Source organism: Lepisma saccharinum, chromosome 18, assembly GCF_977018435.1.
Source record: "Lepisma saccharinum chromosome 18, izLepSacc3.1, whole genome shotgun sequence".
NCBI classification, from domain to species: Eukaryota; Metazoa; Arthropoda; class Insecta; order Zygentoma; family Lepismatidae; genus Lepisma; species Lepisma saccharinum.
In genome coordinates, this window is record NC_139246.1 from 15,122,899 (window position 1) to 15,234,474 (window position 111,576).

Genomic DNA, 111,576 nt, shown 5'->3' on the forward strand with positions numbered 1-111,576 from the left:
TATCGGCTCAGTAGCGTCACAATGAGACAGACCAGTGGCGAAGCGTGGCGTTACTCGGGGTAGACATCACTACGACTGGCCGGCTCTTCCTCTCTCTGTGTATGTACGCACACACACACACACACATATATATATACGTACATACGCATATGTTTGTGTATGTGTCGTGTCTATGTTTCGTTCTAAGAAATTGTTACAAAAACTTAAAGAATAATTAACATTTTTAACTCTTGCATTCAAATAATGAATATTACCTGTTGTTTGTCAAAATAAGTTATGCTTTCGTCCACACGTGGGGACAGGAATGCATGGGGATCGTTGACAGGGTAGATGAACGAACACGCAGGACCTCCCAGGGGGGCAGTTGATGTCACTGCACGTCCTTCCCTCAGGGTGAGACTGGCCTTTATGCAAGAAAAAAATATATTATTGAACTTAATACACACACGATAAGTTGGTCAAACAGTTGAGATCTTTGCACTGAAGGTTCAAGTCCTTGTTCGGTGTTCCTTTTGTGAGTGTCGATCCATTAGTTTTATCTAAGAATATTTCAATCTTCTCGTGGCGATTAGCTTAAAGTAGCAAAATCATGAAGATACAAACAATAAACCCATCTTTGGTCAAACTTATATATTAGTGAAGAACAATATGCTTCTACATTTTCTTAAAAGGATAACACCTTTACTTTGCGAATATACAGGGTGTCATTTTAATGGCGCCCACGGACCACAGAAACGTTTAGAGGACATCAAAACAAACAACTTTTCTGAGTAACATTTTTCTCGTTGGTGCATCGTTTCGGCGCTACAGTCGTTCAAAAAAGACCGTTTTGCCGCCTGGATGCTGGCAACCCAACCCAACAGTTGATCGTATCTGTGACGTCATTTCCTGCGGCGATACGGCGCACGGCAGGGTTGCAAGGAACACACAAATTTTGTGAAAAATGACATAATACCAACCACATTATTAGCTGTAAAACGAAGCGAGAAACGCGTCCAGTAGTCCGAACATCATAGCCTACCAGCCAGAAGATCAGCAGTCATCTCCGGGGAAGGGGAAGTGAACCAACGATATGAGAAATGGTAAAAAACGTATTCAAAATGAAGTGTCAATATTGGATTTTGTCTCAGCCTACATGTCAAATATCAACAACAATAAATTGTATTGGGCTTACAGCTTACATGTGGCTGTTTACGCCCAGTTACGTGTCAATTATATTTGCAAATCTCGTTGCAAGGTTGATGTCTACAGGTTTGTGTCCAAATGCCTTGTGGTATTTTTGTGCTCATAACGAAAGAATCCGAGGTTCAAGTTGTTACATTACGGCTAAAACACGTACAACCACAGTAACGATTTAATGATGAATCAGTAGCGAATATACTGACTTGTTCACAGTTGCAAACTATTACATGTGTATCCGGTGCTTAGATAAACACAGTCGTCGGAGAGCTTGTATTAATACTACTATTTCTGCCACTTACCTCATTATGCCCAGAACATACATTATATTATGTGTTGTTTACCTTTGGAATTTTTAGTTCTTTCATTTATATTTTGTCATCTGTTCAGTATGTCACAGACAACTAGTATCAGAAGGACGAAGTGGATAGACTAAATTGAAGATGCCAACTTGGTAACTAGATTTGCAAATATTTGACATGTAAACCGAGACAAAATTCGATATGACTATTTCCACTTGAATTAGATTTTCTTTCTACCATTTTTCGTATCGTTTGTTTACTTCCTGTTAGATTACAGAACGAGTTTTCTCGTTTTGTTTTACGGTACATAATGTGGCTGATTGTAGCTATGTCATTTTTCACAGAATATGTGTGTTCCTGGCAACCCTGGAACGCATCGCTTCACGACGGGATATGACGTCACGAATGCAATCAAATGTTGTGTGTGGTTGCCAGCATTCAGGCGGCAAAACAGGCTTTTTTGAACAACTGTAGCGCCGAAACGACGCACCAACGAGAAAAATGTTATTGAGAATGATGTCCTCTATACGTTTCCGTGGTCCGTGGGCGCCATTAAAATGACACCCTGTATAAGTCATTTTTTAAGCACGTGTATTGTAAACAGTGTATGAATTTATTTTTTGGTTCTGGAGGCGATGGAATGCAATAAATCGTGGGTGTAAAAATGAAACCTATGTATTTAAAGGAAATTATCTTAAGAATTTAAGTACACGAGAGAAACAGGACATGACATAGAGTGGGATGAGGCTAAGCAGCTAGGAAGGGAGAAGAGAGTACTAGTGAGAAAATGGAAGGAAGCCAAGGAAATAGAGAAGAAAGGGGAAGGAGACACAATGAACTGTGTTACGCCTTGCTTATTTTGATAAATTTATTGCAACATTTATAAAGAAAGAAATAGAAAATGTATAAGGTGAAAAGTTAAAGGTTGTAAATTAAAGGATATGTTGACAAAAAAGAGTAGAGTTGATTGTTCCGATAAATGAAATATTATGACGTAATCGAAGGAACGCCTATCAAAATTCAGAAGATGTTGATGTACAAACCTTTATGTAATAAATTAATGGCGGAAGTTTTAAATTTTATATTTATCAATGTATAAGTATTTGTTAACAGGATAAGATGTATCAAAACCATTTGATTTATTTATCAAACTCAACTTATGTAAATACTGCACATTATAATGTAAGTGAAGAAATATTTTGTCTTTATAACCTACTACTATCAGTGACAAAAATATTGAGCTCTCTGTTTACGTGCTTGTAAAATTGTATTCCGTGGGAGGAATAAAGTCAAATATACCTCATTGGAAAGATAGAAGTGTCTACTTTTAGGCAAAAGAAACACACATTGATTTTAGCTCTGTCTGTTCTCGATTCAAACAAAAATGTTCGTAAAAGTGTAGTTTTTTCGTGTATTTGTTATGTAAGTCGAATTCAATTGTGTGTAGCTTCTTGTAAACCAGTCGTAAAAAATTGAAATTTCTTGTGATTGAAGCTTGTTTATATGGACATATCTCAGCCACATATAATGTTGCTATTATTTGTGGAACACCCACAATTAATGTTTAATAACAGTGTTGCAATCTCGGCAATGGTGAGCCCAATGGCGATGCAAAACATATCCAAGTGATGAGCATGGAATAAAAATCAAATCTCCATGTCTTTTTTTCTCATATTCCGTGAATTGAAAATTTCAGACAGAACTGTTTTTCTTGGCAACCGGCTCGCGCTTTTTTCGTCTCGTTGCTACGTCGACGACGGCTTTGTTGCCACACGCCGCCGGCAGCTCTTGAAACTCTGCGTTCAGCCAGCAGCTTTGACACGGAAAGTGAGCCGAAAGTTTTGGTTACAAAGCGAATTGTTGTGCACAGGGAAGCATTGTTCAGATGCTGTAATTGATGAATGCAAATTTTATTTTATCAATCTTGTGTTCCTACCATGAATTATTGCCTGAACTCGCACAAGATCCCTTACATGCACTTTTTCTTTCTTGTCTTCCTTTGTTATAAAGTTGCTATGCATCGCAGGCACGTGATTTTCTTTATACAGAGGAGACTGAAAATAATGTTCGTATAAAGATTGGATAGAAAGCTAGAAAATGTAACAAAACTAAAGTATTCAGATAAAATGTATTTCATTCATAAAATGACAAATTGTTTATTCATTATTTTACACTGCCACAATGTTTTGAATCGGATCAACGGAACGCACTTCCAGTAGTATTCCTGCAGCGCAGACCGTGTAGTTGCAGCGAGGCGGCAACGCTGTGGAAGTCACCTGCAGCCTGCGGAGTCTGAGATTGGCCGCATCTCACCATACGTCATCTGCGCGTTTACCATATTAGGAGTGGTCAATAATAATTTATATCTCTGGTCATACTTGAGATACACGTGTTAAACTTCTGGATTTGGATCACATGCCATATAAACGGTTTTTTATAATTTCATTGAATTTGCAGTTATGCATTTCAAGATTGCACGTTTGCCTAAAATTTCAATTTTTGAAGAATCTAGTGAAGATCTGCATTTGACTTTTTCCACATAGGTGCAAAAACAATCCGTCTTCAAGTACAAAAAATCTCAATATCATATCAATAGTAGATTATGAAGTGTATCATGTTAAGGTCCCCGTTCTTGCAAAATGGAAGAAAAAGCTACACTTTTTAGTGAATTTTTCATTATAATAAGAAAATGCAAAGAATAATAATTTTCAGATGACGCTTATTAAAAAATAGATACTTGAATCTCTCCAATGAGGTATATTTGACTTTTTTCTACCCACGGAGAACAATTTTACAAGCACGTAAACAGAGGGCTCAATATATTTGTCACGGATAGTAGTCAGGGGTTCGAGAGTACAGAAATCGGATATAAATAATCAGATATTTCATGGTAAAGTTTAGTGGTTTCCTGATAGCCGCTCCTGCGTTGGTCTGTTACCAGGCCTAGTGTTGAGTCGCTCACACCCCGCAGGAAATTATCTATAACTGATTAAAGTTCCTTTGAACGATCTCAATCGGATATAAGAAATTAAAACAGTTATCGCGTTTCTAAACCCTAAAGAACCCGATTTCTCAGTCTCGCGCCCATAGTTTCCGCATGTACGTAAATGAACTTACTTGAATAAAGACTAGATAAAACTCATATCCTATGGTTCGAGTTTCCCTTCTTCCCATCTGAGATGGTTCCAGTGTGGACTGACGGAGTGCTCATGTTGCTGACTACAGGAGCTGTGGGTCATTAATTAACCTAGTTCCTATAGCTGCGTGTGTCTGTTAAGATACAGAGTCGAGTCACTCACACCCCGCAGTGGTGGGAACGTAACAACTGGAATGGGGGACTGAAGATAAACAAAGAATGTAAGAAGGTGCTAGATAGAGTGGAAAGGACAAGAACGAAGAAGGAGAAAAGAAGGAAGAGGAATGAAGAAAGAAAGGATAAGGAAAAAGAGCGTGAGATAAGGAGTCCAACCACTTTCCAGATGAAAGAATGTTTATCTAAATCGCCTGTTAGGTGAAACAACAGTTGACAGGTGAAGGCCACCTGCTGGAACACCTGGAAAGGAATGTTCCAGATAAACAACTTTCTAATACTCTTGTGTCTGGAGGGGAGTGATTTTTGTGCATATATATCTCTTCTTGTTTTGTACCTTATTTCATTTATATTTGGTACAGAGTCTGAAGAAGACCTTGCTAGAAGGTTGAAACGTAACGTTTAGTTTATGTTTTAAAATAAAATAAATTCTGCCTTGGTCAGCATATTGAGTTTTTGGTTATCATGCAAACAAGGTTTAATGGTGTTATTACTAAAACAGTAGCGCAAACTTCAGATAAATTTTGGTGGGGGTATAAAATTGACGTTACAATATTGTGTGTGTTTGTACATATTTAAACACACGCATATTCCTCTCAGGAAGTTTGCGATAGGGGCAGAAATTTACAGTTCTGTCCTTTAAAGAATGAATGAATATTGAAGATAAGGCTTCCCTGGCTTCACAAAGTAATTTACTATAGGATTTGACTATCATGGAGGGCATTATTGGAGCTTCTACTGCATCAATAAGGATTTCTCGTTGGGGGAGAAAGAGGAGTCACTGTTAATTTTCCAACACATGGTCGGAAATTTAAGAACAAATTAAGATACGAACAGACAAGCGAGCTCTGAAATATGGCAACAACGAAAATTCTTCTAAGTGCATAATTTTATATAACCTATTAATAGTACACATATGGAAGATAATTTCATTGTAAATAACGCAATATTTTCACTAATATAAGTTAATAATAATTACCTGTTGAATGCCCACGATGTGAATAAGGCGAAGCGGCCTCTGTTGGCCACAAAATATAACAAAATACCACGGCCGACAGCAAAAGCTTTCCTAGCATTGCAACTCCACCTGGAAACAAACTATGTTAATAAGTGTGCATTGGCTTGAATGTCAACCCAAACAATAAAGTGTTTACAATGTTATTTATGGGCTGGGCTGTTTGTCTTTACTCTGTCCCGTGAATCTTTGGAGCAGGCAAACGAAAACAAGTCCTCTGCGCAAGCCTCGAAAGAGCTCGACTAATGAACACATGAGAACGAACTGGATTGCGTAGAGGGGGAAAAAGTGACGGCTGCTACCAGTCTTTGCAGGAACGTGTACAGCATCGCTCCTCCCACTTGCTTTCCCCTCTTCTCTACCGTTATGCTCGGTCTTGCTCCACAGTTTCCCGGGATAGAGTGTAACTATAGCCATTGGAATTTTTCACTGTTCACGCAACTGTATCATCGTATAATAAATTAAAGTAAACATTTGTTAGTCTTACAAAGTGAGGTGTGGGTATTTCCCATTAATTTATTATTTTGTTTCCCTATCTTTAAAAAAACGCCTTTCGTTTAAAAATAAATCGTTTCAGTACACTTGAATCGGTTTGACAGTGATATGAATTTGTGTTGTTAGTGCGTATTGAGGGAACAACACTATTATTGGGCAAAATGTGCCTTGTTTGCCACCCCCCGGAAAAAAAATACCATCCTTGCCCCTCCCTGGAAGAAATCCTGCGGACATCCATGCTATCAGATGTAACAACTATGCTCCTAAACAGTCCTACGTTAGAGCTGTGGTTAAGGCATGCATCTTCGTATTAATGCAGGTTGCAGGGACGTATAGAAAAGCAACGCCAAATATTAAAACATTAGCTTGTCCGGAAGTTTCGCAAGGGAATATCGTCAAAGTGGATTTCATCTGTTTTGACACATACTTTGGCATTCTTTTTGTCTCAAACGCCCTCCTTCCCCTTGAGAACACCACCCTAACTATAATACGTAAAAAGTATATGCTAGCACGCTACATGCTGGTCATTTTTTACAAAACACAAAAAATGATGACATCATTCCCACTGAAGTTGTATGCACTGGTACAAGTTACCGTAAATTTTACAATATTCTGCAGTTAAAAGTTAACAGTGTGCCTATTAATTTAGATAAAACAGGAAACAAGTTTCTTTCCTCTTGAGCGCATGCGCATTAAGTTCTTATCTTCTCTGTGTTTTGGCTAAGAAACGAAGTTAAGATGGCGCTGCTAACTGGAATCTTAAGCAGAGTGACACACTCCTACATTCAATTGAATATTTCATTCTGCTTAAGGAGAGATAATGTTTATAAATTGGCTTCGTATGCAGCATAAATATATATTTTTAAACATAATCATTTGAATTACAATAATTACGGTTGACTATGCAATAGCTATTAATATTTTATAAATCTATTTTTTTATATTAATGGATGGCAGTGAAATTGGTGGCAAGTCCTGCTTGATCATGGCGTATTTTTTTCTTTTCTATTAACTGTTTTGTTGTTTGGTGTTTTTTTTTTTGCGTGAGTCATCACGTTCTTAACACATTATCTATATCTAAGAATGTAGATAAAAAAATATGGCTTTCAATGTATTCCTACTTGAATTGCTACAGTAATGATGATAATAAGCTTGTGTATAATGGATTATGAATTGGAGTTACTACTTACCAACGAACTATCTTCTGAAATGATATTCTGCCATACACCACCGCAAATGGTGTTTGCAATTTCAGTATATAGGTGCAAATATCTTAGCCAATCAGGAAACGTGTCTCTTGGAACCGTAAAAACATCATTCTGCAAGCCACGAGCGTCGACTGTCCTGAGCACATATTGACACTGGATCCAAAACATTGTGATTGCTTTGTCATGAATGAGAAACTTTACTATCGTAACGTAATACAGAACTTGATTTCCTTGTAATGCGCCTCTAATTATTATTTTCTAGATTGTCGTCTATCTTTCTAATTATTCCACTAATTCAGTACAGTTAGTCTTTAGCTCTGTTGCATGTCCATAGGAGAAATAAAATGAAAATGTTTGACTTAGACAGTAACAGATGGCAGCACAAGTCATAAAGGGGAAAAAGCTATTTTTGACAAAGTAGAAAGGTGCAAAGGATGATTAGAACAAAGATAAGAAGTTAGATAATTACAATGGGTGATTGAATGAAGTCGAATGTGCAACAATAAATTATAATAAAGGAGGAAAATATGAAAGATATTTGACAAGTACACCTACGATATGTATAAAATATCAAATGGTAAATATGCGATATCGTCCGGAAGGATTTCTTCAAATTTACAGGAGAAAGTACTCACTGAAATGAGTTTCTTTAGCATTCTGGACGTTCTTGGAGGTATTTTCTTTCACGGGAAACTAAAAACTTCGTATTTGAATGCTGCCGAATAAGAATTAATCACTTTTTACGTAAGAAACTTGCATTGCCTGCCATATTATGCCATTGTTTCCATTGTGTGCGTGCAGATGGCGAGAGCGTCGAAAGTCACACGGTCTCGTCAGTGTTTCCAAACGTGCATTTCTTTTACGAGGATTTTTTTTTAACTATGCTTACCTAACCTAACCTAACCTTGCCAGAAATGGTTTTTGGGACTATCGTGAATGGTTTTGGGGCTATCGTGAATGGTTTTTGGAGCTATCCGCCAATGGTTTGTGGGGCTATCGTGAATGTTTTTTTGGGGCTAGATATCCGTCAGTGGTTTGTGATGACTAGAGCCCGGATTTCCATGCACAAACAAACAGCAAAATATGCATGCAAATATGCACGAAAAATATCAAAAATATGCACTAAGATATGCATGAACAATTATTTTCTTTCCAAACATCTTATTTTAATGACCTCTGTTGCAATGAACTATGAACGTCTTCCTTAGGTTTTCTTCTGTAAACCCTCTGCGTTTATCAGTGAGAAACGTTTTGTAGATCGAGAAGTTCCTTTCTACATCAGCAGAAGTCACTGGTGCATGTGAGAAACACCAAACTTCCTCCTGTGTTAGGTCCTCTTCCAAGTGCACATTTTCACCATTCAGTACATTTGCAATGTCACAGATTGTTCTGTACTCTGGATTTTGTCTAATATTTGGTGAAGTTTTTCTGACGCTATTTTGGCGACACCGTGAGTTTCACTGGACAAAGTTTGCGATACTTCGCCCAACAAGGAGAGTGAATGCTGCAAAGGATTATTACGGGACTCTAACTGTGTAATAATTTCAGGTATACTCGAGAAGTGGTTGTGTATGTACTTAATTTCTTTCTCAATGCCACTTCTAGAGAAACATTTCTGTGACACAAATAGCGGTTGCGTCTTCTGGTTTTAGTAAGTCTATGACTGCCTTCACTTCATTGAAATTTTCTGCATAATACGACACAGCTTCTAGCCACGAGCCCCATCGTGTTAATACCGGTTGCGGAGGTAACGGAACATTTTTCGCCAGTTCGCGATAGACGTGCTCGCGAAGGAGCTTTCACAAATACTTTCTTTACATTTGATACAATACTTCCGGGTATTGATATCTGATTATTTCTGCTACGCGATGAAGACCGTGTGAAAGACAAGTCAGATGGGCTAATTTAGGATACAACACTTTCAAACCAGATGCTGCTTTGACAATGTACGGGGCCGCGTCAGTAACAAACAGTAGCACATTGTCATACTGGATGTGATTTGGCCACAACAAAGTTAACGAATCGTTAAAGAATTTGGCAACTGTGGAATGATTCACTTTCTCAAACACCTCGATATTCAGTAAGTAGGGTTTACCACTCGCCTTCATTGCACCAACAACAGCATTGCAAACACAACGTCCTGCCGCGTCAATAGTCTCATCGATAGACACCCATATTTTCTCGTGCTTCAACGCTTCCCGAATTTCTCCCATGACCTCATTAAACAAACAGGCACATAGTTTCTACGTAGCGTTGATTCATCTGGCACCTTCTTTCCCGTGTACTTTTCAAGGAAACCTCGTACATGGGCATTGCTCAGTTTCCACAAAGGAATATTAGCACTCACAAACGCAGAACACAGATCTACATAGAATGTATCACTTACTGTGCATTCAGATGTTGAATTAGTGGACGCGGTAGTAAGCAGTTGTTGTTTACTGCGCGATCTTCTTTGAAGGGCTTCCCTGTGTCTTGCTGTATTGACATGTTGAGGAACTTGAAATTTCTTCTCTGCTGAAACTCTTTTTTCGCACATCACACAGAACTGACCCATCTTCTGTAAATACACTACTTCCAAATTCTTGTACGTATTTACGCAACAATAGCTACTGCCTTACTTGATTTTTCAGGTGGCATGTTTAACACAACACAAAATAACACTTAAACGTTCGTGAACTCCTTTGATACTGACAGCAGAAACCTTTTAGACATAGTTGCCAAGTCGCGAGAAAGACTTCGCGCTATAGTTGACAGTTGTAAAAGCATCAGAAGGTGCTAGATCGCTGTTGTTTAAAAAGCGCTACATAAAATGCTGGAAAAAAAAATTAAAAATTATAGTGTATATTGTATATTAAATTGGTATGTTCGCCATTCGGTTATCGCCGTGCAGTCGAAAGTGAATTTACCAACTATTGTGGGCAACAAACTCAACGCTATTATCTCTTGATAGACTATGAAATATGATAGTATGTAGCAATAAAATTCGAAATATGCCTTATCCTGCAAAGTTGAAGAAATATGCATGCAAAACAAAATTCACTCAAAATATGCACTTATATGCGCTATCATATGCGTCTCAAAAGACTCTTTACAAGTTCTTCGGAAAGAAAAAAACATTTTCCATACGTTTTTGCATGCTACATGAAACATGCATTTTGCATAGAAATCCGGGCTCTAGTGATGACATAATGGACACGAAAGTAGGTATTTTTCGGTTAAGAAGGTTGAAACACTGCATACCCACTCCAAAACGACAAAACACAAGCACGGCGCGATGATCCATGACGAGTGCATGCCATATTGTCTGTTACCCAAGCGGAACAAGGAAGACAAATAATGACTCGTAATATGAAAAGTTGACACTATTTTATGGAAAAGGGCATAACTTCACCTTAAAGAATGTTCCGCAATGCAGAAAAGATAAGAACCAGTGGTAAAATTAAGGAAATAAATGAGTTAAAGGTGTCCGGGCGTTATCGCATATTTACCAATCAAAGAATTATCAAGATTTTCCGCCTAGAAAAATTTGCCTTTATTATAAACGCCAACCATGTTGGATTTTATGCATTCATTTAGTATTTCATTTAATATCCTTTATGTTACTGAACATAGGCACTTGAACTTCTTTAACTCTTCCTTACATTATGGCCAAAATAAAAACATGGACATTTTTCCTTAGGTGCAGTCAATTTCACATTTTTAAAAATACGATGAGAAATGTTATAACAGACATGAGAAAATAATTATCAATTAAGAATAACTTTATGTAGAGATATAATATGACATAATGTTCAATGTTCGAACAAAATTGGCTGTGTCTAAATATATCCAAGTTGACCGAACTTTAGTTTTATTTCTGACTCTTTGGTTGAATTCTCGATAATCACAAGTAAACGAAAATCATATTAAACCATAAATACCATACCTTTTTAATTTGCTGCTACATTTTAATTACAAATTTTCAACAAATTTCTATTCAGAATTTAACATATCAATGTACGTACGAAAGCAAGAGTCCTAAGTTGGAATCCTGGATAAATCACATGAAGTGAAGGTACCTAAGATTGCACACCAGTCGAACGCAGGCTTGTGCTTGTGCTTGCTGCCTATTGGCTTGTTTCCAAGCGAAACGTGCCGCCTGTCGCTTCGGTGTGAATTCTCGCTAACAGTAATTATTCCCTTTGATCAGAAATTTATAACCAATGACAAACGTGCATTTATAAAACTATGCTTAAGAATACAAAACATATGAAAATGTTACTAAAATGAAATGGATGTCATTTAATTATTTTTTTTCCAAATGAGAAATGCGCAATCTTACATGCACTGTAAGAATGCGCATCAGCTGACGTTGTACTTGAAGAGTCTAAAGCCGTCAAGCTTGAACAGTCTTCTTGCCACTAATGGTGACATTCCCTACATACATGACGAATTAGAGCACTCAATTTTGCTTCAGAAATTATCAAACTTTGGCTTTTCAGTAAGTTTATTAAAACTAGTAGCTTCCTATTTAAGTAATGGAACCCAATTTGTAACATATAATCAGGTAACCTCTTTTCCGTTTATTGTGCACTCAGGCGTACCACAGGGTTCAAATTTGGGCCCCTTTTTTCTATTATATATTAATGACTTACCACGAACAATCAAATACTCCAAGTGCTTATTGTTTGCCGATGATATAAAACATAGAAGAGATTAAATCATGAGACTGACTGTCTAGCTCTCCAATCCGATTTAAATAATTGTTACGTTTGGTCACAAACAAATAAGCTTTCTTTTAATGTCAATAAATGCTTTGTACTTTCTTTTGCTCGACGATATATAAGATACACTCACAAATATATAATTAACAGTAATTCTTTAAGTAGAAAAAGCATTACCAAGTATTTAGGAATATGGTTAAACAACAAACTCACCTTTGATACTCATATTGAAAAAGTAGTTAACGACTCTTATAAAATACTTTGCTTTGTTTTAAGAAACTCCAAAGATTTATTTAATATCAACTCTTTAGTATATTTATTTAATAATATTTTAAGAGCAAAATTAGAATACGGGAGTACGGTATGGAACCCATACATCTCATGATAAATCAATAAAATTGAAAAAGTTCAGAATAATTTTTTACGACATATTTACTACAAAAAATACAAGAGATCTTCATATGCAGATCGCATCTCCTATGTTACATTACTAAATGAATTCTCATGTGATACACTTCCAACATGAACGCGGGGATCTTAAATAGGGATGCAACTTGCCCCTCCCGATTAGTACTATTGATGGTAGAGACAGCCCTGAACGGGCAGGTACAAATATCTAACTTAACATTAATATAGACTCATGATTGGGTTTTATACTGAACTGAGCAATGCGAATGGCAGATAAGGGTGTAGAATAGCTTAACCTGTTCGGTTTAGAAAACAGACCAATAGCTCCTGCTTCTCCCATGATTCCAAGTAAAAAGACCTCGTGTCGCTCTCATGCGCACCTATTTAAACCCTCGCTTGGCCTCTCGTCACCTCTTGCCAAAGGCCAGTGTTCTTACCATTTCCTGTAAAAGGCTTACCCTACACATTTCTGAGCAGGAGCTGGCAAGGTCTGCCAGGTTCAATATTTCTGAAACCGAACGGATATGCTACGCTTCAACGATACCCGGCGGAGGCAGATAGTGGTTCGGATTCCACTTTAAACTGTAGGTCTAGTCCCAATTAGTGGACTTTATCAATCAATCAATCAAAATCCACGTTACCGAGTTTACCGGTAGATCAACTTTTCTCTCATATACATAGGCCTATACATTTTTTTTTGGTTTTACATCTAGCTTTAATGTATATATTATGCAATCTGTTGACACAAGCTTTTAAACCCTAATTTAAGTAAATTATATAAATAACTTAAATACCGGTTTATGTACGCCACTGATCGTACACCATCTCACCCTTTAATGATTCGTTTCCTCCCCGATTGTACGCCGAGAGTGCCAGCTAGCCGAAGAAAATTTATGCTGGTGGATAGAATACAGCGTTTCCGGGAGAAAACTGCTTGTTTCAGTGCCGTGCCAGGCCGAGGCAGTGTTGCTACATGTTACATGTCTCCCTTTACGAAGGAGAATTCAAGTCCAATATTCCATGAAAAGGATTTTTTTTGTTGTCAGTGCAACGGCTACTTTACGTTGACTTTCTTCACCAATTTCAGTTCTGACCTAGTCCAGAATTTCATATGAAATAATTATACCCTGTCCCAGCTAACTATGGAGCAAGACCGTGCATAGTAGCGTCAGAGAAGCGAAGGAAATCGATTGGCCAGAGCGAAGCACTACACGCTGCTTGAAGGATGGTAACTGCAGTCGCTTTCCACCTCCACGCAATTCCCGGGTTTCGGCACCATATAACATTACTAAGTTCCGTTCCCTCTCACGTGGCGCCGTCTCGCGTCACTACTTGCGCAGAGACTTCTTTTAGTTCGCCTGCTCTAGAGATAGCTGGGACAGAGTATAGTGCCCTATTTGATTTTCTGGAATACGTAGATGTCGTGATGCATTTGAATAGACAGTTAGTTATACGAAAGATTCCATTTGGAACCCCTTTCCAAGAAACGAAAGCATAATCTTAGAGACTTCTACGTAGCTTAGAAAAGAATCGCAAATATCTCGCAGTACTCTTTAGACAAACATACGTAAGTACTCACCTTTGAACAGCAAAATATAGCCTTTGTATACAAGTATCGTACACATTGGCAACAAACCTTTCCTTCGTGTTATTCAGAGTTATATTAAGATTGTTGAAATGACAGTCTCGCCGTGAAAATCTTTATCCAACACCTGTCAGCAATGGTCTTCTCACCAACGAGTACTGCCTTCCAAGCTTTGTCCGTGGTCAACAGTGCTGCCAACTATTGAAAAATATCACTGCGCAATCTTAGGCGTTGCGTGATCTTAGTACATTTTCCTTATCTCAATCTCATGGCCTTCCTCGACAGACGTCTTGCAATCAAGGGGATCCGGATTCGATACACTGAGGGGGCATATTTCTAGTGATTCATATCCCACTTGAAACTGTAGGCCCTCTGTCGATTAGCTCATCTAAGCATAAATTAAAGTTCAGTGGCGGCGACTGGGTTCCAAAACTTGGGGGGGGGGGGCAAGGTGCCAAAACTTGGGGGGAAGGTGCCAAAACTTGGAGGGGGCAAGGACAGTGTATTTACCTTTGTATATAAGGTTTAGCATAGTGCAGGAGCAAAAGAAACTAAGTCATCATCCGTTAGTTGTTATTAAACTAATACTACTAAATAAGCATTAGTTAATATGATATAAAGAGGTTGTAGTGAAGAATTTAAGACTGAGAAAGATACAAGATTGGGGAAACTGAACTAATTAGAATAATTATTGTTTATTAACATTGTTTATAACTTTAATATACACTCAAGGAAGCACTTGTAGATGTTACCGCATACTCATTCCATTTCGTACCACGTCACTGCTGTTAAAAAACTGGAAATAAATAGAAAAGTCCCAAATTCAAATGTAAACTTATTACTTTTTCCTTAGTGCTTTTAATCTACGAAATACATTTTTTATATTAGAATTCACTTCTTTTCTACACATTTAGGTTTCAAAAAAGTATTACTTTTCTGCATGTGTACGGTAATTATTTCCGTTCTGAATTATTACCTTAACAAATTTATTTAACGAAATAATATTTAGGTCATGTACCGATAAATAGGTTGCAGATTATTTAAAAAAAAAAGCATTGTTCTTTTCTTCAGAAATTACCATGTTTTAAACATATAAATTTATTTTTCGCATATTTCGGAAAATAAAATTTTAGTGGATACTTATTATTACATATAAGTTTCTTATTATTTATCCTGTCTCTTCAGGCAATGCATAGGTGAATATGTACTTACGGCCCACGCATTTCCTAACCGGGCAGCATGGAGGTGTCGAACATTTGCCTTCCTCAATGACACAATTCTTAAACATTCCACATGGATATTTTTTGCAGGGATCTTCACACACCAGAGCTGAGAAGAAATATTATTATTATTATCATTAGTGTAGCACATAAAAGTGCACATTGTCCCCCCAAAAATACGCAACTAATATTTTCGGTTACTTTTGTGGGGTACCCCGTATAATATAACCATATTTGATACACACATCAGTTATTTGCCGACATCTTACCAACACTGCTAATTTTTTTGCATCTGAGAATACTAGTGCTAAATTTACTTTTGCATTCCAGTACCTTACATTCCTCAGACTGTTTATGCAATGAAAATTGGCTAATACATATCATGTACAAAATTTTTATTCTAAATATTATAATGAAATATAGATAACAACCCCTTTTGCCCAGATGATATGATCCATATTTTTATGTGACGTCACAACTTTAAAATATGTCACTGATATATTATACTTTTCTGAAAGGACACGTAAATGTTGTGTTATTATATGTAATATTGCACCTTGTTTGTAATGTATATCTTTTGTTCAATGTTTATTGTATTATGTGCTCTATTATGAGTAGTTTAATGTATCTTCATGTTTGCGAGAGTGCACTGTACGAATTTGTATTTCTAAACATGTATAGATGTCAGTTTTGTTGGTAGCATCTTCTTGCAAATAGTGAGTGATTCATCTGTACTTGAATCTGTGTTCTCGAAATAGTATAAAAGCGAGGATATCGCGTAAGAAATATCACACTTTCGCCAAGGATCGACGAAGCTTTTAAACCTTAAAAGAACTCCTCGGTGTTGTGCATACATCTTGGTATGGTAGTTCGAGGCGCAAGCTAGGCCGATAGGTACGCCGATAGCCATGCATTGAGTTTATGCGTTTTTAGTTAAGTCAATTCATCGACAAAGCGAAATCCTCGCCTTCGTCTCAAGTATATTCGCATTATAGTTGCCATAAATAAAGAATAAAACCTTTTAGTTTATCTACTGCAACAATGTGGTGTTATTTCTCTGTGCTGTGAATATTGTCTTTGACTAACACTATCCCTGTACCTGAGAGGAGTCTGTGTACTTCACCGAGTCTCATCGTTCACAGCTGAGTATTATTAAGTCATTATTAATAAATATAATAATACGTTTAATAGTATAATAATACAGGCATGAACGTATCCCAGTATTCCTAAACAAAGATAGGAAAAACTACTGAAGTAGAAAAAATGTATAATCCTGGGCACGCCACTGTAGATAACTGCTTTTATAATCAAAAATAGTATGCTACAAGTTGCAAATACAAAAAATACTGACATTCAGGATGGTCTATATTAGTGGTGACGCCAACAGCAGACAGCTGAGGACGATCGAGTCAGAACAAAGTATAAAGGAACCACAAGCAAAACATCCTGCGCAGACCCGCGGCTCCTGTGCACCGTACTCCCGCGTGGAGGGGAGGGGGAGAGTAGACCATGTTTCCTTACGGTCCGAGCTGAACAGAAGAATGGAAAGCTGCTCGGGGACTTCTCGTCCAAGGTTTTTCCCCTTGTGGTCGCGCTAGTCATGTGGTTTGGGCCTATTTAGTAGCATTGGATTTTCCATCGCAAGGGGCAATTTGAATGATTAAGACAGCCGTTACGAAACAAATTTGTGATATACATAGTACATCCATTAAGAGATGAGATTTCGGAGAATACTTCTATATATCACACATACATTACAGAGAATAAGTTAAAGAATAACTGGAAAATGTAAATCATGCATTTTTATAGAGAATGTAGACATCCCAGTTCCGAGGACAGCCGAAGCCGGCCCGAAGCTCAGCCGATCTCAAGTGCAGTCGCGCTGCCGCTAAGGATGATGGGAATTCAGCAGCCTCACGTGACTGCAGCAGCGCCGCCTATTGGCTGCTGGGAGCATTCATTTTACTCGACTTCCTATCCTATTTATATTTTACATTCTAACGAACCTAGGTGAACTATAAATTAATTGAAACTAATATCTCTTCAGCTAGTCAACCAGGACAAAATGTTACAATGCGTGATTATCAGGATCCAGATTTTGGTGATCTATAAAATGACATAAAATATAAATTAAATTACTTAAAAATTTGTTCTTTATTTCAAGGTATGCCAATTAGTACGCCATATTTCTTATTTTTGTAACGTTAGAACTGAAATTTCAAGGTGTATGTGAATGTTAAGTATAAAAATCTGCAAAAATCTTAACTTATACAAAATTATTGCAGTAGGTAATGTCGAGGGGCACGTTGCTTTGTTCCTACATTCCCCTGGCGATAGATTTTTTTCATTGTTACAGACATCAAGGCGATAAATGTCAGTTCCTGGCTAAAATTGAGTGCAATTACGCCACAAAAAGATCATAAAAAGAAGTAAAACTCGAAAAATGAAGTAAAACTTGAAAAAAATTACGTAAAACTGAAAAAATGAACTAAAAGTTTAAAAAATAGAAAATATGTCGAAAAAATGCACATTAAAATTCACGTTTTTATAATCAGGTGTTCATATTTACGATATTAATACTTAAGAGCAATGCATGCTACACAAGGAAAAAAAAACATGACATGCCATTCAAATCCGGCCCCTGGTGATTTTGGTGGGTTGTAAAGTCGGCATATTGAAAAGTTTTGAGCAAACGTAAAGTCTGTTCATTTCTTCAAAGTTTCCTGCTGCTGCTGTAAAAAGTTAATTGAACTCCATATCTTTCCCTCGCGTGAAAGGACGCAAGATGGAAAACATATATTTTTCGTTCGCCATTTCGGAACATGTTGACCAAGTTTTCCTCAATTGCAGTCTATCTTTCTCAAATATTTGAACTACAGAATTCCCAATTTAATGGCCGAATCACAGGGAACTTGATTTCCAGTAGGAATGCTCTGGTTGGCGCTGAACTGGTTACCTGGGTGGAAATCATTGCTACCGGGCTAGCTGCTTAACTGGTTTTGAGGAATAGGCCATGTTCTAATTGTTTGAGTTGGTGTTTTAAGTCCACTTTATGCACAGTAAGGCTAATCGGGACTAGACCTACAGTTTAAAGTGGGATCCGAACCACTATGTTCCCCCACCGGGTATCGAACCCGGGACCCCTTGATTACAAGGCGACGACGCTACCACTGCGCCATCGGCGAGGCCATGTTCTAATTGCAACTGGCTTTCCTCTACTGCATTCTGTGGAACAGCCAATCAGAGCGAAGTTTGGTCACGTGAAGATAATCTGTGAGTTTGCCAACGGAAAGTTTTTTGTCTGTGGGTTCCGAGTGTTGCTTGTTTTGTTCACTTTCAAACAAAAAGATGTCCATTCATGTACAGTTCATAAATATTTTATGCAAAGAAATAAGATTTGTCAGTGACAAATATGATTAGCCGATACTGAAAATCCTTATTATTACAAGTGTATTAAATGTTTGATATATTTAGTTGAACAATATATTTTTTTTAATGAATGAATCCTGCGAATCTCATGTATGAATATGCATACTCGAGTTCATTAAAAAGCTTGTTCAGTACGCATTGATTATCATATTTTGTTTCAAGCTAATTTCTAGTCCATACTTTTTAATTTTTAATAACAGCATCAATTCTCCTTCAACGTTCTTCAAATTGCTCGTCCATCTTTTAAGATTGCCTACTCTGCGCAGTGTCTTATGGGAACAAGAGTATACCCAAATACCGTGTGAGGCGAAAACTAGCAGATGGGTAGTCGTTACAGCGCCAACTAGGACATTCCTACTGCATATCCAGTTCCGTGTGATCCGGCCTTAAGTCAGTTTTAGCACTCACAAAGTTACTTGTCAGTTACAACCTTTCTAAAACGTGCACTACATTTCAAAATAAATATTTTTGTTGCCAAATTGTAGCCCAAGTTACACTCTAATAAGTCTTGAAGTTTCGTCCATTAAGTTTCAAGAATAACCTAAATAGAGCTTTGAAAATGTCCAAAAATGAGCAAAGCTGATGGAACTGAATATCGCCGACGCCTGTGGTGGAGTGGTTATCACAGCGCGCTACCACACCAGGAGTCCTGGGTTCGAATCCCGGCTTGGGCAGGGGTGTTCTCTGTGAGTGTCCATTCATCAATTTCATATCATTACTCATTCTTATCTTCGCGATTAGCCAAAAGTGGCAGAATATACTTATAATAAATTATAAAATAAGACAATGCTTTAGCTTTTGTGCTTGCATTGTGTCAATAACTTCTAAAAGATTCATACAAGTCTACTTACTGCTTGTAGAGAACGTCGGATTCTTGCAAACCCTTCCACAAGTGTCCAGACAACACTTCTTTGGCTTGGGACAGTCCAAGTCATGATTGCAGTTCCTGTCGCAGGAGCCGTCGTCGCCTGTTTTCAATGACGGGCACTGCCCCTCCCTAATCTCTGGTTTGCCTGCAATTAAAATATATATAAAAAAGGGTTATCATTGAACACATACACACATATGTACATAATGGTGTTCTGTATAGGACGCCGAATTTGAATCGAGTTCTATTGTTTTGTTTCGAGGTTGGCAGCCCTGTTCTTACCAATGTTGGCATCTGTTGTCATGCCGATTAATGTAGCCTCAATTGTTTTGACCCGTTTCTTGTGGTTTCCTTCCGAAAATCCTCGATTAATCCAGGAACGTGAAATCCATCCATCCGCTGAGAACGACTGTGTGGTGTGGGTTTTGGCAGCTGGAGTGTGATCTTGCACCCTGTGATTTCTTCTTATGGGGGTTTGTGAAATCACAGCTGTACGCCAACAAACCACGAACCCTTTTGGAACTGAAGGCGGAAATCATACGGGTGATTGGAGGCATCGGGACAGACTTCTGCGAGAGGGTTATCAATAATTTTGTGGAGCGTATAAATGCATGCAGACTCGGTAGGGGTGGACATATGCCTGACATTGCCTTTCATACGTATATGTGAAATATAACTATTTTCATGATGTTTTCCCAATTTTTATTTAATTTTCTAATTCGGCGTCCTATACAGAACACCCTATATATATATACTCGCGCCGGTCTCGCACCTTCCAAGTAGTGTAGTGAAAAATCTGTCGCCATGTAATCAAAGCGACCTGAGTTCGATGCCCGGTGGAGCCATACCAATTATATTCCACTTAGAGCTGTAGGTCGAGTCTCATATGTTATCATAAAGTGGACTTTAACACAGACTTCAGTCTTCGCACCGGCCTTATTGGTAGAGGTATTAGCGTAACGTTCAACGAATCCAGAAGTCCTCGGTTCGGAACCCTGCTTAAAGCATAGTTGTATCATTGTTTGTCCCATTGTCCATTTCATAAATTTCTATAATTTTTTCGCCTGTGTGTTAGCAGAACAGATTATAATTGCCACTGAGATACACACAAACACTTATATATAAATAACTATCAAATTTATTACAAACGCTAGTGTTTTGTTTTATAGATAAGAGGGAATTGTAATTTGGAAAAAAATCACTTACGTTCGCAAAAGGACACGGTGATGCTGTGGGTCTTGTCACACCAAAATCTCTCTGCCACGCACCGATATAGTGGGCCACATGGTTTGTCCAGGCAGCTTACAAAATGAGCTAGAAAGAGAACGACCATTGCATGTTAAAATTTATTATTTTTTGGTAATGTTATTTTTCTTAATCTTATTCTATATGTATAAAAATGGATGTATGTGTGTGTATGTTTGTTCCGGCATAACTCTCGAACGCCTGCAACAATTTCAACCAAACTTGGTACACATATCACTTGCAATCTGGAAAGAAATACTATGGGGTTAAGACATCCCTGGCACCCCTAGGGGTGGGGGTAGGAAGGGGGTGACATGTAAAAATAATGGAAAACGACAGATATTAGTATGGAATCCATAGTTTTCGGGGTCGATAAGATGAATAGTAACACTACGAATGCCGTTAAACTCCAAGTTCATCACCTATCGGCATGGGGGGTGAAAAATAAAATTTAAAAAATGACGTACATTAGTGTTGAATCCATAGTTTTCGGGCAACGCCGGGCAATCAGCTAGTGTACTTTATTTTCTGGATGCTTCCTATTGATAGAAGGTATAATTCATAACATGTCATGCATGCGCGGAAGTGCACAAACTAGGTACAGATCAATACAAATATTTTATTTGTGTCCTAACCGTTAGAGTATGAAAAACATGCTAGAGTAAAGTCGGTTGCCCAGTAAATTAACCGAAAAAAGAAGGGACAAAGGAGCCCAGAGTGGCACACTAAAATTTCATACATCATATTGTATGTATATGACAATAGAGATGCTATTATATTTACAGTCAAAATATTCTTTCAAAGAATCCGTTCTTCTTGGGGGACGTTGGTCCACTCCGACCCCACGTCTAGGGTCACAGAGCTATTTATTTTATTATACCAAATATATATTTGGTAAATAGTAATGCTTATACGAGGGCTGAATGAAAAGTAGTTAGTTCATAACTTGTCAATAGATGGCACCACTGACGCACTCAGTTATGCCTCGTTATCTCTACTTTCATTTCAGTGTGTAACAAGCACACCCTTTTTATTCAACTTCTCATTAATTTACTGAAATAAAAGTAGACTTATCAAGGAGAAAGTAAACGTTTGTAGCGCATGAGTGCTGCCATTTAATGACAAGTTATATAGTCATTATATTTCATGCAATCCTCATAACTTTGAAGAGCCCAAATTTACAAAATGGAGGTCAACATGCCGTTTTCATGTTACCTTGATCTTTGGTGCTTGGTCCGCAGGTCGGGCTCCGGCAGACATAACCTTTTCCAATCAGGATGCAGCACTTCTTGTCCCCTGAACATGTCATGTCGGTTGTGCAGGAATGGGTGCCCCTTACTGTTAGCGGCTTCTTTGGTCTTGGACAGAAGCCTGGCTTCTCATTTCCTGTAAAAAGAATCCAGGGCCAGCATAATCACATGTTAGATTTAAATAACAAAGGTACGTTTTTCACTAGGCGATATACAAATTATTCTTTAAAATAAGAAAGTATCAGTAATTTTGGCCTATCACGTCACGCCATTTAGACGTGCGTTTCTATTGACGGTTTCTATAATGTTTAATATCGAACGTCATCCATGGACCAGTGCGCCCCCTCACGTCCCCGTCCAAACAGACAAGAAACAGTAGATAAAATAGTGCTAATTTTGTCTAAATATGCATCTTTCTTGTATTTAGGCGTGTTCTAAATATGGCTACCCCCACAAGAAAATATTCCCGCTCCTCGCATTTATTTCTGGCGCCGTCACTGAAGAGACGCGAGGAGTAGGGTTTTACCTGCAAGAAGTGTACATCGGTACCATGAGATGGCAGCACCAGCAACTACGGTTTCATGCTGACACTCGTGGGATTTCCACGAACTACCTCGTTACTTCATATCTGTAAGAGTTGTTCTACAGTATCATTCTCTGTTCAATGCAAGTGTGAAGTTGATATAAACAAAACCACGAGACCTACGAGAATCCGATTGGTTGATTTCCACGGTAGCTATTCCGCAGAGCGATCACTAAATTCAGGTAAATTTCTCGAAACGGACAAACGGATTTCTCCAAATTTACAGGAGAAATTACTTACCGAATGCAGTTTCTTTATACTTGTGGAAGTTCGGGGAAGTGTTTCTCGCATCGTTCATTGAATTTTGCCGGTAAATCATCTATTTTTCAATATAAATGTGTGACCGATGAACGAAAGCTCTTGCATCCATTTACTTCAGGTGGATGTAGCCTGTGTGGGATGACGTAATCCCGGTCAATCCCGGTCACTGTTCCCAAACACGTGTTTTTGTAACTGAAGAAGGTACGTTTCCGCAAATGGCTTGTGGGGCTATGTGTCAATGGTTCATGGGGCTATGCGAGAGTGGTGTGTGGGGCTACGCATATTTTTTTCGAAACAAATTTTTAACTATTGTAACCTATACGTGACCCTACCTAACCTAACCTTACCGGAAATGGTTCGTGGAGCTATGTATGAATGGTTCGTGGGGCTATGCGTCAATGGTTTGTGGGGCTACGTAGGTATTTTTGGGTGCTATGGGGTGGAAACACTGCATGCCGAGTACGGTAGTGAAACTGACCGCTATTTTGCGTGTTACCGAAAGCAAGAAGAAACGAAGAAAATTTACTCGATATGTTGCAAATAGAGCTTATTTCCGTGAAATAAGCGAAATGCCACCTTCAGGAATGTTTCTCAATGCAGAATACGTAAGTATGAATATTCAAATTAAATGAACTAGCAAATTTCAGCCGTTTGTCCGATACGAGTAATTTACCTTTATTCATGGCCAGAGTTGAGTTGAGAATGAACCAAACACTACCTCCGTTTATTTTAAGTCTTCTTTATGCTCAGATAAACTAATTGTGTTTATGTTTATAATTTAAAGTAAAATTTAAACCATGTTCAATGTGCGGAAATCGAACCCAGAGTCTCTTGATTACAACGCAACAACATTCACCACAACACTGGGAGTTTCATACTCAGCCTCTTGAACTTAGAATTTTAAAGTAGACGGGTGATATCTCTTCTTGAGCTGACTGTACAATACAATTCCTGTAAAAGAAGCACGCAAGTAAACAGATTGAATTTCGCTGTTCTGGGAACAATGTGAAGTTACTAAAATGATAACAAAACGATCTTGTTTACTTCAAACCAGCAACTTACCAAATTTTCAACCAAACTATTTTGTTTACTGCAAGTCAATAAGTTACTAAAATATTCAATCAAACGATTTTTTAACTTCAAACCAACAAATTGCAAAAATGTTTAGTCAAACGGATTTGTTCACTTCGTACAAGTAAGTTACCAAATGCACAGGTAGAATTTACAAGAGTCAAATGAAAACTTAAAAGTCGAATAAAAATTGTAAGGAAGACTGTACACAGCTCAAACTCTCATGAGGTATCAACTGTTATTTACAAAACGACCTCAAGGCTGCAACACTAATCAAGTAAGCTTCAATGCACCATTTTTGTTATTTGAAAAGTGGCGCCTCCTGTACATACTTTTACCAGTAAAGAGGAGTTGTTTCTTGCCCTCTGTCAGCCTAAATCTTACAGAAATGTTTATGCAAATGAAAATTCAATATCTCTGTGCATGCTTACCACACCAGAACGTTTACTAATGGACGAGAAAGTTCGATAATGGCCTCAGTTCACGGGCAGATGGGTGGAAAGGCGTTCGAAGTGGCTCGTAACTGACTGCACGTTGACCCCAAACACATATTCTTCTTAAGGCATACAGGCACTAACTCGAAGTTGAAAACATGTATAGATGAGCAATAGGTCTGTGCTAAAACGCAACAGACTTGTGCAACCCTAGATATAGAAATCTACTATAACTTGACAAGTTTAAAAACAAGACGCTGCAAATAGCTGTTGCGCAGCTCACACCACATTTCCCCATTCCATTCTCCGCAGCGACGTTGGTTCGCAGTGCTGCAATCTGGAGGGAGCGGAATGGTCTGATGATTTTCAACGAAATTTGTATTCTCTTTTTCCTGGGCTGTTTTCTACCTGTTGAAGTACAGAACTTCAGCTCACCTTTCGCCAACGACTCTTTTTCTTCTTTTAAAACTTGAACTCCCCGATGGCGCAATGGTAGCGTCGTCGCCTTGTAATCAAGGGATCCCGGTGGAGGCACATAGTGGTTCGGATCCCACTTTAAACTGTACGTCCTGTCCCGATTAGCCTTAATGTGCATAAAGTGGACTTACAAGAACAAATCAATCCAATCCAATTCTTGAGAAACCATCCATTTAGATACTCCCGTGGTGGCGCTTGTGGACTCGACAACATCTTAAGTTTATGTAACTCCTTCTGATTTCGCAAATATGTGCAACATTGTAAACAATTTCTCTGGCCTCTCCTCTAAGGGGCTTTCCACAGCAGATTGTGGATTCGTTGGACCCGGCATGATTTGATGTTTGCATTTCAAAAATATGCAGCCAAGAGTAAAGAGCAAGAACATTTCAGTGCTTTAAAAAAGAACACAGGCAAGCGTGTTATCAGATTGCCTTCTCGTAGCGATTGTTGTACGATAAACAAAAGAACCCCCATCCCACTTTGCTTTTAAAAAAACAGGCCACTGCTCGATGTCGCATTCTGAAAATGAAGTCATTCGCCCAGTAGTTTCTCTTCGTTATAAACCTTAACGCGCGTGCGTAATACTACAGTTTACGATCCGCGCACCGCACGCATTTTCAAAGACCGGATTAAATCAAATGAACCACTGATAAACTGACATGAGCCGGCACCGAGAATCTACACAGTAAAAATAGTTTGTCATATTTGTTTTAGTTTAATTTTGCTGAGTTGACACCACTCGTAGTCTCAAGGCCAGACCAGTACGTAGAAGAGTGGTGGGGAGGATGACGCAATAGGAAGTGCTCCGCAGCGATCTGCGCATATCGGGACTTAACTTGTCAGGCTATAGATACGAAACAAAAACAATTTAAAGATTTCATTTGACTCTCCTTTGTAATTACCAGCGTTATGAAATCATTAAAGCACATATGAAATTCCAATTCATTTCCATTCCTTTATGAGGACAAGTCAGATAATGGTAAAAAACAATAGGCAATGCACATCACATGTTGGCTTTTCCGGATAAGCTTCATCTAAGTTCTAGAATTTTCACCTTGTTTTCATTAACTGAAATTTCTCTTGACTGTTTATGAAGCAGACTTAATTCTATATTTTGATTTTTCCATATTAGTTTACCAGAATAACTTACCATTTTTAAGTACGCAGCTCGGATAGCAGTACCTTCCTATTCCAGAGAATATGCATGCGTACCCTGTTATGCATCTGTACTTACATGGTTCTAGAGTGGAAGAAAATTGCATAAAATAATTTCAGAATATTTATTGACGAACTTATTACTAGAAAATTTATATTTGAAGTAAACTTGGTATAATTATCGGAAAGTTACTTTTAAAAAGGTACTTTCCACCGGAAATTTTCTTGCAAACAAATCGATTACTAATTGTAATAAAGAAGAAAGAGAACTATCGGATGCTGGTTACACAAGGGGAACAATTATGAGGCCACAGATGAACAAGCTACAGAAACTAGACACACTTTCACAGCACACGACTGACAATGGCAAGCAGACAGCAATAGGAAAGAACCTTCCTCCTAATCTCATCTTCCTGCTTCTGAGAAATCCACCCCTCTTCCGAGGTATGCATATCTCTTTAGAATTGAGAATTGAGCTGATATGCAGTGTTACCAAACTTATGAACCGATAAATGCCGCACAAACTATTCACAAAAGGTTTTTAAGCGAAAATTGATCTACAAACCATTCACGGAAGGTTAGGTTAGGTTCAGTTAGGTTAGGCAAACAGAAAATTAAATTGAAAAAAAAAACAACCTGCTCACACGTCATCTTGTAAAACTACCGCGTGGTTGCTACACTGACAGGGGGTTATATATTCGAACGCACGGAACATTTGATTCACGTAGTCGACGGTAATGGCGGCACGAGCTATCGTGCAACGGAGATACATACGTAAATGTCGAAAATTACATTATTTACCGGCCGAATAAGTTTCACGAATGGAAAAAAACACTATTCCCAGCTTCCAAAAGTCCACAGGAACTCAATTCCGTAAGTACTTTCCCGTCTTTTCTCCTGTAAATTTGAAGAAATGTGTTTTCGCTATATCTAACTGTTACCAAATATTTTAATATTTTCTGTAGTCACACATATTTCTGTTAGGGGGTGATAACGAGGAAAGGTGAGTGACTTGATTATATTTGTAAAATGCACTAATAGTAATCTGTGTTTACAAACTTAAGTTACTGAGACTTACTGCCGTGGCAATCCTCTTCCAGGTCCAGCAGGGAGTCATCGTCCACCTGCACTGACTCCCACTCGTCCTCATCCGAGTCATGCCTTAACCATGGCGGTTGGGCCAGTGGATCGTTTATCGTGACGTCATCTGGCAGCGGTATGTCTTCCGGTCTGAGCGTATCCGCCGAGCCAAGTAGCCACCCTAGTAGGATTGGCGCCAAAGCAGACTTTGGCCAACAACATTGGGCTGTGGTGGTTCCTTGTATAGCCACTAGAATTGTCAATACTTGACAAATCCTGTGCTTGCTGCAGCTTGCCTAAAAGTGGAATGGACATCAATTTGCTGCACCTTGTTAACATTTAGTTCCAAACCTCGTTATTTTGTTGGACAAGGCAAAAATGCTGTGACTTACAGCCTGTAAGACAGGCACGTATCCGAGGAGGGGCTTAGTAGGCTCGAGCCCCCCGAAAGTTTTCGGTTTACACTAGATAAAATGAGGTTTCTTGTTTCTTATGGTGTGAAATAAGATAATGTGATGATAATTTGAGAGAAATAATTATCAAGAAAAGACGGAGAATGTACTATAGCCCTGTTATATTGTTACTAGCGCGTATCCAAGGTGGGAATCAGGTGGCCCGAGACCCCCTCCCCAGGAAAGGAAATTTTTCAGTTTACACTAGATAAAATTAGGTTCTTGTCTTCTTTAATAATGTGACGATAGTTTAAGGAGATACAATTATCGAGGCAAGAAGGAGAATGTTCTATAACCCTGTTTTTGTTAATAGCGCGTATTCAAGGTGGGAATCAGGGGGCTCGAGCCCCCCTCCCCCTCACACACACACCTTCAGGAAATATTTCTGTTTACATTAGATAAAATTAGGATTTTTGCTTTTTGAATAATGTGACGATAATTTAAGGAGAGAAATACTTATCAAGGCAAGACGGAGAATGTTCTATAACCCTGTTGTTGATAATATTGCACGTAAACTTTTCTTGAGCTTTCAGTATTTTCGCAGCAAACTTGAGCACTATGTAGAGACTTGTCAGCATTTGGAAGCTGCACAGCAAAGGTATCGCCACACGTAGAACGATTCGTTAATTTTTAATCTCTGGAAGGCGCGAGAGAGAATGTTCTTGAATAAGTGGAGTCGAACTGCTGGCAATATTTATAAATCGTTTATCTGCGCAACGTTCTACAATATACTGAGGATATAAATACGCGTTAATTAGAACCATTCCTAAGTAGAAATTCTTTGACCGAACCTTAGATCCAATGAGAAAAATGGCGTTGTCTCTGACATCATTTCCTTTTAAGCGTTCAATTCAAGGACTTGTTCATGATTTATTCAGTCTCTAATACGAAATTATAAAAACTATAACATAAAAATAAATAAATAAATAATTAATAATAAATAAAAATTATAAAGAGTGGCGTGCCAACAATTTTCGGCAGGGAGAGGGGTTACGCATACTATTTTTGGTGGTCAGTCCTCCTTTTGCCGTATTTCCTGTTTTTGAAGTTCTTTTTTTTTTAAGGACTGTGTCAAATGGGGATATGACCCCACCAACACTCCCTTGGGTACGTCACTGGAGATACCTAAATGAGTAAGCATTTGATCATATTGGGAGAAGAAACATTAGATGTGTGGGGAACGGAAGGGTTTTCACTGTGCAATAATTGTTTCGCGATCCAGATGTATTCTATAGAAGACTTCCTTTGTTTCGTGCCGATATATGACAAGACTGCGGAAGCTGTGACAGACAATTTGGAACACTTGCGAGTGCTTAGGCCTGAATATGAACAATTTGGTGGGTTTCGGCTTTTAAAAGAGCTGCAAACATGGGAGGACAAGACACATTAGTGGTGTTCAGGCTCGAATCAGAAAAATATTCGAGAACTGCCAGGGTCCAGTTCCCAGCACACAGTTTGAATCTCGTGTTGTCGAGTGGATTGATTGTCCATCCCGTGCATGTGTAACAGCTTCGTAAAAACACTTTTGGTTACCTGGTACACAGATGTTTTGATGCCTGATGAGAAGAAATGGACGAACACACATACTAAGATGGTTCCGGCACACAAGGTTAATGGAAACTGAGGAGTCGAGTGGTAGAAAATGTCCCGATTTCACGTTCTGATTAAAATCACAGCCTTAAACAGTGGCTACGATTTAGGGGATAGTTGCTCTCCATTTTTTTTGCCTCCATACTATGTCCTCTTAATCCTAAGCCTTGTCTAAAAAGAGAAAGTCAACTTTTCTTCCACCCCCCGGGGTTTTGGAACCAAATTACCACCACTGATCTTAAACATATAATTGTGAGGTTCTATCTATACCCCTTAAAAAAATTGTGTTCAGCCCCCCCCCTCGAAAGGAATTCCTGGATACGTGCCTGCTGTATGACACAGAAAACAATATTATTTGTAATAATACACTACCGCTACAATTTACAACTCGAATTACATGAAATTTTCCCAGGTATCTTAGGGGGACAAGCACTCTCTGTCTCCCCATTGCGAGCCCCCTTATTTAGTTCCTTTTTCTACCTATTATGTAGCCGATAAGTGTTACCCTGCCCCCGTGTCAGGGCAATTGTTTTTTTTTCCTTATTGAAATATTCATTAATATGTTAATTAATTAGGTAATTACGTGTATAAAAATATGTATAAATGATAAGTGTATCTCAATTTATTATGCATTTTTAGGTTCGTATATATTCCATGTATAAAAACCATGTAGCTCTGTTAACCAAGCATGTTCGTGGCCGCGGTGGCTCAGTCGGTAACGCGTCTGACTACCATGCTCAAGGTCCCGGGTTCGATCCCCGGGCGGTTCAAATCCGGGAACTTTTCTAACGATGGAAGCGGCCCCGGCGCCCACCCAGCGTCGAATAACATGGGTACCTGGGGGAAACCCTGGGGGGTAAAGGCGGTCAGGGGCGTGATGCTTATCACATCACCCCCACTCACGACCGGATCAAGAAAGTGTGGGGCGTTACCCCCACACCCCCTATACGCCTTCATGGCGTGGTGCTATGCACAGGGGAGCACTTTACCTTTTAGCTCTGTTATTTCTTCGTGTTTCGAACGTTCGAGGAAAAGGCGGGCAGTTTAGCTGTTAAAGATTAAAAATTTTGAAAGAAGGGCCGTTGGCAACAGACGCCAACCAAACATATATAAACTCCCAGATGAGAGTGGGGGAGGTCGGCTTTTGGAACTGAGACTTGGAAGGGAGAGGCTGTTTTCGCTTCGGTCAGCTAGGACCGGAGGACAGATCTCCCCGAACGGATGCTGTAAGAGATTGGATTGCCGGGCAAGCTAGTGCCTTGGTGTCCAATTTACAGGTAAAAGGTTAGTTTGTACTGGACGTTATTTTGAAGTAATTACGGTGCGCCGGGCAGCCTAGTGCCTCGTCACCGTGGAGGTTGAGAAATGTACACGTCGGGCGACCTCGCGCCTGTCAAGACGTTTCTTGGAGTAATGTGAGTCTACCTTGTGACAAGCGTACTCCCGATGTAATTCTTGAAATGTAAAGCATCCAGGTACACACAATAGAGATTCCAACATCAAAATTAGAGTTTTGGCCCGATAATTAGAGAAATGAACGTTCGGATACGACTTGCATATACTTAAAATTTTACGTTAATTAAACTTTAGAAAATATCCAAAATTTCAGTTTTTAATTTCACAGATGCTGGACAAGGTAATTTATCCCTTATAGCAATAAGGTTTCGCAAAGGTTATGCGTTGTCTCTTGTAGTTAATTATATAATTATGTTGACGTGTAGCAACCCACGTGCATTGTCGTACAAAGAAAGATACCCCTAGACAAATCTGAGCCGAGTACGAGGTACACCGAACCTCGAGTGCGGAGGTAAAATGTGTGTGTGTGTGGGGGGGGGGGGGCAGGCAAGAAACATAAGGGAACAACGAGAAAGGTATATTTTAACATTTCTAGATTTAACCGGCATGCAGGCAAATGCACGCTTTCGGCGTTCAAAAATTCACCACTGTCCACCTGAATTTAACTGGATTGAATCATGACGTCATTAGTTTGCACCAGCCTTCAGGTCTAGCCCGGGGCAGGTAGGTAAAGTTCCCCATTAGGGGATGTTGGCCCCACACCCTAGAGCACTGCGGCGCTATTGAGGCCAGGTATGATCCTAAAAATATATTTCGAGGTAGGGAGAGTGTCCGAACCAAGTATCGCGGAAATGGTTGTAAATTAATTAATAGTGTATTGTTATGATTATATGAATAAATAAAAAGACTGTGCAGGAGTGCAAGGGGGAACCTTCCACGTAGTACACCCTGGACTGCCTTTTGCAGACAAACGAGGCTCTGGCGACTGGCCCTATGATTCTGTGTGTTGTCCTGTGCCTTGTCCTTATTTGTTCTGAGAGCCTCTTTACGGCCTCAGCTTTTAACCGAAGTCAGAATATTTTAATTACAACATGGCGTTACAGTTATGTTATTTTAGTTCTGGTAAGGGGTTAGACCCCGTATAAACTGACGGGTGCAAAATAGCCTAAGTGCTGACGCACCCAAAATTTTAAATTCAAATTATAGAAAAGACTGTGTAGTTCAGATTGCTAAAATCTGTACAAAAGCATCTGTCCTAGCAAGGAAATTAATGTTAAAGAGATAAAAAAAAATTGCATTTCTATAAAAGGATATTAGGATGTTAGATCCAGTTGACGAAAAACAAAGTTCCTGATTAATATTTTATGTATATTACTATAAGTACTAGTGTGCATAAATCTACTTTGGTTCTGTCATTCAAAGCCGTGTGACCCCCACCCGGGTTCGATTCCCGGTAGACACATAGTGGTTCAGGTCTCATTTTAAACTGTAGGTCCAGTCCCGATTAGCCTTACTGTGGATAAAGTGGACTTTAAAACACCAACTCAATCAACCAATCAACCGTGTTATCCTAATGTAATCCTTTCCTTCCAGTAAGATTGGCGAAAATAAATAAGCCTTGATTATACAACAAAGTTCAACAAGTATATTGTCATTATTTAATTTCAGTACTTGCCAAGTCTTTTTGGGAGGGAGACCCTGTAACGTCAGATTACCAATTTACACCTGTGAATATACGTTTCTGGTTGGACGCATAACTTACATGAATGTATGTTTAGTATATCACTTAAACACTTAAAAAGCAATTTCAGACAACGGTTAACGTTTATGTTATTAGCACCTGGAATTTTAAAAGTACTGCTTTTGTTTCTGTAAAAATCACATTCTGGAACTGTAGATAAAATTTCTGGAGGGGTCTTGGCCCCTATGTGCCCATATCTGGTTACGCCTTCTTTGCAGTTCCGGGCAGGTCCTCAAAAAATAAGAAATTTATAAACTACCATTAAAATACCGTAGTTCGAATCGAAGACGCCATCGAATCTAAGGCGCACCTGATTTTTTTCATTGTTGTCCTAACACAACAAATTTAAAGGGGAAAATTTTCGTTGAGCATTTTCTTATCAGGAAAACGAAATGTTGATTATTGTATTGCAGTTACCGGTAATTTTAAGGATAGTTAAGAAAAAAATATTTACTCTCTGTACCTACCGGCATTAGAGACTGCAGTAGATTCTATGTTGTACGTGCATGAAATACTTATATTGTGCAGTATATACAGTACATCGAATTGAAGACGCTATCGAATCTAAGGCGCACCTGAATTTTGGATGTCTAAAATCTGACAGAAACATGCGCCTTAGATTCGAAGAACTACGGTACTATCCGCGTTTTAAAACAGTAAGGAACTTTGTTTCAGTTGAGATATGTCTCTGTAAAAACGTTTAACTTACCGCAAGCATGTTACGAACTGTCCATCTGCACAACACATGCAATTACACAATGACAAGACAGTCCGGTTGAATCACTCCAGACAAATTTCTTTGCATTTGTGTTGCAGTTAGAATATTGTGAAAGTCTTGAGGCTTAGAGTTGCGTATTGTCAATACCAAAGAACGCTGTGAATTCCTTGCAGTGTGATGTGACACCAATGTGTACGCGACGTAATCACGAATATTCTGCTAGCGATGCAGTTTGCCAGTCGCACATGGCAAGTATATGGCAGGTCATTGCACAAATCTTTTGTTTCCCCTTAACATCTTCCATCTACAATTACATAAGCAATAAACAGGGGCGTAACCGGGCGAAAATAATACTGAAATAACAACTTCACTTCCAAACGTAACTGTTAGTGTTTATATCTATTGTGACTGGTGTATTCATAAAATACAAGTCTTTAGCCAGAATTTTATCGAATACATTCAACTCTTCTAGCATTTACATTCGAAGTAAGAAGAGATAGATCTGATTTAGTCTCCCGCGTTACCGCAGGGGTTTATCCAGGATTTTTCTCTTGGGGGGGTGTTGGAAACTTTGGGGGGGGTGTAAGTTTGGGGATGTTAAGTGAATATTTTGGACCGTTTCTACTTCAATTTGTTCATAGATGTTTCCAGAGATCAACCCCCCCCCTTTCCTTCAAGTAACATTTCAGTAGAAAAGATATGTCAAATGCAGGAAAAGATGGAAAATAGATTTTTGTGATAATGTTAACATTTCTGTCTAACGTTTCGAATATTGCTTTCCAATAAAGTTCACCACTTGATTTAATCAATCGTTAGACAAAAGACAAGAGATGACATTGAAAAACACAAAATTTAAACATATTATTACCAGAAACCATTTCATGCAATTCTTAAGCTAGTTTTAAAGAAATTAGAAACACTTGCGCAATATTCTCTAACTTTATTTGTATGTTTCTTGTCGTAGGTGTAAGACGGAGTTCATCTTAGGGGGTGCCCAATTCATCGATGAAATATCGTGAAAATGCATTGCATGGGTGTGCGCGCGCTTGCATGCCTGAATACAAATATAATATGAATCTTTAATAAATTAATACACTGCTAGCGAAGTGAGCAAGAAAATTTTTAGAACTATTTCTTTGCAAACTGATAATGCATATTATCAATTAAACATAGCGACAATACTTTCATTTCACAGTATCCCACGATGTTTACTCTTTACAATCTTGCTTTGCTCGTTCGACACCCTCTTTACCTCAGCACATGCCCCCTGGCCCCTCCTGTTCTAGCTTCAGTTAGAAAATATGCATATATATATAATTTTAATAGTTCTATGTTGCGAGTGAGTTACAAATTCTGCTGTTGTTTTCAAATCTCTATTTAAACAATGATTCACAAACTGAAATAAAGTAATGAAACTATGTATATATTTAGAGCATGGTTATGAAGACTTTAAAATATAGTGGGAAGTTGGGATGCAAGTTCATAGATGCCTGGTATTGCTTTTGAACGAAATCGGTCAACGAATTTCATATTGAAGTCCTATGCCCTTACAAAACTTTGGAAAATACTCTTGACGCTGTTCAGAGTTTATCTTTCAAATACTGGACGAGAGACTCTAGGGAATTAGGAATCATGTGTATCTTTGCCTTAAAAGAAAACTAAAAAACATGTGCAAATAAACGTATGGCATGTTAGCTGCAAAGGGAAGGCAAGGAATTTTCACTTCTAAATTGAAGTAATGTTTTATTTTCAATTATTTAAAAATTGAATAGCATTTCTTTCACTTTCCAGCACAAAGAGCACAATGAAGCAAACAAAATTTTTATCTCTACGTTTTCCAGCAGGTAGTGAGTGGCAAGCGCCGTCGTGCCCCCACTGGTGCGCCTATGGTCAGATATAAATTTGGGACTTAATGTAAATTAAATTTATTTGTATGTTTAATTCCTTATACTTCCTTTGCTTCCTCTTAAAAGTTGCAAAAAATTAAATATGTCATTATGTCAGGGAACCAACTAGCCTACATATAAAGAGGAAGACAATTTTTACTAAATATACAGGGTGTTGCAAAATACCTGTTACAACGCTTGGGAGGTGGTTCGACAAGTAAAAACGAGGAAAAAATGTCATGTGAAAAAATGTCGAAATCGGCACCGTTTGCGAGTGACAGGCGTGCGAAAATCGCCTCACACCATGCGTAAAGTACAATAACTCAAGAAGGAAGAAAGATATCAATGTCGGAATAAAAGAATACAAACAAAATCGTGCCTGACGAATACAATGGTGCAGCAATTGAGGCCCAGTGTAAATTGCGCAAGGTGACTCTCAAAGAAAGTGGGGAATCCCGATGGAAAATATAGGAAATTTACTACTATTTTCTACATAATGTTGAGATCGGAATGTAGGCAGTAAAAAATGACGACGTATGTCCACATGTCCCACTACTGCTGGGACACCGTCCCACACTCGGGAAATAGGAAATTCACTCGAAAATGACGCTATGCCGTCAAATTACGCTCAGATTGATTTCAGCTAATTGGTACAGAAAGCTCCACTAGAGGCGCTGTGAGTGTAGGTCACCTGTTACGTATTAGTGTTGGTGGATACTACGTAGAGACTGTAGTCGACCGTTGTTTTTCCTGTCTTGTTCTGCGTCTCGCAGCGTGGAGTTTAGTCTGGCGTGTGTGTATGGTTGAATTGCGCTAAGGAATACTGTACGTAGAGTACGTATTCCCGTGTTCTTTCTCGGTTTGCAACAACTGCGTGGACACCTGTGTGACATTACGTGGGTGCTAATCACGGTAGTTGTGATCCGTCACTCGGAGGGAAAGTGCCCCTGTTTCTGGGCAGTTCTCGAACAAGACAATGGTGGAGTACTCTACCCACGAGCTTGCTGATATGCATCTCGTTTATGGAGAGGCAAACCGAAACAGCCGTGAAGCACGTCGTTTGTATCACGAACGTTTTCCCAATAGGCGATTACCAGCACATGCACTCTTTCAAAGACTTGATGCTCGACTGCGTGAAACTGGATCTCTACTACCCCGTAGGTGGGATTGTGGAAGACCCCGCACTGTGCGCACTGTGCAATTTGAAGAGGACGTGTTGGACGCGATACGAGACCGTCCTGACACCAGCACACGTGTCATTGCTCGTACTCAACAAACCCACCATAGCAATGTGTTCCGCGTTCTTCGAGAGGAGGGATTGCACCCATACAAATTGCATAAGGTGCACCACATACTGCCCACGGACTTTCCCCTACGCATGGATTTCTGCCAATGGTACGTGCAACAAACTCTTTCCATTCCAGAGTTCCCAACAATAGTTTTGTGGACCGATGAGGCAATGTTCACCAGGGACGGCATGTTCAATAGCCACAACAGCCACGTCTGGGATATGGACAATCCGCATGCAATCATTGTGCACCATCATCAACATAAGTTCGCAGTGAATGTGTGGTGTGGCGTAGTAGGTGACCACTTGATAGGCCCGTACATTTTGCCATCTACTTTGTGTGGTGGGAATTATCGGGTGTTTCTACATGACGTATTACCTGAACTTTTGGAAAACGTGCCACTGGCAGGTAGACAACGTATCTGGTTTCAACACGACGGCGCCCCCGCACATTTCGACCGGGGAGCCAGAGCCTTACTCAACGATATTTTCGGCGATCGTTGGATTGGCAGGGGTGGACCTTTACCGTGGCCAACTCGTTCCCCCGACCTCACACCACTGGATTTCTTTGTGTGGGGAGAAATGAAAAGGCTCGTGTATGAAACCCCTGTGGAAAGTGCTGAGGATCTCGTTGCTCGTGTTAGTGCCGCTGCTGGGACAATTGGTGACATGCCAGAGGTATTTGCACGTACCAGACAATCAGTGCTTCGCCGATGCCATCTTTGTCTTGAAGTCAATGGCGGACATTTTCAACAACGTCTCTGAGTATACCGGTGTTTGTGTGAGCCCCTATCAGCACCGCATAATGTCCTTTAGTGAAAGGTGCGAGTGAAGATGCTGGATATCGCTGTACTTCATACCGTCGATCTGCATGTGCGGAGGTTGTGCGCTTCTCAGTGGAATCCCTTCCAGATGTGCTGTGCCTGGAAATGTTACATGCCATTGTGTGCGTTTTCTCGCCATTCTCCGTCTTCATTCCTTCGAGGATTACCCACTTTCTTTGGGGAGCTCTCTTGTAGTATATGTACAGCCTAACGACATGTGGCCATTGTTTAACTTTTGTTTTTCGTACTGCAAAGTAGTGTGTCAACATTAAGGGATTGAAAACTTTTTTTTATGATTTTCCAGTATTTTTTTCCATTTGGGATGGTGTCCCAGCAGTAGTGAGACATGCGACAAATTGGTTTCTTTTCTTCGAACCGCAATGTGAACCGTGTACAACAGGAGATTTGCAGTTATTTTCCTATTTCCCGGGTATGGGACGGTGTCCCAGCAGTAGTGGGACATGTGGACATACGTCGCCATTTTTTACTGGCTACATTCCGATCTCAACATTATGTAGAAGATAGTAGTAAATTTCTTGTATTTTCCATCAGGGGATTCCCCACTTTCTTTGAGAGTCCCCTTGCGCAATTTACACTGGGCCTCAATTGATGCACCATTGTATTCACCAGGTACGATTTTGTTTGTATTATTTTATTCCGACATTGCTATATTTCTTCCTTCTTGAGTTATTGTACTTTACACATGGTGTGAGGCGATTTTCGCACGCCTGTCACTCGAAAACGGTGCCGATTTCGACATTTTTTCACATGACATTTTTTCCTTGTTTTTACTTGTAGAATCACCTCCCAAGCGTTGTAACAGGTATTTTGCAACACCCTGTATATCTTTGCAAACTGACAATAACTTTAATTTAATAGGATGCCAGTAATTTCACAGGTCACCACGACGTTAACGCTTTTCTATTTTATCTGTTTTGCTTGTTCGACACCCCATTTGTCCTTAGTTCCCAGGCAACCACCTCGTGCGAACCCCCCCTTTTTTTACAACTCTCTTTCTAATATATAGTTTCTTTTACAGAGGTAAGAACTCTTAGAGCCACAAAAATAGTCACATACATCAACTATAGACGTGAATGAATCACTTCGGTTCTTCATGAAATATTTGCCGTTTTATATCAAATACTCTGTCAGTAAATTTTATATTGGTAAAAAAGGTAAAGTGCTCCCCTGTGCTTAGCACCACGCCATGAAGGCCTATAGGGGGTGTGGGGGTAAAAACCACACTTCCTTGATCCGGTCGTGAGTAGGGGTGATGTGATCAGCATCACGCCCCTGACCGCCTTTACCCCCCAGGGTTTCCCCCAGGAACCCATGTTATTCGACGCTGGCTGGGCGCCGGGGCCGCTTCCAACGTTAGAAAAGTTCCCGGATTTGAACCGGCCGGGGATCGAACCCGGGACTTTATGAATATCCTTTGGGAGAAATTATACCTACATATAGTGTCACTGCTTCTCTACTCACCCCTTTCGGTTTCTTTCTGTCCGAATTCATTCTCTTTGTCAAAATCCCGTATCTTCTTCAACCACTTTTGCAATAAAGTTTCAGACAGTTACACTAAGCAGAACGACAACACACGAACTGAGATGCTACACTGAGATTCTGACCTAAGGCCTAAGGCATTTGACAGTTCTCTTCTCTACCACTCCAAAATCATCCATCTCGCCCAAGTTACAGAAAAAAGTGTTGCTAACCATAGTAACACAATTCACTACAAGAAGTCAAACCTGTATCTTTGAATATCTTCCCTTGCTTTTATCGTACATTTTTCACATGAACGAATCGAAAGGAAAATGCAACAAAATGTAAATTTCATTGACTCAGGGGTTCAACTTACAAATCTGTAACGTATTTAAGAAATATTTATTTAGGTATTCAAACGCTAAACTGTCAACACTGTGTGCGGTATGTCTCCCTGGAAGAAGGGCGAGAGGTCAGTTTGATATTTTCCAGATGGCAGTGTTCCTTCCAAAGCCTTGTCAAGGAAGCTGGTGTTTAAAGGAAATGACCATGCTGAACATTCCACCCTCCTTCTTTGACACTTTGGTTGTAGTTGATCGAAAGGTCCATTGGACTATGCTTCTGGTAGAGCTACAAATGGTTCGTTTGTGTTGGAGTTTTGTTATTCTATTGTTGATATAAAAATCCATACTTACACCCCTCTACAGGGGGGTGTTCCACTTTTCTGCTTGGGGGAGGGTGTTGGGAGGGTGTTAGGGGGGTGTGGATAAATCACTGCGTTACCGTATTTATAACTTCAATCACTTGCTTCGTTGTCTAAAAAAGAAATTCTACAACTTTAAATATTACGTGTGTCGGGGTGACGCTCTCCGCTTATAATCAAGGGGTCCTGAGTTAGATGTCCGTTGGGGGCACATAGTGGGATTTGAAGAGAACACAAGGTTCTCATTTTTTTAAATAAAATTTGGATAACCTTGAACTGTCAATAAGTAATAATACCAAATAAGTTTGATTTTTTTTAAAAATGTATGCCTATCTTTAAGAGAGTTTTTAACAGACTTCAAAAGCATGTGCTTGTTCAAGGGCAGATTAACTCAAGGCCTCATTCCATGGTATCGAAGTACGTAATTTTAAACAGTTTGTACCTGCTTATAATGATTTCAAAGAGCACATATCATGTAAAGCAACAAGTACCACTAGAATAATAGGTTAACGGTGGTGTTCATTCTTTTTGACTCGGAAATAATGTGGACACCCCTATACCTCCGTCTCTATGCTACATGTGTGTTGTACGTATGTGGATACGTCACACACACACCATCCCACACGCACACACACACAGACAATTAAGCTATCTTGATATAAAAGTGTACGGCCTATTTGAGATGCGTGTATGGTTTTTCGCGTGTTGAGAGGTTGGTATAGCTGCTTACAAGGGAATAACTATCTCAAGTCCGAGACTCGAACACGGAACCTTAGATGACGAGATCGTGAGGGAACCAATGAATACGCTCGCCCGCCGAGTCTCCTCATAACATTGATGGATTCTACAAGACAGAGAATACAATTGTTGTACAAAACGTTGAGGATCTTATAATTCGCAAAATGGCATTATCATTAATTTCAAGTATTTGATACCCCAAGGTACTTTGATGCCGTGTGCGTTATCTGTCTTCAATAACCCCGTAACATAGAAAACGAATTCCCGAAACACATTGCTCTTGAAATACAGCTCTTCAGATGGTGTAAGCTTGTTGAAAGGCTATTTGGAGCCATAGCAACCGAAGCCAGATAGGTTCTGCCATGAAGATGCTCTCTCGAAATTTCTCAGTCGAAGGACACAGTGACACAAAAAAGGCCGAGACAATGATGAAGCTCTCCAATTTTTCCAGTGACAAAACCGGGAGACGATTGTAATACGCAGAAGACCGATAAGTAAGCAAAATACATGTATTGTGTAAGGCTGTGTCCGAACTACAACCGCGTCTTTCTCGTTGCTTTGTTGTGCCGTCAAGTCCGAATCGAAAAGCTCTCAAGAAGTAAAGGTAAGGGACCCAAATTTCGTCCCTTTATCACAGTTTAAATAACGTAAAAGCTCCAAAATTGGATTTTACCTTCGTTAACTATTCCCTTAACTGTAAACCAGGCCAAATCGCCTGTGTAATCAATTGTTGGTACCAAAATAAATTAATTTCAAAAGTATCTTATTTGTAACAGCCATGAAATGAGGCGGGTGGCAGAAATTCTCGCTGTTGCCAGGTCGGAGCACAACCCCGTGCGTTCGGAGGTTTAAGACAAAGAAAGATCTCGTTGTAGAGCTGGTCTTTGTAATCCATGTGATACAAACTGACTGTATTTACTAAAAGGGTCAAGGATGACACAAAAGTGTCCCGGAGAGGGGTCGGTCTGGCGTGACGTTGCCACACAGTGCGCGGAAACCAGCATTTTTTGTCCTGCTCTCGTTTTGCTTTTCCCATAAGTGGCATTTGGACACCGAGGGACTGCTGGCTCCGAGCCCCGGCGTTGGACATGCTCTCTATCTAAATTTGGGGACGGACCTTTCGGCACAGCAGAAATGCATAGAGAACATGACTGAATCCAGTACCAGACTTGCAGGCAGCGAGAACACCGAGATTCCAGGATGGGAGGCAGCAGTCGGCGGGAAAACGGCAGCAGTCGAGCATCGTGGAACTTCGGCGGCCCCTTGTCTTAACTTTTGGCGGGAAGGGCGGGTGGGGCGTGCGTGAACACTAACGGCGACAACGAAGCGCACAGTCCAATTCAAAATTACGTACCCCGGACGTTCGCCTGCCGGACGAGAGAACTCCGAAGCTCCAATCACCCTCGGGGAAAGTGCCGGAAGTCCTTCTTAGGGCAGAAAGCACACGTCGCTCAACGGCAAAAATGGCCCTTCTTAGGACCAAAAGCCGAAACTTCGATGTTCCTTAGGGAAAAATGAAAAATGGGTCCAAGTGCAACCGAGGATAGAGATTCACCCCCTCCCCCCCTCAGGAGGGGCGTATCTCAAAATCCGACAGCCAAAAACTCAACCGTGGGAGAAAGGAGTGCGTGGACCTGGGTTATATATCGGTTATTTCTGATACCCCGCAAGAGAACAGATTTCAGACTGGCCTCGGCCGTTAAGGACTGGCCCGTAGAGAAGTCACTCGCCCCTAAGGCAATGAAAAGCCAATGCTGTCTCAAATCCCGATCCCGATCTGAAGCAAAAGTAACAATGCCCGGAGAAGCAGACGAGTTTTCTCGAACGGACAGACATCCCAGGCAACGACTTCTCCTCCCTTTCACACAGACGTCTCTGGCAGTTAACTTCCGATGCGGCTTTTTTTCGGCCTTACTTCAAAATTCATTTTCGATATTTTTTCAAACAAGGTTGTGTAGGTCCAACTAACATACAGATTTGCAGATAGCCTTCGGGCTTTACCTACCTGCCCTAAATAATTCCCAAATCCATCCTCCCCAGTAAGGATAGGAACATATAGGGTGTGTGTCTTCCCCCCCCCCTTCAACGTGTTTTTTTTCACACACCAGAATCTAGATGAAGCTAGATTGTTATTCCAAGACATCCGAGGTTTTGTCTGCTTGCAGAATTTTTCCTCGGGAGCTTCCCTTCCATTTATCTTTTTTGTCTCTTGTAGTTTTTTTCTGTCTGTCTAATTTTCGCCGTCTGGTAAAAATCCTCTTTCCATAGAGTTGAAACCAGATTTAGTTAATATTCGATGTCCCACGTAGGTAGATTTGCATACTAGTGCATTCCTGCATGGAATGGAGGTTTCCCCAAGGGAGAAATCTGGCTTGACTGGATCTATTCTGAGGTGAAGATTGTACCTAGGCAAAAGACCAAACATGAGGCTATAATGTGCTTGGAGAGTGCATTAGTGTCTCCGGCGAAGTCTGCGCCTTTCGGTGCGGTTGCGGGTTGTCCTAGGTCGGGCACCACTCATCCCCGCGAGCTCCTTTGGGGGCGGTTTTTTTTTCTTTCTTTCTTTTTTTTATCCATAAGTGGCACGCGTTTATTTTAAAACCAGAATGAAGATATAATTTTTGGTATAATTGTAAGAGAAATGTGCAAAAATGAAAACTCGAATTTTGGGGAAAATCACACCGAAATTTAAAAAAAAATAATAACACCCATTTTTGATAAAAATAACTAAACAAAATAGGTCCCTATGTATAACACATTATTCTTATAGCGCAGCAGAGATATATTAAAAAAACTAAAATTTTAATTTGAATATTTTTCTTGCAGGTGAGATAACGATTATAAAGATTCTAAATTACAGTAGGATAAACCACGAATATGTTTTCAAAAACTAAATTCGTTTACAGTAGTTGTATGGTAAAATAAATTGTATGTGTAAGTCTAATATATTTCCACAGTCATATTTTTACTGTGTAGCTACTAGAATTGACTAATTAGTGTTAGATTAGAAGTCCCTTCACGGAAGGGGATAGTCGCCCCTCTCCCTCCCCTTTACTTCGCACGTGCTCATATCAACGTAAGGAGCGACCCATTCTCGAGTTCGACTCTTAGCGAGGTCGCATAATCAGCAGAGACGACGATTGGGTGCCAAAACTGGGGGAGGTGAGGTAAGGGAAGTTTACTTTCTCTTAGTAGACAGGGCTTAGCATTAAGATGCCAAACGTTACAAAATTGGGGGGGGGGGCAACTGTCCCACCTCTGATAATCAGTGATTCAATTTGTTCAAAACTTCAGGTAAAGTCTACATGAAATGAACTTCAACGTCATCGGGCATTTTTAAAAATCTTCAGTTCCACGACAGTCAATCGCACAAGGAAAGTAAGTGTGAATCGTCTTTCAGCGACCATGAACACCATACAACTTCCGTTTGATAAAAAAGGAAGTGCCTGAATCACTCAGTCACATCTATAATGGTGGACGAAAAGGCAAGCAAAAACATTTCTACACATTGTTATTAAGGTAAGTTTTGTTTCGTGTCAAGAATGTGAACTGTACTGGTAGGTAAGTAACCTTATAAGTTTATTTTTAAATTAGTACCAAGCAGCATATTCTTTGGAACATTATTTTATTTGGGTTCTGAAACAAGGAAATGATTGTAGAATATTGATATATTCAATGTTGCCAGGCCTATTTTTATGTTTGCACTTTTTTCTTTGTTGAACAAAACAAAATCCTATTACCAAATCATGCTATTGTGTTGTTGTATATTCCCATACAGCGTGTTGCGCTTAGATGGATCAAGAAATAAATGCTCACCGTTTAAAAATAGAGGAAGATATTGCTATGATGTTCATCTTACAAGATACAGAAATTTTCCGAGTTTTACACCAATAGTGAATACACGTTCTTGCGCATGCGCATGTGTAATACGGGAACAAGCCTGGCACTATTCAGTAGAGCAATAGTATCCTCATCCAAGAACTTACTTGAATACTGTTTAGATGTCTGCAGGGCAACTCAAGGTACACACATCGAGTTGCATTGACAATTTTCCTAAACTCGGAGAGTTTCTACATGAAGATATGTAAAAAGATGTGTTAATAAAACATTATTTATATACTTCAAGTTATCAATTATTTCTCGATCCCTCTAAGGGAGAATTCACACCGAAGAGACCGCGGCATACGACACGGTGCCGTGACACGTGTCGCTTGTAAGATAACACTCAGTAATCAATTGAACCTTTCGACCCGAAGCGACACACAAGCTGCACGTGTCTCGTGTCGCTTCCGTGTCGCTCTAACTGTGCCGTTTTCTCAATACCGTGCATCGTGTCGCCTCCGTTTGTTCTTCGCGTATGCACAGTGAAGGCTTCATTCCAACGAGCTATATTTAGACTAGAAGTGAGCCCAACCGGAGGCCTTACAACATGTTTGAAGCTCTAATTTGTTGATATAATAAATTATCGATATGTACAATGTTTTAAGATTTAAACACAACGTTCTTTTCGCTTTATCAAGTTTTTTGATGCAGTTATCTGCTGTAATTTTATTTCAACATCGTGTAAAGAGGTCGTGTTTTGATAGAGGCGCTTTAGTCTAAAATAGATCAGTCAACGTGGTAAAGTACTCTAGTGCATTGTTTCTCAACCGCTGGGCCCTCGTATCAAATATTGAGATGCGAAAGGTTCTGCTTAAAGTGGTTGACAAATAACACAATCCCAATATCATATTTGGGTTGCGAGTTTTCGCTTTTTAAGTACATTTTATGCACAGATAGATTAATCAGAACTGGATCTGCCCGGTGCCTCCACCGGGTATCGAACCCGGGATCACTTAATTACAAGGAGACGACGTTACCACTTCGTCATCCATATTTTTATATTTGTTCCTACACGTAATCAAACTATTATTACTCTTTATGGTTATGCTAGAATATATTTTTCAATATTTAATTTCATGAGTACATGTTAATTCATGCATACAATCACCAAATTGACAGTTCAAATTCAAGGAATGGATATCGATATCATCAGAAGCGTCGGTTTAGGTCTTGACACGTTCTTTGGTCAAAGGAACATGATTTAACTAAAAGAGCAAATAATAAGTTCACATGAAAGACTCGAAAGCATTCGCGTGATGCCTCTCAGGGTACGGGGTAATATCTCTCTGTTAGTTCGTCAAATAAAAATCAAAGTTAAGTTTGCGCTAATAAAAAGGAAGTCTATTTTACTTCTTTGGAAACTAAATACTTATATGCCTAACATATAATCCATGTCACTCAAAGAAATTAAACTTCTTATAATTCAACTTGATCACTCTATTAAGAAACCGAGCCCGAACTTCCAAGTCAAGACAAAACTAACTAACTAACTAACTCTCTAGCCTTCTTAAACCCGAAGGTTCATGGCTGCAGCAACACAGGCCTTCCATCTTTCCCTATCTTGCGCAAGATCTATATACTCTTTTCCATCCCTACCGATTTCCCTTAGGTCCATCTCGACGTTGTCCCTCCATCTTCGTCTTGGCCTTCCTACTGGTCTCTTACCATCAGGTTTCCCAACAAGAATCCTGTAAACTCCTCTTTCCTCTCCCATTCGTGCCACATGGCCTGCCCACCTAAGTCTTCTTGATTTAATTATTCTAATAATGTCTGGACATGAATACAAATTATGTAGTTCTAAATTATGTAACCTTCTCCACTCACCTGTCTCCTCATCCCTTTTAGGTCCAAATATTTTCCTAAGGATCCTATTTTCAAATACTCTCAATTTATGTTCCTCTTTCAATGTAAGGGACCAAGTTTCACACCCATATAATACTACAGGCAAAATTACTGATTTGTATATTTTAACTTTTAGTTTCTTAGATATTAAACGAGAAGACAAAAGTTTATGAAGAGAGAAGTAACATGCATTTCCTGAATTAAGCCTACTTTTTATTTCCTCTTTAATATAATTTTCATTTGTTAATATTACTCCTAAGTATTTGAATTTGGAAACTGGTTCAAACGAGTTGTTACCAATAATTAGATTTTGATTATTATCTAACACTTGGTTTCGGCCTGTAAGCATATATTTAGTTTTCTCTTTGTTAACTTCCAAACCTATCTCTTTAGCAGTTTTGAAAAATATTTTAGCATTATTCTTAATTGTATTCACATCATCCCCCAGTAAGTCTACATCATCTGCATATGCTAACAACTGAGTCACACCATTTAATTTTAGTCCTTCTTTAGTTTCGTTTACCTTCCTAACAGCATATTCTAAGGCAAAATTAAAGAGCAATGGAGATAATGCATCTCCTTGTTTTAACCCATCATGAATTGTAAATTTGTCAGACATATTAATACCCACACGAATTTTACTTTCTGTTTCACTGGTGCATACTTTTATCATACTAACAAGCTTCTTAGGTATTCCAAAGTCTACTAATATATTATATAATTTATCTCTTTTGACCGAATCATATGCTTTTTTGAAATCAACGAATAGCTGATGGACATTTTGATTATATTCCCACTTTTTTTCGAGTGTCTGTCTGATGTGAAAAATTTGATCTGTAGTTGATCTGTTGCGTTTAAATCCACATTGATAATCACCTATAATTTCATTAGCATATGGGGTTAGTCTTGTTAAAAGAATGTTAGATAATATTTTATATGTTGTTGAGAGTAGAGAAATTCCACGGTAATTATTGCAGTTCATTTTATCACCTTTTTTAAACACAGGAACAATTATGGATTCTTTCCACTGTTGAGGGATTTCTTCTTTATTCCATATTAAACAAATTAATTTATGAATTTGACATATTAATGAATTTCCACCATATTTAATTAACTCAGCTGGTATTAAATCAATGCCAGGTGCTTTGTTATTCTTTAGCCTTTTAATAGCATATTTAACTTCAGTCAAGTTAGGTTCTGGAACTAAAGGTTCTGCTGTGTGGACTTCATTTACTTCTGATTTATCTCCTACATGGACATTTAAAAGGTCATTAAAGTAGTTCTTCCATCTATTTAGAATATCGCTTGGGTCAGCTAGAAAATCACCGTCTTTATCTTTTATCAAGTTTACTTTAGGTTGCCACCCCTTTCTAAACTCATTTACACCTTTATATAAATCTCTGATATTTTTATTTTTGCTGTTTGTTTCAATTTCGTTAATTTTGCTTTTCAAGTAATCTCTTTTTTTACTTCTAAACGTGCGGTTAACTTCTCGCTTTATTCTATTATAATTGTTTAGATTTGTATCATCAGAGTTATTTAACCACCTAAGTCTAGCCTGATTTCTTATTTCTATTAGATTATGACATTCATTATCAAACCATGGCTTACTTTTTCTCGGTTTATGGTATCCTATACTTTCTTTAGCTGCTGATTCTATTGCATTACGTATGTGCTCCCAATTCTTATTTACGTCTGTTTCATTTATATTTTCATCATCATTTAAATCCTGCAAAACATCAAATCTATTTGACAGTTTAATTTGGTAATCTTTCTTAATTCTTTCATCAGTAAACTTTCCTGTATCAAATTTTAGAACTTTTACATTTTGTTGCTTATGATTTATCACTGAGAGTCTTTCTCTTAATTTAGCAATTACTAAATAATGGTCACTGGCACAGTCAGCACCTCTATGTGTACGAACGTCAATTATACTAGTATGCCTTCTCTTATCAATGAGAATATGATCTATCTGATTATGAGTCAAGACAAAAGACAATCGTAATTGCCATGGCAACAGCTCTTAACAAGATAAGTACATACAGGTTAGTCACTATCCTGACATTATCAGTGATAAGTAAATTGCAGAAATTAAGATTAAAGAACAATAAACATTTGTACAAGAGAAAAGATAATTAATAACAATAAATATTAGTGCAATGGGAAAGGACGTGTCAACTTCGTCATCCATATTTTTTTATTTGTTCCTACGCGTAATCAAACTATTATTACTCTTTATGGTTATGCTAGAATTTATTTTTCAATATTTAATTTCATGAGTACATGTTAATTCATGCATAAAATCTTGGAAAGGTATTTACGAGGATAATTTTTGGGCTAAGGGCATTGACTTTAAAATAATATCGGGTCATGGTTTCAAGAAGGTTGAGTATCATTTCTCTAGTGTTTACGTTTTCGCTTTATCTAGGCTGGAAAGTCTAGCGTATACAGTTTGATGTGAGTGCATATTATTTCTCCGATGCACGACATGCCTCTCCCGAGTTTCAATAACTTGCACAAATTTTACAACGAGATTTATATGTAACAATGTCTCTTGTTGCGTTTTTTCGGGTGACTAAAAAACTGACTAATGCAATTATATCGGTATCATCATGCGAACTGAGCAAGAAACAAGTGTCTTTTGCCGCGTGTCTCTTTGGTGTGAATTTTTCCTTAGAGGAACACGCTATATGTAGTTTTAAGTGTTGTAATATGATAGAAATGCTGTCGCCTTGTAATCAATGTATCCTGGGTTCGATTTCCGATGGTTTTATTCCAATTTAGCATGTCTTGAAAGTAGAATGCGGTTGTTCCGGCAACATTCCTAGTTAAAACACAGACAAAGTTATTTCATTCCACGCGCCAAAACTGGAAATTTTTTGTAAGCACACGTTATGTTCAAATAGTCGGGATTGGACCTACAGTTTAAATATATTTTCGAACCTGTGTCTCCATCGCGGATCGAACACAATGATCCCTTCGTTACAAAACAACTACGTTACACCACCACGCTATAGGTGTGGGCGGTGGGAGGAAGGGGTGCTTTTCCGTCATCACCTTTGAGTGCAATTAGCAGTGCTGGCGCCTGGCTTTTAAAGATAACTCTTGAACGATATTATTATATCTACAAAGATGATATAATAACAATAATAATAATAAAGGTGAAGCTACCTCCTGCTAATTGCAACATGTCGTGAAGGCATATAGAGGTGTGTGAAGCAGGCACGTAGTCAGGGGGAGGGCTAAGTTGGTTAATGCGCACCCCGAAATCCTACAAATATCTAATTTAAATAGTGTATAGTGGTAATTAATGTTACTTTCTTAGCAAGATTAAACATTAGATCGGAAAACGTTTAGTGTATAATAGAGCAACCAGCTCATATTTTTATATTCTATTATTTAATCCAAAGAATAAATGGATTCTTTGTGAGAGGTCACACAATATAAACTTTACGAGTAAAATTTACCACTAACTTTTAAGTATTTTTTTGAGCGAAATGTGTAAAAGTTAATAACAAAATACAATAACTATGAATTTCAGTACACCAACTGTACAAAATGTAAGAAAAATAAAGTCTAGTAACAAAGTCCTCCATTTATATAATTGTAATAATAATAACAACAATAAATTTAGATTAAAATTGGTATAATTTAAATTAATTAGAATAGTTATTATTGTAAAATGACAATTAGGCTATAACCGTGGTAATAATTATTATTGTCATTATTATTTCTACTAATCAAATTTTATCAATAGTCTGCCCCCTCTACAAATATTTCTGGCGACGTCTCTGCTGATAAGGGATGAGTTCCCTCCGAAATAAAATCCTGGCTACGGGTCTGGTGTGGAGGTAGACGCCCTTCTCATTTACAATTTTGCTAATTTGTTGAGGTCATGTGATCAGCACCATGCTCCGTCCATCTTCACTTCTCCCCCCCCCCCACGCCATCCATGTTTGCCCTCAGGTGCCTATTCATTAGAGGTTGGGTGAACCCCACAACCGCTCCTTTCAGGAAGGTTGCTGGAAAAATCCCCACATTAATCCCACCCGGGAATCGAACCCGGGTCTACCGTGTGGTAGTCAGACGACCTGCAGCTTTCATAATACTAGTAATAATAAGTCATTGTCAAAATAATAGTTTATTAGCTTATTATTGCTAATTTATAATGTAATAATAATAATAATAATTATTATTATTATATATCTACTAATCAATTTTATATTGTTTGAGTTTTAAGTCCATTTTAAGCACAGATAGGCTAATCGAGACAGAACCACAAAGTGCCTCCACCGAGTATCGAACTCGTGACCTCTTGATTACAAGGCAACGACGTTACCACTATGCCATCGGGGAGGACCTCAATTTTATATGAACAGCCTAACCGCCCCAACAAAAAATTATGGCGATGTCTCTCAGACATATTTCAGTGATTCAGATTGCATTTTAAACTGTAGTTCCAGTAGCGATTCATAAAGTGGACTACAAATGAATTTCTTTTATAAATTTTTCAGGAATTGTCGCAGAAGTGGTTGATTTAAAATGCACTGCAAGCGAGAAAAGTGTCCTGGCGATGGACCAATATGTCCCAGGTCCAGCGAAAAGGAAATCCCGCTGCTGGACAGCGAAGAGTTCCGAGTCGAGAGAGAGGTGAAGAGGGCGAAGAGGAAGCAAGGGAGGCTGAGCGAAACCAGAGCCACCTATTGGACGGACATGAACGAAGAGCTTCTCAAGGCACTACAGGTCAGGGCTGATATGTTTAAAACATTTTTTTTTAAAAAAAAGAAAAACTTGTTTCAAACGTTTAAAACAAACTACTTTGTTTATGTACAAATGTTTCAAACATTTCAAACACAGTGTTCAAACATGTTTTTTGGACTTGTTACAAACACAATTTGATGCTTGATATTTGATAGTCTGGGGTTATTTATGTGTTTGGTAACTCTGTCGTTTCATTTAATCTGTCATTTAGTTTACTATTTACGAAAACGTAAATTCAGTTAACAAAGAAACATACCTGAGGGTCACGTTTAAGTCACGTGACTATTTTTTTGACAAGTTTTTAGAACACTTTTCTAATTGAGGAGCAAACAGTTTTGTTCCGCACTTAACGTACGTACATTGATGTTCATGTCAATGTATTTTGTTGCATTCACAATAAAATGTGATGTTTCGGGTAAAAAGAGTAATTACTACAGGGATAAAGTGGGACCTGGCAACTATGAATTACTTGAACCTTCTCTAACAGCGTACATTCGACATTTAAGAGTCATGTAAATATAGACGGTGTTAAAGGCGGAGCTACTGCGGAGCATGCTCACTCGTCTGTTTCCCCTCGAACATCCGGTTACGCTTACGGTGGTATGGACGTTAATATGAAAGGGCAAAGTGGAGATTCTTTTACAAGGAAATACGATGTCAGCTGTGTAGCATATGGTTGCACAGTTCGATCGGAAACACATTTATTGAGTCAAGTATCACTTCGTAGGTTTCCGAAGGACGTAGAGACACGAAACCTGTTGATACAAGCAGAACGAGAAAGGATTGGTACCCGGAAAGGACGACTTGCATTTTGTTGCAAGCATGTTGATCGTTTATCTGCGTATTGTGTTGTGGTGAAAAGCATTCGTCTTATTGAGGTTTCAAACCGAAGTGACACGCGACAGCAGTGGTTCATAGCGTAGTGACAAGCGACACAGGCCCATTTAGTCTATATATAAGCATTTACCGCTCATGGGAAATCAAGTCTCAGGCGGCACAATACACGCCATTGGGAATCTGAGCGACACGTACAGCTTGTCATGTGGCTTCGGTTCGAAAAATTTCATTGATCACTGAGGATTCACTTTTAAGTGCCACGGAGATTACACACCGAAGCGACAAGCAACAGCCCCTTTACTCTAAAGGAAACAATTCACCTTTCATACGAGTACAACAGACCGAGGCCACACGATGCATGGTACTGAGAAAACAGTCCAGTCCAAGCGACATGTGCATTTTCTCGTGGCGAATTGGTTCGTAAGGAAGCTTTCAGACTGCAGCGATACGTGTCTCTTGGAAACCAACATTCAAAAATAAACAACACCTTCCGAATTAAAGCGACACGACAAATTGCCGGTGTCGCTTGTCGCTTTCATGGACTGGCCCGTTTTATCAATACCGTGCATTGTGTTGCCAAGGCCTGTTATTTGCGGAAGCCTGACTGGTAAATGCTTTAGATCGAATTCTTCTGTGCGAAATCCCGATATCGCTTGTCGCTTCAGTCTGAAAACTCCGTTGTTGCTTGAAATAAATTCTTGCAAGTGAAAGTGGCATGCCATATCATAGGTTTTCCTTAAATCCCTCAGGCGGAAAGGCGACATTGAAAGCACATATATTTACTAGCATTTGTTATGTCTCATTACTTCTGCAGATTTGTTGGCAAAGATTCACTTAAACATACTTTATAATATAATAATATCACTAGTATTATAGAATTATCTTTCCCTCACTTTTCCATTTACAAAATAATTAAATATATCTAAACGTTCGTCTTGCGTGTACATGAGTACTTGTGTGCTACAGAACTGGCGGCCACAAAGACACGTCATATTTTAATAATTTGCTCTGCAGTTGATCATCAGACGGATTCTAGACGTCCACTCCTTCATAGTAGAACTGTAACAAATACCTTTCTTGACTATCGTCGAACAGCTGATGAAAACAAGCGCTCATTTCTTACTTCGTATGCCGGTGAATCTGCACTGGCAACAATGGGGACTGGCCTAAACCGGAAGTTCCGGGGGGACCGGGCAAGACCTCACCAATGTTTATGTTTACATTTTTAACACGGTCTATAGGTATCTTAAGATGTTAATCGAGTGTGTGTGACAGTCCTTCTTTGGATGATTAACAGATTCCTTATCAACCATTATTCTTGGAATATAATGCTTCTTGATATTGTGTTTTAAACGTTTAATTTTTTTTTATTCTTTTTAAAAAACACAACTGCTCCAGGCGAACAACGAAGTTGGCGTAGTTATCAAACTGCTCGCCGCTGGCGCTAGCTGCAACGCTACCTCCGTCACTTCCGGCGTGTCCGCCCTGCACATGGCCGCTTCCAGAGGGAACACAGAGGTCCTGGCCCTCCTCCTTGCGGAGGGAGCGAATGTCAACGGAATCGACGTCTTCGGAAGGTCCCCTCTTCACATGGCTACGCTGGGACACAGTGTGCAGGCCGTTGATTTTCTGCTGAAGAACGGCGCTGAAGTCAACCTCAGTCCCGGATCACCAGTCAAGAGGGGAGACGTTAATTTCCAGAAGATTGACCCTCGTAACCAGTGCCTGAAAACCATCGTTATAAAGGTAAGGCTACGCACGTTTAAGGGAAGAATATACAGTGAATCTTTTTAATTCGAACTCCAAGGGGACACGATAAAAATCGAATTATACAAAACTCGAATTAACAAAAATCCATTATGAAAGAAAATCAATAAAACAAAATAACTGTACTACAGTATAAATAAAGATAATGCACGTGCAGTGGACCTTACCGTAAAAATTGCTGTATTTCGTGCGTGGTAGTCAGTGATGTGCCGTAGACTATAAGTTTACGTCTACATGCGTTGTCTACACGTAATCTACGCGTAGGTTACATTGGGTTGTAGTTTACGTAGACTACGTAGACAATCTAAATTGCATTAAAATTAATTTTCAAGGCTTTCATGAAAGGAAAGTGACATTTTCAACTATATTGGTTCCTAAAGAACTGAAAAGAATCCTATTTACAACAAAATTTCTCTTCTCTTCCATCAACAACTATGGAAGAAGGTAAATAGTATGCAAAAAACAACAACAGATGGCAGTCGTGAGGCAAGAGTGGTCTTTTTCCCATAAAACACTAGAATATTTCCTATATTAAGTTTCTTCCAAGGTGAGAAATTGTTCGAATTTGGAAGAAAGAGTATGAAAAGTTCTCCTCACACATCAGCAACTGACACGCAGTATGATTTTCTTTTAATTCCACGGCGCCCTTTGCTAAGTTATCACCTTTCGCCATGTTGTTTACATAGATTACGTCATCTACGTGTATAAAATAGTCTACGTGTAGAATGTAGACTATGGTTGTTTACGCGTAGACGCACATCACTGGTGGTAGTGTACAAAATACAATTCTTCTCACAATACACTCTGTAAAGAAAAGAATAGAACACTTGCTCGAATATGGTTTTCACAAGATTCATTAACCAATACCCCCAGTTCTTTTATATTTTCATTTATTTTTTTATGTTTCAATGCAAGAGGCTCCCTCTGGTGCTACTCTTTTGCATGGAGGTCGATGAGTGCTTCGTGCGATGCACCTCAAAAGCAACAGAGTAGCTCTTGCATTGAAATATAAAACAATAAATGAAAATATAAAAGAACGGGGGGTGTTGGATAAATGTCATCGTTTTCGCAGAACCACCTCCCGTTTCTTCTGCGATGATAGGAGGGAGTGAGAGGCATCACATGACGAGAGGTTTTCCATCGAACGCACACGACCGACGATGCCTCCTATCCGCTCCCTTGCAACGCTTCATTCGAGAACGCTCCTTCACAATCAGGGCTGGTGGACAAATCCTGCTTTTCTTATTGTTTTAATTCACTTCATAATCTTGTGAAAAACATATCCGAACAAATGTCGCTATTTTTTCTTTACAGAGTATGTACACTGTATTAACATACAAAATCATATGCGTGTAACAATATTAGCTATCTGTACTCACTTAAATAAGTACGTGAGTTTTGTTTGCTTACTTTTACAAGATTAAATTTATTGCGTGAAACAAGTCATCACTAGCTTAAAACTACAGTCGGGCCGCGATAAGAAGCGGCGTGAAATCAGAACGAAGAACGGCAGAACGTGACCAAATGCTGTCTTCTCGTTGGCTGTCATGTGGCTGGGGGTTTTCTGCGTTGCCACGTTCGCACAAACAGGCGGACAGGCTAATCAGCTGTTGGCAAGCTCGGGAAAAAATAAAACGTCACGCGAAATTAAGCACGTACGTATCAGTATGCTAATATATGTTATTTCCGTCGTAAAATGATAAATTAACGAATCTAGAAGTTTGAATCTGAAGTTCCTTGTAGGTTAACGTTAACTTCCCGTGTGAATTTTACTTTCTGGCAAGCATGAAACATTTCCTGCTCTACACAGCAACGGAAAACCTTCACTGAAAGAACCTCTGTTGTGTTTTTATTATGGTACACTCAAAATCGAATGAAACGCCCCCCCTTACGGTTATGCAACCCGGAATTTTATATCGTCTAGTTTCGCCAGGAATATCAGCTCGCGAGAAGCGTAGTGTTTCCAACTCTTGAATCTAGCCACAGATTCACGCGACCGGGTGGAGATCTTGCTTTCCTCTTGATTTGATTTTAACGGACAAGAAGTTTATTTTGAGAATGTCTCTGGTAATAATAACAAGTGTTATTAACATTTATGCTTGAGTTTTTTATTATTCTTTTACCACTTCCGAACGAATATGTGAAGATTTTTTTTTCATTTTGCAATAACACTTTCGGCATTTTTCCTTCAGAGTTATTCTTTTTGTTTTTAAATTTTTGGCGACATCTGATTTGGAAAAAGTTCCACGAAGTTTGTTTTAAGTGTAAATGCATCTGGACATACAGTGTAGAGTGGGATTCGAACAACAAATATGAGCTTCCGTCGCGAATCGAACCAGCGCTCCTTTCATTATGTTTTCTTTCCACGTTTATTACAATTTGCTTCCTTCAGCCTACTTCCGATTGTCGTATATTTCAATTCGTATTCCCGTTTTTTTTTCATTTGCATTGTTCGAGCAGTGATAACTTTCTCTCTTAATCTGGTTATTCGAATACTTTTATACTTAATTTTTTTTTCCTTTTCTCGATTTTCCCTTCGCACTCATTACAGATTTTGGTATCGCGCTTTTCCATATTTTCAGTAATTTAATTCTTTGATTATTTTTAATTTGCCCTTAGTCCGAATCAAGAAAATATGTTGGGAAATGTTTCCCGTGTAAATCTTATTGTATGGTGGTGTAAAATTGATGCCAGCTTTTTCTTGCGATAAGGGTTTTGAAAGTGCAAGGGTCTCATTTATTAACCATGCTGGGAAGGGGAGGGGGCGGAGGGGTGCCAGAAACCTCCAGTCGGAATATGCCTGAAACGAAAAGTATAGATCGACCAAAACGAAAAAAATCCTTGGGACGAAAAGTACCCGCGCAGATCTCCCTTCTTCCCTTCAGTTCGGGCCATAAGGAAGCATGGTCCACTCTCCCCCGCCCCTCCTCGCGGGAGTACGGTGCACAGGAGTCGTGGGTCTGCGCAGGTTGTTTTGCTTGTGGTTCCACTCTTCCATCAGCAGGTGCGTGCTGAGAAGGCTATTCTATCTGCGAGTGAGGGGGAGGGGGTGACGAGCAACACTGCCACAGCGAGTCGCTGTAAATGATTTCATTGTCTGTGCTGGGTGAAACCGGTTCTTGGTGCTCCTACACTTTTCCGATACATTTCTGCCAGCCTTTCTAGCGAAGCGAGGTCATATGTTCCAGATTCGAACTCTGGTCAGGCATGAATGTATCACTGAGTTTGTCCCGCCACAATTTTATAAATTGATAATTCATCCGTATTATCGCGATTAACTCAAGAGGCAGAAGAGTGATGTAAAATAACCGAAATAGAAATTGATGCATTTGTGCCTGGTGCTAGTGTAACGACGAAGTTAACTCTTTATAAATTATGCAATAGGTAGCCCTTGCGCTCAAATACACTTATACCTTGCCACAAAAAAAATCTAACTTATCGCTGATCTCTTACTACATTTGGAATACAGCCAAGAGCGATGTAAAGCAATGCAATTACATTGTGAATGTTTCACATCCTATAGTCTTTCTTTTTCTCGTAGCGGGGGCGGGGGTTCATTCATTACAAATATCTAGGAATGGATTTAGCAGCAATCCGTGATATATTTAAATATCATAACATGCTGCGTAGCCAGGGTTCTTGGGTCCTAGCCTCTGATAATGAGTTTTTCTTTTTCGTTGTTTCTTCAATCTTCATCAATTTCCCTGAAGCATCATTCATCCTCTGTCGCCATTGGCTATATGTAAAAATTGACATAAAATTAGTAAATTTTGAAAAGAAAACACAAGGATCTGCTTTTCTCATAGCTCGCCAAACATGCACATTTCTGTATTTTATGCTTTCAGCGCTATCATTATTCTTGGCAGGCAATGGAATTGAAGCAACTCTCACAACTAACGTAAACTACATATCACTCAGGCATGACAATTCTCGCGGGCAAAGTGGATTTTTTTGGCACATGGTAGCGCAATAACTATCTTCTGGCCTAGATTTAAATCCGTACTTTTTATTCCAGTTGAGTGATTGACTCACAATTTTGCCATTGAAGGTTTGGGTTGTATTTGGGTTATACGTATTGTGTTTTTGGTGCGCTAGAAAAAAGCAATCCCAAAGGTTCGCACTGAACAGAAAATTGTGTGCTTTTCCTCTCTCTCTCTCTCTCTCTCTCTCTTCCAACTCCGTCCCTCTCTCTCACCCCAAGTCCCCACTATTTAGGTAAACTGTTGTTAGAAACATATTTTCCGAAGAATATCCACATTGAAAATAATATTCCCCAATTGTTTTGATAGGGCATTTCTATTGCTCCGAACGAATTATCTCCGTAAGAGGACTAGGGCCTCCCCTATGGCGCAATCGTAGAGTCGTCACCTTTAATCAAGGGGTCCCGGGTTCGATACCCGGTGGAGGAACATAGTGGTTCGGAACCCACTATAAACTGTAGGTCCAGTCCCAATTAGTCTTTCTGTGCATAAAGTGGACTTAAAAAAACAACAATTCAATTCAATTCAATTGAATTATCTTATCAATATTTTTAAATCTGCATGCACCTGCTTAATTTAATAGATTATACATTTATATTCATTGCGGGCAGAAATGTGCGAGAAAACAATGCATTTTTTTCAGGGAATGCATGAGTCAATAATAATGTATATTTTACGGTATATACTTTTTTATATTGCATTGATTCAATAGTATCCTTATTTCCTAAAGCAAGCGTGAGTTTCTTTGCACACACCACGCAGGCCCTGCTTGACGTAAATCTCAGATGCAGTAACTTCACGGTTGCCTTTTGCCACCACGCTTTGGCTTTAATTCGAGCCCCGGTGGGTGCTTCGTTCGAGATCCTGCAGCAGTTTTACTCGTATCTATGCCTTGAGCATGCCACTTGCAACGGAACCAATAAAATGAAACTTTCTGCACCGGAATGGGCGCGAAACTCTACATGCACCAATGATAAGGTGTTTTGAAGAGGCATGTGCCACGTGCAGCATGTCCCTTCGGTCCGAATGTTCCTTTACGATATCATTTCATCATGCCTTACTTTCGGAATTTACAAGAGAGAAGATAGTCCGCATGTTCTTGTGCGGCGGATCTGCTGCACTACAGATTGCTACGACCCTTGGTGTGGACGATTCATGCGTCAGGCGTTGGATTCGGTGTTACGAGGAAGAAGGTGACCAAGGAATGAAGTGAAGACCCAACAAAGGCCGGCTGTGGAAGGCAACCAGGGAAAAAGATGCAGGCATTATTGAGATGAGCGAGGGCAATCCCTTCATGGCTACAACGAAGATTCGCCAAGAGTTGAAACTGGAGTGCCATGCTGCAACAGTTCGGCACCGTCGAGCGGCAAAGAATGAAGCAATGACGCATTTCCATCACGAAGCACGGATCAGGTTTCTTTACAATATTTATCAGCTCGTCAAGAATTTTGGCAGAACGTAATTTTGAGCGACAAAAAAGTATTTTCGTCTGACGAAAATGGTCAGGTTTATGTTTGGAGGCGCAACAAAACTCGCTACGGCCCCGAGAACATTTCTACCCATGCTAGGAGTGGCAGGATATCCGTGGCGGTGTGGGGATGGATCAGTTCGTCTGGAGTAGGTGGATTGGTGGAAGTGTCCTCGAGAATGAATTCGCAGGAATACATCGCAGTGCTGGAAAACCACACGCTTCCCAGCGTGCGAGAGAGACACCTTGAAGATGAGATTTCGCACGTGACTTTCGATCAAGACAACAGCAGCGTCCATACATCGAAAGCGAACACCACCTGGTTTAATCAGCACCCAGGAATTTCGAGAGTAGATTGGCCAGCGAAGTCTCCCAATCGAAAACATTTTCACGTGTTTGATGTTTGGGAGAGTTTACAGAGAAGACCAAACATCTGCTCGTGGAATCCTTGCCTCGTCGACTAGATGCAGTGCTTGAATCCAACGGCGGGTGGACACAGTATTGAAACCCCGCACGGTTTAACCGATGTTCTTTGCTACATCCCAGAACAAAACTAATTACACACATCTCCATATGCAACTTATGTTTCCAATTCTTTTTTATTGATACCTTGGTGCTCATGGTTACTTTTTCACACACCTGCACCATTATATTATATTTTATAATATTAATATTCACATTATTGACAGATATGATTCACATAAAATTCAAATGCGCAGCACACATGCACCCATCCCTAACACTTAACTATTAGTTACATTACACCTATCACGTTGTCACAGTTCTAAATCAGTGGTGCCCAGGGGGAGGGGCATTATGGCACAGACTGTGATGGAAATTTGACTGAGTAAACAGGGAACAAGTTTAATTACGTTATCAATTAGCCATTGCTGTTATACAAATAGTAATTTGTAGATTGTCAGGGGAATTGTTACGGGTAATAAGTAATATTGGTGGGGGGAAGCGATATCCAACTCTTACATATTAGGCCTTAGATTGATAGGGAAATTATGGTGGGCGATTAATGAAGTTAGTGGGATTTTCAGGTAGCTGGATTGATAATTATTTTGGGGGCAGGGAATCCCAACTCTTGTGTATTACTATTACGTCTTAGATTGCTTTTTTGGAGGGAGCAATATCAACAGGAAGTCTAAAATTGGCTTGGAAATTTGGTTGGGAAGATTGAGTATTAAATTTGAGGTGGAGGAGAGGTGAATCAAGTTTTGATAAAGTGTTATGTCTTAGATTGTGAAGGGACTCGAACCCGGAACATTCGGTGTCTGGATCGTTAGTCCATCACTAACTGCGCTTGGCCACAGAGAAGGTTCTCTTTGGTGGCCAAGCGCGTTAAATGGTCCACTTCCGATACCACGAAATTTCCGCGTTCGAGTCACGGCTTCAGTATTGGTATCATGGTGTCAATTTAATCTAATCGTCACTCATCCTCATTAGCCGAAAGTGGCAGAAGAGCGACTTAAAATAACAAAGAGGTACAAAAACAACTTTAACTCTCTAGTAATTTCTGATCAATAGATGCGTATTAGCTTTGATTGTTGACTCTTTAATGATAAGCTTACGATTATTATTGTTAATATGGATTGCCATCCATCAGAAGGACGGACCAATCGATCATTTAATTCATGACGTTTTTTTGGTATTTGTTGTCCCTTCGGATCAGCTTCGAAACATAAGGAAATGATTAGATGTCTGTCTGAAGTTAGTGACAATGGTTCTTTGATTTTCCGTCGCTCTTTCAGCCGGCGCGGGAACCACCTTTATGGCAGTGATCCTCTGTTGCCGCGTTTACCTACGAAGGAACTCGTGGCCAAACAACGAATTAGGTCTACCGCTTGGGCAAGAAGCGGCAACTTCACAAAGCCCTCTTCTCCGAAGCAGCCAGCCGGGAAACAGAATTTTGTCAAAATAACCCTTCTGCTCTGTGAATGAACACCGGTTCTAACAGCGTTTCTATACTTAATTGGACATTATCCATTGTTTTTCTTTTTGATTGACTATATATTCTATCTATATATTTCGAGACATATCAAGAGATCACCTCTTCTCTCATCTTCAGGCGATCAATTTTTGCTATGTCTGTAGTGTGATTGGAACAATGACAGTCCGTGATTTTTTCCAAATCCGGTCCGCTAAGCAACCAGTCTTAGATGCCCATTCGAAATCGACAGCTATAGAGCAAAATATGTTTGAAGTGAAGAGTCTTATTGAATGAAACATAGCTCGACTCACCCTCACATTTGATTTTTTTTAGATAACTTGCTTGCACTTCGTATAGAAAGCACCACGAGACTGAAAATTCACACTATTTGTCATGGCAAATAGACCTTATTCCAGCTTCGCTGAAAGTTCGATGTAGTTGTCAGTCATTAAGTTCAACGCTCTCTGCGCGTGTGTTGTGATGGGTTACCGTGTTCCAATTTTGTTTTAATTCCATTTCATGCTCAGAAAGGCTACCCGAAGTGGGACCTACAGTTGAAAGTGGGATCCGAACCACTAGGCAGTTGTGTCTCCACCAGGAATCGAACCTGGGATTCCGTGATTATAGGGGGTTAACGCGTTCATGGCTTTACAGTTTCGTGAATTCAAGGAAGCCAAGGTGAGAAAAATGTGAAGAACTATCTTCTACACGGAGCTAACTGTGTGTATGTATGTAAAACTTTCTAGCACATCCATTTTCCTACCTTCATTTTATCATCATTACGTTGAATTTTGCACCAGTGATTTTTCACTACGTTCTAGGTCACGTCACTTTGAGTCGTAAAGTATTGTCTGTAATTCAGTTTTAGTATAGTTTGTAGCCTCTCACCCAAAAATTTTTAAGGTGGGAGAAGGGAGGGGGGAAAATAGTGCGAGTTCAATTGAGAATACGAAAATAGAGCGGAATGATTATATTGCTACAATATCTTCAGGAAAGTAAAGCGTAAAATTGAATTCTGCCTCTGAGTGAGCCCATGATATTGTTTATGTTTGAAGGTAATATATTAAACATGACTATCAGCATAACCGAACGCATATAATGAGATGATTTATTAGTGTTACCAGGCTAAAGGTGTGGAGTGCGGCCTGTTGCCTCGTTCATTACGGAATTCCACATGTAAAAATTGATCAGCTCTTATTGCTAGTAACCATTATAGGCTTAGACCAAATTCTGGCGTTTATATTTCAATTCACTTCCTCAACAAATCCTTTCTCGATTGACTAGATTTTAAGCGGAGCGTCATTCAGTTGTTTGTGAGTGTTCTTTTTGCAGAAGCAACAGCGGCTCGCTCGCACACACAGTGCCCCGCCCACTCGACGAGACGCGTGGTCTGTGCAGTGCAGAACAATGACAGTGTTGCCTCTCTATTCGATCTTTGTATTCTCTTTTGCCTGCCACTACACACACATTTCAGACAATTCTTCCCATACAACAAATGGAAAAGCAATCAGGCAACTGTTAAATGGCTCTTTTCTAGATTTTCTATTAACACTTTCCACGGCCAAGATATGTTAACTTGGTTCTGTTTCGTATTTCCACAATTTAGCTTCGTGCAGTAGGGCTTTATATTGCAAGCTAAAAAAAACAACGTAGGCAGGTATTTTAACATTTTAATTTTCATCCGTTTCATGATTGTGTGAAAGAATATGGTAGAAAAATACACTACTTGAGACAATATCACTAATAATAATTGGCCGCCGCTGTGCCCGAGCGTTGTAAGCCGTCGGCTTTTGATCTCGCTGCCGAAATTCCCGGGTTCGAGTCCCGGCCTGGGTATGATTGTTTATGAGTGTTCCTTCATGAATTTTATCATACACTAATCCTCATCGTTGCGACTAGCCAAAAGTAAAGTAAAAAAAGAGAAATATATTAGTAATAATAAAAATATGAATCTAGCTCCCCATGGTTCCTTTATGACTGTCCTTTTATCAATTCCATCGAGCCATCATTCATCCTCATTGTTGCGATTAGCCAATAAATGGTAGAGAAGCTGCGAAAAATAAGATGTAAAATAATAACAGAATTTTCTCCACAGAAGGAAAAATAAATGCTCCAGAAAACATGCAATACAGGAAAAGAGTGTCCTGTAATGTGAGTCTATAAACCAAATGTAAATCACGAATGAAAAAGTTACGTGAAGGTTTCGTCTTCTACGAAGCAATACAGGCTTGGATGGCGTAGTGGTAGCGTCGACGCCTTGTAATCAAGGGGTCCCGGTGGAGGCACAAAGTGGTTCGGATCCCACTTTAAACTGTAGGTCCAGTCCCGATTAGTCATACTGTTCATTGTGGACTTAAAACACCAAATCAACAGCCAACCAACCAATACGGGGTTGGAAACACTACGGTTATAGGTTTGGAAACACTGCTCCTCTCGGGAACTACTCTACCAGGCGAAACTAGACGATATAAAATACCGGGTTGCATAACCGTAAGGGAGGCGTTTCTTTCGAATTCCTCTGTACATTCCAAGCATCAGCTACCGGCATCTTTTTACTTGTGTTGTATTGTATCACAATTACCTCCAAAAGAAAATGCGTCTTGTGGTATGAACAACTGTGACAAATCGTTCTCCTTTGATTTCATGCCGCCTCTATTTGCCTTCTTTGTCACACCGCGGCGTTCATCTATTTCGCAACTCGATACAGACCGCAGCTATGCCCGTCTATTGTTTTTGTATATGAAATTCGACCGTTGTTTTCTAATGGCATGGAATTTATACTTCTGTGACATTGTTGAAGCTTCAGAACGTATAACTGAAATGCATTTCTTGAATATTAGGGCGAATTACGTATAAACAAATTACGTACAACTTGGTTTCGTTAACACGTTTTTAAATTATATTTTGTGAAACCTACAAAAATTTACCTCTAAAACAGAATTTCACAGAACTGAGTTACTGTATTACGGAGAAGAATTTATCAAGAACAAATCAATTGTGTGTGCATTGATTGATTGATTGATTGAGTTGGTGTTTTAAATTCCATTTTATGCACACTACGGCTAATCTGGAATGGACCTAGAGTTGGAAGTGGGATCCGATCCACTATGTGCTTCGACAGGGTATTGAACCCAGGACTACTTGATTGCAAGGCGACAACCCTACCACTGTGCCATCGGGGAGCCACATGTGGGTGTGTGAAGTGAGATCTTTTGGGAAGCTACATGAGAATACAGGCTCTGGCAATACAGAGTTCAATAAATTACAACGAAACGCTTGGCAATTGCTCGATTTCCTTAACATTAATAATACATTTGGTGCATGTGTTATTAATGCTTCGAGCTACCTGTATGTAAAAACATAAAAAATGAATGAAAGAACAGAAGTAGTATCAATATCATTTCCCTTCCCTGTGTACCAATTACTTTCTTTCTTCTTTCCGACATTGCAGTACAATTTCTCCAAACAACTCTTACAAACACACAGACTAACTGCCGCTCACGCACAAAAGTATTCAATACAGAAATCGGACTGAATATTTTTTTTTAAAAAAACACTTCACTTAGCCAAAAGCCTATTAACGTTGTTCCTTCAAATATAAACAGAGTCGGAATGAGAACAATTGTAAGTGTCCCGTTGTTGACTGTTTAACCAGATGTTTAATCCTACACGTTTCTGTGGTCTCGCGAAAATCCTGAAGTAGGTCAATCCGGCAACAGCGCGTCGCTACCAGAGCGGTGGTTCCACGCCGGTTGCTAGCGCGTCCTGACAGTGCAAACAGAAACTTTATCTTCCCTTCGTCTGTCTCTGTATAACTGCCATCGAATTATCAAAATAGAATGTTCGAAAATTCGAATTACATATGATTGTTTTACATTGGTTTCGATAGGAATTTCGAAGGAATAAACTTCTGCTTGAATTACCGTTGAATTAATCAGAGTCCAAGTTGAAGCCGTCCGTATACCATTCAATTTTCGTTGAAACATAACGTTCAAGACCACACAACGTCGACAATTGAAAGGCATTGAGCAATGTTCCCATCGGAAATCTTGAAAGCTTTGCAATTGCACTGACAATGACAATGATTTTACTTTTGCCCAAAAGATGGCAGTGCGGACGGAAAGAAAAGGAAGTAAATATATTAGCCTCAAAATTCAACGTACATGCGTTGTATTCTCTTATTAATATAAATTCAATGTGAGACACAAGAAGAAAATCTGTTTGTTCATAATTGTGCAAAATGTTTTCACAATGAATACACTAAATACTAATTCCACAGAAATTTATATTTATTTTGTATGTATAAAATGCAATTTTATGACCGTGAAATAAAAATTGTTTTTAATCCTATACTATCAGTATGTAATTGATTTACATTATTGCTGTAAAAAAATATTCAGAAGTTTTGTTGTACAATCACGATTAAATATATACAGACAAGATTGTTCTACCGCTCCTAATTTCCTTTCTCACAGACAGCTAGGTGTGCTTTAAGCGGCACCTCCTCTTATTACAGAATAAGAAATTGCTTCACCGATAATTATCGATTGCAATCGCACTGCGATTGGTCGTCAGAGTCTTGAAAAGCTTTGTATAGAACCGTTTTTAAATAAGAATATGAATCTCTTACGCAGAGTAAAATATAAGCTACAAAAACAGTGGGAGGAGTCGTGCGAAATAGAGCTGCAAAATACCACATCTTATAAGTGGTATGCTCAAGTCAGTAATCATTAGACCTCGGATTTTTAGGTTCTAAAAAACGTGCTTTTAGATTCCTAAAATAGGCTCTAAAATCCTAAAATAGGCTCTAAAAATCCTAAAATAGGTTCTAAAAATCCTGAAATAGGTTCTAAAATCCTAAAATAGGTTCTAAAAATCCTGAAATAGGTTCTAAAATACTAAAATAGGTTCTAAAAATCCTAAAATAGGCTCTAAAAAATCCTAAAATAGGCTCTAAAAATCCTAAAATAGCCTCTAAAAATCCTAAAATAGGTTCTAAAAATTCTGAAATAGGCTCTAAAAATCCTAAAATAGGCTCTAAAAATCCTAAACTAGGTTACAAAAACAATGGTACACAATTCCTGAAAACTACTGATTAGCTTCGGGAATTGTACTTCAATTTTATCATGGTCCTAGTGACCACCCAGAATCTTTTTCCATGTTATCCACATTGAAACCCCGCCTTTTGTCTGTGAGGATAATTTTATGCGCTGAAAATTATATTTGAACAGAAACATAGTCAGTGGTGCAAATTTGAATGCTGAAATATCACTTCGCAAGGCATGAATGCCACAAAAGGACCGATGTGACGAGAAAGTGAGCAAGACCGCACTGATCAGAAGTTTGCACTTCGGACTGTGCAGGCAGTAGAGGCGATTGGGTACAAAACTGGAATGAAAAGGGGGGGGGGGTACTTTCTTACAACCAGGCTAAAGCCCCTATCACACGGAACTGGATTTCTAGTAGGAATGCCCTAGTTGGCGCTGAACTAACTTTCTAGGTAGCAATCATGGCCGCCTGGCTGACTGCTTGACTGGTTTGGAGGAATAGGACATGTTCTAATTGCTACTTGCTTTCCTCGACTGGATTCTGTGGAACAGCCAATCAGAGCAAAGTTTCGCCATGTGAAGATAATCTGTGAGTGTGCAAAGGAGCGTTTTGTCTGTGGTTTCCGAGTGTTACTCCAGCAATGTATAACGCATACAGCATGAAAGGCGCGTTGAGTAACACCATCTATGCACGGTGTTTACAATTGAAACAACTAAAATATTCTTCCATACGTATACAGTAAACGTTGTAAAGTATGTATTTAAGCAGCGCCATTGTTTCGTACCTAATAACGTTTTATATGAAACGTTATTCCTCTCGGTTGAATAGTTATCGGCTTTTAAAAATGTGAAGTGATACATTGTTTACATCTCACGCGGCCGCCATTACAACTTCCCTCGTATGGGAACAAAAGTCTATCGATAAGTACGCTGATAAGTATCGTGTGAGGCGAAAACTAGCAAATTGGTGGCCAGTCCAGCGCCAACTAGAGCATACCTACTGGAAATCTAGTTCCCTGTGATTCGGGCTTTAGCAGTCCTTAGCTAGTCTGTGGTCCTTAGTGCGGGGACAAAAAGTAGAGGGAAACTGCAACCTCTAATCGCCGCCATTGTGTTGCGTCAGACATTTTGTTTTGTTCAGAGCTTTGAAAAACATCATAGACTTGCACGGAGGGAAATCGACAGAGAACATGTTTCAAATACGCAAGTCATTGAATTGTATCGTTATCAAACCGATTTAATACCTCTGTGAGCTATAAAAATTCTGTAAAACCTAAAATAATATATAAAAACCTGAAAAAAAGGTTTAATTTAGGCACACAAGCCTAAAATAGGTTCCAACAAGCAAAATAGGTTATTTTAGGCTCTATAAAACTTCGACAGTTGGTGCGTTTTTTTAATGAAACGCTGACATAACTTGTTATTTCTTATTTACCATCAATGGAAAAAAAAATAGGTTAAAAACCTAAAATCCGAGGTCTAATAATCATAGACCTTGGTACCAAAGCATGAATCTACCTCAGGCAGTGGTTGTTTTCATATTAAGAATGCGTACCAGTGGCGTGCGATGCTAAATCAGGCAGGGGAACAGGTGACCTGCACTTGCCCCCCCCACCTCCCATGCCTGTCGTAATATAATGCAGTAGACCAAGTAAAATTCAACCCTTACTGAAATGAACTAAATAAATATACGATACATATGTTACAAATTGTCAGAAGTGACATACATGAAGCACGTTAAAATTATGACAATAACATTGTTAAAGCAAATATAATATAATGTAAAGAAAACATTAAAAACAAAATTGTTGATGCACAACAAAGAAAAAAAATAATGAAAGCAATTTATGAGTGATCAGAGGAAATAAATGTTTGGTCGAATCCTGTTTCATCTCTCTATTTGTAGATTACGTTGACATTTTTTTTGTAGAGTTGAGTATTCTTGTAACTCAAACGTTCTCAATGAAATAATTACATTCAGATGGCCGAATTTTTTCATGACGTCCGCTAGATTTGTAGAAATTGTGACAAAACCCGAACTGTTCCAAACTTCATTCCCAGGAATAAACAAGGACAACAATAATTTGCCACTGGAAGAGTATCCAGTTAATCATTTTACAGAGTTGTAGTAACTTGTTTGAAAATGCCTTGTGTACGATTTCGTTTTAGTCTTTAATCCAGTTAGGATAGGTATTGGTTTGCTGTCTTTTCTGTAAAGTTCAATGAACTAAAAGCTTTCGTCTTCGTCTTCAGCCGGTCGATCATACAACATTCGCAACCCTACGCTCGCAACATTCGCTTTCTTGTCCTGCCGCTGCTGCGTCTTGAGCCTTGGCTTGGGGCTGGTGGAACAGATGGATGCGAACTGTTCCCTCGGAAGCTATTTCCCAGCGTTTAGCCAAAGCATTTAGCAGACGCTTAGACTATAGAACATTTTTCCAGTTCGTTATGAATGACAGACGCAATTTTGCAATGAAATTAGGAAAATATGGACTTAATACACTCAAAACTATCACTACGACACAATTAAACTTTAGCACGTAGCAAGAATTCGAAGGAAAAGGAATTCGCTATGTCTCTCGCAGGGAACAGCTAGAGAGTTCAGCTTCCGTGGTGAGGATCATTTACCTTCGCGCGTGGTCGGAAATACTCGGCATCAGGCCGTAGAGGGATGAACGACGAGGGTAGGTGAAGTAAACAAATGCCCAGTCACGGTGAATGTTTATCTTCGGCGTTACTTTTGGAAATGTTGATTTCGGGAGAAAGAAGTGTTCTTATTATGTTAATATAGATAATTTAAATAGCTTCAATGGGCGATAAGTAGGAGGGAACAGCCTGTTCCCTCTGTTCCATGGAGGGACCGCCAATGATGCGTACAGTCCATGTATTAGTAAACCAACATTCGGCTCGTTTAAAGATTGTGCCATCAACTTCCTGTCAGTGCGTACAAGCTAACCAAACACTCAAACATTTATTTTTTGAATGTCCCTTAAGGCAACAACACAGAGACTCTTTATATAAAAACTTACAACACACACAAGTTCCATTTCCGATATCCTTATCTACATTAATATCTGAACCTCGCACTGCAGTTTTTTTTGGATACTTTATAGTTTCGCTAGAAAACATAGGTTTACAATCTAAACAACCATGAGCCTCACGACAATTTAAATTCAATGGAACTTGCAAAGTCGTCATATCATAAGAACAGAATGAACTAAAGCACTCAATAAGTCAATACTGTTTCGAAGAAAGTGAAAGATATTCATCAACAGTTTTAGAACATATGCCGTGCGTCCAGTTCCTTGCGAGGCCGAGAGATCGGGAGAAGTGTGGCGGGCGGCGCAAGCGGAGATGCCGACATTTTCGATCACTAACGTCCCGCTTAAACTCCGTACCAGCCAACTTTTACAATCTATTTTCCTACATACATCGCTACATACATAGGCGATTGGAGATGAACTCCCTACCCAGACAAAAACCCATAAAACTTTCTTAAAATCTCCAAAACTTTGCTAAAAGCTGAGGATGTAAAAGGAGCATTCAGCACACGTAAGGACAACACATAACCTCACAGAGGATTATAATGGCTGTGGGACCAGATTCTTCTTGCGAAAAGTAAGCCGTAAATTTTCCTTGTAAAGCGGTCAAGTGACCTTTGAACTTCCCTTTGGGAGCCCTACAGATATCACCTCGTAATTAAATGGTCCCTGGTTCAACAGCAGGTGAAAGAACTTGCCAGTGAGAAGTACTGTAATATTCAAATTTATACTGTAGCATTAGTCTCGATTATCATATTAAAATCAAGAAAGAAATTTTAGGGGATATCCGGTACAAAGAAAAGTATTCCGTAAAATACGTCTTGAAGTTCTATGCTGCTGAATGATGTTGATTATCTCGAGATAACGTTGTGGGGATGTTATCAAGTTTTCGGGGCTGATGATAAGAATGGAGCTAGCTCTCAAAAGCCTATTTATTTACCGTGGACGACATGCAGGGAAACTTACATTTTTATTCAAATTGTTTGCCACATTTTCATTTCTTGAAATCGCGATATTGAGAATGAATAATGATTAAATTAAGTTGATAACGCTACAACAACAATAACACACTCATGCATGGCACAGGATCCGAACCTGAAACCTCCCCTCCCCGATTTCAATCAGATGCAAGCTCAAGGGAAGTCAAATTCTTGCTTTCAGGCTTTAAAAGCATGTTCCTTACAAGCACTTTGCTATGTATACAGGCCATTTAAATGTTCAAATCATTTATAAAAAAGAATGCATTTTCAAAGCTCGAAATTCATGAGGGCTATACTGTTTGAAGTTAAGGAACTTTCTTATCGATTCTACTTAAAATCAAGAAATGTGAAGTGGAATTACTGTTATGTAATGTTTGCGAATCATAAACGCAAGAACTAAAATTATAAAGAAATGTCTGGTTTCAATTTTGCATTGATATTCCATGTAGAAGAGGGGATAATGTAACTGGCAGGCATGTGAATAGCATTTTACCTTGCAGGTATTGTATATGCTTCCATGAGTGGCAGGTTGTAAGATTCCATATGGGTACAATCGTTCTAAATTGCTGCCGATGGCTTTCAGATGATTAAAGATGTTAGACTGTTCACTTATATTTTACGTTGATGTTGCACCTCTAATAATTAATAGACGCGACATTTCTCTCCTGTTTCATTGCCGGTTTTTTTTAACAGTGAAGACTCCAGTAGTAAAAATAACCTGGTAGTTTATTGAACTTTCGTCCGCAAAAGAGAAATTTGCATGTGATATTTAGGAATATAAGGCTATATAAAATTGGAATCTCCACCCACAAAAGTGTCTCGTTCGTCGCCTACCTCCTCGTTCCTATTTTGGAGAGTTACTGGTTTCAGTCGCCTTTGCGGTTAATCTGATTTTATAAATACGTGACGTTAGAAAAAACTTTTCGAAACTGTCATGGATTTTCAAGAATGTCACTTACAGATATTGTAGATTGTAATCAACATTACATATTATTTGGAGCTGGGTAGTTCCGAAGCGGTGAAATTGTCCCCTCTCCATAGGAATCGAACCCTGACTCTTTAATGATAAGACGGCTGCATTAACCACTACGCTATCGACGGTAAACAGCCAGTTTTTGTAATATTAGTTGTTCTCGGAATCGTCACTAAATTATTCCAAATAAACAGTTAAAGGATGATACAATCCTTAAAAACTATGTTCCTTTTTGAAAATTTCTAATAGCCACGTGGTTCTTGGAAAGGCTGGTAAAGCAAATCTTAACTCCTTCCAGGGCCAGCCCTAGGTGGGGGCATAAAATATACAACCAAAACCTACAACCACAATATTTCAGAAGTCTGAAAAAATCAAAGATTTTTGTTCTTTAGTCTGAAGTACAGGTGTTCTACAAAATCACAATTTCGTGCTACTACCGAAGAGCAATAAGCAGAACATGTTGAAGGTTAAAACCAAGAATTATGTGAGCTTGTAACTTGGTGTTTCTTTTCATGGTTCGACGTTCATTATATTTAATTACAAAACTCTGTGTGTATGAATGTGGCAAATTTTAATCATATACAATAACATTCTTTACCATATTTCCTTTTGGTTTACTTTTCATTGAATTTTGATGCTGGGGCGAATTTATATTGTTTCATAATAAAATAACATTTCCACTTCCTGACTTCACTCTATAATTAAACGAATGTTGCATATGAACTATAGTTGATTGAAATACACAATTTGAATTTAGTACTTGTTTACAATATGATTTAAATAATTTTGGATACTTCTAAGTATGTCAAAATAACCCATGAATTTATAAAAAAAAATAGTTGCTTTATTGGAACCACCAAGCCAAGGTCATATAAACCATCAATAAACTGGGCACAACCAATTATTTTTATCTGGCGCGGAATACTCTGAAGCGCTGAACCTCTGGCGAGATCCCCACCCCTCCTTCCTCCAGCCGGTGCGATGTGTTGCAGGGCATCGTGCGATTACATTTTTACACTCCGTTTTAAATGTCTTAAGTTCACACAGAAGCGATTACTATAGATCTTGTTAGTGAAGTTTGTGCAATGACTGAAGGATACGATGATGATAATCATGAATGAAGGAATCATGTGTTTGCTTCCCCGGAACTCGAACACCTTGTTGTTAAGTTTTTAATTTTGACGGTTTTACTACAATCTCTTCCTCTCATGTAAATGACCAAGGAAAATTGTATTCTACTGCTTTGTGCTTACCTCAAAAAAGACCTCTGGTTCTTCCACTCTTCCCCTTCAACCACCTTTTTGTAATCAAAATTTGACATATTAATAGCTAATGATACGACGTGGTGGTCGACCGACGGACGCACTGTTTCGATGCACCGGGGCGATTCACCATAGATAACTAACCGTAACTGGCCAAACCCAACACCAGACTTCAACTGAAAAGTTCTAGACAAACCGTGCGAAACGCGCATCTGCTTTTACTTAACCTTCATATTCTCCCTCCAAAGAGGTTGCGGACACGAGGCATGCAGAGAGAGGGAGGCCAGGAATTCGTCAAAGGACATTTGGTTCCTCCACGACACCTGTTTCGCAGAAATGTGTCAGGTAGTATCTATTTAGGAACTGCAGTTATCTTAGTGCACCGACCTCTGCCCCCCACCCTTCCCGGAGTATTGTTACAAGTGAGCGCACCTGTACAAAACCTGGTGGAACTCTAAACAGAAGTAGCAAATTCCTAGGGGGAAAATAGGGGGGGGAGACAATTCACGTTCCCCTTATTTGTAGAGACCAAACTGCCATTTCGTAATCTGCTTAGGAATCTGTCAGTCACATACTTCCTGTTCTTGCTGTTAGCAGAAACTTGAGTCCAGGTTCATTTAACGAGTGCAAAACATTTTCTCAAAATTTCTTCAGAATCAAAAATAAGTTAGAGAAATATAGTCTCCTTTTTCAGGGCGCGACTGGGGGGGAGGGGCAAGTTGCCCCCTGCCCCCTGGTTCCGACGTTCCTGTTACCAGCTAACTGTAGACCAGGCAAACGAGAAAAAGTCTCTGCGCAAGTAGTGACGCGAAACGGCTCCACCAATGAACAGTGAGAGAAACGGGATTGTGAAATGGGCGACGGGAGTTACCCGATTTCCTCCTTCGCTATGCAGCGTTGCAAACTTTTGAAAAGGATAATACCGAACGCACATGGCAAACGGACCGTATTTTAGTCTTCAGATCCGTACGATTGGTTTAAGACTTTCTTAGGGAAATATTAGGGATAAAACTGGAAGAGAAAATTTTGACGTCGTGCATTTAGCGTACGGACTAAGGTCAGGACGGTTGGCAACACTGCGCTTTCACCACTCGATTTTCCTCCTCCTCTTCTGCCGATATGCGCGGCCCTCCTCTGCAGTTAGGTGGAACAATCAGTTTGCAATCCGAAAGCTCCGAGCTTCAGTTGTTCTTCCTTCGCGACTACAGGTGCCCTGGACAGAGCTGCGAATGGATTGAGGAACAGACCTTGAACCAAGAGTGTGTTAATTTCGTACTGTGTGAAAGAGTGTGGTTTTTGGTTACTTGCCGTGCTACTTCTTTGTGTAATTGCAGTGTGTGTGTGTGTTGTGTGGAAGTGAGACGATTGAAATGCCAGCCGCAAAGTTCACGTTAGAACAAAGAATTTTTATGTATGACACTTACGTGAAACAGACTCGTGTCGAGACGTGTGTAGGCAATTTGCACAGAAATTCCCTGACACTTCACTTACAGGTAAAGATAATGTTAGACGTCTTGTACTTGCATTACGAGAAACTGCATCATTAAATTTTAGAACCCCTAAGCAAAAACGACGGATTCTAACCGAAGAAAAACTCAACGAAATGCTTATTTGTGGAGAACCTTAACCTTAAAAAATATAGAGTCTACCGAAATAACCCTCATAGTATTGACGAACTAAAAGACAATATAACGGCAGAACTTGGAAGAATTACGGAAGAAGAAATTTTGCGTGTGAATCAAAATTTCATCAAACGATGCCAGGGATGTGTGAATGTAGGTGGACATCACTTTCAACAACTCTTATAACACAGGTTAGTGCTCGTTTTGCAATATTAATATAAATATCTGCATGCTAAAGATATGTCCATAAAAATAAGCGGGACGTTACTGGTCGAAAATGTCGGCATCTGCGCTAGCGCCGCCCGCCACACTTCTCGCAAGGAACTGGACGCACTGTATAATAGTACCTGAACTCAGCAACTTTGGCTAGAAATCGCAAAAATACGCGGTGTGAGCAACGTATCATGTTCTCGATTAAGCTCACTTGATATATTTACTATTATTCCTTTTCGGAGAACACAAAACGTTTCAGCGTAGATTGAAGCCACCTCAGACAAGGGAAGCACTTAAGGTTATTTTTTTAATAAACAATATCATAATTTACTCAGTCAGGATTCCATAAAACTTCCGCTGAACTTAATTTCACACCACCGCATTCACAAGTAAAAATCCTGCTCGAGTTAAAATTGTATTATTAATCATGAAATTATTGCTCGAGAACACTAATTAAAACATTCATTTTAAAATTAACTTACATCACCTGTGAAAATCAATAATAATTATTCTTCTTCTTCTTTTATATGACCCTGTCAATAATATACTGTTGACTTTGGTCAGCGTTTCTGTTGTTTTTGTTCAGAAGTCTGTTGATTGTCACTCAAGTTCACCAGTACCACAAACATAAATCGATTATATAAATAAATGACTTTTATCCTTGCGCTGTTACATTATAAAATCATTTTATATTTCAAGCCTACATTTTCGTGTATATTTGTACGGAAGCCATATTAGTGGAGGAGATAATTCTGATAGAAGGGAAGAGAGTGCTGTGAGAAAATTGGACATTCTAAGAATAGAGGAAAAGGTCTAAATATGGGCCCCCCTTTTTATGTTGTCATTTTCGGAGGAAAAAAATAATATATCAAGCACCTGCCTTTAAAATGCATATCTATGAAATATGTACTTAAATGTAATAGCGTGCTAAAGTATAGAAGGTCTCCATTCTTTTTTTAAAAAAGCAATTTCCAAAAAATGGAAAAATGGTGTATTTCAACAATGTGGTCTAAATATGGGCTACTAGTAGCAATGTCACAAAAGCAATTACAATAAAAAAAACAGTCATTATCGCTAAAACATCATAAAATTCATATTTATGAATAATCTGTTGTTTTGAAAATCACACGGAATGGCAAAAATTATAATTAAGAAACACATCCAAATATTTGTTGAAAATGTGATCTCAATATTAGACGTCATGTCATAGCCCATATTTAGACCATAACACTATTTTTCTTTTTCAATTTATTTTCGCTCTCTGTGGTGCATATTTCACAAACAAATCATCGCATTATAAAAGCCCACATTTGTTTTATGTACCGCTAATATCATAACTTATACAAAGCAGATGAGAATTCAGAAAACGCTGAGTTAAAACATACCTGCAAAAAGTTTTCGGAGGTCGCAATTCTATAGCAGCGTCCAAGGCTGAAACTAACCACCACTTACTCTTGAGATTTGGCGTGGCAACCTTTGTCCTTGACAGATAACCAGTTCCAATAGCCTCTGCCAGGCTGCAGCACCCGGGAGCGCTGATAACTCCAAAACCCATATTTAAACCTTCGCCCATATTTAGACCTTCTCTTCTAAATGTTGCGCATCAGGATTTTCATTACCATATTTGTAATTTTGATGAGTTGCAATATGTATTTTTGCTAAGTGTGCTGGTGTACGCACGTGTCCCGCAGTGGCGAAGCGTGGCATTTTTACGTAGTCATCGCAAGACTTGCCAAACTTCAGGGTCAATTTTCAACCCTGGAAGGGGAAGGGGAGGAGGCATTCCTACATTAATAATGATGATAACAGTGTTCTTACATGACATGTGAAGTAAAGATGGCTAAATCTATTGAAAAAAAATGGAATAATTGTTAAACTCCTCTCTACGAAATTGGGATTGCTTCCGAAATCCGGGTAGTAGAATTTTTGAATCGAGATATTTAGATTTTCCGGAATGCTGATGTTATTGGCCATCCCTGGTGTGAAAGTAAGATATGTTAGGGAAAAGGTTCTGTTTGAGAGTAAGTATGTCTATCACCTCGAGAACAAAAATCTTGATCAATCTTGTCATTTGTAGGCATAGTAAACACAAAACATCAGGAAGTACTTCGTGTTTTGTAAACCAAGAAAATCCCCCCTCCAAAAATCGATAGTTGAACCTCAGGATCCAAAAAAATTAAAAGAGAAAATACTATGAAGAAAATAGAATGGATACAGAACTGCTGTTTTCAGTTCTTTCTAGCACTAACCGTGGGGAAATTTATGCTTTTGCTTACCGTATTTTTCTATGCACCATTACTTTCATCATGTATTCTGTGTAAGTTGCGTTGCGATGCTCTTCAATATGTTTTTTTGTCTCTTAAAAACAAGGGCGTTGCATGATTTACAGTGCTGAACATTCTGAGAAGTTTCATCTTGATGTCACAGAAACCCTGCCGTGTTTGTAAACAAGGAGGCTGAAAAAAAAGGTATCTTATGACCAGACCTTCAAAAGCGGGGGAAAATCTGTAGAAGGGCCTTGGATTCGCAGACCTGCTGCGATGAGCTGGCCCGCCTGACACCATTGCACACAACGGAAACGCAGCGGGACGGTCGGGCACGGGGGGAGGGAGTGTAGAACTGGGCTCTCCTTTCGATGCGCTAAACTTAACGAATCTCTTGCGTATTTCTAGCTGTTTAGTGATGTTACTTGACTAATTTCGCTCAAATATGCGAATATTCTGATTTATTTTTTCTTCTTCCCTAAAATATTTAAAAAGCAATATCTTTATTATTTTGCTTTGTCATCGCCGCATCTCCCGATGTTGTCCCGTCCTTAATCTATTGATGAATACTATGACCTGCCGTGGAAGTGTGTACAAATAAAACCATGGGTCTTTAGTTGTAAAATCGGCTATCCATATCCATCTATATGCATTGCCCACAACCATAAATTGTTTCTTGCATAATTCAAAATCAATAAATCACATCATCTAGCAAGCAACCAACACTTAAATATCTCAAGGTTAGTCAATAACCATTGCAGCAGACTACAAATTTGAGTCAAATTATGACGTCATAGAATAGAACAAGTATTTCTTTTTACATTAGCACATTAAACATTCAATTTTATAATTTATGTGAGCGCGTAACAAACGTGTGCCCTGACATCACTTCCTTGACCGTGTAATTCAGTGTGTTGTTTGTTGTAGGTTCCATCTGTTGGTATCTAGAGAACTGTTCTTAGTGCAAATTGCAAATCCTGTATGACATTTACATGGATAATGGTGAAATGTTATAGAAACGTAAATACATTGTAGCCTTTTCTTCTGCGCAAATTATACATAAATATTAATAATTGTAACTTTTTCATGTCTTGCAGCCGCTGTGTGCTTTACCACAAGATCACACCGCATTACATACCGCTGTTCAGGTCGTTGACCTAGAATGTGTCGAGCGCTTATTGGCTGAAGGTGGTGACGTACATCTAAAGGACGCCAGGGGAAGGACCCCAATGGGCTGGCTGGGGACGATAAACCATGATCAGGACAACGAAGAAAGGTAAAACGAACATAATATTCTTACTATTTACCGTATATTGGGCTCTGAGGAGTGTCGACTCGAATTCTTGTCATCTGTCAACAGGGCTGGCTGGCCCTAGATGGTTACAGGACCTTATACCAGGGTTGTTAAAGGTCCAGGAATTTTAAATAAATTCAATTCCGGTCCAGTAGAGAAAATCAGCAAGCGTAAATGGCTTCTGGACCGTAAAGAACCTTTTTATCTGTAAGGTATTTCAATTCGGTCCAGGAACTTTTTTTCCCGATCAATTTAAATACGGTCCGGGAACCTTTTTTCCGGATGAATTTAATTACGGTCCGGGAACATTTTTCCTAACCAATTTAAATTCGGTCCAGGAACCTTTATTCCAGGGTCAATTTCAATACGGTCCAGGAACATTTTTTCGAATCAGTTTATAGGGTTCAAGTTCCGTATTGAAATGAAACAATACGCAACTTCTATCGAATACGGACCTGACGATAAACTATTATCCACTTGTGAGCATGAAAGACTAATCCAGGTGCTGGCTGTCTCGAGATTAAAGGTAGAAATGGGCGAAACGCAAACGATGCAGTCACGTTTTCCTTCTCCATGTAGCCCCATTCTCTCGCGCGCGTTCCTTCACTTGGTTGTAGCAGCACTGCCCGTACCTGTTGTGATATCTGTTGGGAACACAGCAGCCTCACGTTACCTCATCAACGGCTCCTATTGGCTGCGGTTCCTGGATCGGATGCCAGAACAACACGTGACGGGTTTGTGTGAACTCAATGTGACGCCACACTAATATAGTACATTGCGTTACGTACAGTAACTCTTCGACAAGGGAGTTTTTGAACGTGGCCCACGAGAGAAGAATAGCGTTTTGATTTATTCCCTGCGCTACGTTTTCTACAACCGCAGTGTGACATTCTAATGTAAAACGTACTCGCGGACAGTTTTAGAAGGCAACTTTGATCGGTCAAGCCTGGTCCAGCAATTGTAAATAAATTCAATCCCGGACTGGGAGAGAAAATCAGCAAACTTGAATGAGTTCCAGACAGTGTATAACCTTTTCATATTTAAAGCATTTCAATTGGGTCCAGGAACATTTTTTCCGGATCAATTTAAATTCGGTCCAGGAATCTTTTTTCCAGAATGAATTTCAATTCGGTCCAGGAACCTTTTTCCCACATCTATTTAAATACGGTCCAGGAACTTTTTTTCAGGAACAATTAAAATAAGGTCCAGTAAACCTTTTTCAATGAAACAATAGGCAACTTGGACCGAATTTAAATTGTGCGAGGAAAAAGGTTCCGCTCCCGTAGCGGAACCCAATAGAACCCATTAGAATTTATGGGTCTATGGACCTTTCGCAACCCTGCCTTATTCCGTAACGATCACTTGTTAATCATTTTGCACGATTCTAATTAGTTCATGAATATTTCGATATACAGGGTAATTCAAAATGAATGGTGCAACTGTAGACAGTTATTATGACGTTACTATTCATGATAGAAAATTAGACAAGGTATCAATATAAAGAAGAACTCTGGAAGTTTTTATTCCCACTTAGGGGGCTTAGTCTGCTTAGCCGATCCTCCACCAGGATCGCCAATGACGCAAAATGGCTAGTGACCAGTAAAAGGCGTATTGTGTGTTGGAGCTATCGAGAACTGTTTCAATCACAATGGTGCGCCTGACCCTGTAGCCGAGTGGTTAGCACATCGCGCTGCGACGCCAAGGGTCTCGGGTTCGAATCCCGCTCGGGCTTGGTTGTTTGTGAATGTCCATTTATCATTTTCATCACTCATCCTCATCTTTGCAAATTAGCCAGGAGGCACAAAACGCGAAGTAAAATAAACTAAATCAATCAATCACAATGGCGCCAAGAGATTTCCGCATGCTTTTCGGTAGCAATGCATATGTTTCACCCTTTCGAAAGATTTGCGAAAGTTAGAACTGCGAATTGTTAGTGCCTTCGAAACAGTTGACAACGACTTGCTGTCTCGTGCATAGCAAGTACTTGATTATCGTTTGGACCTTTTCCACATTACACGTGGTTCCCATGTTGAATCTTCATAATGTGAGTCATGTGAGTAAACCTCCAGAGTTTTTCTATTGTCTGATTTTCTATCATAAATAGTAACGTCATAATATATGTGTAAAGTTGCACCATTCATTTTGAATTATCCTGTATAACATGAAGGTAAAGATGCAACTTCTGTGGGTTTATATATTAGTAAAATAACTAACCAAGATGCAGTTCACTATTATCTGTATTCCGGTTTCGTTAAATGCACAGCTACACAATAACTATTGATTTTCTTTGCTACGGAGCAACGTCAGAATTCCCAATCTTACATAATTTATGCAACGTTTAGCGCAAGTGAATAACATAAAACATAATTAACGTTGTACAAAGTAATTATTATACAATTTGTTAACTGTTAACAGAAAGTGGTTTGTCTAATATGAAATAAAAAAAAATAATACACATGTAATCATATTGTGCGAATACACGGGATCGTCACAGCCCCCGGTATTGTACAGTGTCTCTCAAAAGTTTTAGGACAACGACATTTTAAACTAGGCAACCCAAATTACGCAAGGCACTGGTGGGTTGCTTGTAGAGTTAGGCTCAATTTCAGGGTTGCCATATGCACAATAGATATTTATGAAATATGCGAAAGGAATAAAACCAAGTATTATTGTATAAAAGTCTAAAAAAAAACATCAGTATTACATTTGTCGCAAATAAGAAATACTTTCTGAAAGAAAGAAAATCGATTTTCTAGTATTTCATCGCTGATGAGTCTACACAAAGGAAAAGATGAGAGAGGAAACGAAAAGGGACAACAAATGAGAGGAGAAAACATAGAGCGAAAGGGGAAGAGGAAAAGCAAAGGAGGGAAGGTAAGATAGGACAGATGTGGATAGGAGAAGTATGATGAGAAAGGGAAAAGATGCGAGGAGAGATGAGGAAAATAGAGAAAAGAGGAGAAGAGAGGAGGGAAAGAGATGAGAGGAGAGGAGAGGAGAAGAGAAGGTTTGAGAGGAGAGGAGGAGACGAGAAGAGGGGAGTTGAGAGTAGAGTAAAAGAGAGAACATGAGAAGAACGAAAAGAAGAGGAGAAGAGTGCAGTGGAGTCGGAAATCTAAGACAGGAGAGGAGATAAGAGGAATGGAGAAGAATGGGATGGAGACAAGAAGCGAGAACAGGAGGGAAGGCGATATGCCATATAAGCAGAGGAGAAGAAGGAGAAGGAGAGAAGAGAAAGGAGACGAGAGGAGAGATGAGGTATTTGTAGAAAATATCGTCTCAGCGTCAAGAATTGATGCATTGATCAAATTATCGACATGAAACATTCAAAAATATTTTAAAATTAATTGCAGAATGTATTAGATCGATGCGAAATGCCTTTTGGCTGAGTTCAGAGCAAGAGATAAAATCTGCTACGTAAGATCTTTGATTTTGCCTGCCATTATAACGCTAAAAGCATGGATGTAATTTTCATATTTATAAGAATTATCCAATTTTTCTCCACTTCTCGGTTCGTTGAAATGGAGATTTTGTTATTTAACATTTCTCCTCCCCGCATCGTTAATTCCAAACTGAATCATTCCGTTTCACAAGGCGTGGACAATGAACGCAACGGAATATTTCTAAAACTTAAGTAGTAGTGATAATACTTTAGAGCTGTTTTCATCGATTATCTGTCATTTTTAATTATGATTAATGTTTTTTTAATTCAGTATCGAGGGTGATGCTATTGTTAATTAATCTAGCGCCACGTGGCGACACGTGTCGGGGGTGGAGGAGGAGATGAGTCATCGATGACTCATGCACACGTGTGAGTTTGAAATTAATGGTTTTCCATTAGTGCACAAAAGACACTATTATGTATTCCGTTTTTGACCTAAGCTAACCTTTTGTTGTATATTATATATGCGTTTCTGCCGGATATGAGTCACAGATGATTTATACAGACGTTGGAGTTTGGAATTAATGGTTTTTCCATTAAGGTACAAAATACACTATTGTGGAGTTCGTTTTCGGACTATTCTAACACTATTGTTATATATTATATATGCGTTTCTGCCGGATATGAGTCAGGGTGCTTTATGCACACGTGGGAACTTGGAATTAATGGTTTTTCCATTAATGTACAAAACACATTTTCGGGCTATTGTAAGGCGTCACGTCCGGCCATTTTTGCGTCGGTGGTGAGTTATATTTGGTATAATTAAGGATCCAGATTTACCCGAATTCAACCGATGTCGACGCGTTCGATCGGAGGTAGAAGATATTATAACACATGTTCGCTTTAAAGGCGAAGAAATTGAACGATGTATTCTATATGCAAACGAAGTATGCGAGCGGAATCCATGTTATTAATATTAACCTGTTACGGAAGAACCTGTTATGTGGTTGCATTGATCGGCACCCTCAAACCGCGCGCGTTCATGGACATGTGAGGGGGAAGAAAGGGTCGCCATTGTTACGGCCCCCTTCGTTTGGTGTTCTTCCGAAGTTGAATGGAAGTCAAGTGTCGCCAAATTTTTACACACGAGTATTGATTTTCTTTGAGGTTCCAATTTTATTTGGTGGAAGTAATCTACGCGGTATTTCTGCCGCCTTTCGTAACATTGCAAAGACTATTTGACCAAAACCGTAAGGAATTTGGCTGAACTAGGAACATTCAGTTCCAGTATCTACAAGTTAAAGTGGATGGCATCCACTATTTGCCCTTATTTCTGGGTTGCGAACCACAGCCCATTTGATTATTGGGTTATAAACATCAGGATTCATGTAAAATTGACCAGATGTTTTTACTGTTAGAGACAATATTTCGCATTTTTGTGTATTTTTACTCAGAAAACGCTATTTGAACGATTCAAGCAAGAGTTCGCATGGCAATTTAGACACACAAACTGTGTTTCTTCAACTTTAGTTGAAGTTTAGGTTTATTTTTAACTCTAATATCACAATTTCTTGTATTCAGGCAACATTTTTTATTAAATTTTGGACTCACAAAGACATTTTTCAACTTTTAACTTGATATTTTAAAAGTTTATTTCCATTTTTTACTCTAATATCACAATTTCTTCTATTCTGGCAGGAGTGTTTATTCCAGTTTAGACTTGCAAAGATAATTTTTTCAACTTCTTTTATTAATTTTTATATTTATTGCCTTTTGTATCTTATATTTTTTAATTCTTAACTTTGAGTTTTGTTCTTTATTTAAAAAATTTCTCTATCACTAAGGAAGAAGTACTTTTAAGTAAAACTGTACCCACAAACTTTATTATTACTATTATTATTAGTATTATTATTATTATTATTATTATTGTTTTTGTTTTGATGTAGTTGTTGAATCTTGTTGTTGTTGTTAGGGTTTATTGACTTCCACTACGCTATTTTTGGTTTGGTTCGTAGGAAAGTTTGCTTATTTTAGAGTTTCCTAGGTATTTTCTTACTGTTAGGGTAGGTAAAGTTTCCTAAATATATGAGTAGGGTTCCATATATTCTTGTTCTTGCATGTTTTTCATATGATGTGATCGCCACAACTCTCCAAGGGCTTTTACTGCATGTTTCCATTTTTATTGAGGCTTGGTGGGTCCTAGAGCCACTTTATGCATGAGAGAAAGCTTGAAAATTTCGATCTCAGATAACCGTCAACCTTCTGTCAGAGTATTTTCGAGTACATTTTAGACTTAGATGTTCCCCATCTCTTTTTTTACCGTACGAGATGTAAAGATAAAATGTTCTGCATGTACGTAACAAGCATTAGTTTTATTTTGAAACGAAAAATGAACAAGTCAAAAGTACATTTTGCTATAAACATAGAAACTATATTTCATGTCCCCCCGGAATGTGAATGTCGGAAGGATACGTATTTTGTAGACAAAATGCATTTTAAGCGCCGAATAGAGTCAACAGAGAAAATATTGGCACCTATACTGACTACATCGCATAGGTCAGCCATTTTGTGTTTGCTGTTCAAGCAAGATAACATAAAATAAACGCTCACGTTGGAACAAAGCTCATTTTACAATGGATTTTCGCTTTGGTCACCCGTTTGCTATGATTGTGTGCGGCCCTTCTCAGAGCGGGAAGACTACATTTGTGGATAAGTTACTATTTTATAAAAATGAAATGTTTACTCGAGTACCGAAATCGATACTCTGGGCGTATGGTGCTGTTAGACCAAATCTTAAATTGTGTCAAGACACCAATATTCAGTTTGTTGAAGGAATACCCGATATTGCAAATATGGATATTGAATCTCCAGGATTAATTATTATTGACGATCTGATGAACGAGAGTGGAAAAGATTCTTCAGTAGCAGACATTTTTACCAAGTATTCTCACCACAAGAACATGAGTGTTATATTTATTGTACAAATTTATTTCATAAAGGTGCAAAGATGCGGGATATAAGCTTGAACGCGCATTACATTGTGTATTTCAAGAACCCTCGAGATAAGCAACAAATACATTATTTGGCACGACAATTCAAACCTGACGAAAGTAGAAGTGTTTTGCAAGCATTCGAAGATGCAACAGAGAAACCTCATAGCTATTTAATGTTCGATATGACACAACAGAGTCCCGAAATATTAAGAATGAGGGCGCATATATTTCCAGACGAACAATTAACTATATATGCGGCAGGAAAGCACGCAAACAAGTCATTTCTGGTGCGTACTTCAGAATGACCTCACAACTGAACCAACACGCTCCAGCGCTCAAAGTTTTGTGCAAATCCAACCCTCAGCTGCGTAAACTATTGTTGCACCGTGCGTCCCCCGATCTAGTACGCGTTCTCGGTCAATGTGCTGCCAATACAATAAAAGGGAATGTTCCACTTTCAAAAGTACAAAAGTCTAAGCTCCAAAAATTTAAAGTCACTCTACGAAAGCTAGCTGCAAAGAGCACTTCGCTTAAAAAGAAGAAAAAGTTGCTTATACAAAAAGGAGCTGGATTTCTACCTTTTCTTATTGGCCCTATTATCGCAGCCTTAGGAAGTGCCTTGTTTAACAAATGAGTGTAAAAAAAATGATACTGGTACCTGAAGAAGCAGGAGCCGCAATGCAAGCTTCTGCCGCTCGTTCACAAATGCACGAATCGCGGTTAGATTCTGATATTCATGCTATATTGGCAAGGCAAGATTATAGTGAACCCGAAAAATGGAAATTATACCAACAGGCTCTTCGAAGATACTTACAACATACGAGTCCCAGTCAGATATATTTACCCGTGATAGAAGAACAAGAAATACATGTAGATACAGAGCGGAAAGAACCTCCACAAACTGCCACACTCAAAGAAGAAATTATTGCTTCGGTGCCTAAAACACTCCAGAAAAAGACAGAATTGTTATTGAAAAGATTGCTTGCTTCTCGGAACATAAGCTGGGATTCTCAAGGAACAGTCACCATGCATGGGAAATTATATCAAAATTCCAATATAGTCGATTTGATTAACGAAGTTGTACGCCCACGTAAAAAAAGCAGGGAACCAATAGGAAAAGATCAGTTCGAACGCATTCTTCACTCTTTAAACATCCCTCGCGAATATATTGTTACACACACGCCTCCACCCCCTTTAAGAAAAAGGAAACCTGAATTGATTTGGGAAGACTTGTAATATGGATCTGAAAACTTTGTACTATACTCATAAACTTCCTACTTCTTTTTCTAATAGTGAAAAATTATCTAAGGCTTCAACACAATCTAGAACTCAAATTCAGAACTGGTTGTCAGAACAGGATGCGTATACCTTACATGTTCCTGCTCGTAAAATTTTCCCTCGTAAACGTTACGAAGCTACGGCTCCTCTTGAACTTGTTCAAATGGATTTAGCTGACATGCAAAATATCGCTCGATTTAACGACAGTTTTAGATACATTCTTTGTGCAATTGATGTGTTTTCAAGACAAGCGTACTGTCTCCCAGTAAAAAACAAATCAGGCGAGGTTATGGCAAAGGCTATCACAAAGATTATAAATATGTTGGAATATCCTCCCGTGTATTGTCAGACAGACAAAGGCAGAGAGTTTTACAACGCTCATGTGAAGAAAGTGTTTCACAAGTATAATGTGCAACATTACAGTGTTAATTCTGAAATGAAAGCAGCCGTGGTCGAAAGATTTATACGTACTATGAAATCAAAATTGTATAAGCATTTCACTGCAAATAATACCTACAAATATATTGATATTCTAGCTAAAATTGTTAAATCCTACAATCATTCTTACCATAGATCCATAAAAATGGCGCCTGCAGAAGTAAATTTTGATAATGCTTTGCAAGTGTGGTCTCGCTTGCGCGTTAAACCAAAAGAAAATATCAAATTTAAATTTAATATTGGTAATTATGTAAGAATAAGTAAAAACAAGCTCAAATTCGAAAAAGGTTATTTGCCTAATTGGACACAGGAAATTTTTGTCGTTGACAAACAAATAAGTACTGATCCCCCAACGTATAGAATCAAAGATTGGAACGGAGAAATTATAGAAGGGATATTTTACGAACCTGAATTACAGAAAATTAACTTGGATCCAAATAGACCTTTTATTATTGAAAAAATATTGAAACGAAAAGGAAATAAGGCGTTTGTACATTGGCGGGGGTATCCCAGAGCCATGAGATCATGGGTATTTATTTCTGATATTACTCAAGTTTAGGTTAGTTGACACTATGGCACGAGACGATTTCTATCTTACTTTACCCTCCAATGCAAGTTTAGACTTGTTTCCAGACAACACAATTGCTCACTTTCGTACAAAGTTGAGTGAGTCAATCGAATTGGATCAAAAGTGGGTCGTTGCTGTAGCTGAAGTACATATGACATGTAGTTTCTATAATATAGCTGGAGATAACAATATTATTATATATGAATATAAACCTAAAAACAGAGACGAAGTGTTTTACAGTGAAAGTGTGGTCCGAGAAGGATTTTATTCCAATATTTCTTTGTTGCTTTCGAATATTCCTCCTCCAAAACGAAAAGTGCTTGCTCAACATGTAACTTTAGGATACGATGCACATAAACACACAATTTACGTGCAAACAACTTTGGAACATGATGAAAGCATGAAAGTACTTTTGTCGCCTTCCTTGGTTCCAGTGTTTGGTTATTCGTTATCTGTTCCAGAGAAAAAGGAACTTATACATTCTGACATGGGATCAGGGATAGTACGAACCTGTTCCACGTATCCATGCAACATGGATTTTCATATTCCACACGAGATTCACATTTGCTCAAATATTGTGAAATCTCAACCAAATATCGGCCCCGTGATAAGATCATTCAGCACTGTAGACTATGAATATGGAGCAAAGAAAAGTTATATTTTCGAACCACGACAATACATAAAAGTTGAAAAACAATATATTGAAACAATTGAAATACTATTAAAATCAGAGCACGGCACCCCTCTCCCATTTCAGTTTGGAGCGTCGAGCGTAACATTACATTTTAAAAAAGCGGAACAATGATCGCTGAAGGCAGTGACAATGAATATTACGTCACTTTGGTTTCAAATGCGTCCAAGAAACTTTTCAGAAACAATACACCTTCTCATTTTAGTACCAAACTTGCATATCCAATCAACTTAAATTCTGGAGAATGGGTTGTAGGGCTCTCTGAAGTCCACTTTACTAATAGTCTTTACAATGTTATGAAAGGGGAAAATGAGATTGCATGGACAGTTCAAAACTCACAGCCAGGTCAGGCAAATAGGCAGAGTGGAAAAACGGTGGTGCCGCCTGGATATTATCCCACTGTAGACTCTGTGTTACAAGTTTTGAATGAAAATCACATAGGAGAAGGGCTTTTTCGTTTCAGGTGCAATTACTCCGCAAACTCAGTCGAAGGAAACTACGATTCTCAATTATCCACACTCAAATTTTCGCCCATCTTAGCATTACAGTTGGGCTTTGAACCAGATAGAAATATTGTGAAGCAATCGCAAGCTTCGAAACAACCAAATTTAAGTATTGGCGTTCCACAACAAATTATGGTGTACAGCGACATAGTAAGTCACCAGATAGTAGGAGATACTAAAGCTCCACTTTTCAGAATGTTTACAATACCTTCTGTTCCGTATGGACGTTCACAAAGCATTATTTTCAATCCTGTTCATTATTTATCAGCATCAAAGCATTATTTCGACACCATTGAAATCCTTTTAAGGGACAATGCTGGTCGTAAACCTTCATTTGCATTTGGGGAGTTGACCGTTAAACTTCATTTTAAGAGAAAATGAAATACGACAGAGGCGAACTGTACCGCAATTACTATCTCGAGCAGGCCGGTTCGGGACTCCCATATTACTCAGGTCCACCCTTTCAAAGGGGACACGGGTTAGGATCTATCTTCAAGGGGTTGTTCCGTCTGGCTATTCCATTACTCAAACAAGGCGCTAAAACTTTAGGAAAACAAGCACTGACAACTGGGATGCAAGTAGTGGGGGATGTGCTGGAAAATAAGCCGGTAAAGCATTCGATTAGAACTCGGTTAGGCGAAGCTGGAGAAACATTGAGAGGCAAGGCAGAACAAAAAGTTTCTCAACTTCTCTCTGGTAGCGGAAAAAGAAAACGGAAGGGTGCAACTATAAAATTTGGCATCCCTCTAGTACCTTCTCAGTTCAAAAAGAGAAGGCGTAGGGTAAACAGAGATATTTTCGATAGCTAACCACCATGTCGTTCTTACATCCTGGCTCCTGTGATTGTACAAACTCGGAACTTGATTTGTTTACAATTCCACTCACTCAGACAAGTATAGAGAATTCAGCATTAGTTGAATATCGCCCACTTTCAACGCTAACTTCAGATTCTCCAGTCGAATTTTCAGTAGTTGGGGGCGGCGATGAATATTTGGACCCTTCGCATGTTTATTTGTATGTGAGATGTAAAATTACTAAACCGGATGGAGCAAATTTGGCTCCAGATAACTTGGTTTCCCCCGTGAACAATTTTCTACATTCACTCTTTTCTCAAGTTGACGTAATGTTGAACGACAAATTGATTTCATCCTCCTCTGGATCATATGCCTACCGTGCTTACATTGAAACTTTATTGAATTACTCGAACGAAGCTAAAAAATCTCACCTCACTGCCTCTCTCTGGTATCGCGATACTCCTGGAAAACTAGAAAATCTAACAGAAAACAAAGGAATTGAGAAACGCATGTCTTTTGCAACAGGTAGCCGTAGTTTCGAAATGTATGGTCGGCTTCATACAGATATTACCTCTCAGCCCCGCCTTCTAATGAACAAAGTGTCTATGCGAGTTAAATTGCACAGAACAAGCGATGCGTTTGCTTTAATAACTAGTGGGAATTCAGAATATCGAGTTCAGTTACAAGATGTCTCCTTATTTGTTCGCCGTGTGACAATTAGCCCTCATGTAGGGTTAGCTCACAGTGAAGCCCTTGAAAAAGCAACAGCAAAGTACCCTATAACACGAGTAGAAGTAAAATCAATCACACTGCCTCAAAATATCACTTCCTACAATCTGGATAACATCTTTTTAGGTACAGTACCTAAACGTATCATAGTAGGATTCGTATCGAATAGCTCTTTCAATGGTAGATTTGACTCTAACCCTTTCAACTTTCAGCATTTCAATCTTAGTTCGCTTCAGTTTCAAATTGGTAATAAGTCTATCCCAAGTCAGCCTCTGGCACTCAATTTTAGTGACAAAAATATCGTTCAAGCATATTACTCATTATTCTCTGGTACTTCTCTTTATTTTTCTGATAGTGGGAACGGTATATCGCGTGAGGACTACGATAATGGATTTGCCCTGTATGCCTTTATTCTTTCACCAACCATGGAAATTGATTCCACCTGGGACTTAATTCGCGACAGTAGTGTGACATTAAAGGTCTCTTTTGCTTCGGCACTTCCCTCCTCAGTCACTTGTGTTATTTATGGAGAATTTGATTCTCTGGTACAAATTGACAAGAACCGCGCCATATATACTGATTATAGCAAATAAGCCTTCAGTTGAGTGACTGTCGGGCTTAAAGTAGGATCACAATATGAGAGCCGTTATCGATTTTATAGGATTTCGGGATAATCATGGAAAATATATTCCGAAAGAAATAGCTGTTGTGGATCCAGATTCTAATTGTTTGCAATCATGGGTATTTAAACCTCCGTGCGCATGGGATGATCTCGATATCAGAATACAAAATGAAAATTTATGGGAAACTCAAAATGTGCACGGCCTCTCTTGGCAAGATGGAGAAGTGAATTTTACCAATATGTCCACTATTTTATCCTGCTGTACCGAAAATGCCGCAGGCATTTATTCCTTTGGCGCAGAAAAGTGCCATTTCCTTTCTACCTTACTTCAACGCACTGTGATTAACTTGGAGCAGCTTGGATGCCCTAAATCAGCTCTACTAAGTTTCCCTACCTATACCTGCTGTGAGAAGAACCACCGCCTGAGAAAAATAGCTTGTGCTCTGAGAAACGCGCACCTGTACGGTCAGTTTCTACACCACTACAGTTTCATTCAGCACGTTGTACCTGCATGTGCCTCAACCCAAGACGAGAACAACTCGTCATCAGACTACAAAGAAGCCAGCATCTCGTCGTCAGACGAGAACTTATATTCATTGAATTCGGCTGCAAAATGGATACCATAAGCATTGCCATGACAGTACATCAAGACAGTGTTCTATCTGAAAGCTTCGTTGGAGTGTTTGCAGACAATACGTTACCGAAAAATATCAAGCTTCCAGCTTCCCTGATTATCAATACAGACAGAGATTCGGGGCCTGGAATACATTGGACTGCCCTGTACATTGATTCGAATTGCCACGGAACATACTTTGACAGTTTTGGTGAAAACCCTAGTGCTTCTGTGACAGCGTTTTTGAAACGCAGGTGCCTTTGTTGGTGTATAAACAGAACAGTTATTCAGAATCCGTTGTCCAGTGTGTGCGGATTGTACTGTATTATGTTCCTCTATTATGCCAGCAGAAATCTAACTATGGAATACTTTCTATCTTTCTTTGGGAAAGATTTGAAAAAGAATGACCGCATAGTGAGAAAAAAATTTACAAATGCATTTTCTTGACTTTATCAACAGTGTGGATGCTGTGAGAGCCTAATCAGGGCACAGAGCTTTGTAGTAGCTGGAGGTTCATTAGCCTCAGAGTACTTGGGTAAAATGTGAACGTGGATAGCAGAATTTTGAGTGAACAGTAAAAAACAATCAGCCTGAATATCGCACTTGTGAAGAAATTATATTAGAGATAAAAAAAGCGTTAGTATAACGCTACTTTGTAGTAGAATGATATGTAACAATTGAAAAAGCTTGATGTATTACATACTTTGTAGTAGACTAGTTTGTGAAAATAAAAATTTCGTGTGTAGAAACCATTTGTTTCATTTATAAAAAGTGGTATTAAGTTACTAAAAAAAAAAAAAAAAAAGGTACTTGAAAAGTAAATAATCCACCCCAGTATTAAAAATAAACCTAAACTTCAACTAAAGTTGAAGAAACACAGTTTGTGTGTCTAAATTGCCATGCGAACTCTTGCTTGAATCGTTCAAATAGCGTTTTCTGAGTAAAAATACACAAAAATGCGAAATATTGTCTCTAACAGTAAAAACATCTGGTCAATTTTACATGAATCCTGATGTTTATAACCCAATAATCAAATGGGCTGTGGTTCGCAACCCAGAAATAAGGGCAAATAGTGGATGCCATCCACTTTAACTTGTAGATACTGGAACTGAATGTTCCTAGTTCAGCCAAATTCCTTACGGTTTTGGTCAAATAGTCTTTGCAATGTTACGAAAGGCGGCAGAAATACCGCGTAGATTACTTCCACCAAATAAAATTGGAACCTCAAAGAAAATCAATACTCGTGTGTAAAAATTTGGCGACACTTGACTTCCATTCAACTTCGGAAGAACACCAAACGAAGGGGGCCGTAACAATGGCGACCCTTTCTTCCCCCTCACATGTCCATGAACGCGCGCGGTTTGAGGGTGCCGATCAATGCAACCACATAACAGGTTCTTCCGTAACAGGTTAATATTAATAACATGGATTCCGCTCGCATACTTCGTTTGCATATAGAATACATCGTTCAATTTCTTCGCCTTTAAAGCGAACATGTGTTATAATATCTTCTACCTCCGATCGAACGCGTCGACATCGGTTGAATTCGGGTAAATCTGGATCCTTAATTATACCAAATATAACTCACCACCGACGCAAAAATGGCCGGACGTGACGCCTTACAATAGCCCGAAAATGTGTTTTGTACATTAATGGAAAAACCATTAATTCCAAGTTCCCACGTGTGCATAAAGCACCCTGACTCATATCCGGCAGAAACGCATATATAATATATAACAATAGTGTTAGAATAGTCCGAAAACGAACTCCACAATAGTGTCTTTTGTACCTTAATGGAAAAACCATTAATTCCAAACTCCAACGTCTGTATAAATCATCTGTGACTCATATCCGGCAGAAACGCATATATAATATACAACAAAAGGTTAGCTTAGGTCAAAAACGGAATACATAATAGTGTCTTTTGTGCACTAATGGAAAACCATTAATTTCAAACTCACACGTGTGCATGAGTCATCGATGACTCATCTCCTCCTCCACCCCCGACACGTGTCGCCACGTGGCGCTAGATTAATTAACAATAGCATCACCCTCGATACTGAATTAAAAAAACATTAATCATAATTAAAAATGACAGATAATCGATGAAAACAGCTCTAAAGTATTATCCCTACTACTAACTTACGAAAAAGTTTCTGTTTCCCGAGAGGTTTGAACCTACGACCATCAGGTTGATAATCTACAACGGTAACCACTAGCCTACAAACTTTCGTTCTTGAGAATAGCTTGGAAGAGCTGACGAGTGTGAAATGTAGATGCAACTCTCCTCCTACATGTAATGTGCAAAGAATACTTGTTTGTAACAAAGAAAAAGAAGGTAGTACGATTCGGCTCAAACATTTAATGGAAATATAATTAAGCCTTGTTTCCATATTAAAAACACTAAGTTGCTGACCAAAACAGATTTATTAAGAAATATAAATACTTAACAAGTAACGTTTCAATCCTGAGTTCTTCGTCTGAGGAAGACCCTGATACAGATTTGAAACGTTACTTGTTAAGTGTTTTTATTTCTTAATAAATCTGCCTTGGTTAGCAACTTACATGGGAGGTTATCTAAGTGTCCCCCTCCGATTTCCATGAAACGTGGCAGATGTATAGAGGGGCCAAAGAAAGAAATACGTGTTTTTGTGTTTCAGCTAAGAAACTGTTTTAGGGGCAAAATCACCCCCTGAAATGTCAAGATGAGGAGTTTGCCATTGATATGTACTTCATTATCTCAAGTGTCCCACTTGTGTATGTGCCAGTACAATTAGCACAGAACTTAACCCGCCAACGTCCTTCACAATAGCACTTGCGTTTGGTACCGACAATCCTACAGTTCTGTGCTGTATGTGTTCCAATTATATGTGCGTGTTCTTCCTATGCCATATTTACGTGGTTTCGGGGTGAGATCCCCACTTCAATGTCTCCTTATCTTGACATTTGAGACGGGGGGATGCCTCATAAAACAGTTTCTTTAGCTGAAACAAAAAAACACGTATTTCTTCCTTTCGGCCCCTCTATACACCTGCCACGTTTCATGGAAATCGGAGGGGGACACTTAGATAACCTCCCTTGTTAGTGTATTTAATGGAGAATTGCACATGATGAAAACTTTTCATTCGATATTTTTATTTTTATCCTTGCATTGAACTGGAGTGGGTTAAGAGGTAAAATTTGTATGTCCTGAATTACCACACAATTATCGTTAGAGTATCATAATTCACGATCTTATATGTAAAAATATCCCTTTGAACATGTGCCAATTCATTTATTTGTTTAATTTTTGTTAGTAAATTCCAGATACAGAACAATGTAGCCACTCTACGGTGCTATTACAAATAATGTTACAAGGCTCTTGTTTAATAAAAGGAGAATTAAAAAAAAAACACTCAATAAGAAGACTCGAACCTGGGACCGCTACATGCCCAGTCGAGAACTCTAAGCATTACACCACGCCTTTACCTTCCGTTCAAACAACAATTTTTGTATATTCAGTCACTTCAATATTGTAAATGTCGTTGGATATTCATGTAGTTGAACTTTTACTTTAATTGGAATGATAAATATAAAGAATGATAAATGGCCAAACATAAATTAGAACCTACTTAACATACAGGTTTATGGAAAAATTGTTCGGTGGTTTTATTAATGAGAAATGAAATGAGCACTTTATAACTATTATGTAGAATATCGTTGTTTTGCGTATTCGTACGCAACAGCAAATTCATTTCATAATACTGTTCTGAACACGAGACTTTCGTCAGTACACGAGGCATTTCGTCTGTTGCAGTATCACAGGAAGATAACATCGTTTTCAATATAGAAGCCTCTAGATATTTTCCATTAATAATATCTAATCACAATAATAAGTTAGAAGAAATAACTCGCATTTTCACAACAGCTACCAATATTCTCGTTTTTCATCATCACTTCGATTTTTTTTCTCGAAGATAGCTGCTAATACAAGAAAAGCAATTCAAAATTAAAGTAAAAGTTCAACTACATGAATATTCGACGACATTTACAATATTGAAGTGACTGAATATATAAAAATTGTTGTTTGAACGGAAGGTAAAGGTGTGGTGTAGTGCTTAGAGTTCTCGACTGGGCATCTAGCGGTCCCATGTTCGAGTCTCCTTACGACGTGATATTTTTTTAATTCTCCTTTTATTAAACAAGAGCATTATAACATTATGTGTAATAGCAATGTAGAGTGGCTACATTGTTCTGTATCTGGAATTTACTAAAAAAAAATAAACAAATAAATGAATTGACACATGTTCAAACGGATATTTTTATGTATAAGATCGTGAATTATGATACTCTAACGAAAATTGTGTACTGCTTGAAAGACATTGACAAATATAAATGAAATAACTATTTATATTTGTGGTAATTCAGGACATACTAATTTTACCCCTTTTACCCATTCCAGTTCAAGGCAAGGATACCTCCGCAAATATCGAATGAAAAGTTTTAATTATGTGCAATTCTCCATAAAATGTTTGCGCCGATTCGTACTACCTTCTTTTTCTTTGTTACAAACAAGTATTCTTTGCACATTACATGTAGGAGGAGAGTTGCATCTACATTTCACACTCGTCAGCTCTTCCAAGCTATCCTCAAGAACGAAAGTTTGTAGGGTAGTGGTTACCGTTGTAGATTATCAACCTGATGGTCGTAGGTTCAAACCTCTCCGGAAACAGAAACTTTTCGTAAGTTTTAGAAATATTCCGTTGCGTTCATTGTCCACGCCTTGTGAAACGGAATGATTCAGTTTGGAATTAACGATGCGGGGAGGAGAAATGTTAAATAACAAAATCTCCATTTCAACGAACCGAGAAGTGGAGAAAAATTGGATAATTCTTATAAATATGAAAATTACATCCATGCTTTTAGCGTTATAATGGCAGGCAAAATCAAAGATCTTACGTAGCAGATTTTATCTCTTGCTCTGAACTCAGCCAAAAGGCATTTCGCATCGATCTAATACATTCTGCAATTAATTTTAAAATATTTTTGAATGTTTCATGTCGATAATTTGATCAATGCATCAATTCTTGACGCTGAGACGATATTTTCTACAAATACCTCATCTCTCCTCTCGTCTCCTTTCTCTTCTCTCCTTCTCCTTCTTCTCCTCTGCTTATATGGCATATCGCCTTCCCTCCTGTTCTCGCTTCTTGTCTCCATCCCATTCTTCTCCATTCCTCTTATCTCCTCTCCTGTCTTAGATTTCCGACTCCACTGCACTCTTCTCCTCTTCTTTTCGTTCTTCTCATGTTCTCTCTTTTACTCTACTCTCAACTCCCCTCTTCTCGTCTCCTCCTCTCCTCTCAAACCTTCTCTTCTCCTCTCCTCTCCTCTCATCCCTTTCCCTCCTCTCTTCTCCTCTTTTCTCTATTTTCCTCATCTCTCCTCGCATCTTTTCCCTTTCTCATCATACTTCTCCTATCCACATCTGTCCTATCTTACCTTCCCTCCTTTACTTTTCCTCTTCCCCTTTCGCTCTATGTTTTCTCCTCTCATTTGTTGTCCCTTTTCGTTTCCTCTCTCATCTTTTCCTTTGTGTAGACTCATCAGCGATGAAATACTAGAAAATCGATTTTCTTTCTTTCAGAAAGTATTTCTTATTTGCGACAAATGTAATACTGATGTTTTTTTTTAGAGTTTTATACAATAATACTTGGTTTTATTCCTTTCGCGTATTTCATAAATATCTATTGTGCATATGGCAACCCTGAAATTGAGCCTAACTCTACAAGCAACCCACCAGTGCCTTGCGTAATTTGGGTTGCCTAGTCTAAAATGTCGTTGTCCTAAAACTTTTGAGAGACACTGTACAATATACTTGAGACAAATAATCATTTTTTTAAAAAAAAAAAAGTCTCAAAGAATCAGAGATTTTTGTTCCTCAGTTTGAAGTACAGGTGTCCTATACATAGTTTGAAAAAAAACTTTTTTTAAAAAAAAAAACCACCTGGACCAAGTTGGGTTTAATTGGTTTTTTTTCGGGTTTTGTCGAGCTTTTATAAATAAAATGTGAATACATGTAATATAATTCACATTTGTAATTGCCGCTCAACCTACCCACTGCACTTCTCTGCCCAGCACTCCAACCAGCAGACCACAAGAAACTGCTAAACCATAGAAATGTTTATTTTTTATCCTTTATTCTCTTATGATTTCCTGCTTACCTCTGTGCCTCTGTGGATAGCAAGTTTGTATGTTTGAATTGATATTAGCAGATGTTTTATTAATAATGGATACATTACGATATAATATACATTAAGACTTTTGTCAGAAGCATCAAGAGATCAATTGCAGGTGTGTACTATTATCTTCAGTCACGTGCATAATAAAATAGCGATAGTATAGATAGTATACATAGTGTCCCCAATGGTAGATTTTTTTTCAAGAAATATGCTGTTACGCAGAACGTAATAGTTGTGTTATTGTAATAATGTAGTAATCATATAATTCTATGCTATTTGGTATACAAACTGCAGCAACGAATGTTTTCAATATTGAGCAAACATAAATACGTTGCTGTTCAACATACATATTGGAATCTTTTTTCTAAAGTACCTGCATAATCTACAGCTTTATATAGGCTTGTGTAATTTCTTAATAAAGATTAAACCTTTGTATTGGTGTACTGAGCTCTGATATTTCGTTCTACTTCATATCAACATTAGAAGTGTTGTGCATTTTAGATAGCAAAATTAATCTCGAGTTATAATAACAGTCGTGATGGCATTCTAAGAATCTAAAATGCAATCTTCATTAGTATACACTTCTATGACGTTCCTTCATTTCAGAAATCATTGAAATACCAAAGTTAATAAAAAAAACACTGGGTTTTAAAATCGTTTTTTTCAAGTGATCCTATATAATCATAATGTAAACATTTTGTATATTTCGTATCTTTATCTAAGAACATGTTGAAGCTTAAAAGCAAGACTTATTGTGGTAATAATAAATAGTTTCCAAATTATACTTTCTTTTCATTTATGATGTGCTACTGGTGTGACGTTCATTATATTTCAAAATTGGACGTGTTCAATGTCAAACTATTATTTTACCTATAAGAGTTGCATTTTTTGTTCATATCCAATAACATTCTTTATCATAATTTTGTTTGTTTACTTTTTATTAAATATTGACGTTATAGTTAATTTATATTGATATATTTAAATATTAAAATTTTGTATTTCTGATTTAAAAAAATAGTTTAGCCTATTTAAGAATACTTCAGTTATGTCTTAGTGTGTAGGGAACATCTTTAAAAACGTGCTGTTAGTAGAAAGAGAAAAAATGTCGGGGCAAGTTGGAAAGTACGAGGGCTGATTTTTAAGTAAGGTCCGTTTTGCAATAAAAACGAAGTAAGTAAATGATTTTCAAAGAAACATTTATTTTCTACTTTATATACACTTCTCTATTTGTCTACACAATTTCCTTGTCGGTTTAAACATTTATCGTAACGAGCTACGAGTTTTTGGATACCTTCCTCATAGAACTCTACCGCCTGTGATGATAGCCAGTTACTCACTGTCTTTTTCACTTCTTCATCAGTGTCTAAACGCTTGCCGCCCAGGAAGGTCTTCAGATGACTGAAGAGGTGGTAGTCGCTAGGCGCAAGGTCTGGACTGTATGGCAGATGATCGAATACCTCCCAGCCAAAAGATTAGATCAGATCTTGAGTTTGAGCCGCAGCATGTGGCCTTGCATTGTCATGAATCAGTACGACGGATGCCGGGAGCCTCCGCGCGCACTCATTCCCACGCGCACGCGCAATTTCAAACGGTATTTACAAACAAACCTTGCGCCTAGCGACTAGCACCTCGTCCGCCATCTGAAGACCTTCCTGGGCGGCAAGCGTTAAACACTGATGAAGAAGTGAAAAAGACAGTGAGTACCTGGCTATCATCGCAGGCGGCAGAGTTCTATCAGAAGGGTATCCAAAAGCTCGTAGTTAGTTACGATAAATGTTAAAACCGGCAAGGAAATTATGTAGAAAAATAGAGAAGTATATGTAAATTCAGAAAACATTTAGTACTTACTTAGTTTCTATTGCAAAACAGACCATACTTGAAAAATAACCCTCGTATAAACCTATGTATGTCTGTGACTTCTCAACCTCATAAATGGAAAACGATTTATTGATTGATTGTTTGGGCTTATTTTATTTCTCTTTTCTTTCAACCTTGGGCTAATCGCGAAGATGAGGATGAGTGAATATATGATGAAATTGATGAACACCCATGCCCAGGCCGGGATTGGAACCTGAGATCCCTGGTGTTGTAGCGCATTGTGCTAACCACGCCACGGAGGTCGACAAAAATATATACAGTAAAACCTCGTTAATCCGGACTAATGGCGTAATAAGTTGACCGGTTTAACGAAATTCCGGATTAACTGAAATAACCTAAAAGAACAGTAGAAAGTGCATTAGAACTCCGTTTTAACAAAAACACATTTATTATGGCGTATTTAAAGGGCATAGGCCTAAATACGCTATACAGTGCAGTAAAATGTAAAGCAATACTGTGCATACAATGCAGTACCTACATACGCGATACTCATATTATGATGAAGTGCCCAACGGACCTGGCTCTGCATCACTCGAAACTCTTGCTGTGGAAGTTGGTTTCAAGTACATATCTACATTCTGTTGGAACAGTTTGGAATGTATTTCCTTCACTAATACATGTAAGTTTTTTGTTTTTGCCTTTTCCCTGTCCGGATTAAGCGAAGTCCGGCTTATCGGGGTGCGGATTAACGAGGTTTTACTGTATATATAATAGAGATCTTTTCGTGACGTGGTCGAACAAGGAACATCATATACAGAGTTGATAGATGACCCCCTCCTCCAAAAAATGAACGATCGCGTGGTCCCTTCATAGCTTGAAATATTTAATGGGAACAAGGGTTGAGTAACAGCTAATCTCTGCCAAATGTAAATTTCTTCATTGCATATTCTGATTTTGTTGTATATATATAAACAACTTTGAATAGCACTCTCTGTAGGGATGTGCCGAAGCCGATTACAGATGTTTGAAAATCGGCAGAAATTGACATAAATCCGATATTTAAACCGGTACAGATTATACTAGAGTTTTACCTTCTAATAAGTTTTATATTTTAGTTTTGTAAGATATTTTATAAATTACGTTATGATTCTTCATGATTGTTGTAGAGTTTTTGTAATAAAATTAATGCAAACTCTCATTCAGAGGATCAACCTAACTCAAAATCAGAAATAAAACATTACATTTCTGAACCAACTAGTCCACATGACCAGGATCTGCCGTTATATTGAAAATTAAAAAATGAGTATTCAAACCTGAAGCAAGTGCTGAGAAAATACTTGGGCATACCTGCTGCATCAGTATTCAGTGATTGAGTGTTCAGTGTTGCTGAACAGATTTGCGATAAGAGAAGAAGTAGGTTACTTTCTGAAGTGCTTCCAAAACTCGTGTTTCTGAAGTTGAATCTGGCAGCAGTAAATTTCCAACGTTGAGAACAGGAATTCATTTTGCATTTCAAAGAACTGATTGTGTACTCATGTTAAATCTCTTGAGAATGTATGTTCTTCTTAAAGGTTCACATAACCACTTTTTGTAGATGCAAATGGGCCTCCCCGATGGCGCAGTGGTAGCGTCTTCTCCTTGTAATCAAGGGGTCCCGGGTTCGATACCCGGTAGAGGCACAAGTGGTTCGGATTCCACTTTAAACTGTAGGTCCAGTCCCGATTAGCCTTACTGTGCATAAAGTGGACTTAAAACAACAAATCTATCTATCTAATCTTGTAGATGCAAATGTACATTCGCATCTCTTGAGAATATATATGTATATACATGTGATATGCAATAGAAATGTACATAGGAAATTTATTTTTGTCATGCTGAAAATAACATTCCATTTCTGTTTCATAATCTTATGTATCGGAATCGATTAAATATCGGCATCGGTATCGGTTCCAAAAATTATCGGTGAGTACATCGGCATCGGTAAATTTTCAGCTTCGTCACATCCCTAGCTCTCTGTGTATGACACCCAAGTCTTCTGCCCCCTAACCCTATTATTATTCTCGAATACCTAATTTTTTAATGCTATTGTCTCTCAATTCTTGTGAACAGGTTTAAGAAAGTTGCGCTGCTCATGTTGAACGCTGGGGCCAGCCTATCCAGTGATGGTTTCTGGGCCGCGGCAAAAGCCACTCTCATGGGATGGACAGAGCTCCTTAGGTGGATGCTGGATCAGGGAGTTCAGATAGAAGCTCTTGAGAGAGACTGTAAGTAGAACGGAAACCGAAAAGTACTTAAGAGAGATATTTATACCACTAAAAAATTGTGAAGATTGTAGACGAACTGTACACGAGGCCAGTAAGCATTGTTTGCAAATTGTTATTGCAAGTCTTTGCTGTTCACATTTGTTGGCTGGTTTTCAAAGTTTTGCTTGCTGGTTACCAAATTTGTTTGCTGTTTGCAAAAATGTTTGGATATTTACATTCTTGTTTGAGGTTTACAAAATTGAATTCTTGTTTGCTATTTTCATTAACTTTATTTGGGATTTACTAAGGAAAATTCTTCGCCGTCTTCTATTTGAATCTAGAGAGCTTCTCCGATGGCTCAGGGATAGCGTCATCGCCTTGTAATCAGAAGGTTCCGGGTTTCATACGTGGTTGTATTGCATAGTGCCTTCCAATTTATACAGTAGGTCCAGTGGCGTGCTCAGGATTTTCGAAAGGGAGGGGCTACTTGTACATTTTTAAAGTAGTCAGTCCTCATTTTGCCATATTTCCGTGCCTTTGACGGTTTTTTTAATACTGGAGGAGGGATATAACCCCCATCAACCCCCCATTGGGCACGCCACTTAGTAGGTCCACTCCCGATTGGCCATCTGTGGATAAAGTGGACTTATACCGTGTCATTCTATAGAATGAGGGGATCTGAACCAGTTAATCGATGGGGTGATGTAAACTACTCATCATTCATCCTCTTGATGAGACCACTCGTCATTAGCATGACGAGTTATCGCTTGGCATGTGAAAGGTACAAATTACACAAAGGAATTAAACTACTGAAAAGACAATGGGTTGGGTTTTGCGAACCGTTGAACCTGTATCATGGCTGGGTGTAGGATAATTACCTGTCTATCTGAAGTCTTTAGCTGAATGAAAATAGCGAAGTCCTCTGTAAGCTTCTCTCCTATTTGTCGACCAGAACGTCGTTCTACTCTTCACCTACTGCCTTGCTGGCCACCTTCTCTCCCTCCACTCAATCCCCAAAGTCAGTCCCCTCCCAGCTTGTCTCACCTCTATATTCCCTGGCCATCGAGCTCTTCCTCCATGCCGAATCGCCGAATCGTGTGTTTAATATAATTGCTACCATGCAAACCGCTGACTCTAAAACCAGAAGTATTACCTGTTCCTGAATGCTCAGGAGGTTTGCATGGCACAACACAATGCATTGTAAACATGCCTAAGAGGCTTGAGACAGCTGAGAAAAACAAGTGAATGCCCTGGTCAACATGAAGCGTTCAGAGAGACTTAATAAAATAAACATACAATCTTAGGGATTGATACGATACTAAAAACAGAAAAAAAATAATGTAGTTTATTTATCAAGAATACCAAGATTCTAGAAGATTCAAATCAATGTAGTCTACGAATTTTTTTAGAAGACGAACGCCACTTCACTATTTTAGTAGATACTGAATCCAAACCAGTATTTCATGTTACAACTTCACCAGAATCAACTAGGTACTTGCTTGTAAATTGAAATTACTTTCAAGAATCCGTTTGTTGATGCGTTGTCCGCTCAAGAAGATGATAACTTCTTTGCTTTTCTATTAAATAAGGGATTACTCTATACATAAGGCGTCACAAATTTAACGTAGTGTGTGTTCAATTTTCGTGATGCAACAGTAACCATGATCTACTAAAAATGTAGCTTTTATTCGAAAATGTTTGAAACGTTGAAATTATAAAATTTTACTTGACTAAGATAGTTGTAGTGTGTGCAAATTTCAAAATATTTGGAAGGTATGCATTTTCTTACAAAGAGCGACATCTACATATGATCTCATCAGTCGGATAATCGCTGTGTGAGTCAAATTTATTGGAGTATTTGTTAATTGTTAGTGAATTAAAACAAATTGAGAAGTGGTACAAATTTGTTGAAGCAAAACCCAAATCATGAATTTTACTTTATCTTACATAGTCTTGATGCTTTTTGTTACAAAATGTTTTGCACCGATCTCGAAGAAATATTATTTCATTCTGAACGCCAGGTTTGAGAAAGGAAAACTGCAGTCAGTAGCGGTACAGCGCCTTGAATAACGTAGTGTGGAAAACGGCACTGTTCTGGGCTCTCTGGCTGGTTCCACTCGAATATGATACCGCTAGAGGCGCTGGTGTCGGTACAGCTGCATGGCATTCGTCTGCTTATAATGAAAGTAAATGGAGTTTTCGCTGCAACGTCTGATTCTTTTACATGAAGCATTTCTATGAATGTGATAATTGCTATGATATTTGGTACAGTGGTCGCGAAGATATTAACGAACATTCTAGACAGTCGACCACGTCCTGTTATCGTTATACTTTCATTAATAATACGGGAGAAAAAATACGCGTGGAATGTTCTTGGTAACTAAATTTTTGTGTATGAATTAGGTTCATTATTATTTGTATTTTTTATATTTACTGTATCTTTTCTTCCTCTCTAAACAAATCGCGGCGATGATGATAATGATGATTGCATGAAACGACAAGGGGAAACCCACAAAACTTCCTTAGTGCCATTGACATGACTGTAAGGAAACTTTCAGACCAAGGATGTTCACACTGATGTGACTAGTGACACAGACACTTCCAGACTGTAAAATAGCATTCATTGCGCATGCGAGTCCAAACAGGAAACCGTTCAGCACATGTTCATATGTCGTATTCGCGTTCTACTTGTTACTTCGGTCTGAAAGCTCCTCAAAGGAAGGGTGCTCAGACCGAAGCGACGCACCACAGGGGGAGTTCCCAACTAAGTGACAAGCTACATGGTGGCTTCAGTCTATTAGCAAGCGTTTGCTGCTAATTGTGCGAACAACAGATCTAGGCCACACGTGTCGCTTTGTCGCTTGTGCGTCGCTCAAACTGGGCCATTTTCTCAATAGCTTGCAACGTGTTGCCGTGGTTTGTTGTTCGCGCATGTGCGATGCAATGAGTGTCTTGCTTGGGAGATTGCACATCAAAGGGACAAGCGGCAAGCGGCAAGCACACTGGCCTGTGCTGCCCGTCATGCCGCTACGATTGGAAATGTTGCTCTTGATTGGCTCGTTTCCAAGCGACATGTGTTGCGTGTCGCTTCGGTATGAAAGTTGCCTTGGACCGAAGGACCCGTGTCACTTTATGTTTAAAATCTCCTTAAGGACGACACGGTGCAGTGAGAGCTTGTGTCCCTACGGTTCGAAAGGCTGCATTGATTACGGACTGCTCGCTTCCAAGCGACACTTGTGATTTGTCGTCTCGGTATGAAATATCTCTCAGGATACTATTTATATTCTAATAACATACTTTGGTAGAAAATGAAACTCTAGTACACAATTCAACACCTGACATCCGAAATCACATTGCGATGTTTCTTCTTGGTTACGCATGTTGTTTGTTTATTTTATTTTACTTTTCTTTCCAAATTAATGCCATTCGTGACTGCAAATCACTCCACAAATATAACTGTTTCCGTCAATTCACGTACGCCTTTCAAGACAAACAAATCTACACACTATAAATATTCCAAAAACTAACAAAGCCGCATTACTTTCATAAGAAAATTAGCATCGATACTGATCGCACTGCCATCTATGTTGTCATCCGTCTGGGGAACCAGTTTCTTGGGTCGTTTTCTCACTACGTTGTTCAAGGCGCTGTAGTAGCGACGATTGGGTGCCAAAAGCGGGGCACAGTGCGGGAGCAAAAAAGTGGGGGGTGGATTGCGCCACCCCCCTCCCACGAACCCTAATCGTCTCTTCCACTGGCTGCTGCATTTTAATGCATAAATTGAATATGAATAAAAAGTGATAAGTTTATTGAGATATCGATGCTTGATTTTCTTTTAAAGTGGTTCAATATAATTATGTTCAATCTCCGGGCGATAGAACGACGTTGGTTTAGAGTCTATACACTCAACAATGCTGTAATGGGAATCTTCTAGGTCAGTGGTTCTCAAACTGTGGTACGCGTACCCGCAAGGGTACATGAAGCACTTGAAGGGGGTACGCGATCAGCTCGAAAGAGAAAGGTCGAGAATATCCAAACGACAACATTTTTGTTGCAGATGTGTGAAGCTATTTTTTTTTTTTTTGCCACTGACACTGACACAATGATACACTGATAAATGAAACACTCTTTGTTTCATTTTCTATTAACTAAAATACTCGTTCGAATAGTATAATAGACTAAATTGGAGCTGTATCTCCGCTTGAAAATTTCATGTGTACAACCAGACATCAAAAAACTGTGTCAAGCTATGCAGACACTTCCTTCTCACTAGAAACTCTGAGGATTTACTTTACAATAAAAACTACAAAATTGTGCTTGACAGTTTATTCACACATTTATTTTTGTTCCTTACTTTTTTTCAACAACTCTGGAAAAAATATATGAAAAGTAAAGTTTTTATATACTTTTTAGCATACATGTGTTTCACATTTTAATTGTATCTAATCTTAAAGATTGTAAACATAGGAGCACCCAATAAAATAATAAACGTAGGATTCTAATGTTTATTTGTTTACAATCATTTCATATACAGCCCGAATGCGTATTTACAAACCCTAGAGTGCTGCAGAACCAAGTGGATATAACGCTTTCTTATTGGCTGTGCGCACAGGAAGTGTTTATGTTCCGTGTCCATCTTTACTTGTTTGTTTGTTTATAAGAAAGGGATAAAAAATCATACTCGTAATTATTTAGCAATAAAGTTTGTAATAAAAGTGTCAAAATTATGTGAAGATATATATTTTTGTTTAAAAAAGTGTAAAAAATTCAATGCAATCGTTTCCTGGTGATAAAAATCAATATGAATTTTGAATATATCTGAAAGTAGAAGCATAATATTGTTGAACCGGTTTAACAATATCAAGAATCTTTGAAAATGATATTGAAAATGCAATAAATTATGTAATAAACACTACGATAGATTGGACAGACAACTAAAACTTCGAATTGAGATTGTTTGCAATAACGTAGATATGCATTTGTATTTTCTAAATGATCATAAGTAGTTACAATGTTTGCAATGATGAAATTTTCAATAGGTAAAGTCATTCACTTCACGAAGAGTTTTGTTTTCCTGTCTTTCAAAACATTAATTACAAGAATATGCTAATAGGGGGTTTCTTATCTTGTTGGGATCGATCTCTGATATCTACACTGTAAATTTGAACCCTGCCATCTAGCGTTTTCTCTTATACCAATTACCTTGAAGGAACACTGGATAATGAAACGTATTAACTTCCGGAATGACAGCCAATCAGAAGCCACATGTCGCAGGAGGTTCTGCAGCACTGTAGGGTTTGTAAATACGCAGCCCGAATGCCATTTTGCTCTGTTGCAGATACACGCCTCCAGGATATCAAAAATGCCCCACCAATCAAGCAGTGAAAGAAAATAACAAAACCCACTATTCGGGGAAAATCTATGGTGGGGGTACATAGACGTTTAGTTAGAACTAAAGGGTACAATGAGAAAAGAGTTTGAGAACCATTGCCCTAGGTGGTGCTGCAGGGATCGGAACAGGTAGTAGTCTGAAGGAACCATGTGAGAGGAATAAGCGTCTATAAGCCAGAACTTCCCAACCTAATAAAATAGAGCATAATCTTTGTTCCTTTTGCCGTGTGTGAGGCCTCGCGTTATCATGCAGCAATATCGCCTGCCTAGGCTCACCACGGGTGAAGGGTCCTTTACTCTCAATTTCGTTACTAAAATGAATAGGATGACGTTTACTCTTGGATTTTCGTTGAACAGTTGCTTCAATTCTTCATCGTCCACTTTCTTCGGCTGTCCAGACGCTGTTCATCTTCCACATTGAAATTCCCCTCCCAGAATCGCTGAAACCACTTCTATGGTGGCATCATATATTAATACTATATGATGCCATTTTGCGAATTCTATGGCAAAGGCCAAAAATATGGCGTATCCTTACTACTACACAAACTAATTTTTGTTAATTGTTTTCTTGTTTTTATTTACTCTATGAGTTTTGTTTCACTTTCTTGCAGTTACAAGATCACCACCAAAAACAGTTCTACATCTGGCTGCTATGAAGAAAGATCTGGCTACAATGAGCGTGCTCTTGGAATATGAGTGCTGCAAGAATGCTATCAATGTTGCGGACAACAAAGGAAGAACGCCCATTATTGTAGCTGCCGAGAAGTCGTCCACTGAATGCATTCTTCTGCTGCTTCAAAATGGGGCTGACTTCAAGTCACCCAGGACTGACTTTGGTCATAGTTTACTTCACGTGGCGTCCGATAGAGGACTGCACGATGTAGTGAAGACTCTAATCAGTAGGAATGTGGAGTGGTGTTGCGAGAGTGTTGTGGAGAAGGATTGCATTAGTCGTACCTGTATGCACCTTGCTGCTAGAGCTGGTTGTGAAGAGTCTGTGAAGATGTTAGTCAACTGTCTCGAAACTTGCGGCCATCTTGGATACAACGTAAGGTCTGCTTTGAACGAAAAGGATGATGATGGTTGGACTCCTCTTCACCATGGCGCTTACAGCGGCTGTAGAGACACTGTCGAGTTTCTGGTGTTAAATGGTGCATGTCTTTCCGAATTTACAAAGGGTTCTGTGTCAGCAGTAACGGCTATTCTCAATAGAGTGCCACGTGGTGTCAATCTTTTAGAGAGACTCCTGGACTTGCACGTAAAAGACAATGGAATGTGCCCCATGGATCCTAGATTTGAGTTTCACTTAGATTACAGCATATTTCTATGCCCTAGCGACTCCACGCGGCAGACTTGTGTGCTAAAAGTCATGATGGAAGCCCTGACACGTCATCATCAGCTGAAACTTCTGAAGCACCCTCTTTTGGAGACCTTCGTGGCTTTCAAGTGCAAGCTGTTGAAGCCTTTTCACAAGTTCAGCATATTCTTTGCGTTCCTCTTCGTCCTTACTATGACCTTGTACGTCATAGCAGTGTACGCTGTTGAGAACTATGATATCGCTAACAAAGGTAGCTTCTTGATAAGCTTTAGGGTTGCTCTTGGGTTGATGTCGTGCTTGATGCTGTTAAGGGATTGGTTCTCCTTGACACTTATCTTAAAAAAGAAGCTCTTTGAGTGGTCAGCTCTATACCGTCTAGTTCCTCAGCTGCTATGCCTCATTGTGTCCATCGCAGACTATAGTGAAGTATGGGTGAGAGATATCATGGCTATAGCAACACTGGCAGTCTGGACTGCGTTCATGAATCAAACGGGGAGCTTACCAACGTCCGGCAACTATGCTGAGATGTTCAACAAGGTAGCTTACAATCTATTCAAGTTTATAAGAGTGTACGCTTGTCTAATAGTAGGATTCACCCTTAGCTTCCATGTTCTACTGAAAGACTCGATCCCAGAATTCGAGCACCCTTGGAGAGCCTTTGTGAAAACTCTAGTCATGTGGACAGGACAGATCGAATACGAGACTATATCAGAGCATAATCTAGACCCAGCCTCAGCAATCCTTATGAATCTCATGCTGATCCTCTTCATCTTCCTCGCTGTAGTAGCCCTGATGAACCTTCTGGTGGGTTTGGCTGTGAGCGACATCCAAGACCTTGAAAGGGAAGGACACATCATGAAGTTGAAGAAGCAGGTCGAGTTCTTATGGAACCTGGAAGAAATGCTGACGTCAAACACGTTTCACTTCCTGTCGATATCTTGCAGACTGAAACGATACGTGTACAAGAAACTAATGGCTCCCACACAGCAAGTTCTGCCTCTGAGGAAACTGGACAGAAGGTTCATGCCTCACTTGGTGGACGCCCTCCTGGATATTGTCCACAAGAGAATTCTGGCCATGAAAGAACGGAACATGAATCAAGAAATATTGTCGAAGCTGGATAAGTTGATAAGGAAGCTGTTCCCAGACGAAACATCAATGGAAAGCACGTCCTCAAACAATGATGACCTTCAATGGGGAAGTTTTGACACAGAAGATTCATTTGATTTGTCCATATAACTATAGATATATATCCAGTAGCCCAATGCAAGAGAACTTTCAACAATTTTACCCACCCAATTTCGAACTCTTGTTCTCATTTCATTAATATTTTGTCAAAATGTATTTAGATAAAACACGATATGCATTTAGAAAATTATAATAATGTAAAAGTATGTTTAGATAGTCAACTTAGCAGTTTAGCTGTTTAGAAGTGGTGAATAGCTGCATTTTGAAGAAACTTTCCAATAGATGATGAGATACAAGCAGTGTCTTAATATTACAGTTTTGTGTATTAAGGATGAACACCATCTTCATTCAAATCACCTAATTACATAATATGGATGTAAGTTGTTTTCAAAACCTTTGTACAGCATGTTAATTTAATACGTTTAATTTATATTGAAATCCGTTGTAGTCCGAAGGACCTGTGTTTAACATATAAGAAACTGGGTGTAATTTAAGTTGTGAACGTCATAATATTTATCAACAAATTGAAGAATTCTCATCCTAATTATTATCACATGATGAAATGATTTTGAAAATTCTTATAGTTAACCAATGAATTTAGAATTACATAATCTCCCAAGAAAGTTGAGTAATTTTGAAATATTATATTTTTAAATTAGGTGTGTTTTTATTTTAACATGTTATAATTAAGCCGTACTTAAAGTGACAGAAACCATGTACTGTAAGTTGTCGACTTTGGAAAGGGGAGGGGCAGGTTATATCACTTTTCACCATATCACTTTTATGAAAATCTCCCCCCTCCCCAACATTTTTTTATGATTTGGCGATGCTGCTATGTACATTGAGCTGTAATTTGGTACATAAAATTGTAAAGAAATATGTAGACTTGACAAGGACATTTATTGATTAGAGGAATAATTGTAATAGCTCTGAAATAGATAAAAATAAAACTTAATTTACTTACCTGCTTGTGTGCATTTTACATTTACTTTATGACATTGAATTTTAATATTTTTTTCATGAGAACGACATTGCACATCGTTATTATACATAATACATGTATAATACAATGCAATGAAGTTATTAAGTTTGTGAGACGATTAGTAGTTTCAGTTGAAGTAGCTTTGATTAAAGAATGGAGCGAAACCTCTTATAGCTGCATTTTATTACTGTATATCCGTATAGATTCCGATGCATCAGCAAATTCTCAGAACGCGAAGTGTTCAGATAGGAAGTGACGCAATCATTCCGGAAGTCCAGTTATGGTGGATCCACAGGTTCCCTTGTGTCAGTGTTGGCAGTAAACAGGAAATAACACTAGATCTGACATCAACTTCCAGAAAAAGGTTAAAAAAGTAATAATTTGTGGGAAGCAACTTATTTATTTTTTGTGCTTGTGCTATACTTTCAAGTCATTTTTCTGCCTTTTTAGGGGAATCGCAACAATGAAGATTGAAAGATGAATCCATGAAATGAACAAACGGAAACAATGAAATGACAATTCCTTACCCAGGATTCAAACCTATGGCCTTTGGCTTCGTAAGGCGCCCCATTATTCTGTGACGGAGACTGGTGCATCCTACAATAAGGCAAATGATGTGCCACAAGTACTTAAATATATTATCCCTAATAAAATACAGAGCTCAACCCCGCAGGCGCCGGTCTCCTCCAGGGGCCCGAAATCCCCCTCCCTCCCCACCCGCGAAGACAAGAGTGCAACCAAAGAGAACCCTGTCTATTCCACGAACTCCGACGCCAGTGGCCCCCAGAGAGGAGCAGGAAGATGAAGAAGAGGAGGCCCCAGAGGGTGCATCTAGACGAAGGTTTTTCATCGTGTCGTCCGGGAGAAGAGAAGAAGCGGAGAGAAGGAGAATTCGACCAGTTCGAATGCAGGGTGAACGCCACAAAGACTACTTGGTCAGAGTGGCACTTGCTAGAAAGAATTCCATGTAAGAGTATTGGTTTCAACCCCAAGATCTGATGTAACAACCAAGGCTAATCAACTATGCCAACGCTTCGGGAGTGCCGACAAGACCATAGTCTTCGCAGATTACCGGTACTCCTGTGATCCTCCTGAAGTGATATGGAAACCGGAGGCAGAAATTGCCTTGTTCCTTCCTTCACATGCCTGAAACAAACTTACTACTGTTCATATAATATTATCTCATTTTATTTCATATCCTTATTATATTCCATTGTTTAGTTTTTATTCGTTTTACTTATTTTTGGCTTATATAGATACTGATATTATTTTTTCTTCTTCTTCCTTTTTTTATATATTTTATATTTCATTTAACTTCATTATATTTCAACATATTAAACAAAAACCACCTTACACTTTGAACACCAACACACACTACACAATACACATCAATCAAAAGTACCAAACACAACAACAATCAACATTTGTATATGCAACATAACTGGATAACCCACGCAACCCTAAACTCTAACTATATGTTCAATACCTAACAAAAAAAAATAATTAACAACACAGGCATTACACAATCCCAATCATCATAACAAACTATAAAGATCATCAATAAATAATGAACATGGTGAGGCTAGCCATTTGACGACAGAAACACCTTGCCTTTGGGGTGGAGTTACTACCAAATAGAATAGAAATAAATTAACCAAATGTGCAGACTAAACTCAGCTGCGCGTTGAATGGCTGACCTCATACCACCAGTCAAGTTAAAAATAGACCTGGACCCCAGGTAACTAGACTAATGTAATTCTGGCTGCCAGAATCATCAATACAGACTTTTCATCATCATTCAACACGGTATAACCTGGATGTCTGTGAATACTTAGGCAAATCAATCAAAAAAATAAATTGTAAATGCATCATGCATACCATATATTCCATTTATGTTATTCTGTATTTTAAATTTACCAATAAAGATGTAGAGCAACGATTAACGGGGGAACCGTAATTCGAGAAATTGACGTCCCGGTTTATTTACAAAGGCACTGGGACACAGCGTATACCCTCGAATGTATACGGGTGGAGGTTTGGTTATATTCGGGGGTTCCCCCTTTAATTTTTTATCCCTAAATGTATTGAATTGGGGGAAACCAGGAAGATGAAGGCGTCCGAAGAACTCCATGCCTACCCCCCCCCCCCCCGGATTTCAATAATTGTCATCTGACTTTTGTACAGTCTAGTGTACGTTGAAATTTGCATTGATTTCTCATCATTACTTTAGTGTTAGTGGGATGCAAGCAAGGGGTGATTTTTCTGTAAACAACAAAATGTAAACCATTTCCCGCAAAAGCGCTACCATGTTGCTACACAGGAACTCGGAAGGTAGCAAGGAATAATAAATATTTGTTCCGGTTTTCACTTTCATGTCTGTGAGAATCTGATACTTTTAGTCATGCTATTCTTCATATAACTGTGGAGTCTACATTATGTGTAGTAGCATGTAGAACATGATAATAACGCCTGCCTGCATGAGCTTTCACACACACATAAAGATCTTTCCATTGATAAGCGAACAGCAAGGTGTTACGTCAGACCAAGCCTTCAACATGTGATGCTTTCCCAAGTCTTAACAAAGTTATGTACATTGTCCAACAAGGTAAATACTTCGAGTTCCAATTCGGTTATTAAGTGC

The 111,576-nt window shown here is 38.8% G+C and overlaps 2 protein-coding genes and 1 long non-coding RNA gene across 3 annotated transcripts in view; 1 reads left to right on the top strand and 2 right to left on the bottom strand.

The window, feature by feature from the left end:
- The window catches only part of LOC146001875 (uncharacterized), a 13,557-nt gene extending 5,287 nt beyond the window's left edge, over window positions 1-8,270 (bottom strand). The window contains exons 1-3 of the long non-coding RNA XR_014443619.1: window positions 8,145-8,270; window positions 5,771-5,878; window positions 255-404 (exon numbers count right to left, since the gene is read on the bottom strand). This is a non-coding gene — a long non-coding RNA (uncharacterized LOC146001875). The remainder of the gene's footprint in view (window positions 1-254; window positions 405-5,770; window positions 5,879-8,144) is intronic.
- Window positions 8,271-19,697: 11,427 nt separating this feature from the next.
- LOC146002673 (uncharacterized) lies at window positions 19,698-33,075 on the bottom strand. Its single transcript, XM_083140635.1, has 6 exons — window positions 33,067-33,075; window positions 27,277-27,574; window positions 26,194-26,283; window positions 22,183-22,353; window positions 20,929-21,036; window positions 19,698-19,867 (listed from the first exon to the last, which is right to left on the bottom strand). Exons 1-6 carry the CDS (start codon window positions 33,073-33,075, stop codon window positions 19,698-19,700), a joined length of 846 nt encoding a protein of 281 aa, XP_082996761.1.
- A 17,160-nt stretch (window positions 33,076-50,235) lies between these two features.
- On the top strand, window positions 50,236-108,721 carry LOC146002674 (transient receptor potential cation channel subfamily A member 1 homolog). The gene is made up of 5 exons (XM_083140636.1): window positions 50,236-50,460; window positions 52,714-53,061; window positions 76,967-77,145; window positions 99,923-100,077; window positions 106,059-108,721. Exons 1-5 carry the CDS (start codon window positions 50,260-50,262, stop codon window positions 108,002-108,004), a joined length of 2,829 nt encoding a protein of 942 aa, XP_082996762.1. The 5' UTR covers window positions 50,236-50,259; the 3' UTR covers window positions 108,005-108,721.
- The last annotated feature ends 2,855 nt before the right edge of the window (window positions 108,722-111,576 follow it).

What these genes read in the sequence shown, in the direction of transcription:
- LOC146002673 (XM_083140635.1), bottom strand. An exon ending in GAGCTGCGTACTTAAAAATG is followed by an intron (nt 22,354 to 26,193) that starts GTAAGTTATTCT and finishes TTCTTTTTACAG; the next exon opens with GAAATGAGAAGCCAGGCTTC. An exon ending in ACCAAGCACCAAAGATCAAG is followed by an intron (nt 21,037 to 22,182) that starts GTAACATGAAAA and finishes TTCTCTTTCTAG; the next exon opens with CTCATTTTGTAAGCTGCCTG.
- LOC146002674 (XM_083140636.1), top strand. Translation starts at nt 50,260, where the DNA reads ATGCACTGCAAGCGAGAAAAGTGTCCTGGCGATGGACCAATATGTCCC. An exon ending in TGAAAACCATCGTTATAAAG is followed by an intron (nt 53,062 to 76,966) that starts GTAAGGCTACGC and finishes CATGTCTTGCAG; the next exon opens with CCGCTGTGTGCTTTACCACA. An exon ending in GATCAGGACAACGAAGAAAG is followed by an intron (nt 77,146 to 99,922) that starts GTAAAACGAACA and finishes TCTTGTGAACAG; the next exon opens with GTTTAAGAAAGTTGCGCTGC.